At 40.5% G+C, this 136,430-nt stretch overlaps 3 protein-coding genes and 1 long non-coding RNA gene across 5 annotated transcripts; 2 read left to right on the top strand and 2 right to left on the bottom strand.

Moving 5' to 3' along the window:
• The first annotated feature begins 9,661 nt into the window (after positions 1-9,661).
• LOC107377080 (neuronal acetylcholine receptor subunit non-alpha-2) lies at positions 9,662-15,495 on the top strand. Its single transcript, XM_015946497.3, has 6 exons — positions 9,662-9,897; positions 10,680-10,831; positions 12,605-12,649; positions 12,843-12,952; positions 13,849-14,764; positions 14,842-15,495. The coding sequence occupies exons 1-6, from the start codon at positions 9,834-9,836 to the stop codon at positions 15,013-15,015; spliced, it is 1,461 nt and encodes a 486-aa protein (XP_015801983.1). The 5' UTR covers positions 9,662-9,833; the 3' UTR covers positions 15,016-15,495.
• A 1,014-nt stretch (positions 15,496-16,509) lies between these two features.
• LOC129162864 (uncharacterized protein C3orf85) lies at positions 16,510-21,727 on the bottom strand. Its single transcript, XM_054739115.2, has 5 exons — positions 21,556-21,727; positions 21,440-21,475; positions 21,085-21,209; positions 20,909-20,994; positions 16,510-16,970 (listed from the first exon to the last, which is right to left on the bottom strand). Exons 2-5 carry the CDS (start codon positions 21,471-21,473, stop codon positions 16,892-16,894), a joined length of 324 nt encoding a protein of 107 aa, XP_054595090.2. The 5' UTR covers positions 21,474-21,475; positions 21,556-21,727; the 3' UTR covers positions 16,510-16,891.
• Positions 21,728-43,492: 21,765 nt separating this feature from the next.
• On the bottom strand, positions 43,493-46,780 carry LOC139069939 (uncharacterized). Its single transcript, XR_011520608.1, has 3 exons — positions 46,498-46,780; positions 44,614-44,733; positions 43,493-44,531 (listed from the first exon to the last, which is right to left on the bottom strand). It is a non-coding gene; the product is annotated as an uncharacterized lncRNA (long non-coding RNA).
• Positions 46,781-64,879: 18,099 nt separating this feature from the next.
• On the top strand, positions 64,880-122,115 carry LOC107377068 (neuronal acetylcholine receptor subunit alpha-7). 2 transcript variants are annotated; one of them, XM_015946470.3, is made up of 9 exons: positions 64,880-65,060; positions 91,136-91,275; positions 92,312-92,356; positions 93,317-93,426; positions 111,883-112,130; positions 113,089-113,283; positions 115,409-115,495; positions 116,864-116,973; positions 118,036-122,115. In XM_015946470.3, the coding sequence occupies exons 1-9, from the start codon at positions 64,991-64,993 to the stop codon at positions 118,630-118,632; spliced, it is 1,602 nt and encodes a 533-aa protein (XP_015801956.2). In that variant the 5' UTR covers positions 64,880-64,990; the 3' UTR covers positions 118,633-122,115. The 2 variants fall into 2 exon arrangements, with proteins under 2 accessions (XP_015801956.2, XP_054595089.1); XM_054739114.2 differs by lacking the exons at positions 64,880-65,060; positions 91,136-91,275; positions 92,312-92,356; positions 93,317-93,426 and adding an exon at positions 96,964-98,136.
• Positions 122,116-136,430: the final 14,315 nt, after the last annotated feature.

Raw genomic sequence — 136,430 nt, 5'->3', positions numbered from 1 at the left:
CACACACACACACACACATTTTTGTGAATTCACATACTGCAGTCCTTTTCACCTCAGGTTACAGGATAATTTATAATAGCTTTGAGTGTCTCCCCATATGGCTCCAACCATTCACACTGATCCCTGTGAGGTTCCGAATGAGCCAAAATCGTTGTCCAGGCTGCTGAGGAGCACAGCTGAACTGTATCCTTCTGATGAGCCACACCTAGGATAAAAAGGCAGTTTAGGTAAAACGTTTAACAAAGTTTTAACCAGGTGTTTTATATAGTTGATAATTTGTCTTTTAACTGTTAACCTTATAGTGAATTTTTCGTTTTGCATTATTTTAATAATGTTCGCCATCTGTTTGCTTTTGTTTTTAGAACCTTTTATCACATTAAACCCATTTTAAACGCCACTGTCGTATTTCTTATGTTACCCCCTCCTTCACATTTTAACATCTCCTGTCGGGGACGTAACAGTCCATGACTTTGTCTAGTTCACACGTTCACTGCACAAGTGAGAACACTTTTGGCCTTAACTCTTTAAATGGCACTGGTGTGTCTGTGGTCACAAATGTAATTCATAAAACAATGTAAAATGTTATGACATGTTACTTATTTCTAAGCTCAATGTAGAAGTAAAATGCCATTCGTGACCACAGATGCACTGGTGGCATTTGGTGTGTGTGTGTGTGTGTGTGTGTGTGTGTGTGTGTGTGTGTGTGTGTGTGTGTCATCAGAAGACAAGACAGTTGCTTATATGACACCTGAGGATGTGAGGCTGAGATGATGGCAGAGCGTGTGCAGCTACTCGTGAATTCCTCACTGCTCTCTCCTCTCTCTACTTGAGGCTTATGGGATGGATGGAGGCTAAATATGGAGATGCAGCAGAATCCGTGCATAGTAACCAATCTGCTGCAGCCTGTCACGCAGCATGAAGACTTTAGTGAAAGATCTATATTTGGACAATAATCGTCTGATGCATGCAGGATCCTAACAAGCTTTGCTCCAAATTGCTGCAGTGTTTCTCAGACTAATAATACAGCAAGAAAACGAGTAAACAAGCATCACAAAGCTGCATTCTTTTATTGTCTTCTTCATTAAAGCTCTCACAGCTCAGAGGCAAAGCTGGGTTCTCCAGCAGTTTGAGAATGACTCAGTGTCTGCTTCTAGAAAGCCACAGTCACTTCATCTGGATTTGAAATGCTGTAACTTTGATATTTTCAAAGCTGTGATTCTTTGAATCATTGTGCCTCATGTGGCAGTCAGAGACTCGCGGAGCGCTGCAAAAGCTCTGGGTGGGAAATTCAGGGATAATACATTATTAAGCCAACCACTTGGATGCATATTTTACGTGATTCGTCACCGTCAACTCTAGCTGATGGAATCCAGCTCCTGGACAGCGGGACTCAAAGATGGCAGACTTGTCACGGCTTTTGGATCAGTAGGAACTAATCTGAACTTTTCAGTTACATTGGATGAATCTCTCTGAAGAACAAAAAATAAATAAATAAATAAAACGTTCACACATTTGTAAGATACTTTTGTTGGCCTTCTTCATCTGTTATTCTCATTTGTCTCTTTCTTATTTCTCTGTTGGCCTTTACATCAATGTTTTTTTGATGTCCACAAAGAAGACATAATGAGATGCATGGAGTTCATCTCATAGACTCTGAGCAAAAGCTGGGTTGGGTCATACTGCAGACGGGTGGATGGTGAATTAGGCCGCTCTCTTCTGTCCCTGGGAGCAGAGCGCTACATGCCTGCAGCCGGTCGACCGTAGATAAGCAAAGGAGACTCTCAGCTAAATAATTCATTTCAATGGGAGCCTTCTGAGCACACGCAAACACAAGGTCTACTCTAAAGTAGCTGCTACTTGATTTGGATTGCTGCACAAACCCACAGCAAACACACACACACACACACACACACACACACACACACACACACACACACACACACACACTTAAAGCTTCTAATTTTACTCAGTGATGAATATTTAGAGCTGGATAACAAAACATTGTCTTTGTATTACAAAGACACGTGGTGGATGAAAAGTTAGTTATGTGCCCTTTGCAGAATCTAGTTTCATGATGTTTGTATTTGATGTTTTTAAATAAACAGTCAAAGAAGGAGCTACTGGAGTACAAACTGTTTTACACGACTTCCACTTTTTTGTCAAAGTATCACGTTTTTAGTCTCCAGACAGATGAGGGCCACACACGTGTTCACACTGAAATAATCATCACACTTTCTATGAGTGGAAGAAGAAAGTGTTAAAAGGAGAAAGACACAACGTAACCCGATCACAAGAACTTTCATCTTCCATTTAATCCCCATCCGACTGCGCTTCAAATCTACAGGCGTTAGCCACAGTGGCGACAGAACATCATAATCCGAGTATCATTCGTTCTTTCTATTTTCGATTGAAAACAAAAAATCTGAACAGGACAAATGGATTTGTTTTTTGCTTTTTTAATAAACAGGTTCAAAAAAACAAAAAATGTTCTGTTGGTAACACTTTACAATAAGGTACGCAAAATTGTGCTTCATTACTAGGTAACGACTTAAGGGGGAAGGAGTAATGAAGCAGGGGAGAATAGGTAGTTGACCAGTAGTTACTGGTGAAAATGCTCATCAGTCTTTTTCAGGGACTAATGGGTGGTTATCTATGAAAGCAATAAGGAATGAATCCCAGATGAATGTAGTGCCTGTGGACTCTCTTTTGTAAACTTCATGAAGGATGCAGATCATTTGCAACATCACAGTGATTTAACATCCCTGGTTCATCTTGATTTCATTCGTCTATCACTTTGTTGTCCATCGTCAGCATCCGTCCATCTCGAGATGATGGAAAGTGAAGCCTCCTCCCAAGTACCTACTCAGGAACAAATCTGTACTTACTTTGTACTTAACCATGATTTGTATGTTGTTACATGGCCAGTTACCATAAAGACATTGAGCTTATTCACACATCATTTTCTTTCATCTTGTGTGTGGTGATATTCCTGAGACGGGTGACCAAAATCTTGCAGGTTACAAAGTTACCAACTCTCACAATGAATCAAGCAGTCCACATCGCTGCCTACCTTTAAAGCAAGGCTTAAGCTGTATTTTAGATCTGTTTCTTAGTTGTTTTTAATTAACATTTAATGTTTTTGATCACTATTCTCATATTGGTTTAAGCTCTTTATTTTTGTTTTGAAAAGTTTTTATTTCTGCATTTTTTATAGAGCTGTTTATTGTGCTGCGTCTCTGCATTATGTTTGGCACCTTGGGGCCCCTTGATTGGGTTGGGAATGGGCTTCATAAATAAAATGAATGAATGTTACCTGGCTCAAAGCAATCACTAACAAAATGTTCAATGTTTAGGGAATTTTTTTAAATGATCAGAAAAGCACACAAAAACTTTTAAAAAATGAACTTTTACATGTATAAACTTTGAAGGCAACATGTAAAAACACTCTAAAACTACATATTCTTCCATGCTTCATTACTTATTACCCCCCTAAGTTGTTCCCTAGTGAGAAAAGCACACATAGATAACTTCCTATTAGTCTCTGACAAAAACTGCTGGATGTTTACCAGTAAGTACTGACTAACTACCTATTAGTCCCTGAAAAAAGACTGATGAGTGTTTTCACTAGTAACTACTGGTTAACTACCTATTCTTCTCTGCTTCATTATACATAACTCCCTAAGTCGTTCCCTAGTAACGAAAAACAAGTTTGCGTACTTTATTATAAAGTGTTACCCAGCTGCCCTGAGGCACACTGACAGAGGTGAGTCAGCCATACACAGGCACCGGTCCCTCCGAACACCACCAGCAGGCAAGTTGGGTTGTCTTGCCCAAGGACACAATGATAGCGACAGACTGAACAGGACTCAAACCTGCATTCTTCCAATTACGGGGCGAGCACTTAACTCCTGTGCCACCGTCATCCCCAAGTACTTCAAAGACCTTCTCAATCCCACCGGCATGTCTTTCAGTGAGGAAGCAGAGTCTGGGGACTTTGGGATGGACTCTCCAATCTCTGGTGATAAGGTCACTGAGGTGGTCAAAGGCTCCGGGGTGAATGAGATCTGCCCAGAGTTCCTTGAGGCTCTGGATGTCATAGGTCTGTGTTGGCTGAAGCAGCTCTGCAATATTGCATGAACATCGGAGGCAGTTCCACTGGATTGGCTGACTGGGGTGGTGGCCCCTATATTTAAAAAGAGGGGCCACAGGATGTGTTCAGACTACAGGGGTCTCACACTCCTGAGTCTCTCTGGTAAGGTTCTAGTGAGGAGGTTCCGTTGGATTGCCGAACCTTGGATTCAGGAGGAGCAATGTGGTTTTCACCAAGGCTGCCCATTGTCACCAATTCTGTTCATAACTTTTCTCAACAGGATTTCTAGGCGCACCCAAGGTGTTGAGGAGATCCATTTTGATGGGCTGAGGATTGAGTCTCTGCTTTTTGCAGATGATGTGGTCCTGTTGGCTTCATCCAAATGCGATCTCTGGCTTTTGCTGGAGCGGTTTGCCGCCAAGTGAGAAGCAGTTGGGATGAGAATCAGCTCCAAAATTTGTGACCATGGTCTTGAGTCGGAAAAGGGTAGAATGCCTTCTTCAGGTCAGGGATGAGGTCCTGCCCCAAGTGGAGGAGTTTAATCTTGGGGTCTTGTTCAGAGCTGAGCTGGAAGGCAACGCTCTTGAGTTACTGGTCTATCTACGTTCTAACCCTCACTTATGGTCACGAGCTTTGGGTAATGACCGAAAGAATGAGATTGCAAATACCAGCAGCCAAAATGAGTTGTCTTCACAGGGAGTTCGGGCTCTCCCTTAGAGATAGGGTGAGAAGCTCGGAATAGATCCGCTGCTCCTCCACATCAAGGGATGGCTTGAGCATCTGATTAAGACGCCTCCTGGATGCCTCCTTGGTGAGGTTTTCCAGGCACATTCAACTGAGAGGAGACCCAAAGGAAGACCCAGGACATGCTGGAGGTATTGTGTCTTTTGGCTGACTAGAGAACGCCTTGGGACACTCCCAGAGGAGCTGGCCTAAGTGGCTGGGAAGTCTGGGCCTCCCTGTTAAGGCTACTGCCCATGCAACCTGACTTCGGATTAGCGGCTGAAAATGGATGGATGAATGGATGGATGAGTTACGGACCAGCAAATCTATTGGATTATCCAGTGCTGCTCAGCAATGGTTCAAAAAGCCCAAACATTTTCTAATTGGTTGATTAAAAGTGCTAAATTTTCTAAAATGCTAATACTGGCCAAATATGATTTCTTCTTCTTCTTCTTCTTCTTCTTCTTGTTAATAATAATAAATATATTCTTGTTTTTTTCTCATGAATCTAAACAACCTTGAAACAACCTTCTGTCCTTGTTTCTGAGACAATTGTGTGTTGCCACAACATGAATAATACAAGCTGAGACACACACACATGATTGGCCCACACTGCGTGTATTACACATGGTAATTGCGCTTTATCTGCCGTGTTTGTCTGATTGAGACAAATATTGAAAGTGTCCAACCAGCTTGAGCTCCACAACTGAATATATTTTCTTCATCACATCACAAGGAAAATCAGTGTGAGCATCAGCCTGAAGTGTCAAACTCTGAGTCGATAAACAATTACTGTGTGTGCGTGCGTGCGTGCATGTGTGTGTGTGTGTGGGGGGGGGGGGGGGGGGGGGCATAATACAGTCACAAACATGAATGGAAGTCAATGGATGGTCCTCACCATTATAGAAAGACAGACGCGTGTGTGTGTGTGTATTATTATTATTATTATTATTATCATTATTATTATTATTATCCATTATTGCCACAAATAAATGAAAAATGCTTTGCTTTTTTCTTACTATAGAGGTTGGTTTTATATCATTCATTTATTGTCAGATAATTTGACCAAATTCATTCTTTTTTTAGTTTGCTCATTTAATTTTTGGAAATAATTTATATAAATTTCCAAACAACTGAGCTGTAAAGACCTTTGAAAACTGCTAATTGGCTGAGATCCTTATCAGTAGTATTTTATATAAAGTGACAACAAAAACTATAGGCTATGTTGTTAAATATGTTTCTGTTTGAGACCTCTGGTTTTGTATTTTTTTATTTAGGTATAAAACTGTGTTTTGCTGCTTTTTGTTCTAACTCTTACTTAATGACTATTTTCTTTTAAATAAATATTCTAAGAATAACAGTGATTAAGATGAAGCCCTCAGGCCGGAGGAGACAGTCTTGTTTTATTTTATCGATGAAAGTTTTCAGCAGCAAGTCAAATTATGCAAGTTTTAATTATAAGCTTGACAACGGCTGAGAAAACAACAACAACAACAACCCCAAACTGAAGCGAGGGAGGAAAACACATTCACACAAACAAGCTCTAACATTTGATAAACACAAAGATGCAGAAAATGTATTCCTGACAGTCACACTGTCCTCCATATATTAACCACACACACACACACACACACACACACACACACACACACACACACACACACACACACACACACACACACACACACACACACACACACACACACACACACACACACACACACACACACACACATGCCTCCCACAGTCAGCTGGGAGAAGATCAGCAGGTTTCCAGCCTGCAAGGATTTATGTTTCCAAATGATTAGCGTCGAGGCAAATGGGACGGCAGCAGCTGCCTGCCCCACAGCTCCAAGTGGAGCAGAAAATGGGGATAATTTCATTGTGATAATCAGAGTCCTGTTATCCATGTCACATTTACCCATGGAGAAGAAGAAAAGAGGAGCACAGAGAGAATGGATGAGGAGAGACAGATTTGGTGTGCTAAATATACAGGAAGGATGGAGAAGAAAGATTAAAAATACAAATGTGAGCTTTATGCCTGATTAGAAGAAGAAGAAGAAGAAGAAAATATCATTTCTATAGCGCCTCTCAAGATAAAAATCACGAGGCGCTTCACAAAAAACAAAAAATGTAAAAATATAAAAAAACATTTAGAAAATGTTTAAAAATATATTTAGAATGGGCAAAAATAGACAATTGTGATTAAAAAAATGTTAAGAAAGAGAGAGATAATTGGAAATAGGGAAATTAGTGGATCCTGAGGAAGGTGGAATAGGTGGGGAGAGCAGAATAAAGAGAGAGTGGTGGAGAAGGTCCAGAGTCTGGGGGCCACAGCAACAAATGATCTGTCACCTTTCGTCTTTAGCCTGGTGCTGCACAACCAGTAGGCTTTGATCACTGGACCTCAGGGACCTGCTGGGGGTGTAGGGACTAAGAAGCCCACCAAGCATGCATTAGCTGCATAAAAGGAATGTTTGAGTGAGTTCTAGAGTCTGCATTATTAAAAAGACATGCACTCATCCTTTACCCAACTTCCTCAGTTGGTTCAATCAAAGATGTAGTTTCATACTGAAACATCACAGCTCTATAATACTGAATCGTTGCTGAACACACGTGTTTGTTAAACGTGTTTTTGCCCACAGCTAATATAGAAAGCATTCATCTCACCATCAGTGTGTTTGTTTGGAAAGAAGTCTATTTTTCTCACACATACTGTTCTCTCCACTTTTCTTTCTTTGTCTCGATGTGTGTGTGTGTGTGTGTGTGTGTGTGTGTGTGTGTGTGTGTGTGTGTGTGTGTGTGTGTGTGTGTGTGTGTGTGTGTGTGTGTGTGCGTGCGTGTGTGTGAGAGAGAGAATCAGACCTTCTGTTCACTTCTCAGTGTTTCTTTTTCTCTATGCTGAGGCTGCACAGTGTCACCTCAGTCTGAGGCTTTCCTCTCTTTCAGGGTTAGGGTTAACAGGTGACTCGTGATGTTACCTCTGAACATCTCGGCCTGCCTCTGCTTCAGCATTCTTGTTCTTCTGCAGCTGTATTTTGGCCCAGCTGAGGGAACTCCCAAGCCCTTTTAAGGTGATTTTCCTGAACTAGTGGTTTATATCTTACTTTTTTTAACCCTTAAATGACCTTAGTGCGTTTTTTTGTGCTCAAACGACAAAAATGTTAGAAAATTAAAGGGTTATATAAGGGTTAACAAAAGTATCTCTGAGTCTTTGTTGGTCAGGTCCTAAATCCCACCAGCACAGGTGCAGACCTAATTCAGGTTGTGAATATTACTTATTTCACCTTTAATATTTATAATTTTTTAAAAATGTATTTAAGATGATAGACGTGCGCTCAGTTTTCTTTAGATCATCTCAAACCGATTGCATACAATTGAGGATAATGCACATTTATCCATGTTGAGAAAAGATAAATGTGTTTTGTGGACTTGGAGAGCCCCCTGGGAGGACCTGTAGGGGGCATGCTGGGAGAATGGGGTACCAGGCCCTCTGATACGGGCTGTTAGGTCTCTGTATGACCAGGGAAAGATTGGTCCTCATTGCTGGCAGTAAGTCTGGATCATTCCCAGTGAGAGTTGGACTCTGCCAAGGCTGCTCTTTGGCACCAATTCTGTTCACAACCTTTATGGACAGGATTTCTAGGTGCAGTCAAGGTGTGGAGGGGATCCGTTTGGTGGAGGTGGAGGAGTTTCAGTACCTCTTAGTCTTGTTTACGAGTGAAGGAAAGATAGAGAGCCAGATCGATGAGCGGATTGGTGCTGTGTCTGCAGTGATGCGGACGTTGTACCGGCCTGTCATGTTAAAGCTGATTTTACAACCCTCATCTATGGTCACAAGCTTTGCGTAATGACCGAAAGAACGAGATTGTGGATACAAGCAGCTAAAATGAGTTTTCTCCGCAGTGTGGCTGGGCTCTCCCTTGGAGATCGGGTGAGAAGCTCGATCATCCAGGAGGGGCTTGGAGTAGACCCGCTGCTTCTCCACATCAAGAGGAACCAGTTGAGGTAGCTCGGACATCTGGTCAGGATTCCTCCAGGACGCCTCCCTGGTGAGGTTTTCTGGGCACGTCCAGCTGGGAGGAGACCTAAAGGAAGGATTATGTCTCACGGCTGGCCAGGAAATGACCAACCCTAACCCAAACACCAGATTGACAGCTGCTGGCACCCTAACCAATCATTTTATTGATATCATGTCTGTCACATACACAAAAAATTATGATAAATTAGTTTATTTGTGTTTTGTTTCTCTCCTGCTGAAAACAACAAAGTTGAATGGGTTGCAATCATGTTGCTTCAAAGACCTGCCCATTGATTAATCACTGGAGAAACACTCTGCATCACTAGAACATGGTTCAGAACTGTTATAAAATACTTTGTGGTATTCCTAACAACAAATCTGGGGGTAATCCAACATTTAGTACACCACCAGCAACCTTTTTAGTCCAGGGAGAGATTTTTTCTATCAAGACAACCAATTTTGATAGACTTTGTCTAACCTTTTTCCTTTTGGGGGACAATTTGGATCAAAACAAACAGTTGATTACAGAACATAATAATAATAATAATAATAATAATAATAATAATAATAATAATAATAATAATAATAATAATAATAATAATAATAGCATGTTTGAATGACATGGTGTTTTCTGGCACTTAGTCAAAATGCAGCATTTGTAACTGAATTTGATAAATTTCAAATATAAATAGACCTGAACAGACCCCTGATCAGTTTCAGCGCTCCGAATCAGAACGTTCGTTATCTGTGCTCGACCTGAGCATCCCTCCTCCTCCTCCCCCTCCCCCTCCTCTCCTTCCCCTCTACTCCGCTTCCTGTAACGCCTCGACAGGAGTCACACACACGGACACTGGCAGCATCAGCTCCTTTACAACAGGCTGCAGCCCGCTGGGAAGCGAACGGGGGAGAACACCGGTTCTCTGCAGTGTTGATGGTAACCTCGGACTCACCAGGGATTATCAGCAGCAGGAGAAGCGCTCCCTCTCAGATCAGAACACCATGAAGTTGATGGTTCTCCTCCTCCTCAAGATGGTGTGTCCGCTGACCCACGCTGCTTTCCTTGGTGAGAAAGTCTCATTCATGAATGTTTCTGATTGAAGAATGCTTATCCATGCTGTTTTTACATGGCAAGCTACCGTAGCGGGAAAACAGGCAACAAAATTGTTCTGTGTTTTAAAAAAGAACTACAGCATGGAATTAAGTCATGCTGTTCGGTGTAAATTTAGTTTAAACTTTATAAAAAGTGTTTGAAAATAAAACAAGTCCAGAACTTGCAGGTTGTGTTTATTTTTCAGTACGTTAGAGACGTCTACATCATAAACCAGATGAATAAAGAGAAATCTGGCAGCTTCTGTTAAATGCTGTTTATTCATCAGAGACAACAGGAGACAGATTTCATTCTTCTGTCCCTGAACAGACAGAACTGATGACACTTTAAACTTTTTACATGATAGATACATTGCACTTGCACATCAGTCAGACGATGCAAGAGATAAATCAGCCACAGGTGAAAAGAGCATGTGCCACTCACCTGATCCTGTCTGTCTGACATCACACTCTCTCCTGATGGGGTTCTGGTATCTGTTTCTGGGATCACTTAGGCTGAGTTCCCAGTTTCTGGACACAGTAATCCATGAACCCACCCTTTGTCAGAACCATACTTCCTTTTTGCAGACAGTTTGGATTACTTTTAGCCAGCGGGATACATTTTTACTCAAAAGCATTCAGGATGCATCAAACTGGCACACACCTGAATCTGTAACCATCTTTAGTTTTAAAGGCTGAGCAGGTGAAGATGAGTTATTATTACAAGCTGTTAACCCACACTCTTCCCTCCGTCTTCAGGTCCGGAAAAGTTTGTGTCCTTAGCAGAAATGGAGGATGCTCTCTTGAAGAACCTTTTCCAGGGCTATCAGCGCTGGGTCAGACCCATCCAGCGGGCCAACGACACCGTGAGAGTTCGCTTTGGACTAAAGATCTCTCAGCTGGTTGATGTGGTGAGAGGGCACAAACAAATACACACTCATCCAGTGTATATAAGTGCCATACACTCGCCTAATACACGCGAGAGAGTTCATGTACAACCCCCCTACGCTCTCAAAAAAAGTATAATAATCAGAGATCAAATCAAGTGGCCTAAGAGGTATGGGACTGAAACTAAATACACAATTACAACAAGTGACAACGCTCCTATAGTGGATATGAAATCATTTCTGTGAATTTATTTTTAAAATATCCAAGACCTCAAATCTATGCTTTTTTTTTTGTCCGTAACATTGAACCCTTTGTGGTTGACCCGGTTTCAAAGGTTGGCTTTGTGGGATGCAGTGACATCTTGTGGTTTTAGGTTGAAACTGCAACTTTCCCACAATATTAAAAACTGCATCAAAATGTTAAACCCTTCATTTAGAGAATGTGTTTGGCTTCATTCTTCTGTGCTGCTCTGGTGATGTGAGTGCAGCCTGATGGGGTGAGGGGGAGGACGCGGAGGGGGATCAAATAAAATTACGGTTTTTCGTTTTCAGCGATGTCCATCGAGGAAATACACACTATTGTGAATACTTTTTCATTTCTGCGCATGAAATGTCCTAAAAGTTACACAAAGGATTTGGTGAATAATAAAAAATCTTGCAGATTTATTTCTTGATTAAATTCAGGACATTTACCATTTACTCAACTAAGTGAAATAAACAGGTGAGTTTAAATGGAGAAAACATTAAAGCTGTTCATGTTTGTGGCTGTGAAGCCAAACTGACAGCTACACAATAAGGAGCTTTCTGTCGTTTTGAAATACATTTTATCTGCAGCTACAGCCTTTCTTTGGAGTGTTCTTTTAATAATTCAGAAGCTGTCTGTGACCGGGTTCAGATGGTTTAGGTGTTCAGGAGCAGAAAACGGAGACTCCTAATGGAAGAAGCTCTCTTCTTGGTCTGAAATATTCATCTCTGGCAGTTAGGATTGAACTTGACATTCCTCTCCTGGAGACCAGGAAAAATGAATAAAACAAGGCTTCTTCATTTTTGGACCCATGAAAAGGGATAAAAGAGGAACGAGAGCTAAGGGTAAACATGGCGGCTTGGCTTGTCCGTTTGTCCCCCGAGTCGCTCTGGGCTGCTGCATGGCTCGGTATTAGATTATGGTCCACATCTGGCCCATGTAATCACCAAACCATCCAACTCCCTCTGACAGCTGAGGCTCAGGATAGAGAAACTGCTGCAGCCTCAGTTACACCTCTCTAAACCAATTCGTTAATCTGTCAAAGTCTTTTTAAACCTGTTTCCAGTGATGTGGATACAAGCACAAACATAGCTGCTCTACACCTTTCATTTTTATTCTGTTAACTGTCTGATGAATGTAACGTTTCAGTTTAGTCCGCTCACAGCTCCAGGGAGAACATCAGCACATGGAGCGGAACTGTGTTTTATTATGAAGAAGAAAACAAGCTGTAATTGTTCATCTGTGAGTCTTGTCTGCTCATCAAACCAAATAGTAAATACTGGTGCAGTTGTTGAATTAAATGTTGAATTAAATGCTCACATATTACATTAGGAAGCTGGTAAAAATGTGAAATATTTGTTCAAAATGTTCCGCAAACATTTTTATTAAATGTCAACAATAATGTAGTTTAACATCAAATTACCCCTTAAAGTCTCATTAGTAGCAATTTTGTCTAGAGTGACCTGTGTAGAAGTTTGATGTTACCAATATGTTCATTAATCTAAATAATGGTATATATTTTTTTCTGTTTCCTGTTTTCTTTTTCTTTTTAGGATGAGAAAAACCAGCTGATGACAACAAATGTTTGGCTGACTCAGGTAAGACTCAAAATATTAACTTGTCACTGGCTGAAATCTTCCCAGAGATCATTAGTGTTTGGTTTAGAAAAAATCACATTTCATTTATAGACCTTAAACATGTGGTTATACTTCTTCAAACGTAGACAAAATATTTAATGTTTTGTAGTTTTTAGGAATATTGATGACGGCATTTCCCATCTGTTTTGACCAGGAGTGGATTGATTACAAGCTACGATGGAATCCAGATAAATATGGTGGGATCACCTCCATCAGAGTTCCTTCAGAGAACATCTGGCTCCCAGACATCGTCCTATATGAGAAGTTAGAACATAATCACTGAACTTCACTTTCTAAGGATGTTTGGAAGAAAAAAAAACAAGAATCGTTCCTGTTCATAGTCTAATAGAACATTTTATTCATAAACAGCAAATTTTTATATTTTTAGACTAGAAGGGAAAATTTCTTAAGTTTGAAACTCATCTGGTATGCTTTTTCAAATCTGTTCGAGAAAGTGAAAAATCATGTTTAGTTTTGCAGTTAATTCACTTGGATATAAGTTCCTTTCTGTCTTGTCGACTTCAAAATTGATTCACCTGTTTGTCGGTCTTGTTGTCTGAGCTCACTAACTTCAGTTCTCGAGGGCTACTAACCTGCATTTTTTTTCTTGCTGCAGCTCACCTGAATGGAATGACATTGCTGAGTTCTGGTGATACCTGTTACTCATTTATTCAAACCAGATGTGTTGGAGCAAAAATACCGCTCACATTTGCAGGATGGAATCCCTCGAGGACTTGAGTTTTTGGTGGACCATGATGTACAAAGTGCATACAACACTGACCACTAGGGGGTGCTATAATCTCTGCCTTTTTACTCCAAGATGGTGCAAAAAAAGTGGTACAAAACAAAGTGAGTGAGGTTGAGGGACTTATGAGCCTGGACGCAATATTTCATTTCATCAGGTCATCAGACCCTATTAATCACATACAATCAGGTATGCTGTTACCTTGGCAACAGGAACCTGATTGTTGACTTACTACAGTGACCTTCAGATTGCTTGTGAGGTCTACTGGCGGTTGGAAGGGACACAAGACAGGAGGGGGATGCACCAGGAGCTCTAATTCCCATCATCATCTTAGCTGTGCCACCAGAGATATGTGGAGTATGTGTTATTTAACCACTGATGAGACCGTTTCTTGTTTTTGACTCCATCTCCTCAGTGCTGATGGGCGGTTTGAAGGCTCCCTGATGACTAAAGCCATTGTGAAGTACAACGGCGCCATCACCTGGACACCCCCAGCCAGTTACAAATCTGCCTGCACCATGGATGTCACCTTTTTTCCCTTCGACCGCCAGAACTGCTCTATGAAGTTTGGATCTTGGACTTATGATGGGAACATGGTGGACCTGGTTCTCATGGACAACCACGTTGACCGGAAAGACTTCTTCGATAATGGGGAGTGGGAGATACTCAGTGCAACTGGTGTCAAAGGAAACCGGAAGGATGGCCTGTATTCCTACCCTTTTATCACCTACTCCTTCATCCTGAAGAGATTGCCATTGTTCTACACACTCTTCCTCATCATCCCCTGTCTGGGTTTGTCGTTCCTGACTGTCCTGGTCTTCTACCTCCCATCAGATGAAGGAGAGAAGCTGTCCCTATCCACGTCTGTCCTGGTGTCTCTAACTGTGTTTCTTTTGGTCATCGAGGAAATTATTCCCTCCTCCTCCAAGGTGATCCCTCTCATTGGAGAATACCTGCTCTTCATCATGATCTTTGTCACCCTCTCCATCATCGTCACTGTCTTTGTCATCAACGTGCACCACAGATCTTCAGCCACTTACCACCCTATGTCTCCGTGGGTTCGAAACCTATTTCTTCAGAAACTTCCCAGAATGCTTTGCATGCGTGGACACACCGACCGGTACCACTATCCAGAGCTAGCTCCAGAAAGTCCTGAGCTGAAGCCTCGTTCTGGAGGTCGAAGGGGGGGCCAGAGGGCAACCAGCTGTGCTTATGGACAGATAGCTTCTGAGGGGAAGGAGGAAGAAGCTTGGGCCACCATGCTGGAGAAAGCCATCTACTCAGTACGCTACATCAGCAGACACATCCGGAAAGAACACTTCATTCGAGAGGTGTGTGTTTTTTAAAGGTGTTTTGATGTTTATAAGTTTTCCTCTCATTAGATGTCCTGCTTGTCTGCTTCCTTCAGGTGGTCCAGGACTGGAAGTTTGTGGCCCAGGTATTAGACCGGATCTTCCTGTGGGCTTTTCTTACTGTTTCCATTCTGGGCACCGTCCTTATCTTCACTCCAGCCCTGCAGATGTTCATGAAAGTCCCTCCTCCAACTCCAACCGAGGAAGCACCTTCACACCAGTTACAATAACTTAGGTTCTCTTTGTAGGTTAAAGCTTCTTTCCAGAAGATTTCTCTTATCCGATGACACCATCTAATGGCTGACAAGCAGTTTGTTTAAGATGGCGACCACATTTCTGTTTATAAATGTGCTTCTGTAGCCGACAAACTGAGCTAAAACACGTTGTTTTACGAGTATTATTCTCATGTCATACTGTATTCTCATATATTTATATTTTAGAGACTTACTTGTCTGTGAAAAGTTCATCAACTCTGCATCAGCCGAGGTTATCCTTACATTTGAAGCAAGGAAGCGGTAGTCTAACGCTATTGGTTAGTTCTGGTCGACGCTCAGTTTCCTATTGCACAGAGCTCTGCGGGGCAGAGGGCGTGGTTAGCAAAAAAACAAAAAACAAAGACGTATTGCTTACATTTTATCACAGTACATGATGAGACAATCACTTTTACGGATTTAAGAAAAATCCTACATCATTTCTGAAAGGGGAAAACTCTGGAAAGAAGCTTTAATAAAACAGCCACTTCGGTATCTCTGATCAGGGCCTAAAGGAAATAAAGAAAATGCTACAACTCAGAAAGAAGAAATCACTAAAAGGTATTTTTTGTATGATGCACTATGTAACCAGCATGAGCAAAAACTACAATTTACAATGATTAAAATATGCATATTTTTGTAGCTAAATAAGATTATATGAGTTAAGGTCAATCAGATTTAAAATGACATTCAGGACAGCTCATCCTTTCCTTTAAAGTTCATAACAACTCAGTATAGATTATGTAAAAATATTAATACACAAAAAGCATTTTGATTAAACAGATTTATCAAGTAACTCACTTCCTGATTGGTATTTATCTTGTTTCATGAACTGGATTTCCTGTCAGCTGCAGCTTAATGCTGCTATGATATTCTGACTCTTACATTTAATCAAATAAACGCTCACTTTCACCACAAACGTGTGTGTAAAACACTAGAAGATGTTATATATTGAATGAATGAGGTTTTGTAACCCATCAGATCTGACTTATCTGATTTTCTTTATTGTTTTTATTGTTCAGCACCGTTTTGTTGTGTCACAATGTCTCTGAGGGCAAAGATGTTTGATTATTTTTTCACTATGTATAGAGAAATTTATGAAAACTTTAGGACAAATTGCTCCCAAAGGTGCAGTTTTGAACTGTTTAGTACTTTATTACATTAATAAAGTTGAGTTTAAAGAATAAAGGTTTAGCTGTTGATAATGCCAGTTTTAAAGTCCCTTTGTTTGGTAGTTATAAATCGCCTCAATCAGGCAGACACATTGCAATAAAGCATCTTACAGTTTTTTACTCATTAATAAGAAAATAAAAGTACTAGTGAGGAAAATTGAAAAGAATCTGCATCACATCACAATACCCTTTGGTTCAGCTTAAAAGGATGTTTAATCCTCCACAAGCAAATATTACTGGACCTAGGAAAATGCACGTAAAATGTTAAACAAGGTTCTTAAATATAACAAGGACCTTCAAGAATGGTTCCAGAATGTATTTATTATAATAACGAAAAGAATTATTGTCATTCTAAGTTAGGAAAAAAGTTATTTAGAAAAGGAATTTTATTTATTTAATAAAATGTGACAAAATATTTTCTTTGACACACCTTACATAATGGACAGGTATTTTGTTGGTGAAGCTGCAGCCTCACTTAAACATTGTAAAACGTGTTTATTGGGAGTTTTCTAAAAGGTGCATAAAGGAGACAAGAAATTAAATGCAAAGTTACAAGTATCACCAGCATGTAAAGGGAGGTAAATTTTACAAACTACAGGAAGATACATGTTTTTTATTATTATTAGCAAGCTCTTGTCTAAGTTCACATCATGAGGTCATTTATCTTGACTCTCCCCTCTCGTCTACCTGTGTTGACGAGTCTGGCTGTCCAGGTGCTCTTGCATGTTGCGCAGCATCTCCATATATATCCTGTAGTTTTCACTGCAAGAGACAATAATACATATTTTTAAAAATCATTTTATACTTTTTATATCAAAATCAACTTTAATGAAGTCCGCAGAGGAACATTTAGCCTTATTATCATGATACTTTAATGGATGCCTTGAAAAGCAATGGAGAAAAATATTTTTTCTTGTGGCATTTTCCAAAATTAATTAATTTATTTATTTATCTCGGCTCAGAGAGGCAAATGGAAAAAAATTATGTTTTCTTGTGGCAAAGAAAACGTTTGTGCTTCCTAGCTTATTTCCAAGTTTTTTTTCTCAAACGCAAAAGAAAAAATATGTTTTTTTGCTTGTAAATTTTCAACAGTACATAGTTTTGCAAAACCGTTTCTGTCCACTAGTGTGTGTTACAGTGAAAAGCAGTTAAGAAATGAAGAAGCTGTTCATTTTATCATAACTTGGATCTAAAAGACGTTTTGAGATGTTTTTAGGTAAGAAAGTAGACATTAAATATTCATTAATGAAGTCACACAGTTAGAAATGAGCCTAATTTTTAATTCTGGGGTGGTTTCAGAGATTCAAAAGCCGTTTACAATTGTTTAAAATCAGACCACAGGAGTCAGAACTCGGCCAGTCTACAGAGAACAGCCCAAACTCTGTAGGGCATAATGCCATTTATTCTTTTGCCTTTAAGGGTTGAGTGAGTGAGAAAAATAGAAAAAAAACTTAGAAAATTGCTAGAAGAGAAAAACATGTTTTCTTGCGTTCCAGGACTGAGAAAAACTTAGAAAATGGTACGAGAAAAAATACTTTTTTCATTGCTTCCCAGGGCTGAGCACACACACACACACACACGCACACACACACACACACACACACACACACACACACACACACACACACACACACACACACACACACACACACACATGTTTTCTTTGCTTTACAGAGCTGGGCAAAAGAAATTAATAAACAAATAAATTAGAAAAGTTTTAGGACACAAATTAAAAAATTCTTTAACTTCCAGGGCTGAACAATAAAAAAAATCTGTTTGCTTCCACTGTGCAGAAATTTGTAAGTTGCCACAGCTCAGGGCAGACAGCAGCGGAGTACAAACATGGCCAAAAATACTAATAAGACAAGGCACTATATACAAAAGTAGTTCTTATGTAGGCATACACACAGAGACAGAAAGAGACTGCACAAGCAAGTTAAAAAAGTTAGCTTGGTTCAGGGTTGCCAACTGGAGATGTGTGAATATGATGACCTCCATCTTGGAAAACCCCATCCACCCACTGCATTCCACTGTGGAGACCATGGACAGCTCCTTCAGACTGAGACATCCCAGATGTAAACAGAACCCTGCCATAGGTCCCCTCTGCTGTAAGAGTGTATTACTCCTCAGTTTAACTGGTACTGGCATTATCCTGTTACACAATAGCATGAATGCAATACTCATTATGTGTTCAACACTTGTGCAATATCGTATGCACATTAGTATGTATGTGTCCTTTATGCTGCATGGTTCTGAAAACACAGCTATTCTTTTTATTCATTGTTTTTAGTGGTTGACGTTACAATAACAGATTACCACCTTTGTTTGTTTACTTGTAATCTTGCTATTTTTCTTTTTCCTCTTCTCTAAGTGTATGTGCTGCTGTAGCAAGTGAATTTCTCCAGTGTGTGATCTATTCTATTCTATTCTATTCTATTCTATTCTATTCTATTCTATTCTACACTACACAATAGGCATTATTGTAGCGATAAATATATATTTATATCTATATTTCAAATGTGGCCTAGATTTAGCTTGTTTATAATCTTATATTAATTTATGTGGGCACCACCAGTTTTCAGAACTGGACCATTGGATTTAATATCTATATCTTTGCAATGTAATCAGTCTCAGAGTTAACACCACAAATTAATCTAAAGGATAAATTCTTGACATAATGCGCCGATTATTCTTGAGAATTGTTAGACAATGATCAGGTGTTATTTACGTTTTGTGAGTTTATTACAAACATCAGTTAAGGCATGGACAGAAAGTACCAAACACAGCTTATTGTTTCATGCATGGAATTAAGACAATTGTTAACCCAAAGCTTTATGGCAGTGATATGAAATACTGATCTGTAATAAAGTGGAAATTGGGTGACACCAAGATCATAGGAAAATGGGGAATAATTTCTAAAGGGAGCAAAGTGAGAGTGTAAGGTGTGTGTGTGTGTGTGTGTGTGTGTGTGTGTGTGTGTGTGTGTGTGTGTGTGTGTGTGTAGGAATGCAAGAGGGTGTGTGTGTTCAGGTGGTTGAGTGGATGCAACGAGAGTTGGCGTGTGTGTGTGCGTGGTAGCAGAGAAAAGAGGATAAATCTTCAGAGCTAAACGTGAATTTTGGATCAAAATAAAACCCACCATAAAGGAAATGTAATAATCTGAATTCACGAATCGGCTTATAGCAGAAAAGATCAGCCAGTTGGAAATGTTTTCACAGACCTGCTTTCCGTCGCCGGAAGGGTAGCCAGCGGTTGCAACAGCCTGGGGTCTTGGCTCATGCCGAGACCTTTTTGGATTAAATGGTGCTGGCTCTCTGGTCGGTCAACGTCGGTCATGGAAGGGAGTAAGTGGCCCTCCTCGATCGTGGCTTGACCTTTTGGTTCCTCCAGCTGCACCAAACGTGGAATTCAAATCGCGAGTCCGAATTATCCAAATGAGATCGAATCAGAGAAACTGTTCCAAATTGGGTTTAACTCTTAATGCGATGACTTGACCGGACTTCGGGTTTCACGTAGAGAGTCAAAACAAAACAAAACGGAACTCTGAGTTTACTCTAACTTTTGAGAGCAACTTTAATGAGCGTCGATTATCTTTTGCTGGGCCCAGATGGAAAAGCCAGCAGAGGTTCGCTTAACATATCTTTCTTTTTTGTTCTGCTACCATGAAGTCTGAACTTCTGGTTTTATAAACTTTCTTTTTTGTCACACCCACATGTATTTCACTCCTTACCCACGTGATGGCACTGTGGCTCTTTCACATAACCTCTGCCTTTCCAACAATGACAGATTTATGATTACAATTTTCCAAAGTTGTTCCAGATGCGGGTCAAAGTATTACTTTAAACAGAGAAGAACTAAATTTATGTCTTAAAACTAGACAGTTTTACCATTAGCATGAATTTTAACTGGAGAAACATACATTGACAGAAGGTTTAACATAAAAGAAAACACAAAACAAACAGTTTAGGTTTGTGACTGATAAGATTTTAAACTTAGAGCACCTTGAAGGGTAAACAACCTAAAGACCTTCTTTGATTGTAGATAAACAGGAATGCAAGGTTTATAAAGACTCAAGTGATGAAGCTCCCAGGAGGACATTAAGGGAAGCTTTACGATTTCCCCATCTTGAGAAAAGGGTCAGTTTGAGAGTTGATGTAAAACAGGCTGGTTTCTGATATTTCTTGCGCCTCCTGATTGGCGCAGAAGGGGGGCCAGTCAGATTGGTGCAATTTACGATCCTGGGAGAGAGTCGTAGAGGGCAACCAGAATGCTGAAACTGTAGGTCAGTCTCAAATTCCCCTTTTTGTTTTTCTTCTGATAAATGTGAGAGGAAAAACTTTGTGAAAATAGTTATGTTCTTCTTTGTATGAATCCAAACAAAGTTAATCTGAGGATATAAAATGTGGATTTCCACTACATTATAGATAGGGATTGTGAAACAACATGGAAGTCATATTGCATGAACTTGTAAGGACACAAACACGCATATAATAGGTGTATTATGTATAGAGTTGTGATAATACAGTTAAAGAGGCTTGGTGGCTTATGACATCATGTGTCATAAAGCCTAACTGCTGCTGGAATGAATGATCTGCGGTAGCGCTAGGGAACTTTATGCATCACTTAGGATTTGTGCTGGAGGACTTTAGTTCTGAAGACATACATTTTTAGCCTCAGTAGATCAGATTTCTGTCACTCACTCAGCCACGGAGCGGTCAAACATCAGGTTACCCATGTCCATGTAGTACTGAGCACCTGATCGAAGAGCTGTCCACTGTTCATTAGCCTGGAAATAACATGCATCGTTACTATTTTCCATCTGAAAAGGTTATACTTGCATTTTATTTATTTGTTTATGAACACAACAGCATGCTACCTGTTCCTGAAGGGTAAATCCCCACTGGTTCTGAGGGCTGTGTGGATCCCAGTATCCTGCCTGTCTCTTCAACCTGATGAATCTTTTTGCTGCTTCTTCTTTCACAAAAGGGGCAGAAAACACCCCTGAAAACAAAAATCAGATGTCAACATCACAAAGGAACAAAGAAAAGTATACAGTCATAGTGCAAACGTCATTTATTACAATATATAACGTTTGTTTGTATAAACCAAATAAACCAAGAACTTTAGAAATGTCTTTTGAAAACTGTTTCTATGATAAATATCTCCATACTCAGCTCTGTTTTTAAAATATGTCCAATTATTTCAACTTAGTGAAGAAAAAAGTTCCTTACCACTTAAAATTGCCAACAGTATCAGAAACTTCATCTCTGTCAAATGGGAAGAACAGAATTAGTCAATAGAAGGAGTGAAACCCTGGGAAGTTTCATTAAGAATCGGTGATACTAACCTGTATGTTTCTTCAGAGCTTAGAATGTCTCGTCTGAGTGTGAAAGTGAACAGCAGTTGCTTTCACAGATTTTTACCAGAGAGGAATAAATGGACTCAAGCATCAGGCAGAAGTCAAAGAGAGCATTTATAAGATGCCAAAATCTGACAGACCAACCAGACTGAAAAAAATAAAACAGTCACTGTGGCACGTCATAAGTAACGGGCAACAGAAAAGATATGCTGTCCTCACTGTGTGTGTGTGTGTGTGTGTGTGTGTGTGTGTGTGTGTGTGTGTGTGTGTGTGTGTGTGTGTGTGTGTGTGTGCGCGCGCGCATGTGTGTGGGTGTGTTTATTTGTGTGTGTGGGTTAAGCTGCACATCAGTGAAAGTTGTAGTAAGGTGACGATTATAGATTTAAGGAAAAACTGCAAAAAAATAAAATACAAAAATAAAATGTGTTCAACAATCCAACGTGAATTTTGTTTAGATAAATGACTCAGACTGTTGCCGTCATCGTGTCCTTGGGCAAGACACTTAACCCAACATGCCTGCTGGTGGTGTTCAGAGGGGCCAGTGTTCAGCAAACTCGCCTCTGTCAGTGCGCCCCAGGGCAGCTGTGGCTACAATGTAGCTCATCACCACAAGGCTGTGAATGTGTGTGTGGATGATTGATTGTGTTGTAAAGCGCCTTAGGGGGTTCCAGGACTCTAGAGGCGCTATATCAAATACAGGCCGTTAACTATTTAACCCTCCCGCATAACCCTTTGATGCATGAATTATGAAATCTTCAGACATGAATTTTTTTACACATTTTTTTCATTCATCTTTAGGTGTGAATGAAACAAACTTCAACAAACATTTTTTGTGACATTTAATAATTTGCAAATAATTTATTACATAGCCACCTCAATGGACAGTGTGCATTCTGAACATGAAATATGTTGGCTTGATTTACTGAAGTCCAAATGGAGGGGCTCAAATGCAATAAAGTCGTCAACAGCTGTGCTTAATAGCAAAAATAAATAAATAACAATTTTGGGTACATGTCCACTGTAGTGACCATCATGCATCAAAGGGTTCATGGGGTCAGATGGACCTCTGGTGTATTTTTATTTTTTATTTTAATATTTTTTAGGTGTGCTTCGCTTTAGCCACTCCCTGTCCTGGCAGGGTCACCTGATAGGAAAGTGGAAAGGTTAAATGTGGTCGTGTTAAGGCAATATTGAAAAGTTGATTATTTTTAATTGACATTATTTTAGTAAAATAACAAATATGTTGAACACAAGTCACTTTCATTATTATTACTGCTGCTATCCATTCACCCATTCTCTTCCGCTTTTTTGGGATCGGGTCGCAGGGGCAGCTGCCTAAGCAGAGACTGTTCACCTCCCTGCTGCAGGAGCAGCACAAGCCTCTGGTTCTGCAGCTACACCGGGCTAGTTATTATTGTTGTTTGCATGGGTGTGCATTGGCATTTGTCCACTAGATGGGGAAATTATCTAAGCTTAACACAAAACAGTGCTCATGTGTTCACTTAAAATAACTTTAAACCACTGTTTCTTGTATACTCAAAGATAAGGGGAAGAAAACTACCCAAAAAAAAATGAATTCTGAAAATACCAATAGAATAAAAATACCTATGAAAAAATATGTACATAGGACCAAAAGAATCAAAGAAAACATTTTAGATGAAAAGGTGTGAATTTATATTTTTATACAGATGCCACAATTAATTAGCCTCAAAACAGGAATGACATGAAAACTCAAGGTAGGGTCAATCAAAGGTTGAGACTTAAAAAGACAACGTCCCAGGGGAAGTAATTTAGGATTTCTCCCTGTTCAGGTGCCTCACTAAGTCTCTCCTCCCTTTCAAGATAGAGCAGGAGACTGTATGTTCATTCTTTTATTTTAATGTTTGATGTAATATTAACATGCTGCCACAAATGCCGATGCAGCCATACGAACTGGGTCCCATAGAACCTGAAGTAGGAATAAAAGGTAATACCCAGAGATGAACGTGTCCAATAGAATGAAAACCATCAAGTAGAAAAAGACATTTGCTTGTTTACTTCAGGTTTTTATCAGGTTTCACAAAGCAAATGGTTTAACCCTCCCACTGTCCTAATGGGTGTGACCCTGCGAGGAAAGTGTACCATTGAGCAGGGTTGATGGTTTATCCTTTGAGGTCCATGTGGCAGGGGTGAGGAGTGGGCATCACCTCACCCCTGCCACATGGACCTCAAGGGATAAACCATCCATCCTGCTCAATGGTCAACTTTCCTCACTGGGTCACCCATAAAGACAGTGGGAGGGTTATGATTGGTCTTGTGGAAGCTTTTTGGAGATTGCATTCCACTTTCTTTACTCTGAACTAAATGCCTAGATAAAATGAAAAATTATATTTTAAAGAAGACCAGAATTCCTATGTTTTGATGTATAATTCCCACATGAAATGATAATTTTCCTACCATGAAGGCTGTGAAAGACAGAAAACTGAGTCTATTTCACATTCATGACCTTGGGTATCATGGGCATAAAGGAAAACTAGTCACCCAAATACAAACTAGAAGTAGAAGCCACTAAAATGATTGAAAACACTGTTGAACTTTGCCTTTTCCAAGTGATCACATTAAAATGCAGGAGAGTGTTGCTGGGCACAGGAACCTTTGCAAAGGATTTGCATTTTTCTTCACCCTCCTACACATTTGCTAAACTTCTGGAAGTCTTGCTTTATTTATTTGTTTTTGTTTACCAAACTTACTGCAGGCAGTAAAACATCACTGGCATTTTGTTTCTAATGCGAGCACCGTAAAGAACAATATTCAACCTTTTATGCCCCACAACAGACAGAGCTACCAAGGCATAGGGTCACAGAGAGAGACAGCAAGCTGGTGGTGAGACCACAGAGGGGCAGCAACATCAGGGAGACCATTGTCCAAGTCCTTTTTAAAGGTAATATGGGTGGAGGTGGCCTCATGGGCCACATCCACTCATGTCTGCAACACCAGGATAGCAAGTCCAATTCTGTGGAATAAAGCAGAACTTTAGCTCCCGGGCAATTTCATTAGCATACATATTCATATGCTAACATGTCTATAGGCATCTGCAAGAAAGAAAGAGAGAAAGAAAATCTACAAATAGGGGGGAAGAGCAAAAACAAAGGTAATCATTTATTTATTTGTATGATAATTGTTTCTTTCCTTTGATCACTGTTTCACTCTGAGCAGAAGCACATTCATGACCTCAAGAACCATAAAAGTAAAGCTTTCTTCTTTTCACAGAATATTATTTGTCTAAAGCATGTTGCATTCATAAGACCCACAACAGTAAAAAGCCCCAAGTTTTTTATTTTTATTTTTTTTTAGATTTACAGAGTATTTACACACACACACCTAAATGATTACTAGGAACAGCTGTTCAACTTATCCTTAATGCAATTATCTAATCAACCAATCACATGACAGGTGCTTCAATGCATTTAGGGGTGTGGTCCTAGTCAAGACAATCTCCTGAACTCCAAACTGAAGGTCAAAATGGGAAAGAAAGGTGATTTAAGCAATTTTGAGCGTGGCATGGTTGTTGGTGCCAGACGGGCCAGTCTGCGTATTTCACAATCTGTTTGATTACTGGGATTTTCACACACAACCATTTCTAGGGTTTACAAAGAATGGTGTTAGAAAAGCAACTTTGACTGAAATAACCTCTCGTTACAACCGAAGAATGCAGCTAAGCATTTGTGAAGCCACAACACACACAACCTTGAGGCAGATTGGCTACAACAGCAGAAGACCCCACCGGGTACCACTCATCTCCACTACAAATAGGAAAAAGAGGCTACAATTTGCACAAGCTCACCAAAATTGGACAGTTGAAGACTGGAAAAATGTTGCCTGGTCTGATGAGTCTCGATTTCTGTTGAGACATTCAAACGGTCGAGTCAGAATTTGCCGTAAACAGAATGATAACATGGATCCATCATGCCTCACTGTGCACTGAATCAGTTTCCAAATGTCAAAAAGATTTACATGAAGTACAACGCTCCAACTCCATCCAGTGCGCCAGTGGAAAGGCTGTTTAGCTTAGGTGGATTGGTGCTTTCCCCGAAAAGAAACCGACTATCTGATAGAAGGTTTGAGAGGCTTCTGCTGATGCGATACAACCACTGCTTCACTCCAAAAGAAAACAAAACGTCTGGTAAATTTTAGGTTAGTCATAATTTTAGACTGGGTCTAAATGTAGCATGGAACAGAAGTTTTAAATTTTTTTTGTAGTAGAGTTAGTATTACTCATCCTCTTTGCACTTCAGCAACTTCTAAAAAATACTGTATGGAAGAAACTTGAATTTTATTTATTTATATCATTTTTGGCAATGTTTTAGTTGGATTTGCTTTAAAAGGTGAGTGTAAATGCCACAAAAATGTTTTACATTATTTTATATGGAAGAATATGCAGAAAGAGACAGTGGAATGTGCAGAAAACAGGTTTTTATATTAAAAAAAACATTGCTTTAACTGTTTTGGAGTCAGCTACATTTACAGGTCTTTGCTTGATAGTCATAAGTCATAAAGTGAAAACATAATTGAAAATGAGACTAGGTCTAAATGTAGCATGAAACAGAATTTTCTGTTTTGGTTATGTCATTACTATAAGTTCCACTTCACCAACTTCTAAAAAACTGTTAATGGAATAGTGTTTTATTTTATTTTTTTGTTATTTTAGTTGTATTTCACTTGAATTTACTCTAAGTTTCAACACTGCAAAAGTTAGTCATTTTAAATGCAAGTATGTGCAGGAATATAAGAAAAAATACTTGATTTATTTTTCTTAAATTGTGGTGAAATGTGCAATAAACAGGTTTATATATTAAACTAATTTCTTTTACTGTATCAGATCTGGTTGCATTTGTTTATTTAGTTTTTTCTTCATGCTGTCACGTGTTGGGCAGGAGGGAGTTTAGGACCCAAGATGCAGAGAACCAGATGAACGAGGCAGGAGGTGGATGATGAAAATAAAATCTTTTATTTTGGAGTAATCCAAGAGGGAAGGGAGTCAAAAACCAAAAATCAAAATATCTAAACTGAGAAATGCAAAAACACTAGAGACCTCGAAACACTGGAACACCAGAGAGCAAACAAGACGAGTCTGACAAGAACAATGAACCGACCGAAACATTGAGACACAGACACGGTTTTATACACTGGGGAGGAAGAGAGGGAGATGAGCTGCAGGTGTGTAGGGAGAGAAATCAGGTGAACTCAATTACTAATCAGGGAGAGGGCAGTGAGTTGAAGAGGAATAAGAAAAATACGACCTAAGATTAAAGACAAAACTTAAAAACAAGAAGAGCAAAATAACTAACTAATAATCTGAGGAAGGAGAACTAAAGAACCGGTGGGGGGAAAGAAACACACTAAAAGAGATCAATAGACGAACAGCTGAAACTAAAGGAAAACACTACAGAAAGAAAAACTAAGACTGACCACGACAGCACAGAACCTAGAGGGGATACCTGGGGGGGGGGGGGTGTATACGACACCTAAAGGGGCTGCAGATCTGGGGACAAATGAGGAACACAAGGAGACACATAAGGGTGACGTAGACACGGACACAAAAGGGCGCTAGGAGACACAAAAAGAGAACCTAGAGAGGGGTGGAGAACACAAGGAGAGACATGAAGGGAGACGCAGACCATGAATCATTCAATGTTTGTAAAGGAAAAAGTTAAAACCAATTAAAAAAAATTGAAGAACAGACTGTTTCATGATTGAATTTTATATGATGGAACATAATTATAGCCTAGTCAGGTTGTGTTTCATATTTTCACAAATTAACTAAGTAATTAAGTAAATGATTACTTTTGAAAATAAGTAATCAGTAAAGTAATGGGATTACTTTTGGGGGGAAGTAATCAGTAATTAGTAATTAATTACTTTTTCCAAGTAACTTGACCAACACTGCTATCAAGCACATTCACATCCCGCTGAGAGGGTGAGTTTCACAAAGATGTAATTTAGAAACAGAGTAAGTTCATTATTGCATCTTTAAAAACTGACATCTCCACATTGACCTTTGAGAGGAATTCTAAATGTGTTAATCAGCAATAAAACATTTAATTTCTTCTATGATGCAATGTTGTTGAATAAACTATTTGTTGTGTAAGAACTTGTCAGACTCGGAGACGAGTTTCGGATGTTGTTTACATTGTTTCCCTTTGTAGTTCACACATGTTTAAAAATTAAGCAAAGCCTGTTTCTGCCTTTGTAATTGTAGAGAGTTGAATCAGTTCAGAGTTTGCTTGGGGACAAAAACTGAGCAGAGATTTTTTTTTAAATTGTTTGCTTGTTTGAGAAGGTTTTTGTTGTTGTTTTTTAAGCAACAAGCCCCCATTTGCTTCTCCTTCCTTCCGGGAACAGAATCATTTGCAGAGTTGGAGTAGGAAACAAGTAAAAATGCTTAAAAAACAAACCAAAAGTAACCTAAAATATATTTTAAAAATCTAAAAATAAATCACAATGTTTGAATATTGTTTGAACAATGATCTGCACCCAGGAGAGTTAAAGAAAAACTTACAAATGTGATCAAAGGTTGGTGTGAAGTTTAGAGGTGGAGGGGGTGGGCTGACTGAGTGGAGGTGGTTGGGGTGGTGGTGATGGTGTTGGTTAGCCTGCCAAGCAACGCACCATTGATGGCTCTCGGTCGTGGGGCAAGTTCTACCATTATCTTTCAAACGATCTCCGCATGCTACTGGACAACAGCCAATGTGAGGTACTCACCACAATGGATGTCGGTAAATGAGTCAGCCCGCTTTTCTAAATGAAGGACGTAAATACTAGGGATGAGCGAGTACACCTCTATGTGTATCTGTATCTATATCTGTTCAACCAACTAAATTATCTGTATCTGTACTCGGAATGGGCGTGGCATAACCCGGAAGTGGGCGTGGTTTACATCAATATATTATTTTAAGTCTGAAATTGATATGGACTGATCAGAAGTTTATATATTGTTTATTTGAAAACTATTTACAGAGCAGCCTCAGAATTTAGATTAAATATTTTTGATCACAATAGTAAAGGAACTATTACAGAACAAGTGTTTCAATAAAATCAGAACATTAATATTTAAGTGCATGGATTAATACATCTGAACTCATGCAGTAGGAACTAGGAAATGTGAAATACTAGAACCAGACACAACTTTATATATTTTGTTTATTTTAATTTGATTAAACAGATTTTTTTCTAAACGTTCTTGGCATTTCCCCACACAAAGTTAAACAAAACAATGTTGATTAAGGTGTGTGTGAGTGAGAGAGATAGAGAGGGAGAGAGAGGGAGTTAAAAAAAATTTAAAAAACCCGACCGGAGCGGAGGTAGTAACGCAGCACGTCAGCTCTGTCTTGTCAAATGCACCACGTAAGTTACGAAAAAAGTAACCTTAAATATTCAACTGAAAAAGAGGCGAGCTGAAGAAAACCTAGGGAAAACTGAAGAAACGTGAGCAACAGTGAAGCAATCACAGCGAGATCCGTTACTGTCTGTGTGTGTGCGTGGATGAGACGGACGGACTGCGCTCCCGGCCGGCTGCAGTTTTGTGTGTAGGGAGGGACGGGCACTCTATTTGACTGGCCAATCGCAGAGCGTGAAGACAGTCAGTTACCCAATGAGGATTTTCCTTCAGCACGATTACAGATATTTACGAGCTTTACTTGTTTCATGCTCGTATTCGTCAAAAATGCTTTATCCATACCGGATACTCGTCTGAAACGAGTATCCGGCTCATCCCTAGTAGATACATCTATCTGCTCCTGATTCTAATAAAACCCAAGCCAAAATAGTCCAAAATTGATGTATCATCATCATCATCATCATCATCATCATCATCTTCTTCTTCTTCTTCTTCTTCTTCATCATCATCATCATCATCATCATCATCATCATCATCGTCTTCATCATCTTTATTTATAAAGCGCTTTCCATCAATGAGAGATTTAATCAAAGCGCTGTACACACAGTAAAGATATAAAAAGTAAAACTACAGCAACCATGCAATGACTAAGATAAAACGAAAGGGATTAAAACAATAAAGATATTCGTTAAAAAAACTAGATGAGAACGACTAAGAAGGCTAGTGGAATGCCATGGTGTAAAAATGGGTTCTTCAACCTGCTCTTAAAAACCGGCAGAGAGGGTGCTTGGTTGATCTCTAATGGAAGGTCATTCCATAATTTGGGGGCCCAGACCGAGAAAGCCCTGCCACCTCTGGTCGAGCACCGCACGTGTGGAACGACCAACAACTCCAGTTGTGATGACCTCAAAGCGTGCAATGGAGTGTACGGGGTGATTAAATCAGAGAGGTATGATGGTCCACGTAAACTGTTTCAAAGAAACTCTCGCCATCTTATTTCACTTCGTCCATCGTCCACCAGACAAGTAGAGGGCCTTGATTGGCCCACAAAGCAGATAGAACGCTGTGATTGGCCCACCATTGTGGACCAATCACAACACTCGATCAGTTTGAAACCCATATAGAGAGCTGTTAGGGCCTGAGGAGATTCCAATGGTGCGTTCCTAGACCAAACAAAGAAAGCATTTGGTCTAGTTCACTAGGCTAGGAGTTGGTGGTTCATGTTGCAGCTGTGGGTGGGGTGGTGGGGGGAAGGGTCGAATCAGGTAGAAAACAAGCTCATTAGCCCAGTTCTGGTCCCCTTCAGCAGACTCACTGGCAACACTCCTCCCACTGTGACTTGTGATGTTCCTGAGGCCTCTCCATGCACCACGAGCATTGTCCTACCCCAGCTGTTCTTCTAGCTTTTTCCCATAGATGTCTTTACCCTGTCTGATCTTATATTTAAGCTCCTTCTGGACCCTCTCTGCTCCACTTTGTCTCCAACCATAAAAGCTTTTATCTTATTGTTCAGTAGGGATTTCAGCTCAGGGGTAAACCAGGATTTATTTTTCGAGAAACACCTCGCTCTTTGTGTTGGGATGGTATTCTCTACACAGAAGTTCATATAATCAGTTACACAGTGGGTCAGGCTGTCACGGTCATCACCATGAGTGTTGCAGTGTCTCCCAGTCTGTGGTTAGGAAACAGTCCTTCAGCCTTTCTGTGGCTCCCTCCCGCCACACTTTCACAAGTCTTTCTGAGAAGGCTCCCTAAGCACCCTGGGTGTGTATTTGGGGATCAGATGAATGACATTGTTAGTATTTAAAATGAAACTTTAATTCCAGGCAAGCAGTTTGTTTATTCTCTTTTGTGCTGATGGATTGGCTGCACCTGGCGGTAAGGCATTTCCTGTTTCCAGTGTTGCACTACGTGTAGCTGTTTGGTGTTTGGGGCTCACTAAAACTGATTTAATTTCTCTGTACTAGGATATCTCTGAGTTATTGTAGTACGAAAGCACGCTAAAACACACATTTTCTGTTGTTCCACCTAGCTTTTAGGGAACCATTTGAGTTTGCACGCAGTTTATTTGGTCTTGAACAGTTTGCTCGTCCAGGTAGCTTAGCCTCAGCATGGCTATGGCTACTTCTGTCTGTGCTTCTCCGTCTCCTATCTCTTGCTCTCTGTGTCAGATGTTTAGTTACTCCTCTGCCTCCTTTAGTGATAATGGTACGTGTAATAATTGTAGCATTTTTGTAGCTTTGGAGGCGAGGGTGTCAGAATTGGAGTCCCGGCTCCGCGCTGTTGAAAAACCCGTAAACAGCCGTAGCTACTTAGCTAGCATGGAGCTAACTAGCTCAGAACCACCCCATAGCGATCCTCCAGCAGAACCCGAGCAGCCGGAACCTCAGGCCGGCTGGGTGACGGTACGCAGGAAGCATAGAACCCAGCCCGTGGGCCACCACCAACCCGTCCACGTTTCTAATAGATTTTCCCCGCTCAGTGACGCACCCACTGACAAGCCGACTCTGATCATTGGCAGCTCCATAGTCAGAAACGTGGCATTAGAGGCTCCAGCAACCATAGTTAAATTTTTACCTGGGGCCAGAGTGGGCGACAATAAATCTTATCTGAAACTGCTGGCTAAGGATAAGCGTAAATACAGTAAGATTGTTATTCACGCTCGCAGTAACAACACCCGGTTACGCCAATCGGAGGTCACTAAAATTAATGTTGCTTCGGTGTGTAAGTTTGCCAAAACAATGTCGGACTCCGTAATTTTCTCTGGCCCCCTGCCTGATCGGACCAGTGACGACATGTTTAGCCGCATGCTGTCCTTCAACCGCTGGCTGTCTAGGTGGTGTCCTGAAAACAACGTGGGCTACATTGATAATTGGAAAACTTTTGGGGGGAAACCTGGTCTGATGCGGAGAGACGGCATCCATCCCTCTTTGGATGGGGCAGCTCTTCTTTCTAGGAACATGGCCAGTTTTATTAGTCCTCCATGACAACCCAGGGTCCAGACCAGGAAGCAGAGTCGTAATTTAACCCACCCCTCTGCAGCTTCTGTACTGTTACCCACCCACTACCCCATAGAGACAGTGTCCTGCCCACTGCCAAAATCGCACAGATTAAATATCAGGCTTAATAAAGCAAATCATGGAAATCTCATAAATATTAGAACAAATTCAACTGAGCAGAAAACTAGAAAAATTAAATGTCGGTTGTTGAACGTTAGATCCATTTTTTTCTAAGACTTTGTTAGTTAATGACTTGATTTGTGATAATCAGATCTCTTTCCTCTCTCTCACAGAATCCTGGCTGCAGCAAGAGGACTATGTTAGCTTAAATGAGTCTAATCCTTCAAATTATTTAAATCATCATGTTGCTCGAAGTACAGGGCGAGGAGGAGGAGTAGCAACCATTTTTCATTCGGACTTATTAATCAGTCCCTTACCAATTAATAGCTACAGTTTGTTCGAACATCTTATTCTTAGTTTTCCTAATCCAGATTGCAAAACTGCAAAACCACTCTTTTTTGTAGTTTAATATCGTCCACCAGGCCCTTACTATGAGTTTTTGGATCAGATCTCAATTTTTTTTATCTGATTTGGTGCTAAATACTGATAAGGTCATTGTAGTGGGGGATTTTAATATTCATGTGGACATTGAAAATGATAGCCTCAATGTAGCCTTTAGTAATATCTTAGACTCAATTGGTTTTACTCAAAGAATACATAGCTCCACCCACTCCTGCCATCGTACATTGGACCTTGTGCTGACTTATGGCATAGAGTGTGAGGAAATAACAATCTTTCCACATAATCCAGTCCTCTCGGACCACTTTCTGATAACCTTTGAGTTTTTTATAACTGAGTTCTCGAGACAGCAAAGTCAATTTCACTATAGTCGGTCTCTATCTGACAACGCTGTTGCATCTTTTAAATCAACTGTTCCATCTTTACTGTCCTCAGAATCTCAGAGGCATGAAGCAGAGGGCAATATTTTCTGTTCTAGCCCCTCACAAATTGATGCATTATTTCATCATGTTAATTCCTCTTTACGTGTGGCATTAGATGATGTTGCCCCTTTAAAAAAGAAGGTAATTGGGGACAGGAAGTTGGCTCCCTGGTTTAATTCTCATTTACGAGCATTAAAACAAAGCTCTAGAAAATTGGAGAGAACATGGCGCTCTACGCACCATGAGGAGGCCTACCTATCCTGGAAAAATAGTCTTGTGCTTTATAAAAAAATAAGCTTCGACAAACTAGAACTGCTTATTTCTCAGCACTAATTGAGGAGAATAAGCACAATCCTAAATTTCTTTTCAGTACAGTTGCTAAACTTACACAGAATCATAGCTCTGAGCCATCTATTCCCTTAGCCCTCAGCAGCAATGATTTCATGGGATTTTTTACAAGTAAAATTAATTATATTAGAAACAAAATCTTTAGCATCCTCCCTAATGCGATTTCTTCTTCCTCAGTAAGTGAGGCAACATCAGAGGTGACTGTAGAACCTCATCTGTGCTTGAACCGTTTTGATCCAGTTGAGCTTTCAGATTTATCAAAAATATTAGCTTCATCTAAACCTTCAGCTTGCATTTTGGATCCAATCCCAACCAAATTATTTAAAGAAGTATTGCCTTTGGTTACTGCCCCCATTCTAGATATAATCAATCTATCCTTAGTAAATGGATATGTACCACAAGATTTTAAGGTTGCTGTAATCAAACCTTCACTTAAGAACCCTTCTCTGGATCCAGATGACCCAATGAATTATAGACCAATATCTAACCTTCCATTTTTATCCAAAGTCCTGGAGAAAATAGTGGCCATCCAAGTATGTGAGCATTTAAACACTAATGCTCTGTTTGAGGAATTTCAGTCTGGTTTTAGAGAGTATCACAGCACTGAAACTGCATTAGTGAGAGTTACAAATGATATTCTCATGGCCTCAGATAAGAATCTTGTGTCTGTTCTAGTCCTGTTAGATCTCAGTGCTGCCTTTGACACAGTTGATCACTGTTCTTTTAAAAAGACTTGAACATGTTGTAGGGATCAAAGGAACAGCGTTAGGCTGGTTTAAATCCTACCTGTCTGACAGATTTAATTTTGTAAATGTACATTACAAATTGTCTTCATACTCCAGGGTTACTTGTGGACTACCACAGGGTTCAGTGCTTGGACCAATTCTTTTTACTATATATATGCTCCCAATTGGAAAAATCATTAGACAGCATGGGATAAACTTCCACTGTTATGATGACGATACTCAGTTATATTTATCGATTAACCCTGATGAACCTAATCGGTTGGGTAGAATACAGGCTTGTCTTGAGGACATAAAAAATTGGATGACTCCAAACTTTTTGCTTTTAAATCAAGACAAGACGGAAGTTCTCAACTTTGGACCAGAAATCCAGAAAAGGAAATTGCTTAGCCAATCACCTGACCTGAATGGCATTACATCAATCTCCGAGAACAATGTAAGGAACCTTGGTGTTATCTTTGACCAGCACATGTCATTCAAATCCCAGGTTAAACAGGTTTGTAGGATTTTCTTTTTCCACCTTCGGAATTTTGCTAAGATTAGAAGCATCCTTTCCAGGAGTGATGCTGAAAAACTAGTTCATGCATTTATTACATCAAGACTGGATTACTGTAATTCATTACTCTCAGGAAGTCCACAGAATGTAGTTAAAAGTCTTCAGCTTGTCCAAAATGCTGCAGCTAGGGTTCTGATGAGAATTAAAAAGAGAGATCATATCTCTCCTGTCTTAGCTTCCCTAAATTCGCTGCCTGTTAAATTCAGAATAGATTTTAAGATCCTTCTTCTCACATATAAAGCTCTTAATAATCAAGCTCCATCATACATCAGTGATCTGATTGTTCCATACGTTCCTAACCGAGCACTTCGCTCTCAGACTGCAGGTCTACTGGTGGTTCCCAGAATATCTAAAATTAGGATGGGAGGCAGATCTTTTATTTATCAGGCTCCTCTCCTGTGGAACCAGCTCCCAGCCTTAGTCCGTGAGGCATACACTTTGTCTACTTTTAAGAATAGGCTTAAAACATTTTTATTTGATGGGGCCTGATGTTAGCCTAAATCAGGACAAGTGGGGGAGTAGTGGGAGGTGGAGTGTACAGTCGGTAAAGACGGCTCTCCCTTGCCCTGCCGCCAACATGCCTCCATCTAAATAGGATAGATTATCCTGAGTTATCTCTGCAGTTATGCTGCTATAGGCTTAGACTGCTGGAGGACACACTTACCACTTTTCACCGTCTACTGCTTTCTTCTACAATCTGCTCTTTAACTGTATTATTTTCTGCAATTTCAGCTGTTAACTTTATTTTCTCTCTAAGTGTTTTTCTCCCCAGAAGAAGCTACAACGATGTTCTGCTGAGCTGTGGTGGCCTCATGGAGGGGGCCATCGTCTAGCACACTGCTGCTAACCACTTAAACATTCTCCCTCTCCTGATAATAACTTTTTGCTTTCCTTGACGTTGGATGTGCTACTACTAGTTTATCTGTTTAATTACAGATCCACTAGGATAAATACAATAAAGTTTATCTCTCACCAAATAGAATATTTACTAAGACATCACAATATAACTTTAGACACATTACTTTGTCTTTGTGTGTGTGTGTGTGTGTGTGTGTGTGTGTGTGTGTGTGTGTGTGTGTGTGTGTGTGTGTGTGCGTGTGTGTGTGTGTGTGTGTGTGTGTCTGCTCTGTCTTCTCGATCCCCAGTGAATCGTGGAGGATGGCTGCTTATCCTGAGCCAGGATTCTCTGGTGGTTTCTTCCTGTTAAAAGGGAGTTTTCCTCTCCACTGTCGCTTTATGCTTGCTTAGTATGAGGATTGCTGTAAAGTCACTGACACTAGTCAGTGACTTGATGCAATTTGCTGGGTTCCTTATATAGGAACCATTATTTCTGATTGGCTTAATGACCTGACCTGAAATGGAATGTTTATTATGTGAAGTGCCTTGAGACGACTCTTGTGATTTGGCGCTATATAAATAAACTTGAATTGAATTGACATACTCAAAAGTTAACTGTGGTTTAAATTGTTTTGCCTGAACTTTCAACATCACGTGATTAATTAAATCACTTTTTTGCAATAAAGTTAGTTAGAATAATTTAATTATTAATCCTTTAGTGGTTTATAAATATACTAAATATCTGTAAATTACATTTTTAAGTAAAAGCTCTGCTTTATGATATTTTAATGATTTAAATATTTTGTTTTGTCAGAATTTCTACAAAACACGTAAATCTAATCAAATATGCATTAAGTGTTGGCTCATAAGACAAAATATTTCCTAAAGGGGTTGAAATAACTCATAGCTAAAGGTCAAATGCCCTCTGATTGAGCTTCATTCATACAAGCTAGCCAGAGATTCCTTCAAAGTGCTTCAATACCACTGACACAGGACTATTTTTTGGATAATATTCCCTGATAGAGCAGGACAAAAGAATCCAAGCGGAGAGAACATTTGGGGGAAAAAACATCATTCCCCCTCATTGCCTTTGGGTTCCCATTTCCAACTAAAATTATTTATGGACTGGAATAAATAGGTCACTTGTTGATGAGCTGGCTTGGCACAAACAGAGGAGATAAATACAAGTGAAACGCTGTTGATGAGCCTCTTTGTGACACCAAGAAGCAGGAAATTGCAGCGTGACGCATGGCACATTTCATGAAGACAGCCAACAGCTGCAAGAGATGGAAGTGATCAGTTTTATGAGCTGGATACACCGAAGACATCACCAAAGACCTGCTCACAGCAAAACAGTCACACCAGGAAGGCGTGTTCAGCTGTGACCTTTTGTTGGACCTTTTCATGTTATAATAAATGATCTAAACATCTCAATGATTATTGATTAAAACAATGAGTGATTACAAACAAGACTGAATCTTAAGTGTTTTAACAGATGATGCTTTCACTGCTGTTAGATTTTAAATAGGCAAATAAAAGAATTAGGGGTGGGCCGTTATCGGCGTTAACGCACTGCGGCAAAGCCAGACTCTTATCGCGCGATAAAAAAAATGACGCCGTTAATCTATTCCCAAAGTTGGGTTGGGATCTGGGTCTATACTAAGTAAACTATGATGACTTTCACATTGCGCGGATGGATACCTGGTTGGCGCGGATGTATACTCGGCGCGGATCATCGTACGTATGGACCGATGGTATGGACGGACGCCAGGCTCGCGAAGTTTAATGTTCCCCATGCAGCCGAACAGTCGCACCTTCGCCACCAGCAGCGCTTCTCCCTTCTCATCGCGCGGGACAAGTAAATAATTTATGTACTTTCACCAGAGTTTAATCCATAAATCCGACTTTCATTCTTTTTATTTTGTTTTGTTTACCTCCGACATTTCCAGCCGGGCTTTCCCCGGGCCACACTTCACCGTCCGCGGCCGAAGCAGCGCTCGGATGTGAGAAAACCGAGACAAGACTTTCTCAGACAGATGTGGTTTCCAACTAAGTTTAGCTCTTTTAGCAGCTGTTTATTGTGATAAAGTGATAAATTGTTTCTACAGGTCGTTGTTCATGTGGCTTCGACTCAAATTCACCTGTAATAATAAACGTTTTACTCATAATTTTTTATATTAGTTTAGAAAAGTTGAGCTAGGATAACTCCCCTTGCCGTTTTCAGAGACAACAACAGCAACAGTTGGCTTCTGCTCATACAGGTGAGCTGTGGCATCATTTCCAGCTCTCGCTCCAATTCACCAGAGGCGATCCTACATGCAAACTAAAGGGGGGCATTGGAAGGGCACCCCAGAAATTTAACCCCCTCCCTAGGCCAGATAGTTTGTGTGTGTGTATATCTATACATATCTATATACTTTTTTCTTTAGCAGGCCATATTGTGCAGAAGAGAAGATCTAGTTTGTCACCAGACAATGTGAACAAGCTGGTCTGCTTGAGTGACTGGTGGAAGAAGGAGAAATAGAGCTTGGACTGATTGACCAAATGCTACTGACTGTAAATAGTTAATCATGACCTATTCTGTAGACCTACAGTGCAAAATTTGTTGAACTGAATAAACAGCTATTAAACACAAATACTTATTGATCATTATTTATTTTCATCATCAGTTATCATAGTAAAACTGCTTTATCAGTCTGTAATGCATTATTGAAACAAGAAATACGCCTCCATTCTCAAAGACTTGCTTTTATTCATTATCTAGGTAGCACACACATATGCTTTTGGCAGAATTTGAATGAGCCATTTTAATCTAGATTAATCTAGATTAATTCCAAGATTGCAGTGAGATTAATCTAGATTAAAAAAATTAATCTATGCCCACCACTAAAAAGAATATTTTGTGAGACTAGAATTCTGAATAAATAAATTACATAGAAATACTGATAACAGTCCTTTGGAACAAACATTTAGCCAAAAGTGTGTCACTTCTCCGCATTCCTTGTGTCTAAACATAAAAAAAAAACATCTTAACATTTTGCAATCACCCAACAACACAGTTTTGTCTGTTTTGCTCATTTTAATGTTTGTGCAGAATTTATGTAAAACAATTCAAAAAGTCAAACTGAGGCCTAGTCCACATGTAGCCGGTTTTTTTAAAAACGAATATCCGCCCCTCCAAAAACTTTCATCCACACCACCTCGTTTAAAAAAAAATTCTGTCCACACATACCCGGATAAATACGTTGTTAAGGACATGCCAGACCTGTAGGCGGCAGTACTTCACCCGTTCTTAACCTCGTCCTTCGTCTGTGGTCTTCCGCAAGGAGCAGTAATTCCGCTTGCAAAAACAAACCAGCAAAAAACGCTTGGACAATTGATAAAGCGAGCGCAGCTCTGAGGCATCCGTGCTGTCGGCTAGTGTAAACACAGGTCGCACACGTGATGTCAGCCTTTTTTGTCGCAGAAAGTGATGTTGCAGACCTTAAAACTCCGGTTTTGTCTGTCCACACGCAGACACCCAAAACGGAGAAAACGCAGATCTTCACTTTGGCCGGAGTTTTCAAAAAGATCCGTTTTCGTGTGAAAAAACTCTGTTTTCATGTGGATGACAGGACAAAACGTAGACAAATATCTACGTTTTGGCAGATCCCCGGCTACGTGTAGACAGGGCCTAAAGCTAAAGGTACTCCAGATCACGTCTTCTTGTGTCTTAAGAGAGAATGTTTTATAAATATCTCCACTTCTTATTTCAATAAAAGGAAACTGTCTTGTCACATTACAAAGTGTAGGACTGAATCACAATGCTGTTAATAAACCTAATAGAATATTAAATACTGAAACACATTATTTAGTAAATGCACATTTAAAGAAAAATGAGATATTTTTTACATTCTTGAAATAAAAATTAGTGTGTGTAGGTGTGTTTGTGTGTGTGTGTGTGTGTGTGTATGTGTGTGTGTGTGTGTGTGTGTGTGTGTGTGTGTGTGTGTGTGTTGTGTGTGGGTAATGTTGAGCTGCTGGTGGGTATGGCTAAGCGGCAGGTAGATATTGTTGAGCTGGTTGGGGAAATGGTACCATCACCACAGCAGCACCCGCTTTTGCTCAGAAAGTGTGCGCATAGCGCCTTGTGTAGCCACGAATCTCAACTTCCTTATCCCAGAGATGAGCTAGAAGAACAGCTAACTGCCCCAGATTCTCCGTGCGGGTTGCTGCTTTGACCCTCTCACCCTCACCAGGCAAGGCAGCTATTTGCTCTTGCAGCTTGTTTAATATGTCGGTTGGTGTAAGATCCTTGAAGGGCATGTGGGAGCTTGTTTGGTTAAAAATAGCAAGTTAAACACAAAGGCAAATGCTGCGTCGATCGGTTGACAGTGCCGTCAGATTTGGATATGCGGGCGTTGTCAAGCCTTTGCTAATATTTAGCTTACTAAACTAGTGGGCCTGGAACTTTTTTTTGGTGAGGCGTCGCTCGGTTTGATTCACTCAGAGAATCAACCCTTCGACCGGCAGAATACCGTGCACAGGTACAAATATTTAATGTCAGTAACAGTGTGTAATTTACGGTATTTACTTTGCTATGCTCTTCTGGGACAGGGCTTAAGACTAGCTTTCTTGAGCTAGCCAAGCTGCAGGAACTATGGCGCGCTTCTGGCTTGTAAGCTAGCTTCAGGCATTGCCTGGATAATTCTGGTATAAATACGGAATTAATGCCCGGTATTCTCGTCTGGCTTTTTAGTAATTCCTGGTTGATCAGACTGGAAAAAGGGAGCTTGTTTCGTGCTAACAGTAGAGATCAGCGTTATCTGTCCCATGTCACACAAACTTCACCAACAGTGACAAAATCACACAACGAACGTGACAGAATCACTCAAAGGAGAAAAAACGAGATAGCCCTCGTTTTCCAACCAGACACAGAAATAATAGTTTTTCGAAGAATTAATGAATCAGAACCAACATGAAGTGGACAATTTTAATAAATCAGGCTGGAACTCGCTAATATGTAGAGTGGTAAATTTAGTGCTTTAAAAGCTTAATATATTACCTTTACACTTTGACCAATGTGATGTGAATTTCAATATAAATATGGAAATCCAGTCTGATTGGTCTTTAATGTTTAACCAGAAGATTTTTAATTCTTTGTTTATTCAGGGATTGTAGACCACTTCGTATTGATTCAAGGAAAGAGTCAGGTTTATAAAAAGTAAGAATTTATTTTCCGAACAATTAAAACATGACAAGTTAACTAATATTTACTGTGGTGGATGGATCTATGTAGATGGAAGGTGATGTATGGTGACTATATGTGAATGTGATGTCATCAGAACTTTTGTATCTAGAAGAGCTGAGTTCTGGGTGTAAAAGGAAAGAATTTGGTTTGTGTTAAGCTATGAGGTTGATTCTTATCAAAAAGGCATCAGATGCATTCTGTCATGTCTACGTACCCCAAGTGGAGACTCTCTTTGGGACTAAAGAGAGCCTTGGGGTACCCCACAGAACAGATCAGTAGAATCTGACATGATTTGGTTTATACAGACACTGTAACTTCTGTTAGAAAGGTACCATCTAAACCAGTCTAGAACTGTTCCAGAGATCCCCACCGAGTCACCAAGACTCAGTGCGTTTAAATGCAGCCAGTAACCGTTTTAAAACCCGAATATTCACAATAACCCGGTTTCGCAGGTCCATGTAAACACCGCCAGAAACCTGGATATGCTCATAACCGGGTTTTTAAAAACCCGGTTACTACACCTGGGGTAACCCTTTTCTAACCCGAATGTTTGGTCGTGTAAACGCACACCGGGATATCCCCATCAAAGCGTGTGTTCTGCGCATGCTCTGTTCGCAAGGAATCTTGGTCTTTTGAGTAGCGAGACGTCTTGTATGCGCCAGAACTCCGGAAGTAAACAACAAGTTGGGAGCAACATGGCGAGTTGCAGCACAGCACCACACTTTTGGAGTGACGAGGAAACTAAAGCGCAAACAAACGCGGTCGCTATCTCTTCCGAACTGGGAAACATGTTGTTGTTTTCACGGATACCGGAACGAGAAGAACCGGAAATGACGCATATTGCGTCTGGACGTAGTCCATACGTCCTGACGCTACCCCAACGTCCGCATTTACATCGGGTTATGCAAGTTAGGGGTAACTCTTTCTATTTATGCTTGTAATCGGGTTATTCTGATCAACTCAGAAACCCAAATACCGACCTTAACCTGATCATAACCCGGATATTGGCTGCATGTAAACGTAGTCACTGTTAATTAAGGTGCTGTGAAGATCTAACAATACTAACACTGTGAACTCCCCGTTGTCTGCAGCCTTCATGATGTCACTGGAAACTTTAAGCAAAGCTGTTTCTGTAGAATGCTTTTTACGAAAACCAGACTGGAATTTATCAAAACTGTTGTGTAGTTCCAGAAAAGTAATCAGTAGATCTGCCACAACCTTTTCCAATATTTTAGAGATAAAAGGTAATTTAGAAATGGGTCTGTAATTTTTAGGCTGAGATGAGTCCAAACTTATTTTTTTTAAGGATAGGTTCAATAACTGCATGTTTGAAAACAGATGGTACAGAGCCAGATTGTAGAGAAAAATTAATAAAATCTACAATGCATGGGCCAATTTGGTCAAACATCCTGCAAATGTTTTTAATCCAGGGACCTTTTTCTCTTGCTAGAAAAAGTCATCTGCTTAACAGGAGCTACTTTATCTAAGATACTGCAACATTGTTTATCCAATGACTGGATGAACAAGCTTGGATCATCACACTGAACTGAGCTGCTGTCAAATAATCTAGAAAATCCATCCATTGCTGACTGATTAATGATATGTCTGTCTGATTTTAGGTTGTGAGGGACAGATTCAACATGAGATAGGACATTAAAGAAAATGCAGCTGTGGTCACTCACATGAACCTCTTCAACATGTAAATGATTGATTTTTAGTGCCAAAGAGAAAACAAGACCTAGAGAGTGTGGCCCATTTTGTGTGTGGGGCCTGAAACATGCTGCTCTAAGTTAAAAGACTCCATGATAGACATGAACTCCACTGCTGTGCTACATTTAGGATCATTAATGTGTAAATTAAAGTCACCAAGGATTAAAATGTATTCTAGTTTGATCATTGATGATAGAAATTCTGCAAGTTCAGAGAGAAAAGGGACAGCTGGACCGGGAGAGTTAGGTATTTTATATGTGCCATGGGCCTTTACCTGAAATAACACACCTTACACAATTAGAAACAGAGGGGAGTGAGAGAAGGCCCAAACCCCCTCCGGAGTTTTCCATCGTCTCTCTCCCATATTACCTTTCCTCTTTACCTTAAAGAAAGTCAAAGCACATACAGATAATTTGGTAAATCGTAACAAACCTCAAAATACATTACAAAGCTCCCTTTGCAACGGGTGAGGGAAAGGCACAGAGACACATTGAAGTCAGAAGCCATGTTTCCTCTCACAAAGAGCCGAAGCTTGTGAAGAGCTTTTATTTGAACATACACACCCACAAATTCCACAAACACCCTCCTTGGCCTCAGAAAACAAATAGCATGAAACCCCCCGTTTGACTAGTTTGGCTTCAACTAATGGAGCAAAACACCTCGAGCAGAAAGGAGTTTTCTGAAAACACCCAAATGTAAACAAGTACCAAGGGTGAGTGAACTCTGCTTGATAATTAGGTCAGGGTTTTTCCTAACAGGGAGGTTGGTAGATTAAAATACAGTGAAATGCATTTTGTAACCCTGCTTTGATGACCTGACATTCAAAAGTTGTAAAGGGGCCATTTTTCACCAGATTACAGATGTGTTTGTCTTTAAAGACCACAGCAAAACCTCCACCACGACGTGTCAGGCGTGGTGTGGTAAACACAGAGAAATTTGTGGACATATTTCATTGAAATGTACTAAATAGCCATCTTACTGCCACGTCTCCGTGAGAAATAAATAGTCCAACTTTTCTCTGGTGAACAGCTCATTTATGTCATGGTCTGTGTCTTCCTTATGTGTCTCCTGATGTTTCTCCATCCCTCTCTAGATTCCCTTCTGTGTCTCATAGCGCCCTCATGTGTCCTCTGTCTGCATCTCATTTATGTGTTCTGTTTGTAGGCCTTCATAGCATTCCCTCAGGTCCGGTGTTCATTTAGTCATCCTCAGCCCCCTCCAGTTGTAGCTCCAGCTTCTTGTTCCCCAGCTCAGTATATGTGCGTGTGTGTAAGTGTATGTTTGTGTTAGTGTGTGTATGAGGTTACGTGTGTGTCAGTGTCAGTGTGTGTACAGTATGTGTGTGTATGCGTGTGTGAGCCCTTCCCTCTGTCTTTAGATAATTGTTGTTTAGTTTTGTGTTTTAGGTTTATTTGCCCTCCTCTGTTTCTGTTTTCCCATTTAGTTAAGTATACTCACCTGTCTTCCCTCCAGCCCTCACTCCACACGCCTGCTGCCATTTTCCCAAATTACTCCTCCCTTTGTATATAAGCCCTGTCTTGTCTCTGTCTTGTGTCGGTCCATTATGGTATTCTGTCATTCTTGTCTTGTCTCCAGTGTTTTTGATCTCTAGTTTTTGGACTGCCTTTGTATTCATTGGCTCCCAGCCTTTTGGATTTATTTTATTTTTTGGCTCCTCCAATCAGTGGCGGATCTAGGATTTTTCTGAGGGTGGGGCCATCAAGGGGCCACAATATTTATAGAGGGGCCACGAACAGTCCAACATACTTGCATACTATTCCCAGTTTTGTATGGTAGATACAGTTTACCCCAACACCATGTTGAAAAACATCAATGCAATTGTACATCAATTTTTACTGTACATTGACAAAATACAACCACACACAGCATTTGAGAAATTTTAGCATTCAATTTATTTTGCAAAGCCACAAATATCAGGTTAAAATATGTTTGTGTGTGGAAAAAACACCAGAAGAATATCACAGGACCCTCTGCTCTTGACTGGGAAATGTCTGGTGGGAAGTCAATTAAATAAGTCTGAGTCAGTTGCTTATATCTCTCAACCTTTAACATTCATGGCATTCAGAATCTGCAAGTGACTGACTGCAAAATTCAATTAAATTTAAAGAGCCTTTACAAAATGAGAAGCACACCACCAGGTCCTACTGGAACAGAACACCGTTCTGATGTCTGCGCAGGATTCTGTGCATCACACTGGAAGATGTCTGAAAACAGCAAATGATAAATTATCTAACATAAGCCAAATACATACACAAGCATTTATTACTTTCAAAGATCAATGTTTACCATTTGATCCTGCAGGATTAGTATTGATTGGTGACTCTGGTGGCCCAGCAGGATGGAAGGTTGAGTCATTAACTTCACTCTGGTTGTCTGAATTGGAGAGAGTCTTGTCCCAGTTTGCAGCTAAAATACAAATATATGTCAAACTCCAGCTAAATCCAGCCAAAACTTTGTTTTCTATGAGACCACATTTTTATTTATTTGAAATTGAAGACTTCAAAGATTGGACTATAAAGATGAGATGTGGTAGATGTAGACAAAGAAACCAATACAATTTAAATCCATTATGTTAATGTTATAGTAAATCACATCACCATGAAGTGGAAGAATTCAGTAAACATATGTGCCATTAGTACAAGATAACATCATTTAACAAATTTGAGATAATGGTGATTTTTTTTATTTTTACCTAGAATAATGGCAGGAAAAGTTGGACTAACAAAGGAATATCCAAAACACAAAATCTCTTTGGAAAACTTAACCTTGACCTTACTTAATCAACCAATTAGAAAATTCAGTGTTTCAGACAAGGACTTTTCCCACACATTTTACAATACATCAAAATGTCACAATTTAGGGAAACCTTGAAGGAATTGTGGGAAAGGAAACTTAACTGCAACATTACTGATGATGAATGGAAAGATGCTTTGAGAAACGTAAAATCATTTACTAAAGGGAAGCAACTTTGCCACTAATGATTTGTCACGATTAACAACTTCTATCAATTTAAACAATAATCCTTTATTTTTGGTGCTTGGAATAACTGACCCAATTATTACTGATAAATATAAAAAGCTCAATGCAAATTTTCTGTGCAAGAAAATGACTCCACATTAACTGGATCAGCTCCAAGATAAAATGGGAAAAGGTTATCCTCAATTATAAGCAGAACACACTGGGCAGCATTAGGTCGTTTATAAGTGGTCAGTCCGTCCTGCTGGATAATGTGGTGCAATCATGATCTTTTTACAAAAGATTATGCGATGGCGGTGAAAAGGGAGCTTGGGGGCGGTCTCTGCGTTGCCACGGACTTCAGTTTATCTTGGACATAACTTGCTTTTTATTGCGATCAAAGCCACACTCATTAAGCTTTTTTAACAAGCCGCTCCAGAAGGTGTCTGTCCCCGTGCAGTCTCTGGTGATCTGAGCTTCAACTCTTACGGAGAGGCTCCCCGGCCATCATCTCAGCTGATTCTGTTTAGAAAAGCCAAACTTACGGCCCATGTTTACTTTCATTTTCAATATAGTTGCCGGCCGGAGCTCGGCAGTAACTGCCCACGTGATCATGATACCCCCTTCTGTTGCGCCAAGTTGTAATATGCATTCACAAGTCCGGCGTTGCGGTGATATTAGTATCAACCGTGGCAGCACGAATGCCACAAAATTCCCGCAACACCATGCCGCCACGGCGCGTTTATATTACACGTACGCTGATTTCCCAGCATGGTATGTCCTACAAGAGGCTGTCTCTCGTGTTTATCTGACATGACTGTTGCACAATAAAGATTATATTCTTTCTGACCTGATAAAGGGGGAATGGAGGTCCCTTGCCCTGTTCCAGCCTCTGGTCTACTGCCTCCTGCTGCTCTCTCTCTGATTTCTCCATGCTCGTTTTCACCAGCTGACACACTCACTCTCTTGGGAAAAAACTGCAGAATTCCCGCCTGTATCTGACCCTTTCTTTTCATGTTCTCTATCAGACAGTGCCAACTATTAACACACGAAATGCAGATTACAAAAGAAGTACATGGATTAGCAAGGGCTAACGTTTTTTCACAAGCCCTTTTTAACATTACCTTTAACTAATGTCGGCATTGCTTTCCATTGGACTTATTGTCAGACTTGACTTACATAGCAACTGTGAGTAAACAGTGATTCGTGACTTACCAACAAACTCCTCATAACGTGGACTCTCATCAGATCCGATGTCGGTTGAAAAGTTCTCCCTTCTTGGAATCTTTCAAATCTTCTTCTGTTGGATTTCACACACTATTTTGCTCCTTAGCGCCACACGGCCACTAGTGTTTGGACTCGGAATTGCATCCACCTATAATCTCATCACCGCACAAAGGACAGATGAGTGACAGGACAGGGGCACTACAGGGGCCAATCATATTTCAGCAGGGGCCAGTGCCCCTGTGGCCCCGCCCCTAGAACCGCCAATGCCTCCAATAAAGGATTTTTTCTTATATCATATCCTGCCTCGTGTCATCTTGGGTTCCTGCATTTGGGTCCTAACAATCCAGCGTATTGTGACAATTTACAATAAAGGATTTGTTTGAGATGGAGCGGGCATTTAACAGGGCACATTGAACTTAATCCTGGAGAACATTTGTCTTCTTAACCTGTTGGAGAGGTATGGGTCGTAAACATCTGGTGTTCTGGGTTCTCCGGCCATGAACAGTTTATGTCTTTGCTGGTTGATAAATGAACTGGAATAGGGAAACTTTTGAATTTGTCAGCAGAAGACAACATTTTGGGGATTGTGACCTTTGAAGGACACACAGAAGACTGTTGCATCATGGGAGGACTGTAGGGAGTGATGTTATTTGAAGTGGAGGTTTGAGCAAAGGCCAAAGAAGGTGAAGATCTCTGGGGTGTAAACCGTCATGTCTGTGGAAGGGAATCCACCATAGATATATATCTATGGGACTGCTGAGGTTGCTTCTTCCAGACTACAGGATCCTGCTGGATGGGTTTAGATGGTTGGGAGGGAAGAGGAGGCCTGGAGGAATCAGCTGGTGGTTCCTCAGCAAGTGGAGAGAAGCGGTTTGAAAGACTGAGGTCAGGTGGGGGGTTGGGATCAACCACAGGGGCTCTTCTACGGCCATGTACCACAACCTCTGACCAAGAAGAAAATTGGTCAGGAGTAGAGCTGGAAGTCAGATTTCATGGTGCAGAGGGATCCCAAGCAACGGTGTCTTGAAGTAGAGAGTTTTGCATGGATGTTTTATCTTCAAACTGACCGACAATGGTCTCAGACAGTAAAGGAAAACGAGACCTTAATCTATCCAGCACCATTTCCTTCTTTTGCAGTACAGCAGAGAGTCGTTGTATATCCTCTTTAAGGTTTCCATTTATTTTATTTGCTTTAGAAAGCATAAAGGCATCACTGTGGGGCAGAAGGAGTGGGAGGACAGACATTCAAGACAGCTTCAAGGTTGCTTACACTTTAGCTGAACTGCCTCTGTCGGATCCGAAAGATTTGTATTCCAAATAAAGGTCCAAGAAGTCAAAAAGTCCAAAAAATAAACAAAGGTCCAACAAAGTTCCAACAAAATCACAAAATCCAGTGATTATTGATAGGAAAAAACAGGTTTTAAGAGGAATTAGAGTACAAAAAGTAGGAGCTGAAGTAAACATGTCTGCCACGTCTCAATGTCCAGATAGCAAAGAGTTGTCGCTCCGGACGGCCGTTTCAAAGCGCTCTCTAGAACTGAATGCTGAATGATGGGAAGCTGGAATGCGACTGCTGAATCACCAGAGTGATTCTGTTTTAATATTCTCATGTTATGAATTCTTGGCCAATTGGAATGTGCCATGTTAAGGGATATTACCAAGAAAACCTCAGACATCATGCCTTCTTGAGATACCGGATGCACTGATCTGGGGTAAAGAAATATCTATGTGTCATGAGTTTAACTTAACTTTAATTTGTCCTTGTGTCGGGTGCAGGTGGCAATTGCCTTGTCATTTCAAACAGTACTGATTACCATACATATAAATCATTCAATGCAATAATTCATTTCATTTCAATAATTCAAGCACAGATAATGAAACATTATTATTATTCATAAAACATTTGTTAATTTCATTTCTTGAAAGCGTTCACTTTATTGAGAGAGTGGGCACTCCTGCGGTGTTATTAGAGAAGGCTTTGTTTGGGAACATAGGCTGACAACGTGTTCCTCCTGAAATGTCAACAAGGTTGCAGTATCCTTCTGGGCTTTTAGGAAGATAAGAGTGTAAAATCCACCTTGGAGAATAGAATCAGGTCTGCAGATGACCGGTGGCATATAAGTCAATCTGTAGTTGAAAAGTGACCATTTCTGGACATTACAGTGTGCGCATTCTAAGAAATGCTGTTGCAATAATAAAAACACTGAAGACCATCTCTAAAAGCTATAAAAAGGTTTAAAGGGTAAGCTCATTGGGAATCATTCTCAAAGATAAGCTGAAAATAAATGTACAGTGTTATTTATTTATTCATTATTATTAATTAAAAACTATCTCTCTCTTTCATTAATTGTATGAGCCTTCTACCTCTTTTTTGTTTTGTTTAAGAGGACCCTCATGAAAACGAGACGGGACATCTCAAGGGTTTTTCCTCTTTAAATAAATAAATAAATCATGTGTTCAAATCTGTTGGAGAGGTTCTAATTTTATGTAAACAATTTAAAACCGTAAATTTTAGTTTCTTTCATACAGATGTTGGTGTGATGCTTAATGATCTGTTATTTGAGTTTTGGTCCAAGAGCCAAACATGAATTGATTACTTTCCTTTGGCAGTTCTTAGTTTTTTATTCCATCTAGCCATGTTTAGTGTTTTTTACAATTTACTTATTTTTATTCATTTTCACTCAACCCATCAGGCCTGTGTCAATGATAGGGTTAGCAGCTGGCCACACACCCATTATTAATTTATTAATCACCCAAATTATATTAACTTATAAATCATCTTGCTGTCTCCTTGCCTCCATGGGATTTCTCTTTAGCAGTGAGAAATATGTTTCTGGGATCTAGTTTAGCTTACCAAAATGAGAGATCCCGAAAGGCTCTTTGCTGAAAACTTCACTTTTTGGATTGTTAACCGGCTCAGAGCTGGATCTTTGAGAGACAGCATCTATTTGATTTGCTAACTTCCATTTAAATTTTAAGCCTTTTTGCAATAAAGTTCTTTGCCTCAGTGTATGCTCTTTGGGTCCATCACATAACACCTCTAAAGATAGTCAACATAGCTCCTTACTAAATACATTTGTTCACTGCTTTTTGAGGCCCAATGAAACGCTTTTATCTGATTCACACATCTGGTTTTTGGCTTAAGGACACTAAGTCAAAAAATACTTTATTATTGCTGAAATATTTGAACGACCTGAGCTTCTTCAAGAAGTACAGTGGCATGTCTAGAAAATGTTTTGGGGGTGGCCAGGTAGGGGCACAAATTTGGACAAGGGTGGCACATGTAAACCGTGAAAAAATATTCTATTTTATTGTTGTACAATTACAAAGCAATAATCATAATCTTATTCGCTGCTCTAAACAAAAGTAAAGTCAAAGCACAATTGTTGGTACCCTTGGGTCAATGAAAGAAAAATGCACAATGGTCACAGAAATAACTTGAAACTGACAAAAGTCGTTGTCGTTGTCATCGCTGTCGTCTTCCTCCGCTTATCCGGGTCCAGGTCGCGGGGGCAGCATCCCAACTAGGGAGCTGCAGACCGTCCTCTCCCCGGCCTTCTCCACCAGCTCCTCCGGCAGGACCCCAAGGCGTTCCCGGACCAGATTGGAGATGTAACCTCTCCAAAGTGTCCTGGGTCGACCCGGGGGCCTCCTGCCGGCAGGACATGCCCGAAACACCTCCCCAGGGAGGCGTCCAGGAGGCATCCTGACCACCTCAACTGGTGCCCAAACCACCTCAACTGACTCCTTTCAATCCGGAGGAGCAGCGGTTCTACTCCGAGTCCCTCCCGAATGTCCGAGCTCCTCACCCTATCTCTAAGGCTGAGCCCGGCCACCCTATGGAGGAAACTCAATTCAGCCGCTTGTATCTGCGATCTCGTTCTTTCGGTCATTACCCAAAGCTCATGACCATAGGTGAGGATTGGTACGTAAATCGACCGGTAAATAAAGAGCTTGGCTTTCTGGCTCAGCTCCCTCTTCACCATGACAGATCGGCTCAGCATCCGCATCACTGCAGATGCTGAACCAATCTGCCTGTCAATCTCCTGATCCCTCCTACCCTCACTCGTGAACAAGACCCCGAGATACTTAAACTCCTCCACTTGAGTTAGGACCTCTCTCCCGACCGGAGTTGGCAAGCCACCCTTTTCCGGTCGAGAACCATGGTCTCAGATTTGGAGGTGCTGATCCTCATCCCAGCCGCTTCACACTCGGCTGCGAACCTAACCAGCAAGAGCTGAAGGTCAGAGCTGGATGAAGCTAGGAGGACCACATCATCCGCAAAAAGCAGAGACGAGGTTCTCCTGCCACCAAACTCGACACACTCCACACCACGGCTGTGCCTAGAAATTCTGTCCATAAAGGTTATGAACAGAACCGGTGACAAAGGGCAGCCCTGGCGGAGTCCAACCCTCACCGGGAACAGGCCCGACTTACTACCGGCTATGCGGACCAAACTCACGCTCCTCTGATAAAGGGACTGAATGGCCCTTAACAGAAAGCCACCCACCCCATACTCCTGGAGCGTCCCCCACAGGGTGCCCCTGGGGACACGCTCATAAGCCTTCTCCATATCCACAAAACACATGTGGATTGGTTGGGCAAACTCCCATGCCCCCTCCATCACCCTTGCAAGGGTACACAGCAAAAAGTCTAGAGTTGATTTAACTCGCACAGAGTTGATTTTAACACTTTTTCAGGGTTTATATAGATACACACTCTACAGAGTTAATTTAACACTTTCAAAATAGTTAAAAATTTAACACTGTTCTAGAGTTCTCGTTTAACTCACAAAACAGAGTTAATTTAACACTTTCAAATAGTTAAAAATTTAACACTGTGCTAGAGTTCTCTTTGAACTCACAAAACAGAGTTAAATTAACACTTTTTCAGGGTTTATATAGATACACACTCTACAGAGTTAATTTAACACTTTCAAAATAGTTAAAAATTTAACACTGTGCTAGAGTTCTCTTTTAACTCACAAAAGTTAAAAGTTACGAGTTAAATTAACACTGTGGGATGACATAATTAACTCTGTTCTGAATCATTAAAAACAAACATTATTTACTTTGTAAGTGTTAGTTTAACAGTTTCAAGTGTTTGTTATCAACTCGGAAAAAAGTTATTTTATGATTCTGTTTAATATAATAACAAGCAAATCACTTTTTAAACATTCTTTTATTTTGGAAACTGTAAATCAAACAGTGCAAATTGCGGCAAAATGTACAAATATTCATTTGCAACTCCATATGAGTTTTGAATATCAAAGGGCTTGTAAAATTTCAGCTCTGTGGTTTGTACAAGGTGCCTATCCTCACTTTGAACAACTCTGAAAGCATGACAATGAGCATCAAAAGTCTCTGTGAAAAGCTGTTTTGTTAACAAAAACACATTATTGTCAACTAAAAGTACATCACTTATCTGACAAAACACAGGCATTTCTTCATGCATTGCACTACAAAGGACAAGTCCAGCTCTGTATTCAATACCATCTACTCTAACCCAGTTAGTTGAAAAAACATTGTCTGACGCTATTTGAAGCATTTCATTATTTGCCAGATCTTCATCTGTAAGGGTAAATGGTTTGACAGGCCCGTGCTCGTTTTGCTTAATGGTTATTGTTTCCCAATGATACGCTGTGGCCATTTGATGCTTTTTAGCAAGTGATTTAGTAATGTTTTTAAAATTTTTTGAATAATTTTTAAACAACTTGTGTTTGGCTTCAAACCTCATAGACCACATATGTAACAATGGACCAATTTTCCTAATAACAGATGGGTAGTGGATCATAAAATGATGTTTAGGTATCAAGTTCCTCTGTGGATACAATAACTTAAAGAGTCTGTGGTGCTCAACAATCAAATACTTCAAATATGTCGTACCCAAAGTCAGGATTGGAGAAAATACAATGTTCATTATTTCTAGTAACAAAAGTAACATGGACCAATTTTGGTCTCCAACAGGAATAATGTCCCCAAACGAAAGTGGAATATTTTTTAAAAGGCACAGTGTCTGAATAGAATTCAAACCTATACTATTACCAGCACTCTCCAAAATAATTTTTGTCGGACGTTTTTTTCTTTCTAAATACCCATAATCAAAACTATAAATCCTGGAAAGCAACTCCTGCTCTGATATGAAATGTTGAGTTAGATATTCAAAAAGTAACTTTAATTCATACTGAGCAACACCCTCGAGAAGATCATGCATTATGTCAAAGGAATAGTTATTTGATACATGAAAATACTTTAAAGAATTAAGTGAGGATTGTCTTTTTAAACCATATGCTGACTTTATCTGTGGGCTTTCTTGTAAAGATTTATAATGCGTTTCAAATATCTCTTTTGAGCGAAGGATTACCTTTGGATCATCCTCACTGTAGACAGATTGACAGTCACTTTTTTCTAATAAACACATCCGACAAAAGTAACGACTACTGAAAGACTCATTGAATCCAAGAATTGTGTGCATCCCTAAATTATCTCCAGTTACTTGAGAGATTGTACCGTATACTGGCTCATCAGAAAATGGAAGACTAAGCCCTTGGCTTTCCAGAATTTTTATATCATTCATCAAAGGTTCCAGAATAGCATCAAAACCATATTTGTGAAGATCTTGAGTATGAAATAGTGATATCAAATGAATGTTCATCAAAACTGAATTAAATTTAGGAGGGAGGTTTCTTAGAACAAAATAAAGACAACCAATTTTGTGAATTCCGTCTTTAGGGGATTGGCTGGTTCAAAATCATCATAGAAAATCTGAATTTGTAATGCACCTTTTTTAGCTGAAAACAGAGGATGTGCTTTAAAATAGCTTCCATCAGAGAAGTTTGCATAAGTGTCCTGCTCAGATTGATGTTCTCTCTTAAGTAAGGCACATATTTCTGGGTTTCTGCACATGAACTGTAATGTTTCTAATATTGGCACATATACAAAAGTATCATTAACTGGAATTTGATCATAAGTACCAGTTTTTTTTATTTCGCCTGCTGTCATATCTTATCCCTAATGTTATTTCTATTGGCTCAACAACACCCCATTTTTGGTTGAAATATTTGTTTCGTTTCCATTCTGTATTAAGATTTGTGAATGGGTTTTCAAATATTTCTAATGATTCATTTATCACAGAAATGTTGGGATCAGTCACGGGTAATACAGAAACAGCTGCTTGTGTTGCTTTCAAATGAATCTCTCTAGTTAGTTCTTCTAAATCCCCCACAATTGAGGAAACCAAACTACCAGAGATCCCACTGCCCTGTAATTTGGCCACTATGGATGCACACATCTCTTTAGTTTGATCTTTAGAAATCGGAGAAGTACTCTCATTAGGAGCGTCATCAGAACAAAAGTTATCTACGGGGATTACCTGGGTGTCCAAAGCATCTGCCTGACCTGACAAAACTGGATTACTAGATGATGAACCTGCAATAGCTGAACTTTGTGAAACTTGCTGAACATCACTATGAACACTATTAAGATGCCTGCGAAAACCTGCATATGTCAGGAACTGATGCCTGCAGCCTTGCTGAGAGCAAAATAATTTAAACTTTGGTCCAGGATAGTAGCTATGCTCAACTCTTAAATGTGAAATCAACAGCTGACTGCTTGGAATCAGTTTCTGACACATAAAACAGGTCAACATATTTTTTTGCCTGACTTATTCACAGAAGAGCACAGCTGGCTGGTTAAGCAGCCTCGCTCTCAAGTCCCTAACTCTGGGTGACTCCTTCATTTTGCCTACATCAATGTTATACACTGTTGTCTGAATGAATGTATAAAAACTCACCAGTGCAGCATCATAAGAGACATTAAACACAAAGTGTGTTTTGAATAACTCATCAAATGCTCCAAGAGATCGGTTTGCCTGGCATGGGATGAGGCTCTTATCCATGACAATGTAGAAGCTTTCAATCTTGCTCCTCTGACGCCCAACAGCAAGGAGGTATGGCTGCCGACCCAGCTGACTCTGGAGATGTTCCTCCAAACTGCAGCAGGACTAGAATTAAAAACAGAAGAACATAAGAAATACAGCAATAGCCATCATGAAAAATCAAAAGATTCATACTTGCTAGTGAAATAATTTAATCTATTTTTAAGAAATCCTTTCAATCTATTGTTTTGTACAAGTGTATGAATGTGAAGTGAAAAATTACTGTACATTATCAGTTACCTTATGAAAGAAAACAAGTCTCTCCACTGCATCACAGGCACTGATTTTGGGAGACTTCTGTCCTCCTGGTGGTGGTGGGAGGAGATGTATGAGCAGCAACAAGGAGGCCATTTCTTGGTCATATGCTGAGGACAAAATCAAAATGAACTTAACTTGCGAAACATTTCTTAAATTTATGAAAACACTGAGCAGTATTGGAAAGTTTAAACTGTCAATTAAATTCAGCTTTACTTAGGTACTCACCAGATGCCTCATCTTGATCATCTCCGGGAGATCGTTCTGCTGACTGGACCAAACTTCTTAACTCAGGTGTTGAAGTGAGCCGCTTTGCCTCCTTGATGACATTTGGCTTGAAGAACCCATCCCACTTCTGCAACAGTCTGGAGGAGGTGTCTTCATTAAACAGAAGACTGAAGTCTTGTTCAACCTTTGACAAAAAGCAGATTAAATTATCATTATTTGGTAAAAATTTACATTTGAAGACTTAAACAACTTATGAACACCTACCAGTCCTTTTGTATCCAGGAACCGTGGGAAGGTTTTCAGAATATCTGATCCTCCGTTGGTATCTTTGATAAGCTTCTGACGATGCTGAAAAGTTTCTCTCATCTTCTGAAAAACCAGGGTCCTGTCAGTGGTGTGATTAAGCAGAGATATGGCCTCCTGGCAGGCATCCCCAAAAAGCTGGCTTTCAACATTAACAGCTCTCTGGACATTGGGGCCTCCAGATGAAATTTCACTGGAGCTACTTGGTGGCACAGGTGACCCTTTTCGAATCTTCCTTTTGACCGTTTTAAGGCGCCACGAAATGTATCCTGTGCTGCTAGCTGCATCATAAAAGTGTTCCTGAAAAAGGAAATTAATAAAACAATCATGCTTTTTTTTACGTAAAATTAAATGCCATTGGACAAAGTGTGGTTTCAGAAAGCAAGTTTGCAATTGATAAAGAACATTACATAGCCTTTCTTGGTATATGGATCCTTGAGGGATGGGAAGAGTGTCACAATCCCCAGGGCATACTCCTCTCGGATTGCTTTAGTAGGGAGGTGCCTGACAGAAGATATTAAGTTAGTGAACAAATGGTCCATTTTCACAATAATAAGTCTAAAAACACACCTACCCATGTTTATCAATCATGTGAGCCACTAATATGTTCACCATTTGTCTTCTTGTGGCATCAGTTAAGGTTTCAGTTGTTTCATACTCCTGCAGTACTTCTTCACTGCCAGACTTGCTTCGTAGGACACCTTCAACCAGCTATCAAATGATAAACAGATAAAAGAGCCATTACACGGTGCTATGCAGATCACCTAAACATGACAAAACAGGGTTAAAGAGTTTAGAGGCACACAGAAATCTGGGTTAACCTTTTTAGCTGACACTGCAATATTAGCACTCTCAGTTTTTTGCTTCTTGCGTGGGATCTCATCCATCAATTTTGTTGATGTTGATGCATTGGAGCTGGAACTTGATTCAGACAATTCTGAAGCAGAAGACCAATCCGAGAGCTCTAAAAGACAACATCAGTAATGTTACTGTATTTGAAGAGCTGTAGAATTATATATTTGCTTTTAAAGCTCACCTTCATTGCACAAGACTATCAGCAGCACATTGCCTTGTATAATGAGGTCACTGAATATTTCTCCATCAACTTCAGTTCCTGTTGCATCCTTGTATGTAATGCTTGCATCAGGTGGCAGGCAAAATCTTTCCAAGACTGGAAAAGTAGAAAGGAAAATTTTTGTTTAAATGGGAAGTTGAAAAAAAAGTTGTCTAATTAGCCAGATGTTAAAATTTGCTTTATTTGAGTATAGAATTTTTATTTTATGTTGATTATACGATTAGAATGGTGTACTCATTACAAAAATTAAAATACATTGTTTTCCCCTTTTACTCATCATGGATTAATAAAACTAACTGCACTTCAAACACACTTAAATGTCTATTGTTTCCTTCAACAGAGTTTAAACAAATAACAAACCTTTCTCATGGAACTGATGAAAGTCGAACTGCCCCTCAGCCTCATCCAATTTCACATACTTGTGCCGGTCACCATACTTTACCTGGATCAGCATTTCACTTGTGCATGGAATAAACCTAAAAAAAACACACACATTTGTTAGTTTACCAATTTCTTTTTTATTTTATTTTCACATTGCCCATTTTTATTGGGATCAATAAAGAAATAAGTGTGTCTCAAATATAAATTAATGAAGTAAAAAAAGAAAAGGAAAATATACAAAAATAATTTATAATATAAAAGTATATTTTAATGCTGAAAATAAACAAATAATCCATGTCTTGTTTTTCTGGAATATAAATAAGGTGCTTTTTTTATTTAGGGATGATGTCTTGACACATTATATACTTAATTTTAAATAACTACTGAACAACTGCATCAACATCAGTGCTTTTATTTCCAATTGGGTTAGTTCAGCATGGTTTTCTCAGATGTCTTTCACCAAGCTTCTCTGCACACCATGCAGATACTCGATCGTTCAGTGCTGACATTCTCATGAAGCATTTTTTTCAGGAGCTTTTGATCAAGGTGACGCACAAGGTGCTTAAAGCACGCGCGGTCCAAACTGGAGCGCGCGCACCGCGCACGGTCTTTGAAGCACACGCGCGCGGAAATAACTGATGGTGAGCGCGCGCGTTCTTTAAGCAACGTGCGCGGTGCGCGCTCTAAGGTTTTAGCGGGTATTTGAAACAACACGGTTAAGAGCCGGTGAGCAACGGCCTTCAATAAATGTGGGTCAGCGAACGGTTATATAGTTGTTAGCATTAATAAATGTGTCGACACACAATAACGCATTAACATTTTCAACCCTAACAGTTGCCATGAGCTAGCAAGCTCTTCACGTGGGCTGCTAGCTAGCAGATACAGTTTGTGAAGTTATTGCAAAAATAACATACATTCAGCGACCGTTCAGTTAGGTACTAGCTTTTAGAAATAGTTACATCACACACTTTTAAAAGTGTTTGGGTAAAACTTAAAACAATTGTACTTACCGTGTTCGAGGTTAGACAGCGGGAGATGAACAAAATGGACCCGTTTTCAAATTGCACCAGGGTAGACTGAGAAGCAGGTGGGGAGGAGCTTATTATACTCTTAGCAAAGTAGATCCAACACCAGTACATTTAACTCTGGGAAAAAACTCAAACACTGGACTCCATTTTAATCCAAAAGTGCTAAAACAACACCGTGAGAGTTAAAATCAACTCACAAATGTTTAACCTTGAAATTTTAACACATTAGTTTTTGCTGTGTATAGAGCTGGTCCACAGTTCCACGGCCAGGACGAAAACCACATTGCTCCTCCTCTATCTGAGATTCAACTATCGATCGGACCCTCCTCTCCAGTACCTTGGAGTAGACCTTTCCAGGGAGGCTGAGGAGTGTGATGCCCCTATAGTTGGAACACACCCTCCAGTCACCCTTCATAAAGATGGAGACCACCACCCCGGTCTGCCACTCCACAGGAACTGCACCCAATGACCACGCAATGTTGCAGAGACGTGTCAACCACGACAGCCTTACAACATCCATAGCCTTGAGATACCCAGGACAAATCTAATTCGCCCCCGGGGCTCCGCCGCTGTGTAGTTGTTTGACTACCTCAGCAACTTCTGCCCCCGAGATTGGACAGTCCATCCCCAGGTCTCCCGGCTCTGGTTCCTCCTCGGAATGCACGCAGGTGGGATTGAGGAGCTCCTCAAAGTATTCCTTCCACCACCCGACCATAGCCTCAGTTGGCGTCAGCAGCTCCCCATCCCCACTGTAAACAGTGTGAGCGAGTCTGACAAAAGTAATGATAAATAAAAATTCTAACCAATGAAAGTCAGACATTGCTTTTCAGTCAGGCTTCAACAGAATCTTTTAACAAAAATAAACCCATGGAACTAGCCGGGACAAAACTGATGATACACCTAAAAGACTGAAAATAATGTGACCACAGGAACATGTTAATTCAAGGTGTGTCCACTAATTAGCACCACAGGCTTCTACAATCTTGTGTATAGGGCTCCAGGTAGTCACTGTTGTTTGGTGACATGGTGTGTACCACTCAACATGATCCAGAGGAAGCGAAGGGAAGAGTTGTCTCAGGACTATGAATAGTTAAATATTGAGTGTCACGACAAAGTGCCAGGAGGCGTGCTGGTTAGTATTGTATTACTTAATATTAACAAAAATATTAAGCAGTTGTTAATACTTTTTTTATTAGTTTATAATTTGTTTAATAATGCACATTAATAAAGGGACCCTTCTTGTAAAGTGTTGCTGAGAATCCTTCCTACATTGTGTTTTTAAATGTAAATGCAAAGATATCCGCATTTTGTCGATGTTCAGACCAAAATCCTGTCAAATACTAAATGCTAACATGATGCCGTGAAGCTTTAAACATTTCAAACAAAATGCCATGAAGTCCACCGGGCTGAACAGTGACTGTGTGCTGTTGTCATGTAACTGCAGAGTGCTTGGTTCAGATTTTAGCTGCAGCATTGTTGGGATATTTTTGTTCTCTTATACTTTCTTGGGATTTCTATAGTTTCCTTCCCAAAGCCCCAAATTGTTCACGCTGTACGCATTTAAAAAGTGAGAGTGTGGATCATTGTTTGTTCTCTGAGGCAGATTTTTGACTCTCATGGATGCAGAACTGCTTTTTAAAGTCTACAAAAGATAAAGTAGTAAAAATATAACGTTTGGAGGTAAAGAGGTCGAAGTCTAATGGGTGCAGCTGGAGCAATACAACCTCTTCCAGAGAACATGTTATTCTTAAAGGACACAACAACAACTGACAGATAAGATTGTTTGTTTTTTTCTTTCCCTCTGACTAGTCCTAAAACAGCAAAATAAAGGACTAAAACACATAAAATTAAAAGATAAAATTGAGGTTTTTTTTGTTATTTAAGTTTTTTATTAAGTTTTCCAAATTTTTGCACACAAACAAAAACAAAATACCAAAATAACCCACCCCCCTTACAGCACAGGCTAATAACCACAATTCATAATAATTTCAAAACATGCTAATCAACTACTTTTATATCTTTGTACCGATAAAAAGCAAAAATTCATTTCAGGTATCAAAATAGGAGTCTTTTTTTCCCTTCATTTTAGCAATTAATATCATAAGATGCAATCTCCGTCACCGTTATTATCCAGTCTCTGTAAACAGGTGCCTCAAAACTTTTCCACTTATGCAGTATGGCTCTAGCTGCTGAAATAAAACCTGCAAGAGCCAGGGCCCCTGCCGTTGTAGATATATTCAGTACACACGACATGTCTCCTAATAAACAAAGTCGAGCAGTTTCGGGGAGCGGTATTTCCAACCACTCTTGCATTGTATTCAATATTTTTTTCCAAAAAGGTTGAACAACATAGCATGACCACATAGAATGAATAAAAGTACCTTCCTGCCTTTTACATTTCCAGCATAAATTATTCTTCATTAAACCCATTTTATGAAGACGAGCCGGTGTAAAATATATCTATGGATTATCTTATAATGTGTCAGCTTTCCTCGTGCTTCCCTGGTAAACCATCCCATTTTGGACATTATCCTTTGCCATGAATCTCTATCCAACCGTATGCTTAAATCCCTCTGCCAAACATGCCTTAAGCCATCATAATTTCCATATAAGACTTTGGCTGCCATCTTATAAAACATAGATGCTGACTGATACTTTTCTGCTAATTTTAAATGGAGCTGTACAACATTGTCTTCTTCAGGCAACCCCTTAACTAAACTCTCCAAGCTACTTCTTATCTGCAAATATCTCCATAAATTATCTATACTATCCACGTTAAATTGTAGCCTCAATTCCTGATAAGATTTCACTGCTTTGTTCTCTATTAGTTCCTCTAATTTTTTCATGCCCCCCTCTCTCCACGTATTTCAACAGATGACTTCCTTTCCCACCCTTATTGCTTGGTTATACCAAATTGATGAATATAATTGTTTATAATGGGATATCTTTAACCACTTGTGGAATTTGATCAAGATATTTTTAGAATGCTGTAATATTGGATTACTCTCTTTATACTCAGCCTCCCTCTTTTGTGCTCTTTTTTGTGACAAAGCTTCCAAAGGCCAAAAGGGGGCAGTAAATTATTTTTCTATACCTACCCATCCTAAATAAGTGTCCTCTTTACCACATTGTCTTGTTAATTTAGCCACGTCAAAGGCAATGTTATACAGCTCCACATCTGGCAAAGCGAGACCCCCATCCCTCCTTGTTATATACAGTTTTTGTTGATTTATCCTTGGTTTCTTTCCATTCCATAGATATTCCTTTACCATCTGGTTATATTGAGAATAATACTCCACCTATTGAAATCGGAAGCATCATTGACAAATAATTAAATTGTGGCACAATCACCATTTTAATGGTATTAATTTTTCCCCATAATGTTAAATTGAGTGCTTTCCATTTCTCCAGGCTGTACTTTATCTTAATAAGGAAAGGAGCCATATTAATGTGCATTATATCTGTTATATTAGTACACAGTTTAACCCCTAAATACTTCATCCCAGATGACAGTCATTTAAAATTCCCTGCACTCACCATGGTAGAATAACAAGCTCTAGAAATGGCCATAGCCTCTGACTTATGCCAATTAACTTTATAACCCGAAATTTGAGAGAATAAATCAACTTTATCAAGAAGAGCCTGGGTAGAAGATGTCGGCTCTGAAAGCAAACAAAGAATATCATGTGCGTAAAGAAAAAGTTTATGTTCTCTCCCACCTGCTTCCACCCCTTTTAATCACTCTCTCTTTTCTTATTGCAATTGCTAATGGCTCCATAAACAATATAAACAATAAGGGGGACAAAGGGTCCCCTTGTTTTGTACCTCTACACTGTCTAAAAAATGGGGAAATAAAACCATTATTAACTACAGCTGCCCTTGGCTTTGCATATATTGCCTTACGCCATGTAAGGAAACCGCTCCCAAATCCAAATTTTTCCAAAATATTCCATAAACACTCCCATTCTACCAGATCGAACGCCTTCTCAGCATCAAGTGAGAAGGCAGCGACCGGCACATCACTCTCCTGACTTTTCCACATCAAATGAAGTAGTCTCCGCATATTATCAGATGAGGACCTTCCTTTAACAAAGCCCACCTGGTCAGGATGAATTAACAAAGATAAAAGTTTTTGTGATTTGAATGCTTGGTTAAATAGTTATATTTTAGTGTTTTTTTTTTTGTTTTTTTGGGGGTTTTTTTGCAGTGAGTCCGCATCATGGATGTGTTGTGGGAGAGAATTCCACAAGGTGGGGGCAGCGACGGAAAAAGCTCTGTCTCCAATGGTGCGGTGCTTAGATGTGGCTACCAAAGAGAGCAGGTTGGAGGCAGAGGACCTGAAATGACGGGAAGGGTGGCAAAGACAAAGGTCAGATGATGGGGCAAGCTTGTTAAGAGCTTTGTAAGTGATGAGTAACACCTTGAATTGAGTACGCTGTTGAACCAGAAGCCAGTGAAGATCTTTTAAAACCGGGGTTATGTGTTCCCTACTACAAGTGTGTGAAACAAGCCTGGCAGCTGAGTTTTGAACATACTGAAGTTTTTGTAGGTGTGTACAAGGGAGACCATAGTACACTATTACAATAGTCAATTCTGGATGAGATGCAGGGGCGGCGTTAGGCCCCGCTACTTGGGCTCAAGCCCCGAATCTTTGATGAAAAGCCCCGGATCTCAAACGTGGAAGTAACATGCAGTACCAAAGTCCAACAGAGAGGGAGCAGCTAGCAGTAGTTTGTATACAGCCTGCCCGAGCCTCCACCACCGAAGAAGAAGCCCTTCTTCTGCAGTGCCTGGTTTCTTCTACACTCTGCCTGAAACTCATGTGTGAAGATGGACATAAGGATGTTTTTTAGACCAAAAGTACTGCGACAGAACCCCAGCTTTGATGATACTGGTGTTGACTCAGGTTTGTGAGTCTTATTTGAAAATATTTGTTGTGCTGCTGGTTTGCCTAAAGTTAGCTTACTATCAGGTAAAGTTGATGGAGAAAGAAAGGGAATGTTTACTATCATCTCACACTAAACACTAACAGGAACAATACTCTGCCCTGAATATGCTTAATATGTAGCTTCAGATTAAAAAGTATATGGTACAAGACAAATATATATGATGTTGACTAGTGCGTGTCACGTGTGTGTGCGCGCGCGCGTGTGTGTGTGTGTGTGCGCGCGCGCGTGTGTGTGTTAAGCCCCGGATCTTCTTCAGTCCTTAATCCGCCCCTGATGAGATGAAGACATAGATGAGTGTTTCTGCAGCCTTGAAGGATAGAACAGGGCGAAGACGGGCAATATAGGTGAAAGTAGGCTATTTTAGTGATTTGCGGGTATGTAGGCTAGGCTAGAGTCAAAGGTGACACTGAGGTTTCTGACATGAGGGGATGGAGTGACAATATGTCCATCAATACTGAGAGAGAATCCTTACTGGAAGGTAAAAGTGTTTTTGGTCAGGTAATGAGCAGTTCTGTTTTATTGCAATTCTGTTTTAGGAAAGCGGTAGACACCCAGCACTTTTTGTCATTCATGCAGTTTGTTATGACAGAGACTGTGGTTGGAGTAATGGCAGTTGTAGATAGGTAAAGTTGGTCATCATCAGTGTAACAGTGAAAATTAAGTCCATGTTGATGCCCAACGGGTAACATGTAGATGATGAACAGGGGAGGACCAAGAACCGAACTGTGGGGAATGCCATGTGTAACTGGGGTGATCTTGGAACTGCAGTTGTTTATGGAAATGTATTGAGATCGATTGGAGAGGTATGATGTGAGCCGGGAGAGGACTGAACCAGTAATGCCAATATGAAACAGCAAACGGTGTAGGAAGATGGAGTGATCGATTGTATGGAATGCAGCGCTTAGGTCGAGGAGGAGAAATATTGTATTGACATGTCCAAGTCATTTAGAAGAGGAAAGAGCCACAGCAAAATCTGCCTCAGATGAGGAAGCAATGGTTCTGGCTGGTCAGGCTAACTTGGTGCTGCAGTCTGGTTCCAGCATGTTCCCTGCATGTTTTAGATCATAAACGCTGCTGATTTGTTTTTTTAGTGACAAATTACTGCTGTAGACACTAAGGAAGGCTGGGGGAAATTTCAGTGGTTAGATTAAGGTTTTAAAAAGTGGAACTCACAGCTAGGAGATAGGTTTTGCTTTTGGTTCTACAAACAGACACTAGGGGGTGATAAAAGCAAGTCAAAAATGCCTAGTCTCCCTTTAAAGTCTAAAGCCGTTTACACCTGACCTGACAAACTTTGCTACTTTGATCCTAGATAATACTGAGCCAAAATACTTGGCCCTTCACAAGCATCAGTGGCGTGGAACAGCAGCGGAACATTGCTGCTTCAAATAGAATCCAATATAATAAATGGGGATGATTCAAACCAGATGCCATGCAAAATTTTTCAGGCACGTTCCAGAAGTGGCACGCCACGCTGTTCCGCTTGAGATAGGATCGGGTTCTATTTCTGCTTTGAGATGCTTCTGGGACACGTCAGTTTCCACAGTTAAAATGGGGGTAGAAAGGGAATCACACATGGTAAAACATCCGGTAATTTTCTTATGAACGCAATTTCAGTTTTATGTAGATTACATCTATACGTGTGATCTAAAGGCTTACTTATTCTCAGCATTGTTCGAGAAGTGAAACAGTGTTTTTCATGGCTTTAATCCTGGCAGTGGAGAGCTACAACATCAAATAGTGATATCAAACGTGATTTCCATCTTTTTGCTTTAATGGCAGCTTGCATTAAAAGATCCTGTGAGTCAAGCAAAGAGGATGGCGGAGAAGTCGCTCCATGGCTGAGATTCTCCTGGTGTGCACTGGCACGCAGCAAGGCTTGCGAGTAAACCGTTCCACGATGCTGATGCTTCCAGTGTGAAGAAGGGTTTGGACCTACTCCAGAGTTAATCCAGTCAAAGCATAAAATAATTCCTTAGAAAAATACATGTGAAACTTTAGGTTGTCTCAGCCCTCAGTGGAATTCTATGAAAGTTTTTCCATCACTTATCTTTTTGTCTTTCTCTGTAAAATAAGGTCAAGCTCAAAAAGAACAACCTAAAGTTGAACGACATGTGTTTCTGTGATGAACTCTCTCACCTATCTGGTGAAGCTGGTGAAGCGCACCAATCTGAGCCCTCCGCTTCCTCCGCCTTTTCTCCCCCATGCCTCCCCTCCTCTGTGTCTCTCTCCTGCCTGTGTTCATTCCAGCGGAGAGCAGCTGCAGAGTCCTGGTGTATCCATTACAGAGAGCTCGGAGACGGACTAGTTTCAGGACCAACGTCAGGATGCGGTGCCGCAAGTTCTTTGGACCATGTTCAGTTGGATTTTATATTTGGGCCACCATCTTTTTTAAAGGTACATTAAAAGGAAAGTCATTCTGTTAGAAGATGGTATTTGTTGAAGATTGATGGTTAGACTGAAAAAAGGAGGTTTATTGTTTGAGACATTTTCTCTTTATGAGACTTTATGTTCTCTGAATTTTGCATTAAAAGGGAACGTTGAGAATTCTAATGGAAACAAAAAAGAAAACAGCTTTTTAATATATAATTTAATGATGGTATGTTTGAGGTGAAACTTATTTGTTAATATCATCAAGTTCAGAAAACTGTCACAATATTGTTTTTATTTAAATCTTGGCCGTGAAAAAGGAGAATAATTACTCAGATGTTTTTCAATGGCTTACATGCAATTACATAACCCAGGTGGATATTGGAAGCATTCACGTCAGGTTTTGTCTGTTCAAGCATCAAATAGATGAGCATGCAGGTTATAATTCTCTCCTATAAGCCCTTCATCATCATCATCATCATCATCAGCAGCAGCAGCGTCTGTAACATCTGGCTCGTCCACTTACCAGTTTCTCAGTCAGGGGCTTTTCTAAAGCTGAGCTTTCAAACTTATGGGATGAGTGTCCATCCACACATGTTGCCGTTTCTGCTCCAAACCATTTTTTCATCAGTCATGTTTTATGGGAGAATAAAGATGACCAATGACCGAATGCAGAAAAAACGCGCCTCTGTCTGTGATGCTGCTTTAACATCTTAATGGTTGGTGTTACTTTTGTATTTAAATCTCAATTAGTGATTTCAATTAGTGTTTGCTTGTTTTATGTCTTAAAAGCCGGTAAAAAAATGTTCAAAATTAAGATTTTCCCTGTTCCATTTCTGAATTCAAAGAGAACGTCTGTAAATTAAAGTTAAAGAGAAAAGAGTGACTAACTTGAAATCTTTATAAATTTGTGTAGAATTTTTTTACTCATTTATTGGAAAAGGTGTTTAAGTAAAGTTTATTTATTCAGCACCTAACATGGAAAAAAAGTTAAATCAGATAAAAAAATAAAACTTTTTCGAAGGACACAAAAGACTATGAGATAATCAAAAACATCATCAAAAAGATGTACAAACAAAAAAACACAAAATATTTCAATTACAATGTTTATTTTCATTTTAATTGTATTATTCCTAATTGTTACTGAACTGCTCCTTCACCCCAAAAACAAAATTTATTCATGGTGTCTATAAAATAGAAGAAAAACCTGTGTGGAAGCCTGAATTTAAAGGGAAACAGGGCTTGCTTTTAGCACCCCCTAGTGTCCCATTGTAGAAATGAAACCAAAACCTCTTTGCTGTGCATTCGTCTTTTTAACACCTTAATCTAACAGCTGAAACGTCTCGCCAACCTTCATTAGTGTCTACAGGAGAGATTCATCTCTAAATGAAACAAATCAGCTGTTTAAATGATCTAAAACAAGCAGGTAACAAGCTGGAAGTAGATTGCAGCACCAGGTATGCCAGTTCATCTTTTTCTAAGTCCCAACAAAGTGGGCCGCTGGTAAATGTATGTATATATATATATATATATATATATATATATATATATATATATATATATATATATATATATATAGTGTAGGGGGCGATAGGGGCTGGGTTGCCTTTCATTTAACCCAGTGAAGGGTTATTTTAACACACACTGGCTCAAGAAATGTTTAAAAATATGAAAAATTTGCTTAGTATCATTTTAACACATAAGCAGATAAAACAATTTTGCATCCTGATAAACTAAAAGGTTTCTCTTGAGTGACCATCAGCTCATATATTTAACATACACACTCAGAATTTTTCCAAAACAAGTTTCTGATCCGAGATTAGTAATGATCATCAGTGGGTTTGTATCGTCAGATTATAATCTCCATGAATCCATCATCACACAGCATCATATGCTCTCATGCCTGGTCTAGACACAGAAAAGTGGTAAACCCAGGGCTCTTTAACTGCTTTAAACATCTCACATAAAATAGGAGCGTGTGTAAACAGGGTAGACCATGATGGTTTACATGAAGCATTCATTAGCAGTATTTGGCAAGTTACTTCAAAACTGTAATGCATTATTTATTACTTGTTACCCTCATTTTAAAGTAATTCATTACATTACAATATTACTGATTTTAAAATGCAACGCATTACACTACTTTTGCATTACTCTAAGTTACTTTCACCAAAACAACTTCAATATGAATCTGGTAATCTGACGCTCAGTGAGCTCACGACACATACGTATGTGGAAAGTGATGTGGTGTCTGAGCTAGGATTGCTGTTAAAAACAGTCAGATATAATAACAGTGCTTTAAAATGATTGTTTATCAAATAAAAGCAACAACAATCTGTACTCTCAGCACGCTGCCATCTTATATTAACTGAGCAGGGAGTGAAGTGGTGGGGGCTCCAAGCCTATATTTGCCTTGGTCCCCAAATGCCTTGATACGGCCCTCGATGTGGGGGTGACTTCTGGGGTGATCTGATTCTATCACATGTATAAATATTAAATGCTTAAATATTATTGCTTTTCACTGGTAAAAATATGTATTGGGGATAAATCTACCAGTTTTTTTTCTTTTCAAGCACTTTGTTTTGTTTTGATTTTATTTGAATAATTTCCAGCCCTTTCTCTCTCTAAACTTTCTGCATGATGCATGTTTTCTCTGTCTTCAGAAAAACAGTTTCCTAGATTTCCTACTTTCTAACTAATCAGCCAAAGGGATCTACCGAACGGAAAAAAATAAAAATAAAAAAAAAAAGCTTAATATGCTCTGCGCTCCAGCAGCAATGAGTTGAAATCACCGGGGCACAGATTACGAACTCAGCAGAAAAAAAAACCTTATAAGTTATCTGTTGTCCTTGCCTGGATTCGAACCCAAATCCTCCTAGTGAAAGTCATCGGCTCTACCAGCTGAGCTATGAAAGTACTAACTAAAAAATCAGATTTGTTCTTCCGCTACCCAAATTGTGATCCGAGAGGAAACCAATGAGGTAGAGGGTAAGGAGCAGAAAAAAACTTACCAATCAGAGGACAGAAAAGATCAGCCACAGGCCACGCCTCCAGAGTGCCAAAACTCCCAACAGCCGAGCTAGCTGAATCAGAAACCGAGCGCGCAGAAAGGCTGCCACATGCGCAGTGAGGCTGCCGCATGCATGTTTTCCTCTGCCGTGTGCTCGTTGGCCAACGCGCGCACGCAGGTTTGTCACTTGTGCACATCCTTGTGCGCTCACAGACAGTTTGCTCCCTCTCAGTGTACAAATGACCTCTCGCCATGTATATTTTCACTCGAGAGGTTCTAACTTCCACGCGCGAGTCCTGTTCGCATGCGCGATGTGGACCGTTTTGGCACCCATCTGATGCCATACATGTGGGTCACTTTGGTGCCGCAGAGCGTTCACAATGGAGAGAGTTTGATGTCGCATTTCAGTCACGGTGTGAACAGCCATACAAAAAATCAGAGTTAGTCAAAAAATCAGAATTGAGCATCAAGGCCTGCAGTGTGAGCGTAGCCTTAGGCTTGGTTTATGCTTGATGCATTTACTTTCCGCTTGGTGATGCGGCTCGCGGATGGAACGAGCTTCACAACTTGCAGCGTTTATGGTTCGTGCGGCTCATCCCTGCGGTGAGCCAATATTCTCCCAAACTGAACGGGGCAGCATGGAGCTCTACAGCATGCATCCAACACTACACCATAGTAGAAGTAGAAATTACTGTTGTTTACAACATGGCATTCCAGCATTTTTTACCAGTGTCCTCGTCTTTTCCGACAGTGTGAGCTATTTCTCTCCAAGAATTATTAACAACATGTTGATCACGGTGATCTCTGAGAGCTGAATCATACAAACGTCTGTATTTACGAACCTCTGCCATACTAGTTCTTGCCAGTCCGCCATGTTTTTCCGCGTCCGACCATCTGCGTAGTTAGAAAATTTCCTAGGTGCGCGGTACAGAAAGTTTGGGCCGTGCGGAGGCGCGGTGGAGGGGCGTGGTTGTTAAAATGACAATTTTGCCGCGTGGAGCTGTGCGAACCTCAAGCGTCAAGCATAAACCAAGCTTAAGACCCGCTCCCATGTATTTTAGACCTGATTTTTATGGTTACATGTTACGAAGCCGCCAATATTTTTCCAACAACTGGTCATCATTTAATTCATTTTCAACAACATTTTTGATGGATATTTCCAGAGATTAACGATAAAAACTACACATTGTCACTTTAAGCATGGTTTTGGAACGACTTTGAAACCAGAAGTAGTTCCGGAGTCGAATTCAAGAGGTCAAATAGTGCCTATCAAGATAAAAATCACAAGGCACTTCATAAGAACAAAAATAAAATAACATCAGTAATAAATAAAAAAAATTTTTTAACTTAAAACATTATTTTAAAAATATCATAAAAATGAGAAAAAGACAATTTTGTTTAAAGAAAAAATGTGAGGAAAGGGAAAGATGAATAAGAACGAGATCCTTCACAAAACATTTAGTCTTTTTAATGCATGTTTTAGTGATGTTCTTGAACTGGTTTTAAAATAAATCAAAATGAAATTAATAAGAGCTAAACATATATCAGATGATATGGCTAATTTTCATGATCACTGGGTTTAAGATGTTTCTTCATTTAACCAATTTCTTCAGCTCTGATTTAAAAAAAAACATTTTTTTAAATCAAGATTGACCTCCCCAGAGCAACTCATACATCATTCAAATGAGCATTAGTAATGTAGACGTGACACTTTAATCCATCCATGATGACCCAAGTGACAGGAAGTGCCCTCTCCTTCCTAAATGCATGCATGTGTGCTGTTAGAGTTTTATTTATTTATTTTGCTACCAGAACCATTGCTGAAAGTAGGTGAACATGTTCAACACAAACAGCATTTGAGTTGTGTTTGTGCAGATTTGCATCCTTTTCTTCATCTTTACAACACAATAAACTAGGCCTGTTCTCTGGCTTAAACGTTGTGTAAGTCAATGCCACATTTATTTACCTAAAATATATTTAGCTTTATCATACAGATTAAACACAACAGGCTTCTTTCATGTGTACTCTAATTTATTTTTCAAAGTGGCATTGTGGGGAAACTGAGAGGGACCACAACAGTAAATGAATTCATGCAAGTAAAAGCTACTGGTTCAGATTCATAACAGCAGGATTTAGCTGCCAACAGAAGCTCTCACATTCTGATCATCGCCCTGAAGTGTGTCCAGATTCCTGAAGGAGAAAGAGTAACAAACACTTATGCTTGGTGCAGATAGGACTTTTCAACTATGATTAACTTTCTCATTGGACTTTAAAGAATTAATCTGTATCCTGCTCATAACCTGAAAGCCGTTTGCTTCCCAATTATGCTGGAAAGTTCTAATTTTAAAGGATGACTTAATGATTTCAGGCTGCTGGAACATTACCTGTTTTCCACAGAGAGCTGCTAAGTGTTACAGATGATCCAGTCTGACGAGAGTTGAGATAAGATTAGAGTCTGTTTTAGTTCCTGCTTCATCATACAATGTTGAAATGGTGATAAAATCTGTGAGCTTGTCTTGTTTTGATAGATTGGACTTACATAGTTTACAAGAGCTCTTGTCATTACTAGTAAATGACTTTAACGGGGCCATGAATCTATGGGGAGAAAAAAGTCTCAAAAGATCTGTGTGTGTGTGTGTGTGTGTGTGTGTGTGTGTGTGTGTGTGTGTGTGTGTGTGTGTGTGTGTGTCTAGATTTGTGTGTGTGTATCTAAATTTGTGTGTGTGTAACAAAAGATTTGTGTGTGTATCTAAATGTGTGTGTGCGTGTGTGTGTGTGTGTGTGTATCTAGATTTGTGTGTGCATAACTAAAGGTTTGTGTGTGCGTAAAGGCTGATTTATGCTTCTCCGTCTGCGTCAGTGCGGAGACACGCAACGCCATTATCCGTCCTTGCGTAGGGCTCCGGCAGGCACGCAAGTATGTACGGAGTCTAGTCCACTTTTTTAAACATCCGTCGAACGGAACGGATTACGCAAGCTTGTGATTGGTCAGGACGCTGCTGTTGTTTACAGCGCCGCCATTGCAAAAAGAGCCGAGTTTAACTAGCGGCAGACACGGGGAAGCTTGAAGAATACCTCGCGAAAAAACTCTAAAAATATGAACGTTTAATTCCCCGTGACTGGAGGAGTGAAAAGATGCGCAGCAAGCGTTTTATTTGTGGACGGAAATGACAGGAAACGTGGGTTTAGAGGTGGGGAGCGCATGAAGCGGTGGGAGAATGAGAGACAAATATGTCCGTGTTAAAAGTCTCTTATATACACAAAAAACACAATATAAACACACTATCTTGGACCGATACATGACAGGATACCACAGAACAGCGCTACACCCTCTGCAATTGCTTTGCAACACTGAACAGGAGACGGAGAAGTAAAAGAGCAAAATGCTTCCGTCAATCCGTGCGTGTCTGTCCCTTGCGGAGCTGACGGAGAAGCATAAACCAGGCTTAACTCTTGATTTGTAACTTGTGTTTACATTTTTGTGTGTAACTTCAGCTCCTATGCATACAAATCATTGAATACACACATATCACCTGGTACACAAGGACAAAACTACATTACACACAGATCAGTTTACAAGTAAAAAATCCTTTTGAGACTCTTTTCTAACCTGACTGATTTGTGCGTGCATGGTGCATTTGAAGGCTGGGTGGAAACTGGGAAATTTAAAAATCCTTTGGAATTAGTCAAAAAAAAAATTTGGCTGGACAAATATGTTTTTCTGGGGAAAAACAGAGTATCTCAGGATCCTGTACTTAGAAAAGATAGACCTACATTTAATCCTTTAAGACCGGCGGGAGCGCCAGCGCTCCATTCGCATATCTGTGTTCAAATGCTTGTAGAACTGAAACTATATAAGATAGAACAGAATTTTTTTTTCATATTAAACCGGAGGAGTTACACTTAAACACTGAACATGTCCCAGAGCACTGTGTATTTCCACTAATGAGTTTGCAAAAAACAACCAAAATGCGCCTTTAAGAAAAGTGTTTTCATTCAGACACAGACGCTGTGTCGTTCTGATCTGCAGCTCACAGGGCTTCACATGCTAGAATAAACGTCATCACATTGTCAACATGAACTGTCACATGATTATCAGTCACCCAATCACCTGCTTTGATGTCATTTTCCCGCGAATTGTAGTTCTCTGTAGTTCCAGTCTTTTGGCTTTTTCTTGTGCTTTTTCACAATAATACATTTAGACAAACACATCCTACACATATCACACACCCATTTCAAACTTCCGCCCGACACACTCACACACCACTACAAATGTTTTGATGACTCACGGACCCACCAAACGGTGCATCTTCCCTCCTCGAAGCAGTTGACGCCATTACAGCACCGGAGGATGTTTAAGTTTCACTTTCAGTTTCCTCACATATATATTCATGCAACATTCTTTATTATTGTTGTTATTATTAGTGAGAGAAAAGGAAAACTATATACTACAGAAAAAATTGCTTCAAATTTTCAACATTATTATTGTTTGACTCCTGCAGATTATTAATATTTATGTTTTCGTTTTTGTTACAGTTTATATAAATGAGTGTAGCCCAGAAACTATTTTATGGAAGTACTTCAAATAAATTTGTGGTTGTTTGAAAGGATTGTGTGAAACTTTTTTCCGTTGACAATTTTGAGGGATAAAGCTGTGGCATTTCTGTATAATGAAAAATATGCGTAAAAACAAAAACGATTTTCAATTTCTGTATAGATAATAGCATTTTTGAGTAAAATATTTTGTTGCTACGAACATTTTACATTTATATAATTAAACTTTAGATTGTAAGGGTTGTACTGATGTATAGAAAGTTGAAATATTCCAAAAAATGGCACCACAACATGTAAAAATGTAAATATAAGTTCTGGCGAACTTGTTATATGGCAGGTTTTTAATAATCTTTAATTGTTTATTTAGATATATATATATATGTGTGTTTATGAGCCATGAAAACGTAGTCAAAGGTTTAAAAGAAATGACCAATAAACGACAGAGTAATTCTCTGACTGGATAAAGCAGGCTTCAAAACTGGAGAGGGCACAAGAAGATCCTGGTGATCTTTCCTCTGAAGTAAGTAAAAGTTAACCCAGCATGCTTTACAGTCTGGTTATAATGAGACAGCTATTATTTTAGACCATTTCAGATGGTTTATAGGTCTGAAAGATTGACACACAGTCCCCAGACAAGGAAATGCCTCTTGGGCCAGATTATGTGTGTTCACAATAACATGTAAACTTCCCCAATGTCATTGTGCACATGCATGAACTTGCCAGAGAAGTGTTTCCTTGTCTGGTAGATGCTGAGAGTTGTGGTCTGACTTGTTCAGTGAATTTTCTGTCCTTCATCATAGTTAATGATGCATTCAAGACCACACCAACTACATTTTGATAGGCATTGTCAATAGAGTTGTGCAGTTAAGTTTCTAAATAATTTAAAAACATTTTTTTAGGTGGATTTTAAAGAGGCTGTAAGCTAACCAAGCAAAACCACAATGCTAAGCAGCACTTTTGCCCTTGATGTAATCTGATCAAATTCAATGCAAGTCTGACGATGAAACTAAATCCTTCATTCTGTTCATCTTACAAAGCACAAACACTATTCTCTATTCATACCTATGTTCACAACAGCTTTTAATGGCTAACGTAGCTTAGCTCACACAGACGCTAGTGCCTGCTAACACAGAAATGGGGACAGTGTATCAATCTGTCAGCCCTATAAAACGTCTCAAATGGTCTAAAGTGATAGCTGTCTCATTATAACCAGACTGCAAAGTGTGCAAGTTTAACTTTTACTTCAGAGGAAAGATCACTATAGGGAACCTAAGTCTCCTCCCTTTCCGGTCGGCTCATGAGTCCCTAGAAGAACGAAAAAATGAATGCAAGTCAACGGGGCTAAAAGAGCTATTTTATAATCCGCGTTCCCTTACGCCCTGGATCACACATATGTTGTACTGCAATTTAAATTAAAACTAATGATGGGTATTTCGACCACGCCAGTCACGTACTTTGAGATTTATCAGCTTAAAAGTTCGTAATTAGCATGACTACATTGGCACATCACCACATAATCTCCTCTCTAGCGTAGCTGCTTCTCACCAAATGACCAGATTTATAGTGGTTCTTTCCTCCTGAAGGAAGGATTTGAAGTTCGCTGAACTTACAGCCATTTTCCTGCTGTTTTTCTCCATGTCTGGTTCGATGACGTCACTTTCGCGAAGCACATTTGTAGTCCTGACCTTATTTTCACACTAAACCTAAAATAACGTTTCCCCCGTCAAAAAAAAAGCGACTTCTAGGTATCAAAAAGCTTCTTTAAAATTCATGGACATCATATGTGAAAACCATGACACATAACAAGTGGAATTAAAAAAGAGCGTTTTAGCACCATTGACTTGCATTCATTTTTTCATTCCTCCGGGGTCTGAAAGTAGATGGGTGTGACATACACTATGATGCTGTGCCATCTTCTCGTGCCTTCTCTCCTTTTGAACCCTGCTTTTTTTCCAATCAGACAACCACTCTGCCATTTATTAGTCATTTCTTATAACCCTTTCACTATGTTTTCACGGCTCACAAACACACGTCTAAATAAACAAATTTAGATAATTACAAATTAAATGTTGGTCTATCTTTTATAACTACAGGATCCTGAGATACTATGTTTTTCCACAGAAAAACATATTTGTCATGTCAACAAAGTTTAGACTAAATCCAAAGGAAATTTGGATTTCCCAGCTTTACATTTGCGTTTCAGGCAGAGAGTGTAGAAGAAGCCGGCTGCTGAAGGGCTTCTTCGGTGGTGGAGGCTCAGGCAGGCTGTATACAAACTACTGCCAGCTGCTCCCTCTCTGTTGGACTTTGGTACTGCATGTTACTTCCACGTTTTAGATCTGGGGCTTTTCATAAAACATTCGGGCTTGAGCCCAAGTAGCTGGGCCTAACGCCGCCCCTGGTATGCCCCCTGGTTTGTGTGGGGCCAGAAACATGCTGGGTAAAGTTGAAGGTGTCCATAAGGCTGGAGAAATTCATGGCAAAGTGATCAGAGGGATCATCAACATGGATGTTAAAATCACCTACAATCACCAGTCTGGACAGCTTAACAGTGGAGGATAGAAAAGTCACTAAACTCCTGAAGGAAAGCACTGTTTGGACCAGGTGGACGATAGACCACAGCACAGTAGAACGGGTCCTTACGCCCGACTTTAATCAGCTGCAGTTCAAAGGAAGCAAAGTGATCAGAGGTTGTAGAGCTACATGGAAGATGGTCTCTGAAAACAACAGCTAGGCCTCCACCACAACCAGAACCCCGGCCTGGCTAAGTAAAGAATAACCACTCGGGCAGAGTTCAATCAGACCAGAATAATCAGATGTTTGCTGCCAAATTTCAGTCAGAAACAGAAAATCCAGATTTTAGAGAGAATTAGATCATTGAGCAGGAAGGACTTATTGTTAACAGAGCGGGTATTTAATAGAGCCATGCTGTGAGGTGGAGGAATCAGAAACTACAGAAACAGCTGGAGTTAGTGGACGTAAATTAGCGGGGTTAGATCCACGGTGTTTATAAAAACCCCTTATGGAGGGAACAGGAGGGGAAACCACTGAGGAATGAGGATAAACAGACCTTAAAAAACTTGGACGGATGAACCGCATCCCAACGCGGCCTGGCGGGAATGCAGAAGTGGTGCTCAGGTCGCCAAACAAATTACAAGAAGCTAGAAGATCACGCCGATGTTTACCAGATAAACCACGCTTTAAGAGAAGTCTTATTCTCACCTGGATTCCTGCTCGTTTACCTCTTTTCCTCCAACGTTTTCCTGGGACCGGATAAACATCGCTGGAGGCGCCCTGGTTGGAATCGTCGTTTGGCTCCAGGCCAGTGCGCCACTCAGATAAACAACAGGGAGGTACGTCCTCGGTGCATCTTGGGCGATCGTGAACGAACGGAAGGACAAAAGAGTCTGGCGATCATAGGAGATGATAGCAGGGACACTACTGAAGAGGATCGGAGACAGGAGCAAGGTGGAAAAGAGGAGGTTAGTGGAGAAAAGTTTTAAAAAGTGGCCGGTGACCACAGCTAAGCCAAGCACAGGTTCCATCTTGTTACCGGCCGGAAGAAAAAATAAAATAAAATTTAAAGAATATAAACAAAAAGGGAGAGCGGGTTGTCCAGTAATCGGAAGGTCACAGGATTGATCCTGGCTCCTGCCAGAGAATTCTGCCCTTGGGCAAGACACCTTGCCTGCTGATGGTGGTTGGAGGGACCGCTGGCGCCAGTGCTTAGCAGCCTCGCCTCTGTCAGTGCGCCCCAGTGCAGCTGTGTTCACACTGTAGCTCATCACCACCAGGGTGTGAATGGGTGAATGCATTTTGTTGTAAAGCGCCTTTGGCCTTTATAATAAACTTAAAAATGTAACAAAAACTGTTATAGATTGTCATACTTGCTGTGTTATAACAGCACAGTTATGCAAGGTAAGGTTGCTCTTGTAAACTATTACATGAACAACTTCAAGAGTCCCATCAGTGTGGGGCTCTAAGTCGTAGTTGGGTGTCTTGTTACAGAAGAGGGAGAGTAACTCAATTTCACATCAAACTCCAACTCAGCTTCAAATTAGAAGTTTTTGCTGTTGTACAGAAAACATGACAAATATTTAAATGAAAATGCTTGTTTATTACAAAGAAGACAAAATAAATGGATGCTCCTGAACAGGTGGTCCAGCAGGTGGCTAAAAGTAACCAGATACATTTTGACAAGTAAGTTTATCATTTCACATCTCTGTTTTATTTGCTGTTGTTCCCCATCTTGCTTCCTCTTCCCCTTTCACATTTCTACTAGCTCCATGTTTGCATCCAGATATTTGTCAACTGTGCAGGTCCTCGGGGGGAGGCATCTGTCAGTGGTGTCTTTGTGTTTCAGTGAGTCACAGTGTATTACTCCACTGTCTCCAAGCATTCAAGCTCTTTCATCATCCAGAACACATAATGGATTTGGATTTTTGTGTGCATAGATTTAGTCAGAATACGTTTATGAAACATGATAACTCCCTGATGTTTTTTGTTGTCTTCTAAGGGCATGCCTAAAAAGAAAGAACTCTAGGCAGTGTAAACCAAAGTTTAATTGAGTGAAAGTGAAAATATGTCTTCTCTAATTTCACTTCTCTTCCAATCTTCCAAACTCTAGTCACCACAGAGCTAATGATTATTCACAAATATTCATGTTACATAGCTTGATACCACAGGAGCCCAAAGCTACTTTTGAGTTTCCATGTTAACATCGTCAGCGGGACTTGTCCAGGAGCAAAATAATCAGGAGCAACACTGGTATGCAACTGTGGTAAAACGTTTTGGGAATGAGTTAAGTGTTGGTTTTCACAAAGTTTGCTGCTTCTGTGTTTTTAGATCTTTTTTCAGACGTTCTGTTGTATATGGAAGTCTAATTTTAGGCAGTTCATGATTTTCAATAGCTTTTTTGCCTGTGGTTTGGTAATTCATCCTGGCATGCTGTCAGCAAACTTCTGGTACAAAAGCTGCCAGTTATACTGTAGCTCATTCTTGTAAAGCAAACACTAAAAATTTGCCAGAGTTTATGGAATTTTCTTTGTCTCAAAGTGATCCTTTATCAAAAAAATTATTCTTAACGATTATTTCTGATTATAATCAGTCACTGTGTGTTTTTTCATGCAGGCTGAGCATGAAAATAGTTTCCTACACCTATCTTCTGCATTAGCTTTTGATAGACAGTGAAACTCTAGGATTTGAAAAGCATGCAAAGCTGCCTACTCTAATGCACTGAGCGTTAGACACACACATTTGACCCTCTTCACACGCTCTCACGCCACACCTCCGATCTCTCACGCTAAACCAGCGCCTGCGCTCCCCAAGCGTGCATCACGCACAGTGTGTAGGGCTTATGAGAAAAACAGATGATATTAATTATAGCATTAGCTACTGAACAACATGCACACAAACAACACTTAAGTAATAATTTAACTGGCATTAATTCACACACAGAATCCCGTCTGTATAATCCAAGCTGATGTGCTTTTTTCTGCTCTGGTTGTGAGATGGGCGGAGCGGTGAGCTCCACCTGCTGCAGATGGGACGGGCATGCCCGGTTCTCCCAGCACCATGAGCTGTGGCTGCGCTCGCCGCCAAAATGACATGCTTTATTTAGAAATGATGCCACGTGGCCAGCAGATAGTTGACGGAGCTTCAGTCCCGAATGCTTTTCTTTTGTTTTCACTCATCAGCCACAGATCGCTGCTCTCGCTCACAGCAAGGTGGGGTTCCTACCGTGGTGACTCGCTTACATGTTCCCTCTCCTACATTAGTTTGTGATGCAGTGAATTTAGGAATCCTGATCTTTATATATATATATATATATATATATATATATATATATACATATATAATATATGGAGCTTTTTGTCGGCTGTCGTCAAATTACAATTGTTGGCGCTGCAGAATTTGCTCGCAGGAGACACGGCAACACCACAATCACTGATGGTAAACAGTAGTTACGTCCCTCCTTCCTATGTTTTGAAAGGAGAAAAACTGACAATACCTATAGCCAGCTGGATATGAAACGTTTCAGTATACTGGGGCAGCAATTGCTCAGGAGGTAGAGCAGGTTGCCCAGTAATTGGAAGGTTGTAGGTTCGAACCCGGCTCCGCCCAGAGAATGCTGCTGTTGTTGCTTTGGGTAAGACACTTAACCTGCTTTGCCTGCTGGTGGTGGTCGGAGTGACCGGCGCCAGTGTTCGGCAGGCCACACCTCTGTCAGTGCACCCCAGGGCAGCTGTGGCTACATCGTAACTCATCACCAGCGTGTGAATGTGTATGTGAATGGGTGGAAGATATGGGATTAGATTTGTGCCAACAGGATCAAGAAAAACACTTTGGAGACCAAACAAATATTAAGACATTGAGAGGGAAAAAAATGTTTCAAAAGAAAAACTTACTATCTGAATCAGCTTCTTAAAATGATCAGGAAAAACACTTTGACGGTCAAACAAAAATTAAGAAATTGACAGAACAAAAATATTGACTCAGTGCTGCCTTTGACACAGTTGATCACAACGTTCTTTTAGAAAGACTTGAACATGTTGTAGGGATCAATGGAACGGCGCTAGGCTGGTTTAAATCCTACCTGTCTGATATATTTCGTTTTGTAAATGTACATGACAAATCGTCTTCATACTCCAGGGTTACTTGTGGAGTACCACAGGGTTCAGTGCTTGGACCATTTCATTTTACTATATATATGCTTCCAGCTGGTAAAATCATTAGACAGCATGGGATAAACTTCCACTGTTATGCTGACGATACTCAGTTATATTTATCCATTAACCCTGATGAACCTAATCGGCTGGGTAGATTACAGGCTTGTCTTGAAGACATAAAAAATCGGATGGCTCAAAACTTTCTGCTTTTAAATCAAAACAAGACGGAAGTTCTCGTCTTTGGACCAGAAATCCAGAAAAGGAAATTTCTTAGTCAATCACCTGACCTGAATGGCATTAAATTAGTCTCAGAGAACAAAGTAAGGAACCTTGGTGTTATGTTTGACCAGGACATGTCTTTCAATTCCCAGGTTAAACAGGTTTGTAGGATTTCCTTTTTCCACCTTCGGAATAGTGCTAAGATTAGGAGCATCCTTTCCAGGAGTGATGCTGAAAAACTAGTTCATGCATTTATTACATCAAGACTGGATTACTGTAATTCATTACTCTTAGGAAGTCCACAGAATGTAGTTAAAAGTCTTCCGCTTGTCCAAAAAGCTGCAGCTAGAGTTCTGATGAGAATTAAAAATAGAGATCATATCTCTCCTGTCCTAGCTTCCCTACATTGGCTACCTGTTAAATTCAGAATAGATTTTAAGATCCTTCTTCTCACATATAAAGCTTTTCATAATCAAGCTCCATCAGACATTAGTGACCTTATTGTTCCATATGTTCCTAACCGAGCACTTTGCTCTCAGACTGCAGGTTTACTGGTGGTTCCCAGAATATCTAAAAATAGGATGGGAGGCAGATCTTTTCGTTATCAGGCTCCTCTCTTGTGGAACCAGCTCCAAGCTTTAGTCCAAGAGACAGACACCTTGTCTACTTTTAAGACTAGGCTTAAAACATTTTTATTTGATAGGGCCTATGGTTAAAATCTGATGTTAGCCCAGATCTGGACAAGTGGGGGAGTAGAGGGAGGTGGAGTGTACAGTCTGTAAAGATGGCTCTCCCTTGCCCTGCCTCCAACATGCCTCTATCTAAAAGGCTAGGTTATCCAGAGTTATCTCTGTAGTTATGCTGCTATAGGCTTAGACTGCTGGAGGACATACTGACCACTTTCCACACTCTACTACTTTCTTCTAGAATGTGCTCTTAACTGTATTATTTTCTGCTATTTCAGCTGTTAACTTTATTTTTTCTCTAAGTGTTTTTATCCCCAGAAGAAGCTACAATGGTGTTCTGCTGAGCTGTGGTGGCCTCATGGAGGGGGCCATTGGCTTGAACACTGTTGCTAACCATTTAAACATTCTCCCTCTCCTGATAATAACATTTAACTTTCTTTGACATTGATGTGCTACTACTAGTTTACCCGTTTAATTATAGATTCACTAGGATGAATACAATAAAGTATATCTCTCACCAAATAGAATATTTACTAAGAAATTACAAAGTAACCATAGAAACACTACTTGGTTGTATGTTTTGTGTGGATGTGTGGGTGGGTTGGTGTTGGTGTATGTGTGTGTCTGCTCTGTCTTCTCGATCTCGTGAGTCGTGGTGGATGGCAGCTTGTACTGAGTCAGGGTCCTCTGGAGGTTTCTTCTTGCTAAAAGGGAGTTTTCCTCTTCACTGTCACTAAATGCTTGTTTAGTATGAGGATTGTTGTAAAGTCACTGACGCTAGTCAGTGACTTGATGCAATTTGCTGGGTTCCTTATATAATAATAATAATAATAATCAAACTGTTATAGCGCTTTATTAGGACACTCAAAGATGCTTGCGTGAACTCACACACTGCCACACACACACTTAAGTGACTGCCTTAAGACGACTCTTGTCGTGATTTGGCAATACATGATTAAACTTGAAGTGAATTGAATTATTTTATTATAAATTTTACATCTCCACAATGTTAATATATAGATATAGTTAATGTAGATCTATCAAATAAAAATAAACTCAGAGAAGGGGTAGCTGTGACAGCATTTGTTGAGGAGATCGCTCATAATCTAAAATGCATTAACGGCTGCAAACTTCAGAACAACTGTCCATGTTTACAACGTTGCAGTGATTAAATGCTTTGAGTCAGTAATGACAGTAGTATTGAAGAACATTTCTTCTTCTTTTTTAATGGAACAGGCAAGCTAGACGCCAAGGAAGTGTATTGCTGTCACAGCAGCAAACGACCACCCCTACACCCCCTAAAATCCTGCCATACACCCCAATCAAGCGGAAATTTTGTAGCACCTTCAACCTCAGCAGGTTTTCTGCGTCCAGCATGGTCTTCAGACTGAACAGTCACTCTCAGGGCTCCTAAAGAGCGAAAAAGACCTACCCTCTCTCCAGCATAACGTGCACAACAGAGAAGAATGTGCCTTACCATTTCAGACTCCCTACAATCACAAAGGCCTGCATGCTTCTCCATTAGAAACAGCCCACCCCGTAAGCCACTGTGACCCAGTCTCAACCGGGTCAAGACCACCGAGTCTGACCGGCAACCTCCCACTACACTCCACAGTCTATAAAACTCCCTGCCTGTTGTGCCCGCATCCCATGAAGATTGTCATAGCCCCCACGACCACACGACCAATCCCGAGCAGCTCCCCGGCCAAATGCCACACTTCTATCCCCACAGAATCCACTCTCAAATCATTAAACAGCAGAAGCAGACACAGTCAGCTCAAGATCAGATACTTCCCTCTCTCTCCTGGTTCAGTCAGATCACTCCTAAAGTGTTGCTAAGCACTCTGGGAAACAATGTAAACTTGCTCCAGCAACTGCTACAATACCATTTGTAATCAAACATTTTTAGACTAATGCAATAATAATCCCTACAGGAACAACAAAGAAAAGTGAGTCATTCACTCCATATGACATTTGTATGTCATAAGGGATACAGCAGGTGCTCGACATGAAATTAATTTCCAACATAGCAATTGTTTAGATGCTTTTGAAAGCTGGACCAAAAGAATGTGAGCGTCCCATTTGGCCACATTAAGTCAAAGATTCCTGCCAGTGCAGAGTCCCTGGAAAATCTTAAGGTGCTTGATAAGGCTGTTTAGTGTACCATGGTCCCTTTTGCTAAAGAAGCACTTCATTGTTATGGCTCACCTGATGAGCGCAGCATTTTTGCTCGCAACTCTGGCAGTTTGTTTTTTGGTTCATACTACAAGAAGGTTTCAAGGCCTCTTGGAAATTGGCGGGTAAATAAAATTAACTCAGTAAAAATATTTTAATGCATTTAAATAATACCAACTAAATAATATTTCCCATGAAAAAAATAAACAATGTATCTGTATAATTTTCTGTAGTATCATTTGGTTTTGTTTTGTTGTGCAGCACACTTTGTTGTGAGCCGGTGTCGGTACAAGATCTGCTCGGGTGCAAAATCGGGTCCTTCGACTGCCGATGACGTCAAAGTACGGCAAACCCACTCAGACAAAATACACTACACATCTATACTGTTGGAAAGAATTTAGCAGTTTCGTTATTAAAATAATGTTTCTTAAGACGTAAGTTTGTGTTTATAATGGTATTTGTAAAATAAAACACTATGTTGTATTCATAATGTTGAACTCCTCTTTGAGCACATCCCTTGAAGGATCATAGGTATTAGCAACACCTGTGAAATTGTATTTGCAGGAAAGAAGTGTGTCCCGTTTATTAAAGTATTTTGTGTTTAGAGTTTTTGACGTCTTGTCCATGCGTAGTTCAGTTACACTCATAGCTGCTAGCCAAAACTCTGGAGTTTAAAGTTTTCTGGCTTTACTAAAATACCTGTCTGTACTTATTTGATTGATGGTAGTTTTACTTTCTATTAGACTCCAAATGTAATCGTTTGGCACGTTTCTAATTCATAATTTGTAATAATGTAATCTGTGATATTAGCATTAGCATTCCTATGGGTTTTTCCACGTATATTAGCATTGCGCTAACCACTCGCTGCCAAATTGCAGCCTTTGCGATTAGAAAATCTCCTTTTGTCACATCACAATTTAATTGCACATGCAGTTAATCGTTCAGCCCTAATATACATGCAGCTTTATGCTAAAAGTGTATTTTCAAAGAGGTAATGATGGATTTCTTTGTAAAAGTTGTCCATCTTTCCAATAGAAAGATTTGCCTGGACCAACGTAACGTGATAACAACGTAACGTGATTACGTAATTCCGTAAGGTTCATGTTCAGCCAATCAACTACCTTAACGTTATCGGCAGTGGACGGACCCCGAGCCGATTTTGCACTCGAGCAGATCTTGTACCGACACCGGGAGGTGAGCACTCTCCACACTCACCATTATCTCACCAGTGTTTGAGCTTCCGAAGTGCGGTGGTTTGGCAAGACCGACAACTGGATGATCCAATACAGTAGTTGCTTCTAGTCAGAAACATCTTACTGGTGCAGGATTTTAGACAAATGTGAGATAACCGTTTTAAATTTCATTTTATTTTAAGTCTCCACAACATCTTCTCTTCTGGCTCTTGGCAGGTGCAGACGCTTTTTTTCCTCCTCTCCTCCATATCTTATCCTCAAGGCCCTTTGTCTGTCTCTGTGTGCTGGGTGCATGGCTCCTTCTGCATTTTTCTGGAAACTGGAAACTGAAATACATTTAAATGGATCTCGTTAGCTGGTCTCTCAATGTGATTGATAACATTTTTTCAACAATGAGAACGGGAGAAGGGGCTCCCAGATGTCCTGCCGGCACAGACCCAGTTGGACACGTCATGGACTCCTGGAAACAGTGGAACTTGATTTGTTTATCTCAGCTGTCGGTGGAGGACTCTGAAGACGTGTGGATATTTGTGGTGTTGGTGTCAGGTTTCCTGCTCATAGGCCTTGGAGGCTACCTGGCTTACCAGAAAATTAACGAGTTGTCGGGGAATATCAGCCTGATCCTGGAGCTCAGAGATGGATTGCACCGCGCTGTGAATTAACAGACTCACATAATTGTCGAGATGAATCGTAAGCTTGGAACTTTGGCTGAGATTCATTATTGGCACAAAAGATGGATGCCATCAAGGATAGAGTGGACGAATCAGCACGGATTGGGATAGATTAACGTCCATTATTGGGATTCGGAGAGGTGACCAACAAACTGTAAGAGAGGAAATTATCTCTGTCTGGCCCAAAACAATTTCTAAACGGAATCTGGCGCCCTTGAGCCTGCAAGGCTCCAACGAAAACTCCCCCCTCAGAAGATATGTGGGATGTGCCGTCGCTATGGCAACTCAACTCCGCCTCCTTTCCCAGCCTGGGCGGGACAGCGGGAAGGCTGCTGAAGTGTCCAGGGTCACTGCAATCCTCCAACCCTAAATGTCCCCATCCACACTGAGTTGACATGCGCTGCTTCATCATGGCTGCAGGAACTGAAGTTGGGATATTCCCAACCTACCACCCCTCCTAGTGTACACTTATGTTGTGTTGTCTGAAGTCTGTTGCATATCTCTGTCTGAGGTGTTTTTTTTTTTTGCAGAGCAAAGCTTCCCTCCCGGTGGAGTGTAACTCTGAAGTGCCTTTTTTTCCCTCCACCTGAACCAATCCTCATGTAACCCTCTTATCTCTATTAAGGTAGCGCGACTCAGGGTTGCGAATGACCACAGTCACCAATTCTTGTCATGTGTCTTGCCCATGTATGTCTGATCTCTGAATTGTGTGTACTGATACTCTAATTTCCCTCTGGGATTAATAAAGTATCTTTGATTTGATTGATTATAGCTGTACTATGTAAAAATGTTGTTAAGAGGCATGAAAAAAACGTTTTTAGGTAATTTATTTTCTAAATTTTGCATTGCAGATGAATACAGGAAATCTTAATTGTAATCAGCTAAACATTTGTTATTCCTTTAAGCTGTTCCTCAGGAACCTATTTTTATTTGAAATCTGGTGAGATTTCCTCTGATTTGATCTCCCCAGAGTGTGATGAAAACAGTGTTTTATATAGTAATGGATTACCTCATTTACACGAGTGAAGATTACCTTTAGAAATATAACATAAATGGACTAAACCACATGCATTCTCAGCATCTGGTGTGTATTTGTGTTGATAAGCAGCTCTGTGTGGTTAGGTTTAGCTTAGTGCTTCAGTGGCACAAAAACACCCTAATGGTCATTTAGAGCTTCACCTAAAATAGCATTCTGGTTTTTATTTGGTTGGGTGTTTATTTATGATGTGTTTTGAGAGAAAGGGAGAATGAGAGGAAGAGTCCCTGGGCTGTTTGATTAGCGTGTTTGGAAGTCTCGTCTGAATGCACTGACCCAGTAAAAATATTCAAATTGGGTCAGAATCACATACGTAGCTGAATGCAAAAGTACATGTTAATACGTCCCCGTATGACAGAGAGCATTGTATACTACCCAAAAGAAACAAATTTAGCTTTAGATATGAAACTCATCGGTTTATGATGATCACCTTCAACCTGTTTGGTCTCACATCGCTCATCACCCCCTGATTACAGAAATATACGATGCTCTTGGGGCTTTGTTTCTTTACAAGCTAATCATCTATGGGATGCAGTGATTAATTATAAGCATGAGCAGACGTTTGTAAAGCTGACTCAGAACCAAAAGGAAGGACAAGACTTGTAAAGAGGGCAAGCAGGGAGCAAGGAGAGAAGTGCAGTAAAAGTAGAAAAGAAAGAAGAATTTACAGTTGAGGGTGGTGAGCGGTAATAAAGGTGGAACTAAAACCAGAGTGAAGGGCACAGCAAGGATGGTGGATGGTCTACTACTGGCTTTATCTTTATTTATTTATTTATTTATTAGAACATTTATATTTATTAGAACACATAACAGGTCATAAATCCATCCATCCACACATATATATATATACCGGTATATCCATCTAAGGATGGATGCATGAATGGATGGATGGATGGACGGATGCATGGTTGTATGTATATAAGTAAGGATGAATGGATGGAAGGATGGATGTGGCAGGATACCACAGTAAATCACTGTGCCCTCTGTTGTTCTGGCAGGAGATTTCTTTGCAACACTCCCCAGGTGGCGGAGATGTCCGTGAGCTAAACATCTTTGTTAATGTGTGTGTCTCTCCCTTCCAGAGAAGTCGAAACCAGCCTTTAGTCGTAAGCTAATCTCTTCTCATTCTGAAGTAGCTTCCTAAAAATAAGAGAACATGATCAAAACTATCCAGAATGCAAGCTCCACTGACAGAACTCAAAGGACAGAAACGGAAGTTCTTCCTAATCCTAAAAACAAATTTGTAACAAAATCTGTTTTACAAAATAAAAGTCCTTTACTAATTCTGCCTTTTTCAAAAAGGTATTTCTTTTCTTTAAACTGGGACACATTTCCTGATAACCAAACATTCTGCTCTGGAATCCTGTTAGCGATAGTATACTCCACTTTCATGCTTTTATCAGCAGCTGCTCAGCAGCTGTGCAGCCATGTTTGGGTATTTTGTGATATGTTTGATCTTCCTTAAAAGAGAGCATATTTCATGGAGCAGCTACAAATATTTTCTTCATTTAACTACAGATTAATTTTTTAAGAGACTAATGATCACATGATTTACCACAAATAATTTTAACAAACAGAAAATTGTTCACACTTTTCACTGATTATCAATTTTATGGCTTTTTCCACGTCTGAAATATATTTTTTATGCCAGTCTCTAAGATTGTGTTGATTAGTGAGGCTATAAAAATAACCTCCTAGTAGATTTCATGTTCTCATCCTGACTCCACAGTGCACTTGGTTGGTGCATGAATTAAAGTAGGCTCAGTCATTTATTTCATCTGATTATTTAATTCCCACTGAATACAGTTTAATGAGACAAGCAGTTGCAGAGACTGAACTTTCATTTGTTCTTCACTGACTTTATTGGTTTAGCTGTGTTCTCTTGACTCTCGCTTCACATTTTGCAGCAGCGAAACGCGTGAAAGCTGCAGGAGGGATGCTGGCAGGATCACAGCTGTAGATGAGACTGAATTTAAATGAGTGTGTCTGTTTAAATTTGATTCTTCACATCTGGGCAGATTTATGACCTCTCGTTTCTGTCTGCTGATAGCTGAAAACTGGGTTTGTATCAAATCCAAATAAAGAAACCCCCTTTAGGACATTAGATTTGTACATTATTACACAACCAAACATGTTTACAGGCAGAACGAGGAAAAAACAATCTTGTAAGGAGCTCTATTGGCATTTGTGTCTGATATTATTGTGAAACAATCCATCTTCCACGCAGCGCTGTGCGGCTGTACGGGAATACTGAAAGGAGTTTTGTTGTGCTGAGCAGCTTTTAGCTGCTCCTCTGTCTCTGACCTCAGGCCCAGTTCTCCCATTACGCTCCTCATTACAACCCTAATGGGCCAATCAGCAACCGCCTCCTCACAACTTTACCGGTATCTTTTGATTCCTCTGCCTTCATTTCTATTTGATACCAGTCCTCCATCTGTGATGTTTTGTTTATTCTGTTTGACCACTTTCCACCACTTTTCAATGGAATGATCACTGGTTGTTGGATAGTTTATGTCTAATGAGATTGGTGGTTTGCTGATAATCAGCTGGTTTTAAATCCAGATGTTCTCACGTAGGTGTAGGTTTGCATCACAGACAGTCCTCGGTCCACATCCATCGTATGAAATAGAAGCCTTTGTGTAGAAAACATGAGGAGTTTGTGTATTTAACTCACGTACTATGTCTTATTTCATGTAATTCTCTACGATGTATCCATGTGTTAGTGTGGACCCAAAATCCGGGCATGGCACACAGTGGTTTGGAATAAAGGCATAAAAACTTCAAGAAAAGGAAATGATGAGGCGTGAAAGAAAACTAAAGAACACAGATCTTAAAACTGGTGCTTGAACAAAAATCTAACACAGAGAAAAATCAACAGTGAGGGGGCTTAAGGTGACAGGACCAACTGGAAAACAACTGAAAACAATTGAAAGGTTTGTTAGAAATGTATTATTCACTACAGACTGGTGAGCTGATTACTGATGAAGAGCACGTGTGAGGAAAATGAATAACACATGACGACATCCAAAATGAAAAAACACTATTAAAGAATTTGTAACAAAATGAAAATTTCAAACAATAACATTTAAATAAAACCTACAACCATGCGGTGTGGCTGTTACAGAAACACATAATTCCTCACTAAGGTTATCATTAACAATCAGCACTCAGTCTAAATATTCTTCATTAAATCTCTTAAAAATAAATAAATTTAACATCAAATTTGATTTGATTTGATTTGATTTTGGTCAACAAGTATAACCATCAATTCAGAAACCACATTTAGCCAAAAACATGGTTTCACTTGACTGGTTCCATGCAAAGTTTGGACTTCTTTTAATCTAATGATCTATAAACATTACTGATGATAAATCAACAAAAGAGAAATTGTGCATTTTGTCACTTTTGTTTGATCCAAATCGGTATTGATTGAAAATGTTTGTACAGAGTGAGGTAGAGGATCTATAGAGATGAAGATAGTCGGGCCAACAAACACATCATCCTAATCGCACAACTTCAGACTAGACCAACTCTCAGTTCTCCTACTCTGTGTGTGTGTGTGTGTGTGTGCGTACGTGCGTGCATGTGTGTGTGTGTGTGTGTGTGTGTGTGTGTGTGTGTGCGTGCGTGCGTGCGTGTGTGTGTGTGTGTGTGTGTCTTACTGTCAGCAGATAATATTGCAGACGTCAGCACTGCTTTTTTATTCATTATTCATAAAACCTTTGGGCTCAAAGCATAAATACCTCATTCCCATTCACACCAATCACAAGTTTTCAAGGCAAAAATGTCTAAATTAAGCAAATCCTGCCACAGTCTCAGCAGATTAAGTGATGAGATACAAGATGAAACATGTTTTTTTTAATCTGCCAAGTAATTTATAATCTTGCTGCAGGAAGATACAAACAAAACAAAGGTGAAAGGTTTAAGGAATAACAAAAGCACTTTTCAGTATTAAAATGTGTCCAAGAACATGGAGAATCCAAGCCAAAGACTTCATGACTTGGAACATATTCTTTATTGGATTATTTGAAAAGGTGGATTACTACTTCATATATATATATATTTATATATATATATAATATATATATATATATATATATATATATATATATATATATATATATACATACATATATATATATATACATATATATATATATATATATATATATATATATATATATATATATATATATATATATATATATATATATACACACACACACACACACACACGTATAAACAAAAGTGAAACATCTCTATCTGTTAGCATTAGCAACTCCACAACATGGCAGAACTCCTCCAGTCTTGAGTTATTTATGGAGCTAAAACATCAATGATGCAGAGCAAACTGAGTTTTGTTGCTGTTATCCAACAATATGTCCAAATATCAGGAAATAAGACTTCAAAACCTGCCACCTGAAGCTCAACCCTGTTATGGCTCATTTCTAGTTCCTGAAACAGGTGCACCAGAGCTTTTCACCCTGTTGTAAAACTTACAAGGCATTCATTTCTACTAGAAATTACTGCAACTGTATTGATTAAATTAAAGAACCACACTTTTAATAAAATCATGAAATTTATTATTTTGTGCATGTCTATTTGTTCCTCCAAGAAATTTGGGGGGGAAATTTAAAACCAATGTTTCACAGTATACAATTTTATATCGATTTGGTAGCAATTCAGCGATGATGTAGAAGAATATATAATAACAACTTCTACTTGTTTTAAAATACCAAACGATGAAATTTTGGAGAGTGGAAAGAGAACCCAGAACACTTGGGTCTGTATAACTTACTTTCAGCAGAAACGTCCTTCAGCATTTTAAACGGGTCACAGGTGCTTGGACTTTATGTTACTGAGCTGGTTATATTCATGCCTTTTATTCAATCCTAATTTGTGTTTTAGAAGGCAAGTTCACTGAGAAACAGCCTTTTTAAAATATGATCGGTCACTCTGAATTTCACATGCAGTGTGAACATGAAAATAGTCTTCTACTCCTATTTCCTGCATTAGCTGCAGCTCACCAATCGGAAATAGACAGGGAAGCTCAGATTAGAAAAGCCAGTCCCCTCCCCAGTTCTCCAGTTCCTTATGACTCCATGTTTCTCACAATGAGTCTCACGTTCTAATTTTGCCTTCTGTTTGTTTGTCTCATGCTGACCAATAAGATATGGTTACTCTGGTGACCAGGGATGTGTATTTTTTTAATTCTGGTGATACGATACATATAACGATACAGGGGAGACGATACGATATCTTGCGATACATTCAGTCCGATGTTACAAGCAATCGTACATGTTTAACATGAGGTATCTGAACCATGATGGAGGGATTTACAGTTCAATGGTGGAAACAAAACCTGTTGCACACTGCTGCCAACTAGCGGGTGACGACTGAATTGCACAAAACGAAAAGAAAATACACAAAAGTTTGCATGTAAATTCTTTCAAGAATTAGATACACGGCTTTTGAATTTTGATGTAATAATCGCAGGAAAAAAATATCACAATATGTTGCCATATCGATATTTCCGATACACGGATTTTGAATATCGATATAATATTGCTGGGAAAAAATACCACGATATATTGCCATATCGATATTTTCTTACATCCCTACTGGTGACCATTAAGAACCACTGACAGCAGTGTGAACGTTTCTAATGAAAGTAAAAATTGAAAATGTAGACATTTGACTTTTGCTTCAATATTACAAAGGGAATTTTTGAAAGAAGTTGCTATGTTGAAATTTTCAGTAAAACAATCTGTTTTTCTAATTAATATTTCATGCATTACTGGAATAGTGTTGAGTTTGTGTTGAACATAGAAAGAATGATGCTCTGCATGCAGAATGAAAGGATAATATTTTTATATTTGTTTTTATCCAGGGACCTTGCAGGGCGAGCACCAGAGGAGACTGTACAAGGAGCTGCTGGCGAACTACAATCGATTAGAGAGACCTGTGGTTAATGATTCAGCTGCCATCCTGGTGGAGCTGGGCCTCACACTGCTGCAGATCATAGATGTGGTCAGGAAGCATTTGTATCCTGTGTGTGTGTGTGTGTGTGTGTGGGGGGGGGGGTGCAATTGTTATTTCCTAGAATGGATGCATTCCCCTTTTGTGTGTTTAGTACACATAGCTCCTTTGGCAGCTGTAAATGTACTTTAGTAACGCAATCTGAAAGATGCCTAGATGCAGAAAAATCCTTTGCTTAGTATTAAATGTGAAACAAAAAAGAAAATGGATCATTTTATCATCAGCTACTTTTTTATTCATATTGAAGCTCAAATATGAATCATACCTGCACTGAAACAGTGTTCATATATGGTGTTAGATGCAGAGTTTGGCGTGAAACATGATAGAAACACAAACAGAAACAAATACCTCTGATACCAACCCTGGCTACAGGTTTAGATAACACACGCACACACACACGCACACGCACACACACACACACACACACACACACACACACACACACACACACACACACACACACACACACACACACACACACACACCGCCCCACTGAACACCACCAGCAGGCATGTTGGGTTGTGTCTTGCCCAAGGACTCGACAACAGCAACAATCTGAGTCATTTATCTAAACAAAATTCACGTTGGATTGTTGAACACATTTTATTATTTTATTTTGTTTTTTTGGAGTTTTTCCTTAAATCTATAATCGTCACCTTACTACAACTTTCACTGATGTGCAGCTTAACCCACACACACAAATAAACACACACACACACACACACACACACACACACACACACACACACACACAAACAGACAAGCCCTCCGGGACCCACGGTATTTTTGTTCTTTTAAGGGGATCATTAAGTGATCCCACTGTGAAGCCCATAAACGGAGCTCTCTGACACTTTACTTGGGCTGTCCGTACAACATTCCTTCTCCTGCTCTGGAAATCAGAAGAACAGATGCTTGTCTGGGTCACTAACAAAAGCAAAAATGCAAAACCATATAAATTAATTTGGTTATCTTATCTAATGAAAAAGATAAACAACCTTCTTCCATTTTATTCTGTGTCCTTCTGCAGGATGAGAAAAATCAGGTGCTGGTGACTAACGCCTGGCTGCAGCTGGTGAGCTAAACTTTGTAACTATCACTGACTCATTGGGCTTTGATTACATTTTTTATGACACAATTATCTTTCAGGAGCTGTGTTTGATCGTGTTTCAGAGACTAAAAGCATGCCGTGCATGTTGATGAATATAAAGTGTGAAAAGCATCTAGTGCATGCTTTATTTGTACTCACCTTTATACTTCACTAGTAGTCTAATTCAGATTAACGATGTTATGTAATTTATTAATATTTTATTATCAAACCATCATCAGGGCATTATTTTATTTTATTTTTTGTACAGGATTTTGCTGCATCTCTCTTTTTTTTTCCAAATTAAGTGAGTTACCAGAGATCAAAAATAACTGAATGAATTTATTTATGCTAGCCTGATGCTGCTAGATCCACAGATTAAATGGAACCATCCAACTGAATTATCAGACAGAACCTTAGATGAGAAGCACTCTTCATACAAAACAAAATTAAATGTTCACAAATCTCAACTTTTTCAGAAGAAAAATTCCTGAAAATACACAAGTTTAAGTCAAAAACTGCAGCATTTACACATGAAACAGCCCTCTGTCTACACTTTTTTGGTGTTTTATGTGGCACTAAAATAACCTGATGGATTTTGATGACGAAAACAAAAGAAGCATCTGCAGAATACGAAGATGTTTCTGTTTAGGGTTTAAACTAAGGCACCACCTGCACATCGGCTGAATAGCAACTGCTGTGTTTCTAATAGAGTTTAAAGCTAAAAAAAAATCACAGTTTATGAAACAGGTTAAAAAACTCTGAAAAGAGTATCTATGTTCCTGTTTAAACTTTTCTTACTTTCATTAGAATTAAACTGAAAAAGGTAATTTAATAGAATGTGACAGTTCTCTAAACTTGTACTGTGCTCTTTCTGAGTTCTGTGTCTTGTGGGGAACAGCATTGACTCTATGTAACACCACATATATCTAAAACTCTCTGTTCCAGTACTGGACCGACGCCTACCTGAGCTGGAATCCAGAAAACTACCCAGGAGTCCAGAACCTGCGGTTCCCCTCAGATCAGATTTGGACTCCCGACATCCTCCTTTACAACAGGTCAGAGCGGCCTCTCTGTACCTCATCGGTGAAACCCATCACATCGTTTCTATCTTTACACATTTATTCTGTTTTACTGAAAATACTGAAGGGGTTGAATTCTGACTCCATCAGTTCTGTTCTGCTAAACATTGTTTATTTTTATCTCGCTGTTTATATAAAATCCCTCATCTACATGAGCCACTGTAGTATTGGGATTAGCTTTAGCCTACAGTAGTAAACAGTCACATCCTGTTCAATATAAACTCAATCATACCTCTGAGTGAATGCGCTCTAATACACTCATTTTATGTATTTTGTTGAAAAAAAATTAGAAATGTTTTTACAGGCAGGCTTCTTTAAAAAACCCAAATAGTCAGAGGAACTGTGTGTGTGTGTGTGTGTGTGTGTGTGTGTGTGTGTGTGTGTGTGTGTGTGTGTGTGTGTGTGTGTGTGTGTGTGTGTGTGTGTGTGTGTGTGTGTGTGTGTGTGTACCAGTCTTATATTTCAAAGTGAGTGAAGTTTTTACCTGCAAACTGAGGACATCAGTAGCAATGTTGGGACAATGTTACAGAGTTCTACTGGTTAGTTTTAGAGGTTTGGTGTGAATTAAGTTTTAGTTAAGGTTAGGGTTAGTAGTAGACTGACTGGTTAGGGTTAGGGTTATGTGATAATCTTAAAGACAATCGGAACAGAGCGTGGTCATGTGGTGGAATCCATGATTGTCTGTCAAGCAACAAACATGTTGGCGTATAATTCACTACAGAAATAAGTCAACTGGGCAGCCCGCCATACACCGTCAAAGAAGCAAGTACATTATTTTCCAATGTAAAGAACTTAAGTACCTCTATCTACTCATGCCCCAAAGCAAGCCTTAAGTCTAAATTGCCCAAAGTTGATGTCAAAGCCGTTTCAAACCAGCACCATTCCTGAGCTGACACCATCTTTCTAGTTTTTTTCCATTGCAGCTCTTGTGCCAAGCTTGTGTATCCTCGCTCTACAAAAACAGAGTGCGGTGACTGGCCCAACCAAAAATTGTTTGGGTGAAGGGTAGACCTGCTGAAGGTAAAATGGAGCGTGGCTAGACCGACCTGCAGAGGAGAATCTTTTGCTACTGCAGTGGTTTGTCTCGATTTATAGGCTATGTTGTTACTTCTTCTCTTTCAAAATCAACTGATCGCCAGTCCTTGTCTCTACATATATTAGGTGTGTTTCACTTTTAGCACTTCAGAGTAGTTTTCCTGGAAAGTCATTGACTGCATGTCTCCACTTCAGCGGGCCGGCCAACAGGGCCGTTTTCAGGAACCACCGGAGTGCCTAAGCTGGGGTAGGTACTTGAAATGGCTCAATAGAATCACAGAGCAGACCTTTGGTTAACTCACACAGATTGGTTGTAACTCAGTAAGAAATTGCAGCGACGAAAAGTCGCAAAAAAAAAAAACCAACATTTGTAAAATTGTTGGAGTTGGTTGGAAAGCAGATTGGAAGGAAAATAAAATAACCAGCGTTTTTTAAAATTTCCATTTCTAAACACCAAAAAATGCTACAGAAATCCCCCAAAATTATGTAATTCATGGAGTTTAGTTGACTCACAGAGCACTGTAAAAAACTGCACTTCTTTGGATAATTGAATACCACATTTTGCATCACACAGCCACATTTTTCATTGTCCAACTTGAATAAATGATGACAGATGCTTTTTGGCACTGATCTGTGATAGTATATCTTTCTATAGAAAGAAGCTTCCGTGTGTGTTATTCCCTCCGAATACACACACACACACACACACACACACACACACACACACACACACACACACACACACACACACCATGAGGACAAAGCAAAGGTTAGGGAGTATTAACCCAAATTTTAAAAGCTTTCAGGCCCACCAGGATTACCCACCATAATCTCTCTTTTTCCATCTCTGCCTTTTCACCTCCAGCCTCCTCTTTTCCTCCCTTCATCCCCATCATTCTCTTTTCATCACAATCTATTTTTGTCTTTCTCTACCTCTCTTTCATAACTCACCATCTTGCTATAACTCCCTCCATATTTTATTGTTCCTGGCCTTCACCAGCTCATCTTTATAAATCATCGCATCAACCTGAGTCTTGCAGCGTGTCAGCACATTCCTCTCCTCCCTCACTCTCACCTGTTCTTTTTCTCAGCTGGCTTTCTTGGAGAAAAGGTTTCTACTATCAGATCAGAAAATGTCTGAATAAACAGTCCAGACCAGCACACACCGAGCAGTCCTCTAAAAACATTGTTCAATTGTTTTTGTTTGGTTAAAATAAATGTTAAACTTCTCTTAGTATAGTGAAACAAAGTTTTAGACATAAAGGTGAGATTTTATCTGGCAAAATGACTTTCAGTCACATTGGGCCTTTTAGTATTCAGGTACATTTACATATAAATTGATTATATATTTTATCAACTGCATTTTACGTCAATTAAATTAATCCCCTGAAAACTCTGATGAAGATACGTAAGGTGTCAAACGTTGGTTTTTGCTAAGTACTTATACTCATTTGACTGCTCCAGCTCTCCTGTTTCTCATTCTGAATGCCCTCCAGCTGTAGAGCACCATCCTGAGTGGATGACGTGCAGTTTTATCTTCTGACTGAATACATCTGGTTCATAGCTGAAGCATATATGTTCTCCGCTGAAATGAGATCAGAAGATTTGATGGCATTACTCCAGTCTTTTCTTCTTTTGTTGACTTTTTTCTTTATCTGTTCCTTGTAATCCATCTCTCTCTCCATGGGTGGTGTTTCTCTGAAAACGTCACAACACACCCGGGTATTTTTATGAGCTGGAGAGAAATAAGACCCAGGGAGTTCTCAGTTTAGATCTTTATTTTCATGGGCAACTGCAACCTGTCATCTCTCTGCAGTTTCTGAGGCCACTTCACAGAGACACACACATATATTCACTTCTGATTAGCTTTGATCACACATTGTTTTCTTTTCCACCTTCTGCTTCCCTTCACTTCATGTCCAGTGGTCCGGTTTGAGTAGAGCCATAGTGTGGTAGGCAGAGGTAACCGAAAGTGTCTTTAATATTAAAATTTTAAAAATTGACAAAAGAAGCAAACACACAGGAAGTCAGACCATTAGGAAATGAGATAGGGGGCTTGTGTACTAGAGGACAAATCACTGAGTGGATGGAGAAGCTGGCTTGCCAGACTCTTCCTCTGTTTAATTCTGCACAGAGTAAGAGTCTGGTAACTCACAGGCAGAGAGGCACATGAGGGGCGGGACTAGGCAGCTCAAAAATAACCAATCAGAAAAAAAAACGTAAATGCCGACTGTAACGCGTGACACTGTAGTTTTTTAGCTGTAGTAAAAAAAAGGTGTCTGGCAATGGCGCAAACATCTTTTTTTTTTTTTAGAAGAAGGGCTTTTAGTGCTTCTACTTGTTGTTGTTTTAAAGACATTGAAGTCATTCAGAACAAAGGAAAGAGCCGCAGCGAATTTTACTTCAGTCGCCATGTTTACGACAAACTTGGCGTTGTGGTGTGTGACGTACGCCACTCAACGCCTATTGGCTCGGTTTGAATTCTCACAGAGAGCTCCCAGACCCTTTCTCTGTGTAGAATTAAACAGAGGAGGAGTCTGGCAGGCCAGGATAGGAGAACAAGTGAGAAGCTAAACAACTGTGGCTAGTGAGGTGCAAACAGCAAATACACCCATCAACTAAAATTTAACCACATTCAAATAGTCACGTGAGGAATATCACTTTATTTAGCTTTTTTCTTTAAATAAAGTAAATAGGGCATTAATTAGAAGTGTTTTACATTCTGATAGACATTTAACTTTTTTCTGAAAAGGATCAATTAATGACACTGATTTGGGCTACAGCTTTATTTTACACGGCTAGCAATAATGAATGTGTGACTGAAGTTTTTGAGCCTCCTGTGAAAAGGACTGTAAGTGTGTGCTTTCATACAGACATAGAGACTAAAACAGCCACGTAAGCTGCTGACGTCCTCTCTGTGTCAGTGGTCAAAGGTTTCACTTGACTGGAAATCGATGAGGCGACTGAAGGACGTCCATCTCAGAATAAACACAAACTAATTCTGTCAGCAGGCAAAGAAAAGGTGTCACACACAAAACACAGTTTTTAAGACAATTTAAAACATAATTGAATGATTTTTGTCTATGAAAGGTAACTAAGTTGTACATAAAATAGTCATATATTTAAGACTGAAACGCAAGATGTCAGAGTTCCGGCTGGCTTGGATCATGTTATGTTTTTATAGGATGGAATTGTGGTAAAATACATCATGGAACAAGGAAACCTAAATGTGTCTATATAACTTGTAAAAAAAAAGGTACAAATCTGTACTATTTTTAATTATAACTGAAAGAGTAATGTCAGGGCGCCCATGTGATGATGTGGCATAGTTGCTTATACCGTCTAAAAGCTTTACCCAACACAAATTAAAATGTTTTTGTAACGAGCTGACTGGCGGATCCGTAAAAACACCCAACACAGAATGACAGTTAAACAAGTTTATTTAAAGGAGAGAGGCAAAGGTAAGGTCAGGAGGCAGGAGGTCGTTACCGGGAGATCTGAAACAGAGAATAGTCCACAAGGGAGATCCAGGAAGCGAAGTCGGGGACAGAGCAGAGTCGGAGCCAGAGGGTCAGAACGGCAGCGGTGCAGATAAGGTAAATCCAAGAATCAGGTTCGGAGACGGAGCAGAGTCGGGGATCAGGAGGCAAGGTAAGAGAATGCTGGAGAATCTACTAGGAGAACGTTCGATAATCTGGCAATGGCTGGGTGGCTGAATGGATATTAAATAGCAGGAGGAGCAGGTGTGGTGAATAAGGTTGATGACGGAACAGGTGGAATGAATGGAGCTGATGAGGTGCGGCAGTGGTTGCTGTGGCAACAGGTCTTCGACAGGAACAGGATCATGACAGTTTTGACTCAATTTTAAAACCGATAAGTAGTCTTCCATGGACTTCCTACTTAAAGGAGAGACGTTGATGTTTATAGAACATTATTTCCACATTCCAAGTCTTCTCTTGCTTTATTCCTTCCTTTTGGTCATTTGATTTTATGGCGAACCATTCAGCTGTGCTGCTGTGCTTAGCTGGATTAAATTTATTTCACTGTAAATGGGAAATATGCATAATGCATGCAGTTTTCACATGCAGTCAGTCAACTTTAGAGCCCTGAGGCCGTCAAACAGAAGGCTTCATGTCAGGATGCTCCGTGGCTGTTTAGTTTGGGGGATGTGACACAACATGCATGGATGATAAACCTCTCAGTAACGCAGCCTTGAGTCTGAGGCACTGACCTCCAGCTGCTCTCAGCTGTCAGTGGCTGAATACTTCAGGAAGTAGGTGGGTGTAGGGTATCTTTTTTTTTCTTAAAGGTTTTCTTAAGTGGAACTTTGCTCTTTATTTACTCTGAGATTAGTCAGATCATTTGATTTTGATCATTTACCAGTTTTTGTTGTATATAAAGATGGCTACAAGGCTAATATACCTAAGCAAAGTATTGTATATAGAAGGATGAGAACAGAAGAATCGTTGGGAACCTTCAAAAGGGATTTAATGGCACAGAATTGGGACTCTGTGTATGGGAAAGAGGACATATACAGTGCATATGGTGAATTTTTAAGTTTATTTTAAAAATTATACGAAAAAAAAAACTGTCCTGTAAAAATTATCGCCAAAAAGCAAAAATATGCTGATCATCTTTGGATAAAAGTAGGACTACAGAAAGCCTGTAAAAAGAAAAACACTCTTTACAGAGAATTTATAAGACAAAGAACCAAGGAGACAGAAAGTAAATACAAAAAATATAAAAATAAGTTTACAGCTAAGAAAGAATATTATAATGAAAAATTAGAAGATAATTGGAATAATATGAAAGGTATATGGAGCATATTAAACAGTAATAAAAAGTGGCTTTAAACAATCCAATTATCCCAAATATATTGACATTAATGATATAGAAAAGTATGACATGAAAAAAGTGGCTCACAGAATGAATACATTCTTTACAAATGTTGGACCTGATCTTGCTGATAAAATTCCTGACCAAGTAACAACTGCAACAGCATTTGAAAATTTAATAGACCGAAATCTTGATTCAATGTTTCCCAAGGCTGTAGATGAAAGATATATTATAAATACTGTGGCTTCTTGTAAGATTAAAACATCTGATGACTGTGATGGAATAAATATGATTGTGATTAAAAAGGTGATAGAGGAGATTTCAGAACCACTAGCATATATTTGTAATTTATCTTTTCAGACCGGTACATTTCTAAAATGAAAATAGCTAAGGTCACTCCTATGTACAAATCTGGGAACAAGCACCAATTCACAAACTATGGACCTGTGTCATTATTACCTCAGTGTTCAAAAATCCTTGAAAAACTCTTTAATAACCAATTGGACAAATTCATTGAAAAATATAAAGTACTTGCTGAGAGTCAATACAGGTTCAGACCTAACAGAAACAAAAATGTCATTAATTGATGCAGTTGAATGGATCAAAAACATTATTCACTGGAAATTTTTATAGATTTAAAAAAGGTGTTTGATACAATAAAGCGTTACCAGAGCGCATGCGGGAAGATTCCTTCCACTGAAGCAAGTTTTCCAAACCCGGTCTCTCAGAGAGACTTGTCACTTAGAAAATGTTCCCTGATGATGAAACTTTGGCTGAATTGTGCTTGTTCCTGTCTCCAATGTGGCGTCTGAGGAGAGTCCCAGAATCTCGCATCGTCTTCAGCTCATAAAGCGCCTATGATTACGTACAAGCGTGACGCGTCAACCCGGTCACACAGTAGACCGGGTTGGACCTGTTCAGGTTTACGCAGACAATCTTTACATTTAGAATTAGCTTACATATGTAAAATTAATGCAGTAAAATATAAAGTATATTATTTAAATATCCATTCATTATTTTACAAGCACAGAGAGCCGCATCAGATGGATGGAAGAGCCGCGGATTGCCGACCCCTGAGCTAGGGCATGTGCGGAGGACACACACAAACACACACACACACACACACACACACACACACACACACACACACACACACACACACACAAGCAAAATATACTTGTTTTCAATTACATTTTCTTAGGCCCACTCACAAATGAGTTTCTGGCTACGCTAATTGTGACTTTTGACAGACTTCTCTGAGCTCCGCAGTCATTACACTTTTCATCTCACGCACCCCCTAGCGGCAGCTCGCGCACCCCCAGGGGTGCGCGCACCACACTTTGGGAATCCCTGCTAGAAAACTGGACCGGTATGGCATCAAAGGGAAATCGTTAGATTGGCTCCAAAGTTATCTATCTGAAAGGAAGCAGTTTGTGAAACTACGGTAGATGAAGTTTGTTCGTCCTATCAGGATATTACATGTCGCGTTCAACAGGGGCAAAACAAAACTAATCCTCTTTGGTAGGCATAACACTAATCTGAATTTGAATGTACAGTTAGATGGAGTAAATATTGAAAGAGTGAAGGAAACAAAGTTCTTAGGGGTAATTATAGATGTTACTATTAATGGGAAACCACAAATCAAATATGTGCAAACTAAAATTTCAAGATCCATTGCAGTATTAAACAGAGTGAAATATGTCTTGGATTATAAATCGTTCAGGTTACTTTATTTGTTCTTCCATATCTTAGCTATTGTGCAGCAGTATGGGGTAATAATTACATGAGTGCAATACAACCACTAATAATTTTGCAAAAGAATGCAATACGAATCATTCATTAGGCAGGATGTAGGGATCACACTAAAGAATTATTTTTTAGGGATGCACCGATACCACTTTTTCCCAAACCGATACCATACCGATACTTGTGTCTGAATATTCACCGATACCGATTACCGATACCTATACCTCCGCCACACAAAAAAATGCAATGATTTGGAATACAGATTTAATTTTCTTCTCTGCTTTCAACAGGAAAAGACTGTGAGGTAGATACAAAGTAAAATATATGAATAGAAATCATCACAAAACTAAAATATTAGGTGAACAGAAATGACAAGTTACAGTGAAGCCATTTTCAAGCAACCGCATTGGTATCGGTTCCTGGTATCGGTTAACTTTTACCGATACCAGTGTAGGTATCGGTGCATCCCTATTATTTTTACAGTCAACACTTTTAAAATTTAGAGACATTGTACAATTGCAGACAGCACAGATATTATTTCTAGCAAGAAACAATCTATTACCAGAAAACATCCAAAAATCATTCATTGAGAAGGAAGGGGATTATAAACTAAGGGAACAATTTCATTTCAGAATTCCTTTTGCACACACAACAAGTAAAACCTTTTGTATTTCGGTATGTGGAGCAAGACTGTGGAATAGGTTGGAGGGGACACTCAGGAAATGTCTTACTATGATTCTGTTTAAAAGTAAATATAAAAACAATATTTATATCAGGTACAGAATTGAGGAGGGTATTTCAGCTTGACAGGATCTGTGTCTTAATTAATTACTATTATGATAACTTAATTTAGGAGCATTATTATTGTTTATTATACAGAAAATATTATTATTATTATTATTATTATTATAGTTGTTGTTAGGTAAAATTGTTGACATTAATGATATTATTACTGTCCTCATTATAATTGTTTTTACATCTTGTGCTTTATTAAATGCAAGCTTTTCCCGTGCCAGTCTCCCCACTGAACAATGACCTTAACACGCTGGTCTGTGTGTTATCTGTTTTTCTCCCATGGGAACCAGCAGGTTGAATGAATGCACCTGTTTCTGTGTTAGGGAGTTGTGGCATTGGTTTCACTCTCTATATGAAAACAACTTTTCTCCTGAATGTCTGCGGAGCAGTTTAGGAATGTGATGAGTTGTGGTTGTGTTATTTTGTGTGTGTCTCAATAAAAGACCTCAGAGAGCTCAGCTCTCTGAGACCATGTGAACCAAGCTTACGGGTCTGTATGGTCATTGCTTCACCTTTCTCCCTTTGCAAAGAAAACTGAACAATATTATGCTCTAATCCTCTGTGCGTTCGATTCTCTTAAGGTAACCTGGTTTGCAGGAAATAACCCAACAGTTGTTTTTATTGACCAGAAGTTATTGAAGTGGTTTGGCTGGTAAATTGGGGGAGGGATAGTTTTACTTCTTCCCACTGCTTTTCGAATGCGTAAAGGAAACTTGTGTTATTGCTCTGATTGTCTATTGTCTATTTGATTTTACAGTTCAAATAAATAAAATAAAGATAGAGATGAGATATATTAAAATAAATCTAAGACATGCTGAATTTGTGTGTACTTGTCTTGTCTTTAAATGTTTAAGTGGACACATTTTGACTTTGAAACTGTAATGTGTGGACAGTTCCACATTGAGGGGACATTTTGCTGGTCTACACAATGCTAAGCACCCAAAAACTTGGTTTTAGAGGTATGGTGTGAATTAGCTTTTACAGGGAGTTCAGAATTATTAGGCAAGTTGTATTTATGAGGAATAATGTTATTATTGAACAACAACCATGTTCTCAATGACCCCAAAAAACTCATTAATATCAAAGCTGAATGTTTTTGGAAGTAGTTTTTAGTTTTAGCTATTTTAGGGGGATATCTGTGTGTGCAGGTGACCATTACTGTGCATAATTATTAGGCAACTTAACAAAAAACAAATATATACCCATTTCAATTATTTATTTTTACCAGTGAAACCAATATAACATCTCCACATTCACAAATATACATTTCTGACATTCAAAAACAATACAAAAACAAATCAGCGACCAATATAGCCACCTTTCTTTGCAAGGACACTCAAAAGCCTGCCATCCATGGATTCTGTCGGTATTTTGATCTGTTCACCATCAACATTGCGTGCAGCAGCAACCACAGCCTCCCAGACACTGTTCAGAGGGGTGTACTGTTTTCCCTCCTTGTAAATCTCACATTTGATGATGGACCACAGGTTCTCAATGGGGTTCAGATCAGGTGAACAAGGAGGCCATGTCATTAGTTTTTCTTCTTTTATACCCTTTCTTGCCAGCCACGCTGTGGAGTACTTGGACGCGTGTGATGGAGCATTGTCCTGCATGGAAGTCATGTTTTTGTTGAAGGATGCAGACTTCTTCCTGTACCACTGCTTGAAGAAGGTGTCTTCCAGAAACTGGCAGTAGGACTGGGAGTTGAGCTTGACTCCATCCTCAACCCGAAAAGGCCCCACAAGCTCATCTTTGATGATACCAGCCCAAACCAGTACTCCACCTCCACCTTGCTGGCGTCTGAGTCGGACTGGAGCTCTCTGCCCTTTACCAATCCAGCCACGGGCCCATCCATCTGGCCCATCAAGACTCACTCTCATTTCATCAGTCCATAAAACCTTAGAAAAATCAGTCTTGCCATATTTCTTGGCCCAGTCTTGGCGTTTCAGCTTGTGTGTCTTGTTCAGTGGTGGTCGTCTTTCAGCCTTTCTTACCTTGGCCATGTCTCTGAGTATTGCACACCTTGTGCTTTTGGGCACTCCAGTGATGTTGCAGCTCTGAAATATGGCCAAACTGGTGGCAAGTGGCATCTTGGCAGCTGCACGCTTGACTTTTCTCAGTTCATGGGCAGTTATTTTGCTCCACACGCTTCTTGCGACCCTGTTGACTATTTTGAATGAAACACTTGATTGTTCGATGATCACGCTTCAGAAGCTTTGCAATTTTAAGAATGCTGCATCCCTCTGCAAGATATATCACTATTTTTGACTTTTCTGAGCCTGTCAAGTCCTTCTTTTGACCCATTTTGCCAAAGGAAAGGAAGTTGCCTAATAAGTATGCACACCTGATATAGGGTTTTGATGTCATTAGACCACACCCCTTCTCATTACAGAGATGCACATCACCTAATGTTCTTAATTGGTAGTAGGCTTTCGAGCCTATACAGCTTGCCTTTCTTGGTTGGAGTAAGACAACATGCATGAAGAGGATGATGTGGACAAAATACTCATTTGCCTAATAATTCTGCACTCCCTGTAGTTTAAGTAGGGTTAGGAATAGAACCCCATAGGTTTTGGTAAGGATTAGGGTATGGGTTAAGCATAGTGGAGCCACTAAAATGAATGGAAGTCAATGGAACAGTTTGTGTGTGTGTGTGTGTGTGTGTGTGTGTGTGTGTGTGTGTGTGTGTGTGTGTGTGTGTGTGTGTGTGTGTGTGTGTGTGTGTGTGTGTGTGTGTGTGCGTGCGTGCGTGCGTGCGTGCGTGCGCGTGTGTGTGTGTGCGTGCATGCGTGTGTGTGTAGGTGTGTGTGTGAGAGAGAGGGGGGGGGGGGTTGAGTGATTCAGGGGAAAACTTGGTGACTCGTGTCCCATGGTGCAGGAACCAATCACTGCCACCTTTGTCACTCTGGGTGACCCTCTGGTTCCCTCCTGCTCCACTCTATTTCCACAGTGGTCCTTCTCCTGTGTGTGTGTGTGTGTGTGTGTGTGTGTGTGTGTGTGTGTGTGTGTGTGTGTGTGTGTGTGTGTGTGTGTGTGTGTGTGTGTGTGTGTGTGCGTGCGTGCGTGCGTGTGCATTTGTGCGTGTGCATGTGTGTGTGAGAGAGAGGGCTTTCTCTCTCCCAGGGATATCACTTGTTTCATTAGCATTTTTTCAATATTTGTGACGTGTGCAACTCTTGCCTCTCACTTCTGTACCTTTTAACACAAACACGTTTTAGGACAGGCTTTTCTTAGAGGTGCGTTACTGCTGATTGTAGGAAAGATCTCACACGCACTCAAATACTCCTAGATAACGCATTTGTTGGTCTACTTACACACCCAAGCACCATCACATGGAGACACATATGATCTCAACAAGGGAAATGTATTTAAATATATAATCTACTGCTTCCTCTCATCATTCTATTGATAATATTTGCAATAGTTTATGTTGTTTTGTATTGGTTTGTCCATTTTGATCCCACCTCTGTCATCGTCTGTCCTTGCCTCTGCAATATTGCGTGGACATCAGGGCCAGTTCCATTGGATTAGATGTGTTCCAACTTCAGGGGATCACACTCCTGAGCCTCCCTGGTAAGGTCTACTCAGGGGTTTTGGAGAGGAGGGTCCGACAGGAGCAATGTGGTTTTTGTCTTGTTTGTGGAACACTGGACCAGCTCTTTACCATTAGGGAGTAGGAGTTCGCCCAACCAATCTAGATGTGTTTTTTTGGATTTGGAGTAGTTGTTCTTCGGAAGGCGCTTTGGGGGGGTGTACTTTGAGAGTATAGAGTACTAGGCCTTCTGATACGGGCTGTTAGGTCTCTGTATGACCAGTGTCAGAGCTTGGTCCACATTGCCGGCAGTAAGCCAGGCTCAGTTTTGTGAGAGTTGAACTCCACCAAGGCTGCCCTTTGTCAACAATTATGTTCATAACTTTTATGGGCAGGATTTCTAGGTGAAGCCAAGGTGTTGAGGGGATCCATATTGGTGGCCTAAGGATTAATTCTGATGTGGTCCCGTTGGTTTCATCAGATGTTGACTTCCGGCTCTCACTGTGGAGCGGTTCGCAGCTCCAGTGAGAGCTTGTAGCGGTGTGAAGCAGTTGGGATGAGAATCAGCTCTTTTAAATCCGAAACCATGGTCATGAATCAGAAAAGGATAGAATGCCTTCTGCAGGTCAGGGATGAGGTCCTGCCCAAAGTGGAGAAGTTTGAGTGTCTCGGGGTCTTGTTCACAAGTGAAAGAAAGATGGAGTGCAAGATCAATAGGCTTAAAGACCAAAGGTGACAGATCATTTGCTGCTATGGCCCCCAGACTCTGGAACTCTCTCCCCCTGAGCCTGAGATCAGTGGACTCAGTGGTCTCCTTTAAAAAGCAGCTGAAATCTCACCTGTTCAAGCTGGTTTTGGTGGGACCTTCATCACCCTCTTCTTGTTCTGTTCTCCCTACCTATTCCACCTTCCTCAGGATCCACTGATTTCCCTCTTTCCTATTCACTCTCTCTTTCTTTACATTTTTTATCACAATTGTCTATTTTAGCTCATTTTAAATAATCATTTTCTAAATTCGTCATCTTCCTCCACTTATCCGGGTCTGGGTTGTGGGGGCAGCATCCCAACTAGCGAGCTCCAGACCTCTCCCCAGCCTCATCCGCCAGTTCCTCCGGCAGGACCCCAAGGCGTTCCCGGACCAGATTGGAGATTTAACCTCTCCAACGTCTCCTGGGTCGACCCGGGGGCCTCCTGTTGGCAGGACATGCCTGAAACACCTCCCCAGGGAGGTGTCCAGGAGGCATCCTGACCAGATGCCCAAACCACCTCAACTGACTCCTTTCGATCCGGAGGAGCAGCGGTTCTACTCCGAGTCCCTCCCGAATGTCCGAGCTCCTCACCCTATCTCTAAGGCTGAGCCCGGCCACCCTACGGAGGAAACTCATTTCGGCCGCTCGTATTCACGATCTCATTTTTTCGGCCATTACCCAAAGCTCATGACCATAGGTGAGGATTGGGACATAGATTGACCGGTAAATCGAGAGCTTTCAGGCTGGCTTTCAGGCTCAGCTCCCTCTTCACCACGACAGATCGGCTCAGCACCCGCATCACTGCGGACACCGAACCACTCCGCCTGTCGATCTCCCGGTCCCTCCTACCCTCACTCGTGAACAAGACCCCTAAGATACTTAAACTCCTCCACTTGAGGTAGGACCTCCCTCCCGACCCGGAGTTGGTAAGCCACCCTTTCCCGGTCGAGAACCATGGTCTCAGATTTGGAGGTGCTGATCCTCATCCCAGCCGCTTCACACTCAGCTGCGAACCTGCTCAGTAAGAGCTGAAGGTCAGAGCTGGATGAAGCTAGGAGGACCACATCATCCGCAAAAAGCAGAGACGAGATTCTCCTGCCACCAAACTCGACACACTCCACACCACGGCTGCGCCTAGAAATTCTGTCCATAAAGGTTATGAACAGAACCAGTGACAAAGGGCAGCCCTGGCGGAGTCCGACCTTCGCTGGGAATGGGTCCGACTTACTACCAGCTATGCGGACCAAACTCCCGCTCCTCTGGTAAAGGGACTGAATGACCCTTGACAAAAGGCCACCCACCCCATACTCCTGGAGCGTCCCCCACAGGTTGCCCCTGGGGACACGGTCATAAGCCTTCTCCAAATCCACAAAACACATGTGGATTTGTTGGGCAAACTCCCATGCCCCCTCCATCACCCTTGCAAGGGTACAGAGCTGGTCCACAGTTCCACGGCCAGGACAAAAACCACATTGCTCCTCCTCAATCTGAGATTCAACTATCGATCGGACCCTACTCTCCAGTACCTTTGAGTAGACCTTTCCAGGGAGGCTGAGGAGTGTGATCCCCCTATAGTTGGAACACACCCCCACGTCACCCTTCTTAAAGATGGGGACCACCACCCCAGTCTGCCACTCCACAGGAACTGCCTCCGATAACCACGCAATGTTGCAGAGATGTGTCAACCACGACAGCCCTACCACATCCATAGCCTTGAGATACCCAGGATGAATCTCATCCACCCCCGGGGCTCCGCCGCTGTGTAGTTGTTTGACTACCTCAGCAACTTCTGCCCCAGAGATTGGACAGTCCATCCCCAGATCTCCCGGCTCTGGCTCCTCCTCGGAATGTGCGTAGGGGGGATTGAGGAGCTTCTCAAAGTATTCCTTCCACCGCTCGACTATAGCCCCAGTTGACGTCAGCAGCTCCCCATCCCCACTGTAAACAGTGTGAGCGAGTTGCTGCCTCCCTCTTTGGCGCCGATCGATCGTCTTTCTTCTTTGCCTCACCAAAGTCCTCCCACGCCCGAGCTTTTGCCTCGGCAACTGTCACTGCTGCACCCCGCTTGGCCATCCGGTACCCGTCTGCTGCCTCCGGACACCTACAGACCAGCCACGCCTTGTAGGCCTCCTTCTTCAGCCTGATGGCTCCCCGAACCCCTGGTATCCACCAGCGGGTACGGGGGTTCCCACCACGACTGGCACCGGCCACCTTGCGACCACAGCTAGCAACAGCCGCCTCAACAATCGCAGAGTGGAACAAGGCCCACTCAGAGTCGATGTCTCCAACTGCTCTGCCGGAGGTGGGAGTTGAAGACCGTCTTGACAGATTCTTCTGCCAAGCGTTCCCAGCAGACCCTCACTATGCGTTTGGGTCTGCCAGGTCTACGCGGCATCTTTCCCTGCCATCTGATCCAACTCACCACCAGGTGGTGTTCAGTTGACAGCTCCGCTCTTCTCTTCACTCGAGTGTCCAAAACATACGGCCACAGGTCAGATGATACGACTACAAAGTCTATCATCGACCTACGACCTAGGCTGCCCTGGTACCAAGTGTACCGATGGGCATCCTTATGTTCGAACATGGTGTTCGTTATGGCCAAACTGCGGCTTGCACAGAAGTCCAATAACGAAACACCACTCGAGTTCAGATCAGGCGGGCCGTTCCTCCCAATCACACCCCTCCAGGTCATGCTGTCATTGCCCACGTGAGCATTGAAGTCCCCCAGCAGGACAATGGAGTCCCCTGATGGAGTACTATCTAGCACTCGTCCCACGGACTCCAAAAAGGTTGGGTACTCTGAACTGATATTTGGCGCATAAGCATAAACAACAGTCAGGACCCATTCCCCGACCCGAAGGTGAAGGGAAGCTACCCTCTCGTCCCCTGGGGTAAACTCCAACACACAGGCAGAGAGTCTTGGGGCTAACAAAAAGCCAATCCCAGCCCTCCGCCTCTCACCGGAGCAACTCCAGCAAAGGAGAGTGTCCAACCCCTCTCAAGGACTCGGGTTCCAGAGCCAATGCTATGTGTCGAGGTGAGTCCGACTATATCTAGCCAATACCGCTCAACCTCTGCCACAAGCTCCAGCTCCTTCCCCGCCAGCGAGGTGACGTTCCATGTCCCAATAACCAGTTCCCTTGTTCAGGGATCAGACCGCCAAGGCTCACGCCTCGGTCTGCCACCCAATCCACACTGCACCGGACCCTTCATGTTCCTCCTGCGTTCAGGCTGGGCTCGGCGGGGCCCCATGGGCGAAAGCCCGGCCACCAGGCACTCGCTCACGGGCCCCAACCCCAGGCCTGGCTCCTGGGTGGGACCTCGGTAACCCTCCAGGCCGGGTACTCCGACTCTTTGTTTTTACATCCATGAAAGATCTTCTGAACCGTTCTTTGTCTCACCCTTCACCTAAGACCCATTTGTCATGGGAGACCCTACCAGGGGCACAAAGTGCCCCAGTCAACATAGCTCCTAGGATCATTAGGGCACTCAAACTCCTCCACCACAATAAGGTGACGGTTCAAGGAGGAGTAATTTTCTAAATTCTTTTATATATATATATATATATATATATATATATATATATATTTATATATATATTTATATTTATATATATATATATATATATATTTATATATATATATTTTTTTTAAATAAAAAATAAAAAATAAAAAAATTTAGAAAATAACATTAGGGCACTCAAACTTCTCCACCACGATAAGGTGACGGTTCAAGGAGGAGTCATTTTCCAAATTCTTTTTTATATTTTACATTTTTGCTTTTGTGAAGTGCCTCGTGATACTTATCTTGTGAGGCGCTATAGAAAATATTTCTTCTTCTTCTTCTTCTTCTTCTTCTTCTTCTTGATGCTGCATCTGCAGTGATGTGGTCGTTCTGATCTGACATGGTGAAGAGAGAGCTGAGCAGGCAGGCAAAACTCTCGATTTACTGGTCGATCTACATTCCAACCCTCACATATGGTTTGGGTAGCTTTGGGTAGTGACCAAAAGAATGAGATCACGGATAGGAGAAGAATACACGAATGAGCTTCTATAGGTCTTGTCTGGACATGAGACCTCTGAGTCTTGCTATTTGATGAAGCTTATAAAACACTGATCTAGTTATAGCCTTAAAGTAACCAGTGAAGCTCAGGTCTGAACTAACTGTGACACCAAGATTTAGCAAGAACATCTAATGTCATGCCTAGTGCCTACTGGGGGGCTGTGGTTGGCAGTGCTTTGATCTGGGCTTGCTGCAGATGATCAGGTCTAAATTCAACAACAGGATGTGCTCCAGGAATGAGGTCAGCTGACTACCTGATTATACTGAATGACCAGGTTATTCCATCTTCCCTGACAGCATGGGTGTATTTCAAGATGACAATGCCATGTTGGATCAGGCTCAAATAGTGAAAACGTGGTTCAGGGAGCATGAGACACCATTTTCACACATGGATTGGCCACCACAGATTCCAGACCTCAATCCAACTAAAATTATTTGGGATGTGCTGGAGAAGATTTTGTGCAGCTGTCAGATCCCACCATCATCAATACAAGATCTTGGTGAAAAATCAGTGCAACACTGACGTTTTTAAATGGTAAATGGTAAATGGCCTGTATTTGATATAGCGCCTTCTAGAGTCCTAGAACCCCCCAAGGTGCTTTACAACACCATCAGTCATTCACCGACCCATTCACACACACATTCACACACTGGTGGGGATGAGCTACAATGTAGCCACAGCTGCCCTGGGGCGCACTGACAGAGGCGAGGCTGCCGAGCACTGGCGCCACCGGTCCCTCCGACCACCACCAGCAGGCAACGTGGGTTAAGTGTCTTGCCCAAGGACACAACGACAGCGACAGACTGAGCGGGACTCGAACCAGCAACCTTCCGATTACAGGGCGAGCACTTAACTCCTGTGCCACCGTCGCCCCATAATTGATAGCTTGTTAAACCATACAGTCAGACTAATGTTACAACCCAGACATCACAAGTTTCGAAGACACTTAGGTTTTGCTATACATAACATCTAAGTATACATTCCATCTTTTCATTCATTGTCTCAGTTATCTTGTCTCAACCATCATTCATCATGATTAGTTCTGTGTCATCATTAGTTTAGAAATATAGTATAACATTCATTTTTATAAACTATATTCTTTAATTTGTCTGAATTATTATGAAGTATGTGATAGTGGTCTCTGGTAGTCCAAAGAACCTAAGTTCATATTAAATTAAAGAATCAAAGACCAATAAGATTGATCATTCATGTTTATATGGAATATCACATCTTATTGATCATTCAGTAAAAGTAACCATTTCCATCACGTTACAGAAATGTAATAGAGAATTACAAACCAGACAGCACAAAACAACATTATGATAAACTTCTTAAGATTTGCAACTTCTTAGGTGCTGGTGCGGTCTGTTGGACCTAGAAATAAATTGACTGGGTTCTGCTTCCAGCACAATTCCTGCATGTTTTAGAACATGAACACAGCTGATTTGTTTAATTTAGTGATGAACCACTCCTGTAGACACTAATGAAGGCTGGGGAGACATTTCAGCTGTTAGATTAAGGTGTTAAGAAGAAGAACGCGCAACGAGGAGATAGGTTTTGCTTTTGGTTCTCCTAAACAGACATTTAGGGAGTGCTAAAAACAAGCCAAAACTGCATAGTCTCCCTTTAAACGCTGATAAAAGGATAATAAAGCAAATCATTTCTCTGTTTCATAGTGCGGATGAGCGCTTTGATGCTACGTTTCACACCAACGTCCTGGTGAACGCATCAGGCTACTGTCAGTACATCCCCCCGGGCATCCTGAAGAGCACCTGTTACATAGACGTTCGCTGGTTCCCTTTCGACGTGCAGAAATGTGACCTGAAGTTTGGCTCGTGGACTCACAATGGCTGGCTTTTGGACCTCCAGATGCTCGATGTGGACACATCCACCTACATATCAAATGGAGAGTGGGATCTTGTTGGTAAGAGACAATATGTGTGTCAGATGAAAGATATTCTGTACCTAAAATACAACCTGTTAGAGAATTTTGATCTGTTATGTGATAAAAATAATTTTATTTCACAGATATTGAAACTTACTTCTGTATCACGTCGTCCACCAAAACTTAGGGAGAAAAATTACTGTTTTCATTAAATCAATATTTTTCATTATTCCTGTTTACACTTCATAGCTGAGCTGAAATATTGTAGCATATCTGTCCAACAGGTAGTTTCAGAGCATGGATGAAAGGTAATTTAGGTGTTGGGTTTGGCAAAAACACTAAATAACAGGCTTGTGAAGAAACTGATGATGCAATAAAATGTTTCTAAACAAAAATAATATAGTTTATTTCCTATTAACTTCACCAGTTTCATTAATTGTTTTAATAGTAAGGAAACCTTTGTCTAAAACATTGAGATCATTTGATGATTGAACATCGTTTTGAAATGTTCCTGGCTGGGACCACTCCAGTGCCAAGGCCCCCCGGGGCATCGATCAGCTGTACATGGGTGTCAGACAGGGAACAGATGGCTCACACTAGGAGGGCTTGACACTCTACAAAGTCGCAATAGGGACAGGGTAGATTTCCAAGCCTGAACAGTCTTAGATTTGGTCAAGTGACAGTTTTCAGAGTTGAGGAAATAAGATTCAGCTCAGTGAATTGAGTGAGGTGTTTCTCATATTGATCATAAAATATATAGACCCTTCACTTTCACTCATCAGCTGAAAAGTAAGGGTTTCATTTATAAAACGTACCACTGGGACACGGAACGGCAACATAACATATTTCGGTTTAGAGTTTAGATTCACGCCAACAACTCTCTGATAACCTCTAAACGAAGACTGTGTGTGTGTGTGTGTGTGTGTGTGTGTGTGTGTGTGTGTGTGTGTGTGTGTGTGTGTGTGTGTGTGTGTGTGTGTGTGTTTCTCTTGCACAGGTGTACCAGCCAAACGTAATGAGCTGTATTACGAGTGCTGTAAAGAGCCCTATCCTGATGTAACCTTCACAGTCACTATGCGCCGCAGGACTTTATATTATGGTCTAAATCTGCTCATTCCCTGTGTGCTGATCTCCGGATTGGCCCTGCTGGTCTTCCTTCTACCTGCGGACTCTGGAGAGAAGATCTCTCTGGGTGAGGATAGCTACAGGACACACATGTAGTACTGCACTGCCCCGTCAGATCTTTTTTGGGACATAAAGATTTTCAAATCAGAAAACAAAATTCAATAAAGATAACCTGGGTAAATGCAAAATGCAATATTTAAATTATTATTTAATGAATAAAGAGAAGAGAAGTTATCCAAACCAGCCAGGCTCTTGTTAAATCATGCATTAACTGTATTATCTGGAAAGTTGAATCCAAGTCCACCAGTCACACACAGGGCTGGTTACACTCCAGCCTGAAGAATTTAGAAATCACTTGAATAATTCTGTAAAAAAGGGTGGAACAGAATCCCCACAATGATGTGAGACATTCAGTCAGGACACGCTATCACAAATGACTGCTTGCAGTTTTTTAGAGTGCAATAACCAGTAACTGGATAACATTTTCTTTAAATGAAATCATCATTTTGAAAACTACATTTTATAATCATTCAGATTGTAAATCTGTTTGCTGATCTTAAACATTTGAAATATGTAAAAATCAAAAACAAAATGAATCTAGACTTTTGCACAGCAGGGTAAAGACTTGCAGTTGTAAGAAAAAGTAAATGAATGTTTACATGGTGTGTTCAATAAAAACATGGAAACATATAACTGTGTGTGAGGGGTTAGTTTAAGCTGACTGTGATTGTCTATTGTTTTCACTTAAATGAAGATCAGATATCATTTTATGACCAATTTGTGCAGAAATCCATTTAACTCCAAAGGGTTCACATACATTTTCTAGCAACTGAATGTTTGCATCAGTTAGTATGTCAGATGATTAGTATAAAAAAAACTGAAGAAGCTTCATGTTTATTTCTGGAATTAAAGCAATCTAGACAACATTTGCTCTACTGTCTAAAGCCGGGCGTACACTGTGCGACTTTTTCACTGGTAGCGTTCAGCTTCAGCTCAAACTGTACGACTTCCTCGCAGGGCAGATCTCACGAGTCATGCGCTCACACTGTACGACCCAGTTCTCGGTTGTGACCTGACTGCTCACACTGTACGTCTGGTAGCAACACGTCGGCCCTAAAAATATGCTAAAAATAGCAGTTTTTACACAACACGTCAGACTTTTTTGTCTTGTTTTGCCTGTTGTCCTTCGGGAGTGCTGCAGGAGGACACACAGGGATTTATGGGGGTTGGATGAGGAAAACGAAATAAAGAAAGTAAATCTGTGTTTTGTGATCAGTTTAATTTGACATGAACACGACAAACACGCTTTCTTGACAATCTTTGTGAGTAAAAAAACGTGTAGAAACAAAAACGAACAACGTGTGTTATTAGGGAAATGGCGGGCGAGCGGTGTTGATGCAGGATTGCGCATGCGCCGTGAGCGGTTCTGATACTTTTTGGGTCGGAGCAGCTCGCAGCGCCGCTTCAACAGTGCGATACCCTCACGAGGGACGAGCGAAATATTAAACACACCAGAAGTCCGTGCGAGCTCACGATTGCTGATCGGTAGCTGGTCACGTGGTGTTAATCGCCTCTCGTAACCCCCTGTACACTACACGACGCTCGGCGCAAAACTCACCCCGATCTCGTGGATTCTCGCACGAGTGGAAAATCGGCTCAAAAAAGTGAAAAAGTCGCACAGTGTACACCCGGCTTTTGCAGAAAAAGCCTCATCTTGATTAACAAGAGTTCATTACAAAACTGAAAACCCAGAATATTTTTGATAAAGGTCATATTTAATATCTAAGATTGAATTGGAGCAACATGAAATCGTTCAAACATATTGAACTTAATGTGATTTCTTTTTGCCTACATCCAAAAATATTTACAGTTAATTGCATGTTCATGCATGACTACTGTGAATGAAAACACAACGTTGAATCACACTCTTAACGATAGATGGCTTCAATTGTGAAGTAAGAGACCTGTGTGACCAGTCGGTGCAGTCATGATGAACAGCCACCTCCATATGAGCAGTCACATGTGACAAAGTTAGTGTTCAGAAATTTCCTGAACATACTGAGCTAACAGCTGACGAATGGTTGTAACCATGAGCTCTGATTACATTCATAAGTGATTACAGGGATGATGTCATGCATGGCTGGCCCTGATCACACCGTGCTGAGTCTCTCTCTCTCTGTTTCTGTCTGAAGGCATCACTGTGTTGCTGTCGCTAACCGTCTTCATGCTTCTGGTGGCAGAGATCATGCCGGCCACATCAGACTCCGTGCCTCTTATTGGTGGGTTTTATTTCTGCGTCTGTATGCCTCCAATATTTTTAAGCATGTTTGACTCTGATGCACATCTTTTAGGTACTTAATGATTAGATTTGAATTAAAACAAACTTTTGAATAATTTTATATTGGTAAATGGCCTGTATTTGATATAGCAACTTGTAGAGTCCTAGAACCCCCAAGATGCTTTACAACACAACCAGTCGTTCTCTCACACACACCTATTGACACCCTGGTGGTGATGAGCTACATTTTAGCTACAGCTGCCCTGGGGTGCTCTGACAGAGGCGAGGCTGCCAAGCACTGGCGCCATCGGTTTATCCAGCCACCACCAGCAGGCATGGGGGGTTAAGTGTCTTGCCCAAGGACACAACAGCAGCATTATCTGCTGGGAGCCAGGATCGATTCTGCAACCCTCCAATCGCTGGACAACCTGCTCTATCTCCTGAGCTACTTCTGTCTACGGATGTCTACAGATCTTTTATGCATGCGTTTTAACTGCAAATAGACAAGCTGCAAACAGATGAATACTAAAATCCAGAGAGGAAATTTACAGTCAGTAGACTAAATAATAATGTCTGTTCTTCATAGACTTTGTGAAATAAACAGTTGGGGTCCAAGCTTTTGTTTTAAGACACAGATTGAGATGAATGGGTGACTGTAACCTAAGCTGTCACTACCCTAAATGGGCTGTGAAATGTTTGATTTTCCATTGGTAAGACAAAAGAGTAGATGGATGAAGTCATAAATGAAGGAAGAGTCTGAGAATTAAAATACATTGTCACCAATTGTTTTTAGACTGAGGTTTTCAGCAAACAATTTCAGCAGCTTTGTGTTGAAATTAAGAAAAAAATCCAAATAGTTAAGAAAGAGTCTCTCACATCCTACATATGTGTCTGTAATGATATGTTGATATGCTCAGGGTCAGAATGTAAGTCCTGATGATACCAGATCACGTGAGGTCTTTCCTTGATATTTAGTTGAAATATCTGTGACTCCTTATTTACCCAGTAAAAGATTAACTTAGTTTATAACACATGAAAGACATGTTAGGCCTTTAATCTTTGTCCTAACGGGTTTAATTTTAGCAATAAAACAACACATTCTCACACCTGATGCGTTGAAAAATGATGATGGTGACCTATTCTCTGGCACAGCTTGTCGCCTCCCAACGCATTGGACAAAAACGCTTATTCACCCATCAACCTTTTTCGATGCTTCAGGTGTGAGAATGTGTTGCAATAAAGCTTGTTTCACACATGGTACATTTATTTTTTCTGCTTGAGATTGTGGTCTAGTAAGTGTTTAACTCATGATAAATACATGTCAGCGTGATCAGAGGGTAACAACAGGATTGTTTTGTGTCCCAAACAGCTCAGTACTTTGCAAGCACCATGATGATTGTGGGAATGTCAGTGGTGGTGACCGTCATTGTCCTGCAGTTTCACCATCATGACCCTCACGGGGGTAAGATGCCCAAGTGGGTGAGTGTCAGCTGCAAATATACTACGATAATCACTAATACTGGCCGATATTTTTGGCCTACCAATAATATTGGCCAATACTGGTATTAAAATATTTTATCGGTATCAGTTTTTACACTTTTAATGACACATAATTTACACCATGTACATATTATAAGTCAAACTTGTCAGCTACTTCTCCTCTCGCTCAAAATGTCAAAATATGACTAATTCATGGTTTGGTTAGTGAGATATTTGTTTGTTTGGCACCACTGGCCTAACTAACATTTTAATTGTTGACATAGTTTGTACGGATACGTTTAAAGAGCAGGTTCAATGAGAAATCATTTTTACGTATTATTTTTGAAAATGATCAGTCACTCTGAGTTTAACATGCAGGCAAAATGTGACAATAGTATTCTACTCCTATTTCCTGCATTAGCTTCTGATTGAAAATAGAAAAAAAAACGCTCGGTTAAAAAAACCTGACAGATCTACGTCACACTGTCCCTTAAAATTCATGGACTTACCCACCTTGGCTCACGACGAGGATGGCTGTTGTTGTGTTAGCGTCCAGCAAACAGCAGAGAACTTTCCACTAGCAGAAGCTAACTGTTAGCATTAGCAACTTCCCTCAGATTGCAGAACTCCATCACTTGAGTTATTTGTGGAGATCAATGATGCAAAGCGGAGTGAGTGGTAGAGTCACGTTGCTGTTAGACAAAGACAAAGGCAAGATGTCCTAATATCAGACCCCAAATCATGCCGTCTTGTGCCACTTTCTTCTCCGGCTGAATCCTCAAACAGGAGCACCTGAGATTTTTTTTCCCCAGAGAACGACTTACAAGGCATTCATTCCTAATGTCAGTAAAGTTGACCTTTGAGTATGCAGGAGATGTGATGTTAGTTATTTATCTAAAATTATTTTGTTTTTCTTTTTTAAAGTCTACACGATACAGTGGTATTGGTTTGTATCAGTAAATGAAGAGTTAGTTGGATATTGATGAAAATTCTACACCAAATATCTTTAATAATCAGCACAACATTTAGTACAAGTTGTGATGATTTTTTTTCGGATTCCAGGTTCGTGTGGTTCTATTGAACTGGTGTGCCTGGTTTCTCCGTATGAAACAACCAAGTGATGAGCGTAAAAGGCCTAGACACAAGCACCGTCACCCCTTCCAGCATCACTCCAGGACCAGCTCCATAGAGATGGGCACCATGCCAAGCCTCACTGTGCCTCTGTCACAGACGTCATGCCCAACAGGCAACTCCAATGGTTCCATGAATCTCTACTTTGGCAGCTATCACCCTATTGACAGCCCACACTGCCCCCCCTCTAGCGACTCTGGGGTCGCACTGGGTGGGCGTGCCCATGGCTCACTCAGCGATGACACTGAACCACCTGGAGGACTTACTAGTGGTGTTGGAGATATGGGAATGGGAGTGATCATCCCTCCACCGGAGATCCAGAGTATTTTGGAGGAGGTGTCATACATAGCCCAGAGGTTCCGGGACCAGGATGAAGCTGAGGCCATCTGCAGTGAGTGGAAATTTGCGGCAGCCGTGGTGGACCGTCTGTGTTTAGTGGCCTTCTCGCTCTTCTCAATCATTTGCACTTTCACCATTCTGATGTCAGCTCCCAACTTCATAGAGGCTGTTTCAAAGGATTTCACATAACTGACTGAAGCTGGAAAGAAGTAGGTGTAAATAATCAGAGATTAAAACAAACTGAAATGAGAGGACTGAAGAGGGATGTCCTCAACTAACCATCGGATCACAGGTGGGCCGGTAGTGTTTTTCAGAAACTTTGTGTTGATAAACTGTTCTGTCAACCAGCTTTAAATGAGGTCAGCAGCTTGATATGTTGAGAAACATTTAACGTCTTACTTGTAATCTAATTTGTAAAATGTTTTAAAGGTTTGTGTGATTCAGAATTAATTTTTTGTTCAATCAATTAACTTTATTTATAAAGCACTATCCACAACTGCCAAGGTTGTCCAAAATGCTGGGAATGACATAAACATTTAAGTCACAATAAAATACTAATAATAGTAAAAATACATTTAATTTATAGGTGGCCTTACAAGAAGGTGACCTTACAAGAAACGTGATGAAACTTTACAGATAAAACAACGATGAGACCAGCCATGCTCAAAATATGGTCTGCAGCAGCATTTTGGAGGAGTTGAAGTCAATAAAGGGATTTGAGGGGGACACCAAAGGGGAGAAAATAGCAATAATCAGTCCCAGAGGTGACAAGGGTGTGTGCAAAGATGGCTGTAGCATGGGGAGTGGGAGGGGCAGAGTCGATTGATGTTGCTTAAGTGATGACAGGCAGAGCAAATGGTGGTGTTGATGTGGGCTTGGAAGGGCAGAGTGCTGTCAAGGATGACACCCAGACACTACATGGGGGGATGGAAGGATACAGCAATCATCGATGTTAATATATAAGCTGGAAGATTTGTTTAGAGTGAAGGGTTTCCCTACAAAGAGGGGCAGCTTGCAAGGGAGACTACAGGAAAGATTGCATTAGGTTCAGAGGAGATATAGTCCTGGGTGTCATCTGCGTAGCAGTGGAAGTTGATCTTGTGTTTGCAAAAGATATGGCCAAGCGGTAGCGTGTGGATGATTAATAAAAGGGGTCCCACTACAGAGTCCTGAGGAACACCAGCAGAGTCAGGAAAGGGATGGGAAGAAAAGGACTTTGATTGAACAAACTGGAATTTGTTTAGAAGGGTTGAATGAGAAATAGTGTCAAAGACTTCACTAAGATCAAGGAGGATGAAAAAAACAGTAAAAGAAAAATAAAGTTAAACCAGCATTAAGTTGTAGACATAAAAACAATACATTCATGGGATATTGCTCTCACCTTCTCAGTGGCCTAGTGGTTGAGTGTCCACCCTCTGACTGGGACATCGTGGTTCAAATCCAGTCTGGTCATACCAAAGACTTTAAAAATGTGACCCAATGCCTCCCTGCATGACACTCGACTTTAAGGGGTAAGTTTGGGGCATCAAACCACCAAATATTTCCCGAGCACAGCCACTGCTGCAGCTTACCTCTCCCCACAGGGATGGGTCAAATGCAGAGATGTAATTTAACCGGCTTATTATGATAACTAATGGGACTTTAACTTCATCAAGTATTGTGCTGAAGGCTAATGAATAAAAATGAGTCATTAGTTAATGCTTAAATTATTGCAAAGATGGAGCTTATCTGACGCCCAAAGGTAGACTGGTCCAGTGTGTAAAGCCGCTTTCACATCAGGGCCCAGGTATGGTACAGTGTTTGGGTAGCCTGGTTCTTTTCCATGCTCAGTCCTCTTCCCAAGGTGGTCTGCTTCAGGCTGAACTGTCCCAATACATCCACTTCCAGCTGATTGACTGGCTCAAATGCATGCCTACAATTAAGGGGAGCCTTTGATTGGCAGGTAGAATTAGCCACCAGTGGCTTCCTGAATGCATACACCTGCTCTGACTGAAGCTGTCTCTGTCTCTCACTGAGATGTGCTGTGAGGAGCACACACATACACCGGCAGCGCTGCCGAGGTTTGAGCTGCCCCACGCAAGGCCAGACACAGCAGGCTAGATGAAGTACCAAAGTCAGAGTCAAACACTGCTCATGGCCACCTTTGTTTAATTTAAGGGAGACACCACAGACTTTTCTGAGTGTCTTTTGCCCCGCCCAAGTATGAGATACACACACACACATCTGACTGGCTACCTTCACACAATCTCCTGCCGATTTGTAGAAAATCTGGAATCAGAGAATAAAGTGTTGTAAATTACACCTGATAAACACTTTATTACTAGGTTATTTATTTGACAGCAGTTCATGATTAGATCTCTCTGACAAAAACAACAAAGTAGTTTTACAATTTTAAGGTAAAACTGTTTAGTACATTTAGTTCTACATGTAGTACAATCTGTACATAAATCAGAGTACACATTGAAGGATTTAGGGAATTAGGTTAAGATGTTTGTACTCTGGGATGAAGCCAAAAATCAGTTGATCTATTCAGTGGATTCTCTGACTGCTCTGCTTTAAAAACATGATTCTGTCTCAAATTGGCACTGCTATCACAAAGTTATAATTCTGAAAAAAAAGACTATTCAGCTAATTAAAGTGTATCTAATTATGAGATTTAAAAAAACATAATTTCTCAATTTTAAAACTTTTTTATCTGGTCTTTGTCTCATTTTCAGATAAATCTTTGTTTCCTATTATGCTTCCTAGGTTTTTCTTCATTTGCAAACTAGGTCACAGCTTTTTTTGAAGACAATTTTTATTTCCAAATGCCATTCCATATTAAGAAAAGTAATTAACTGATAATATTTTTCCTTTTCAAACTAGAAATTGCTTTACTTGTTTTCTAAAATTCTAATAATCCTGCACATTAAGCTGTATAATCCAACTAAAAAAACCTGTTAAAAATAATCAATCTAGCCTCCAAAATCTAGCCTCCAAAACCAGGCCAAGTTTTACTAGAATGCTTACCTGCTGTGAAACTGCCCCCCCAGTCCAATAAAGACTCAAAACATTTTAGTGTCTCTATAATAAAATCATTAATATGTAAATAACATTATAAAGTTGGAATTTTCTTTTATAACGTAAAACTAATGAAATGGCAATAGAAATGCAACATTTGATACAAAACTGAAATAACATTTTAAAGCCAAACAAACAGATTCTAAAAATAATAATAATTATCTGAACCAGGCGGAACACAGAGTAAAACCTCCTTTAAAAGACTGTTCTACAAAGACTACAAACTAAAAGTTATGAAACACACACCAACAAGGGCAAAGGCATTGTTACACATTTTAGACTCTTTGTTGTGAGTCTAATGTGTTACCCTGTGGGCATGTGTGATTAGTTCACATTTTAGTGGTTGACTTGGTTGTATATTTACTGCAAGTTTTGCGATGTTGCAAAGTTTTGCTGCTTTAAGACTATAAACATTAGACCCGTTTGTGGTGAAAAACCTGTACATTTTATAAAAAGAAAAAATGTCCTTTACCTGAACAGCTGAAAGAGACTGGGAGTTGTAGATGTGTTCACATGCACTTCTTGTTGTAGCTTAGGTTGTTGGTCTCTTTGTCTCTGTCATTCTGTGTGTTTTTGACTCTGTGTTAATAAAAAGGCTATTTATTCTCAGTATGGCAGGCTCTGCATGCATCTCTGCAGGCAGGATGTGTGATGTGGTGAAATATCACACACACACACACGCACACACACGCCACACACACACACAAACACAAACACATACACACACGTGGACTGCAATGGGGGCACATCCTCCTTGTTGGGAATACTCAGATTCTCCCTGGATGATGTGGATGAAGGCTGGGACTGGGGCTTTCAGCTTAAGGCCTCATAACTTGTTCGGCACGCACGGTGCATTGGCGATGGGCAGATGAGCTTAATTAAAGTTACCCATTAGAATCATGTAGTATTCATATCAAAGCTTGCAGTAAAAAAAATGTACCAAACCTTGAGAGTCAAAACCCAGCAAGCTTTAGCAGTTCTTTCAGTGATGATGTTTCAGCTCAATGGCCTAGTGGCATGTGTCCACCTTGAGACTTGGAGATCCATGGTCGGGTCATACCAAAGACTCTAAAATGGGACCCAATGCATCCCTGTTAGACACTCAGCATTAAGTGTCATGTTGAAAGGCTATTTCTTAAACCCACGACATGAAGAATCACCACCAGGAGTCGGAAGGTAAGTGAAAAAATGGTTTCTTTGTTTGGTGAAGTAAGAAGCTGCTACCGAGGGACGGGGAATGGATCCGTTTGGTTCTGGGAGAGGAAGAGAGGTCAGAGTCTGGGACAAATGTGGGAAGATGATGAGGCAGGCAAAATCCTGGATGATCCGGGTTCTTTTGGGAGGGTGTGCCAGGTCTGGCTGAGCAGGGAGACCGAGGAGCTGCAGGTGGGCAGGTGAGTGGCTGAGAGCAGGCGGTCAGGGACAAACGGCGGGGCTGGAATGTTGGTGATGGTTCTGGTGGTATTGCAGAGAGTGAGTTCTTGAATGATGAGTGGAACCTGGAAGGATCAGGATGACAGAGCGAGTTAATGGCCAAAAGGGCAGGAACGGAAAGGCGAAAAGATCAGGGGGCCAGAAACTACCCAAGACTGAGTACCATCCGGCACTGACGAGTTGTCCCGCCGCTCCTTACATCCCCTGAGTGCTGATGAGCTGATAAGACACAGCCGAGCTCTCCAGACATGCCCATCTGTAACTGGGGGGGGGGGGGGGGGGGGGTGGCAGAAAACATTTAAATTCATGAAATATGCACAGAATGAATATTCTAATGGATTATAGTGGATTTTAATATTATGCCACATTAAAATCCACTATGGGGTTGACCTCAGTCTGCTGAACTGCTGACTCCGCATTTTTCTTAAAAGAAAGTGGGTGGGACTTGGCAGCCAATTGTGATTGCCTATTTAACACAGAAATGCTGCATTTCACCTGGAGCCAGGACCATCTTGCCTGTTCCCTTTTTCCCTTTTCTCATTTCAGCCTCAATCAGCGCAGCACGCCCAGGGATTCTCCACAGCAGGAGAGAGAACACTGACAGACTGGGTGCTAAACCACACAGATACTACCATGGATATATATATATATATATATATATATATATATATATATATATATATATATATATATATATATATACACATAATGTTTTTATTTCTTTTGTTTGTTTTTTTCAAACATTTTCTGATCCCTCACCTCATAGTGAAAATGTACCCTTCAGTTTTTCTTTTCTATTTCCCTTTTTTCTGATTCTTTATTAGTTAACAGATAAAAACCAACCATAGGAAAAGTTATTAGTGTGTTTACGTTGACATCAAGTCATTCAACTGAAGGAAAGAGTCCCTTCTCGTTTCAAGGGGATGCCCAAACTAGAGGAATCTAGATTTCTGAAACCGATCGCTGAAGATGCTTAAGAACTGAACATAAACGGAAATTTTGTTCAACTGTCAAAGTAGTTTAGGACAGTAGCAGCTCAGGAGGTTGAGCGGAGGCTAATCGGAAGGTTGCAGGTTCGATTCCAGCTCCAGACAGAGAATTCTACTATTGTGTCCATGGCCAAGACTCTTAACCCACCGTTTCTGGTGGTGGTGGTCGGAGGGACTGGTGGCTCCTTGCCTCTGTCAGTGCGCCCCAGGTGCACACCCTGGTGGTGGTGAGCTACATTGTAGCTACAGCTGCCCCGGGGCGCACTGACAGGCAAGTCTGCTGTAAACTGGCACTACCGGTCCCTCCGAACACCACCAGCAGGCAAGGTGGGTTAAGTGTCTTGTCCAAGGGCACAATGATAGTGACAGAAAGCATGACCAAAAGAAAGAGTAGACTCACTTCTTACATCAGGAAGAATCAGTGTGTTCTAGCTTATTCTGTTCTTTCCCAATTCGCTGTCGAAGTGTGAGCAGCCGAAGCTTTTCCGGTTTGCGCCTCGCTTTAGGCATACCCACATCTCAAAACGATCTCCAATTTGTGCATTCTGTTTCATGATCACGTGACGTGACGCACACAGGTGAAAATCAACTTTAGAGCCTTGATGATTACTCTCAAGGTGCACAAGCCCGTTCCCAAGCCTGCCCTGTTAAAAAACAAATTTGACGACTTTAGTCATCAATGGCAGTGAAAGAGGTAACATCGTAAAAGCTACGTTAAAACAAAAATTGTATAAAATGTTAAGTCTGTTGGATAAAAGCTCAATATCAAGCAGAGTTCCCCTCATCATATATGTTTAGCTGTTTTTGGGAAAAATACTGACCCAAATACGTCTGACTGTTCAGCAACTCCTTTCTGCTCGAGGTGTTTTGTTCCAGTAGTTGAAGCCAAACTAGTCGGACGGGGAGTTTCACGCTATTTTGTTTTCTGAGGCCAAGGAGGGTGTTTGTGGAATTTGTGGATGGGTGTGTTTGTGCCAATAAATACTCACTGCAGTTTTCAACTCATTGTGAGAGGAAACGGCCGTCGTGTCTGGTGTTTGATTCTCTCACCCTTTGCAAAGTGTCACACTTTGCAGAGTTCATTGTCTGTTTAGAGGTTGTTTACAATTTACCAAATTATGAATCTAATCCCTCTGTGTGTGCTCTGACTTTCTTTGAGGTAATATAAGAACAATAGTAGAAATCACCTAACAAAGTCTGTCTTGTTAAAGTCTGCTGGATAACCCGGAGTGTAACACAAAACATCTGTGACAGAGCTTAAAAGTAACAGGAAGATGTTGGTCAGAGAATCCTAAACATCAGTGGATTAATACCTTCTACTGTAAATGGCATTCAACAAAAAAATGTTTTTAAACCTAATTAAAGATAAGGAGGCTAAATTAGTCTATTCTAAGTGGACAGCTGCTGCGCAGCTAGCTGGACGTGACTCTTCACACAACCAGCGTGCTTAAAATTGGCACATTAATAAAACTTTATTAATGTTTTAGCTAAATACAAAAAGAAAAAGGACTCCTAAAGTGATTTTTGCTTTTGCCAACACAAAAATGCCATAGCATTTTATTTTGAAAGCATTTAGAGAAAGTGTTTCTTTTCAGTAACTTTTGCAACTTTATAAATCCAATGTCCTCTTTTCCTTCTCCTCCTCCTTATTATTAATATTCCCAAACACCAAAATGCTGTAGTGTTTTGTTTTGAAAGCATTAAGAGAAAGTGTTTCTGTTGACTAACATCCGGTTTCCTTTTCTACTTCTGAACAGCACTGAGCTCTAACTGTGAGGCAGAGCTTCAGGGAGGATAAGACATTGTTTACACACAAGCACAACAGATGCCAGACTTCAATCTAATTAAAAGCTTGTGAATGTGTCAGGAAAAAAAAAACATACACAGCAGTCCAATTCTCCCATTATCAATATGAGAACAAAGCCAAGGAAAAGGAAAAATCCCAATTAAGGAAAAGTAAAACCCTGTGAGCTCATTGAAAGACTGAATGTCTGAAATGAGGAAATCTGAAGGTGGTCCAAGAAAATGATGCCTGGTTGGCTTAGGGTATCCAAACAGCTCCATTAGCAACAGATTTAGTAGCATCCCTCTAGATGACGAATGTAGAAAAAATTTTAATTCACTACAATAATAAATGTTTCGTTTATAAACTGCAAAGATTAACTTTAGTTTTAAAAGATTATAATCTTACTTTTCTCCTCCTCCTCCTTCTGACCTTTGCTTTGTCCTGTGGAGCTCAAAACTCTTCACATGCCTCTCTCAGCAGGCTGGAACCAAAACACGAGTTTCACATGTGAGAAGTTTAAATCCTCTAGTGAGTCTGCTGCAGTTGTACACATTCATATTCATGACACACTCATACAAATGGGCTGGGATCTCGTATGCGTACACAACAGTCTGCCAATCGACAATCTCGCCAAGTTTCAAGGACAACCGCAGAGAGAGCAGACTTCTGAAATGACTGCAGAGCAGATCCAATCAGAATCTGAAGTCTACAGATTGTGAAAAGTGGGAATGTCGCCAAATGAGTGATGGAGATCTTTAATGTAATGTTGAAGCTGTTAGCTCAGTTCAAATTTCACAGACAGGAAGATGAGCCAGTTTTTCCCTTTGAAAACTTGAAAAAAAATTTCTAAATAGCAACAACACTAACGGAAACAATCACTGCGTGATTTTCATGGATCTCCTTTCAGCAATTACCATGGTTGAGAGTGAGCGTAATTTGTCAACATGAGATAATCTGAGAGTATGTGCATTTAGAGCACTAATCTGAAACCTTTGCCTGTGTGAGATGGAGGAGGGTACCGTGTGTGAGGTGGCTCTCCTGTGTTGTCCACACAATACAGGAGAGCCACCTGTTCAGGTCAAGACTCTGCTGTCCACTTGAGCTGAAGGACAACAAGGGACACACTTTTGAAGATGGCAAGGTTCTGGAGAGAGAAGATGATTATAGAGAGGAGTGAAGGAAGCTATCAGAACAAATCAAATGGGAAAGACCTATTAGAAACAGGAGGGGGCCTCTGGTTTTGTCATGAACTGAACTAGAGGACCCGTGATGACACCAAACACAGTAAGACGTTTTAAACAGTCTTTATTAACCAGAGCTATGACGAGGTGTTACCTGAGGAATAATCAGGTAAGGGCAGAGTCGAAGGCAGGTGTGGGCCAAAGCCAGATCAGAACTAAGCAGGTACAGGGAGCAGGCTGGAGACATGGTCATAGACAGACTAGGGTCGTGGAGGCAGGCAGAGTTCTTGGTGATGGTCAGGCGTGGAAACGAGGTCAAGGGACTGTGGTCAGACAGGGAAGATTTACTGGCAAAAGCATTCAAAAATCTGGCGCTGAATGGTTGGATGACTGGTTCTTAAGTAGCAGGGGAAGCAGGTGTGTGTGATGAGCTGAGGAGTCAGGAGCAGGTGACTGATGAGATGCAGGCTGGGATTGCTGTGGAAACAGGGTTTGGCTGGGGCTAGATGAGGGGACCAGGTGTGAAGCATGAAGGCTGATGAGGTGAATGATGGTGCGTGAAGGTCAAGGCATGGCAGGATCATGACAGTTTTCACTTTTCCAGCACCTACAATGCTCTGCACCTAATCCCTGAACAGTTTCAGTATAGGTCACACCTTCCTGCATCTAATCAAAAAAACATGCTAACACAATAGGTTTTGTCAACTTCAACGATTCCTCAGGGGGTAGAAAGGAGGGGTATTCATAGGTAGTTTCAGCTTCTTAAGCATCAACAGACAGCTACAGTTCCTAGGCAGTGGCGGCTGGCCAGTAGAGGGCGATAGGGCGCCGCCCTCCCAGTTTTCCCCAGTGTTTTTAATTTTTATTTAAAAAAATAAATAAATAAAATTAACAATAATCACATATTCTAAGTTAATTGTGTGTTTTGTAACAAAAATAAATCATATATATATATATATATATATATATATATATATATATATATATATATATATATATATATATATATATATATATATATTGGTCTCTGCCAGTCTCTGCCGAGCGGTGGAGGCTGTAGGCTGTTTTTGAATCGCCCAAACAGGACGGGACCAGCCGTCCAATTGCTGACAAGAAAATTAAAGGGTAGGAATGGGAATGTATCCAATCAGCATCGACGTTGTTTCAGAAGCATGATGGGCGATAGAGCTACCGCCAAAGGTTTCGTTGGTGTTCGGTAGAACTCGGCAGAGTCGTTTTTGGTCGTGACGCAGATGTAACATGGACGCCGCCGGTGACTACAACCAGCATGGATACCGGATCTCAGCAGCCACTGAATTCAGTTCGGTCTCTTCTCCAGTATCCGTTTGAGAGGAGAACTATGGTGGAAAAACTTAATGTCAAAGAGCTTGGACCAGATCAGCCCGACGTAAAGATAAGCCAGCAGGAGAAGAAGAGAGGTAAACTGTACACACGAGGCTTCTCCCGAAATTGGTACACCAGGAAGGCTTGGCTAGCTGGATGCAATCACGCGAATGCGTTATTTTGCTTTCCGTGTTTGTTATTCAAAACGGCTGGGACAGATAAGGCATGGATTGAGTCAGGAGTTACAGACATGAAACATTTTTCTGAGAAGGTGAAGAAACACGAGTCATCCCGAGCACACATGGACAACAACACGGTGAAGCTAGCCATGCTAGGCAGAGCTAACATTGCCATGCAGCTCGACGAGGGAAACGGAAGAAACAGAGGACGTTTGGCCATGGAGAACAACAGCAGCTGGGTGCAGAGGTAAGCTGTACATTACATTTCTGTGAACAAGAGAATCAGAAATCCTTGGTTGTCCCACAAACCGGGACATTTGTTTAATAACATGTTTAATGTGCAATAACTGTAAAAACTAATTTCAACACACATACTTATTATACATATTTAATCACGTAAATGTGTATTTCATGTAAATTTGTACATACATCAATCTGATTCCATTTTACTTGTTACACTTCTGCTGCAGCAAACAAATTTCCCAGCTTTTGGGACAATAAAACATTTCTGATTCTCAATTAGATGTTTTACCTCAAATGTGAAAACATCTGATTGAGAATCAGAAATGTTTTATTGTCCCAAAAACTGGGAAATATGGCATTTGTAAGAGGATACTGATGACATTATTTCCTATGAAAGTGTTTCCTATGTACTTATCTGTTGTTTTTTTTATTTATCTACTTTAAAAAGGATTAAGACTTTCCTTGAGGAACACCATGACACAGGATGGGCTGAATGCTCTTGCCATGCTCTCCATGGAAAAAAAGCTTGTCACAAACATTCCTGACTTCAATAAAAAGCTAATCGAGAGCTTTGCCACTCAGAAGGACAGAAGGGCAAAATTTCTGTACAAATGAGGTATCACACACACACAAATGCATCCGCTTGATCTTTGTATAAAGTTGACCTTGGCACAACACTCCAGAAATATTTAACAGTGTAAATTTCTGACATTTTGTCTAAGTAGTGTTTACTACCATTACTGTAACAGTGACCTGCTCATAATTTTTTGTGTTCACTCAAATGTTGAAATTAAACAAAATGTTTTTGTTACTTGCCTCTTGCATTGCCTATTTACCATTTATGGTCATGTTATTTTATGTGCAATTTAATGCAGTATTTTTAAACCTTGGTCCGCAAGGCAGCGTGCCATTAGTCAGACAGACCTGGATTAATCAGTTTGTCCACTGATGTAAGACAGGAAATAAAAGAGCTGTGCTTAATTCAGGAAATAGTGAAGTTGTGCACAAAGCTCAGAAAGCACAAGTTTGTTTAAAAATTAAAAATAGCACAGCCCCACCAAAAATATTTTTCACCAGCCACCGCTGTTCCTAGGACTGACCCTCCTACATTCAAGTCAAAATTGACAAAGTTCCTCAGATGAGAAGCAAAATGTCTTCAAGAAGCCAAAGAAGTCCAGTTTCCATCCTCCGAACCCCTTTGGATTACCATGAACTGAATGACTGAGAACCTTCACCAGCATAAAGTAACAGTGACATCTTGTGGTCAAATTTGGTTACTGCTGTTCATTTTTCTATACAAAAAGTGACTTTCTCGCTGTTGTTCCAAGAGTTTTATGGCTGTTGCCAGGTACGGATCAGCACCAGAAGATTCTAGATGACAAGCAAAGACGAATCATAGCCTACACAGTAAGTTAACAAGTAGATTGATACAGTGTCATATGTGGTGTTAGCACTCTAGAGTGTTTCACAGTGGGGAGCACCAACTGCACTTATTACGGTGGTATGCCTCCGGTATTAGAGGAGCGCTGTCTTGCTATTGGCTTGATGTGAACGACTTATTAGCAAGTAAAATGCCACGATTGACTCATCATTCACTTCACACATTTCACTGTATTATTGAGTTCTTGTTTATTGAAAAGGTAGCTTGAGACTCTGGCTCCAAGAAGACAACATGGTTGCAGCTGCAGATTTTTAATTTCAGTTTCACTTTTGGACAAGAAGTTGCAGAAAACTTGTCTAGGTATTATTTAAGCTGGTGGTATCTGCCACATATACATTTAGTCATTTACCATAGAATCTGCTATTGCAGAGGTACGACTTGGACTACAGCAGGGGCTCTGTGAAACCAAAAGGCTAACAACACAAGGGAAACATGCAAAGCCTCAAAATGAAAATGAAACAGTAAATATCAATTAAACAACATTTTGTTTTTAACACAGATTGTAATAACTTATATTTTGATACAAATTGCACATTTTCCTTAATAACTGCATTAGATTTGTTACTTTAATGGTTACCCTTCTTCCTTCTTCCATCTCAGGAACATTGCTAAGCTGAGTCCCATTCTGTCCTGCTCTGAACTTGAGACAGTTCTCCGCACCTTCATCTGCTCACGCTTAGACTACTGCAACTCTCTTTTCACTTGTCTGAGCAAAACCTCTCTGAACCGTCTACAGGTGGTTCAGAATGCCTGTGCTCAGCTTCTGACCAAGTCCTCCAAACACACACACATCTCCCCGCTTCTCCTCCAGCTTCACGGGCTGCCAGTCAATTTCAGGGTTCATTTCAAGATCCTGGTTCTGGTCTATAGAGCCTTACATGGACAAGCACCATCATACATTGGTGACAGATCATTTGCTGCTGTGGCCCCCAGACTCTGCACTCTCTCCCCCTGAGCCTGAGATCAGTGGACTCAGTGGTCTCCTTTAAAAAACAGCTGAAGACTCACTTGTTCAGGCTGGCTTTGGTGTAACATTCACCACCCTCTCCTTATTCTGCTCTCCCTACCTGTTCCGCCTTCCCCAGGATCCACTGATTTATCTATTTCCTATTCACTCTGTCTCTCTTTCTTTGCATTTGTGTTTTCCATCACAATTGTCTATATGTGCTTATTTTAAACATATTTTTAATCATTTCGTAAAATCTTTTGTACTTTAAATTTTGTTTTAGTAAAGTGCCTCGTGATTTTTATCCTGAGAGGCACTATAGAAAACATCTTTTTCTTTCTTTCTTGTAATTTAGGGTCAAACTTGATGCTCTAGAGAGAAAACATCAATGCACTGAAGCACTTCAGGAATCTGCTCTACTTTTTTCAGAAAGATAGTAGTGTCGTCAGCCAGCTGACTTAGTATGTTTTAATTCTTTTTTTTTGTTGCTACTATTATTTTTTTATTAATGTTGCAAATAATAATAATGATTATAATAACACCCTTATTATTTACTCTCTATCATTTACTATAAGATTACTGTATGCGTTTAATCACTTATTTTATCTCATACACATGAAGGCGTCATATAATAGCTACTCACACACACATCTATGGGTGCACTAAGGTTTGTCTCATGGAACATACATGGAGCTGACTCCAGAGAGAAGAGATTAAAAATTTTTGATCAGTTAAAAAGAGTGCAAGCAGACGTAACATTATTACAAGAGACTCATAGATCCGCCCTGGGACGTAATTTTGGGGGGGGACGGGTGGGACATGTCCCCCCCCCCACTTTTTCAAAAGGCAGTTTTGGTCCCCTGCACTTTTTTCCGTCCAAAAACAACATTACGCTCCATTAAATGGATTTGGTTGAGCACTAGGACCGAATCGGAAACCGGTTTCCTATTAGACCCGCCCAAAAGCTAATCTATTGGCTCTGCTGATACTTGCTAACGTATTATTGGCTGTTGCTGCTGTCACTCAAGTTGTAAACAGTCAGAACGTGCTCACGTTGTTTTGCTAGTTTGGAGCCGCTAGGGAACACCGGTACTGAGTCACATCGTCAACTAGACGCTGTGTAATATCAGCTCAGCTCAGCTTCCATTACATAACATTTGAATAAGTGTTCATTTGTGAGTTTTTGGTAGTTAGGCACAGCCAGGAGGCAGCATGTCAAGAAAACGAAAAGTGATAAGAGACTTCTTTCAAAGTCAAAACGTAAGTTGGAACATGTGACACCCCTGCATTAAGCTCAGACTCACCTCCTCCTTCACAAACATACTCAAAACTAACTTTTACAAACTCATCTCCTCCACATAACTGACTCCTCAGACACAATTTATTCGTATTATTATAATTATTTTTTTATTATTATTACTAGTAGTAGTAGAAGTGTAACTTCAAAACTTTTATCATTTAACTTTATTGTAAACGTATCTATTGCAATGTATATGTTGACATTAAAAAGCTCTGAAAAATGAACAGTATCATCATCGTCAACAGATTTTTTTAAGCTTAATGTCAAAGATGTACACTTTTCATTAGATTTATCTTATTTTTTCCATTTATTTTTTGTGTGTTGAAATGCAACAACTGTTTAAACACTTTTAAGGGAAAAACATTTAATATGTTTTCATACACTCAAATGTTAGGATGATGATCATGTGTAAAACATTAGTTCAGCATGTCCTCTAACACAGCAAATGAACAAACGGCCAGATCTCAGGAGGGACCGTTTATGTATAAATAATTTTTATACTTTTGACTAGGCCTGGGAAAGTAACAAATTTTGCTGGACGATATTTTGTCCAACAAATTGTTGATGATAAACGATATCATTGTCAACATTATCTAGACCAAAATAACCACTAATATAATGTTAATATATCATAATAATGCAAGTACACCCTTTAAAATGCAACAAATAAACCTTCATTTAACATTGAAATGTCCAGAACCAGAACTTCTAAATGAATAAAAATAACAAACAAAAATTCAATAAAAAAGGAATCTCACTCCCTGTTAGAAAATGTTGCACCAAAAACAATAAAAAAAAGACCCAAAACAATAAATACAATGGCTTATCCATTGTCAACAGCCAAAACTGCACTTCAATAATGATAATAAATAAAAATAATAATAGAGTTGTACATTTTTTAACTTTGATATATATATATATATATATATATATATATATTGAGGATGGAAAAATTATTGAGATGGGCACGTGACGTGTCAAGGGGTCTTTACATAACACCCCCCACCCCAAATCCGCACAAGCCTGCTGTGTCCCCCCCACTTCTGAAATCAAAATTTCGTCCCTGGATCCGCCACATCTGCAGATGAACTTAAAACACCTGAGTTCCCCAGCCTGCTATAACTCTAGGCAAAGGGGTGTAGCTATTTTAATACACAAAAACATCAATTTCACAGTATTGGACTCAATTTCAGATCCAGAGGGTAGATTTATAATTTTAAAAATATCTATACAGAACCAAAGCTTATTTATCGTCAGCATATACTGTCTAAATATTGATGACCCTCCATTCTTTCATAATTTTTTCTCTGTACTCTCCGAACACTTGGACTGTCCACTTATACTTGGAGGTGATTTTAATTTTTGGATGGACACTTTAACAGACAGGCTCAGTACTGCTGGGACTCAGCGCAATTGGCAATCCACTAATATAGTTGAACAGTACATGAGTGATCATGGGCTTTGTGCGATCTCTTCATCCCAACCGTAGAGAGTATACTTTTTTCTCACACGTCCATCGCTCTCATTCATGTTTGGATTATTTTCTAGTCAGCAGCTCATTGTTGGCTGAGATTTCCTACCAGCTATCGCCCAATTTTTCTTATTAATGTTGATCTCAAAATAATTTGTAAAGCCCCGGAAAAAAGAGTAGAGAAAGTAACCCCCTTCATAATACACTCTGACCAAACTGGTTTCATTAAGGGTAGACAATCATCCACAAACTCACGTAGATTGCTTAATTTGATAGATTTCTCTTACAGTAGAAACATTGAAACTAGTATATTATCTCTAGATGCAGAAAAGTATTTTGATAGAGTTAACTGGAAGTTCTTATTTGCAACTTTACATAAATTTGGTTTTGGGAACTTCTTCATAAACTGGCTACAAACATTATACAGTTCACCAACTGCACATGTCAGGACGAACAACCAAATATCAGCTAGCTTCTTTCTTCGGGAGGGGGAGGTCCAGGAGGGGGAGGACCCAACCTTTCCTGGATGTCCTATGTCTTATATATTCTGGAAGTTGTGCAAATGTGGGGATAGGCATAGATATTCTGCTGGGGTGGGGCTGGGTTGGTGCCCTCGCACTCCGTGAGGCTCTGCATTGCTGATGCTTTGGGCCCTGGCAAGATGGGCTGGGGCCTCCATGCCCTGGGTGGCATTTTGACAACAGAGGTGCCTATTGGGGCCAGTGGGGGAGCTGGCTCCCTGGAGGGCTGAAGGTTGGTTTATGCTTGACGCGTCCGCGAGGTCTGCACGACTCAGTGCGGCGAAATTGCATCATTTTAACAACCACGCCCCTCCACCGCACCTCCGCGTGGCCCAAAATCTCCGCACCGCGCACCTAGGAAATTTTCTAACCACGCGGACGGTCGGACGCGGAAAAACATGGCGGACTGGCAAGAACAAGTATGGCAGAGATTTGTAAATACAGACATTCGTATGATTCAGCTCTCAAAGATCACCATGATCAACATGTTGTTAATAATTCTTGGAGAGAAATAGCTCGCACTGTCGGAAAAGACGAGAACGCTGTTAAAAATGCTGGAATGCCATGTTGTGAACAGTAATTTCTACTTCTACTATAGTGTAGTGTTGGATGCATGCTGTAGAGCTCCATGCTGCCCCGTTCAGTTTGGGAGAATAATGGCTCACCGCAGAGACAAGCCGCATGAACCATAAACGCTGCGAGTTGTGAAGCGCGTTCCATCCGCGAGCCGCATCATCAAGCGGAAAGTGAAAGCGTCAAGCATAAACCAAGCTTAAGCCCAACCAGCCATTCCTCCCCATCCCCGCATACAGTAATCCCTCGTTTATCGCGGTAGATGTGTTCCAGACCTGGCCGCGATAGGTGAAAATCCGCGAAGTAGGGACTCCCAGCATGCCCCTTTCGGGGATTCCCTCCACGTCGCACCTACGTCACAAACCGCGCTATAAACGGAAGTCGCCTTTCCAGCTCACCACTCAGTCATCGTTTCTTCAGATTCATGATCAGAGATTCCAACCTACCGATCAATCCAATGAACTATCAGCTCATAGTAAGTTGTCTTACTTCTGGAAAGCCCGGCATTTCCGTGTCACTTCGTTGGGCGTTTCACCGACGCTATCACTTCCATGTGTGAAACCACACTCCCTATTGAATTATCGTATGATCACATTCTCTTTTTGTGGGTAAAACTCAAGAAAAAAAATTTTTTACTTGTTTTTTTTTTTGTTTTATTACAAAAAGTGCATTTTAATATGAAATTGATGAAAAAAAACAAGAATTTCTTGATATTTCGCATAGAAAAATACCGCGAAACAGTGAAAAATACCGCGAATCTGCGAATTCCCCCTGAAAAATGCTCCAAAGAAAAAATCCGCAAAGCAGCGAATCCGCGATGAACGAACCACGAAGTAGCGAGGGATTACTGTATTTTTCTCCTCCTGCTCCCTCATATCATCACACAAACATACACATAGGACCTTGGGGGGTGGACAAGTCAGGGAGTGCGGGTATGGACCCCATTTCTGCATTCCTGTGGCAACCTGCCCCCCAATTTTATTTGCACCTTAAACACTTCCACCAACGACATTCCATGCAAACACACACTTAGGGCCTTGTGAGTGAGCACATTCAGCGGCAGTTGGCAGGGGGATTTCTCAGCCTCATCCCAAGTGCCGGTACCCACTTCCAATTTTAAACTGCACTTAGACACCGAGGGCTGTGGGTGCAAGTGGAGTGGTGCGGTGGCATCAGCTGGCATAGGCCAGACAATGCCTGCACTGCCCGCTCACCACAGCCATGGAATACAACTCATCAGCACACAACAACACTATATTGGAGTAGGCGGAGGGAGACTAGGGGTCTTAGCACAACTCTGTTGTTGCTTGGCTTCCTGGAGCTGGAGGCTAGGAGGGAGATCTGGCCATCGGGTTGGGGTCTGGGGTGGTGGGTTGCTGTGCTCAGCATTGGGCGGGGGAGCCTGCTCATCAGCACCCCAGCAGAAAGGGTCAAACTCTGGTAACCGGTAATGGTTGTACCCCATGTGCAGCAGTACCGGGACCAGAGTGAATAGGGTCTGTATGGGGAGCATGAGTGG

The sequence above is a fragment of the Nothobranchius furzeri genome, chromosome 1 (assembly GCF_043380555.1).
Source record: "Nothobranchius furzeri strain GRZ-AD chromosome 1, NfurGRZ-RIMD1, whole genome shotgun sequence".
NCBI classification, from domain to species: domain Eukaryota; kingdom Metazoa; phylum Chordata; class Actinopteri; order Cyprinodontiformes; family Nothobranchiidae; genus Nothobranchius; species Nothobranchius furzeri.
This window is presented reverse-complemented; position numbering and strand designations above follow the sequence as displayed.

What these genes read in the sequence shown, in the direction of transcription:
- LOC107377080 (XM_015946497.3), top strand. Translation starts at nt 9,834, where the DNA reads ATGAAGTTGATGGTTCTCCTCCTCCTCAAGATGGTGTGTCCGCTGACC. An exon ending in TCTCTCAGCTGGTTGATGTG is followed by an intron (nt 10,832 to 12,604) that starts GTGAGAGGGCAC and finishes TTTTCTTTTTAG; the next exon opens with GATGAGAAAAACCAGCTGAT. An exon ending in CAAATGTTTGGCTGACTCAG is followed by an intron (nt 12,650 to 12,842) that starts GTAAGACTCAAA and finishes TGTTTTGACCAG; the next exon opens with GAGTGGATTGATTACAAGCT.
- LOC129162864 (XM_054739115.2), bottom strand. Translation starts at nt 21,473, where the DNA reads ATGAAGTTTCTGATACTGTTGGCAATTTTAAGTG. An exon ending in ACTGTTGGCAATTTTAAGTG is followed by an intron (nt 21,210 to 21,439) that starts GTAAGGAACTTT and finishes TTTTGTTTTCAG; the next exon opens with GGGTGTTTTCTGCCCCTTTT. An exon ending in GATTTACCCTTCAGGAACAG is followed by an intron (nt 20,995 to 21,084) that starts GTAGCATGCTGT and finishes TGTTATTTCCAG; the next exon opens with GCTAATGAACAGTGGACAGC.
- LOC107377068 (XM_015946470.3), top strand. Translation starts at nt 64,991, where the DNA reads ATGCGGTGCCGCAAGTTCTTTGGACCATGTTCAGTTGGATTTTATATT. An exon ending in TGGAGAGTGGGATCTTGTTG is followed by an intron (nt 112,131 to 113,088) that starts GTAAGAGACAAT and finishes TCTCTTGCACAG; the next exon opens with GTGTACCAGCCAAACGTAAT. An exon ending in TGGAGAGAAGATCTCTCTGG is followed by an intron (nt 113,284 to 115,408) that starts GTGAGGATAGCT and finishes TTCTGTCTGAAG; the next exon opens with GCATCACTGTGTTGCTGTCG.